At 34.7% G+C, this 138554-nt stretch overlaps 5 protein-coding genes across 9 annotated transcripts; 4 read left to right on the plus strand and 1 right to left on the minus strand.

The window, feature by feature from the left end:
* The first annotated feature begins 603 nt into the window (after nucleotides 1-603).
* Nucleotides 604-1938, plus strand: LOC117906049 (aspartic proteinase CDR1-like). The gene has a single exon (XM_034818994.1). The coding sequence runs from the start codon at nucleotides 604-606 to the stop codon at nucleotides 1936-1938; it is 1335 nt and encodes a 444-aa protein (XP_034674885.1).
* An 18042-nt stretch (nucleotides 1939-19980) lies between these two features.
* On the plus strand, nucleotides 19981-21318 carry LOC117906060 (aspartic proteinase CDR1-like). The gene has a single exon (XM_034819005.1). The coding sequence runs from the start codon at nucleotides 19981-19983 to the stop codon at nucleotides 21316-21318; it is 1338 nt and encodes a 445-aa protein (XP_034674896.1).
* A 4570-nt stretch (nucleotides 21319-25888) lies between these two features.
* LOC117932761 (SH3 domain-containing protein 1-like) lies at nucleotides 25889-39522 on the plus strand. 4 transcript variants are annotated; one of them, XM_034854092.1, is made up of 10 exons: nucleotides 25898-26183; nucleotides 29400-29504; nucleotides 29651-29720; nucleotides 29801-29949; nucleotides 30918-31019; nucleotides 31104-31304; nucleotides 37109-37171; nucleotides 37353-37505; nucleotides 38409-38483; nucleotides 39146-39522. In XM_034854092.1, the coding sequence occupies exons 1-10, from the start codon at nucleotides 26124-26126 to the stop codon at nucleotides 39281-39283; spliced, it is 1116 nt and encodes a 371-aa protein (XP_034709983.1). In that variant the 5' UTR covers nucleotides 25898-26123; the 3' UTR covers nucleotides 39284-39522. The 4 variants fall into 4 exon arrangements, 3 of the variants coding, with proteins under 3 accessions (XP_034709997.1, XP_034709990.1, XP_034709983.1); XR_004654222.1 differs by lacking the exons at nucleotides 38409-38483; nucleotides 39146-39522 and adding an exon at nucleotides 31446-31928 and having other exon boundaries at nucleotides 25889-26183; nucleotides 37093-37171; nucleotides 37353-37371; XM_034854106.1 differs by lacking the exon at nucleotides 39146-39522 and having other exon boundaries at nucleotides 25894-26183; nucleotides 37298-37505.
* A 724-nt stretch (nucleotides 39523-40246) lies between these two features.
* Nucleotides 40247-56518, plus strand: LOC117934396 (spermidine/putrescine-binding periplasmic protein 2). Of its 2 annotated transcripts, none has more exons than XM_034856056.1 (7): nucleotides 40247-40606; nucleotides 42801-42955; nucleotides 43307-43555; nucleotides 46237-46371; nucleotides 54841-55023; nucleotides 55479-55640; nucleotides 55922-56518. In XM_034856056.1, the coding sequence occupies exons 1-7, from the start codon at nucleotides 40249-40251 to the stop codon at nucleotides 56339-56341; spliced, it is 1662 nt and encodes a 553-aa protein (XP_034711947.1). In that variant the 5' UTR covers nucleotides 40247-40248; the 3' UTR covers nucleotides 56342-56518. The 2 variants fall into 2 exon arrangements, with proteins under 2 accessions (XP_034711947.1, XP_034711955.1); XM_034856064.1 differs by lacking the exon at nucleotides 40247-40606 and adding an exon at nucleotides 42360-42552.
* A 1687-nt stretch (nucleotides 56519-58205) lies between these two features.
* On the minus strand, nucleotides 58206-112174 carry LOC117928401 (LRR receptor-like serine/threonine-protein kinase FEI 1). The gene is made up of 14 exons (XM_034848293.1): nucleotides 112036-112174; nucleotides 107448-107682; nucleotides 106813-106948; nucleotides 94172-94243; nucleotides 93992-94063; nucleotides 86637-86708; nucleotides 78473-78544; nucleotides 78294-78365; nucleotides 66653-66747; nucleotides 66185-66352; nucleotides 65726-66058; nucleotides 64046-64291; nucleotides 63091-63224; nucleotides 58206-59112 (listed from the first exon to the last, which is right to left on the minus strand). Exons 2-14 carry the CDS (start codon nucleotides 107542-107544, stop codon nucleotides 58894-58896), a joined length of 1788 nt encoding a protein of 595 aa, XP_034704184.1. The 5' UTR covers nucleotides 107545-107682; nucleotides 112036-112174; the 3' UTR covers nucleotides 58206-58893.
* Nucleotides 112175-138554: the final 26380 nt, after the last annotated feature.

Raw genomic sequence — 138554 nt, forward strand, 5'->3', positions numbered from 1 at the left:
TTTTTTTTTTTTAACATTACTTTTCTTTCCTTAATACTTTCGGATAATCAAATATAACCGAAGACACTTAAAGAGAAAAAAATAAAGGGACAAATGAGCTAGCTTTTATGGATTAAAGAATTTTATTTTATGGCTTTTATTTTCTTATAAAGGTTTTTTTAAAAAAAAAAAATTAGACTTTGAAATCATTGAAATAATATTTTTTTTAAATGTTTTCTTTTAATAAAAAACATGCATAGACATGACACATCATATTTTAGATGAATATATGAAACGGAATTTCTTATTTGGTAGAGAAATTTTCCCATTTTATGTCCTGCATGGTTGTCTTTCTTATAGAAGAGAATCATTTGTACCTAGTGAAACAAATTAGGACAATTTAGGAGTACCTTAACTGAATTTTTATCGTAAGTCTCTTTGAATATGTTTGATCGTTTGGTAGTGATTTTGAGAAGTGTTTATAATATTTTTAATACGTGAAAAATAAAAATTTTCCAATGTTAAAAAAACTAAAAACATTTTCTAAAAGCTGCACTATTTATCTCACAATGTAAATTCTCCAATTCCTAGCTTTTTGAATCACATCTTCTTTCCCTCTGAGAAATGGAAGGTTTCAACCTCAAGTTTGTCTTCTGCCTCTCAGCAATCATCTTCCTCATTTATTTCGCTAAGCATTCTCATGCAGAAGCCAAAGTAGATGGCTTCACCACTGATTTCATCTCCCGTGATTCGCCTCGCTCCCCCTTTTATAATCCATCTGAAACCAAGTACCAACGCTTGCAGAAAGCCTTTCGCCGCTCCATTCTGCGTGGCAACCATTTTAAGGCTATGAGGGCGTCTCCAAATGATATTCAATCCAATGTAATCTCCGGGGGTGGATCCTATCTCATGAATATATCACTCGGAACCCCACCAGTTTCAATGCTTGGCATTGCTGATACTGGAAGTGATCTCATATGGAGGCAGTGTCTGCCTTGTGATGATTGTTACAAGCAAGTAGAACCTCTCTTCGATCCCAAAAAGTCGAAAACCTACAAAACTTTAGGCTGTAACAATGACTTCTGTCAAGATTTGGGACAACAAGGCTCTTGCGGTGATGACAACACCTGCACCTCTAGTTACTCCTATGGAGATCGATCATACACCAGGAGAGGTCTCTCCTCTGAAACCTTCACAATTGGGTCTACTGAAGGTGATCCAGCTTCGTTTCCAGGCCTTGCGTTTGGGTGCGGGCACAGCAATGGAGGAACCTTCAATGAAAAGGATAGTGGCTTAATAGGCCTTGGGGGTGGCCCTCTTTCACTAGTTATGCAATTGAGTTCCAAAGTGGGCGGACAGTTCTACTGCCTGGTGCCACTATCAAGCGATTCAACTGCTTCAAGCAAGATAAATTTCGGTAAAAGCGCAGTTGTTTCGGGTTCTGGGACGGTCTCGACTCCTTTGATTAAAGGAACCCCTGATACCTTCTACTACCTTACATTGGAAGGCATGAGTGTGGGAAGCGAAAAGGTGGCATTCAAAGGTTTTTCAAAGAACAAGTCTTCGCCTGCAGCTGCGGAGGAGGGCAACATTATCATTGATTCAGGGACGACCCTAACCCTTCTCCCCCGAGACTTCTACACTGATGTGGAATCAGCCCTAACAAAGGTCATCGGCGGCCAAACTACTACTGACCCGAGAGGGACTTTCAGCCTTTGTTACAGTGGCGTAAAAAATTTAGAAATCCCCACCATTACTGCTCATTTCACCGGGGCAGACGTGCAGTTGCCTCCATTGAACACATTTGTCCAAGCGCAGGAAGATTTGGTTTGCTTCTCCATGATTCCATCTTCTGATATGGCCATCTTTGGCAACCTGTCTCAAATGAACTTCTTGGTAGGGTATGATCTCAAGAACAATAAGGTTTCCTTCAAGCCTACTGATTGCACTAAGCAGTAGTTTAGTTGGACTCTAGCTAGTTCCTCGTATTGCTTGGATTTCTGTTGCAAGTAGGAAGTTGTATGGCGATCGATGAAATAATGTACGTGCATGTGTTATATGGTTTTTATTATATGCATATTTATTCTTCCCATTACTTTCTTTTCTCGTGTCCATATATAGTTCTGCGTATATGACTTAAACGCTAATCCTCTCTCTCACACTCTAAATTATAGCTCAAAAGTACAAATCTGTAACCAAGAGAATAAGGATTAACTCTTGTCAAGTACTCGAGATGGGTCTTTGTGTATTGAAAAGATTATATTGGAAATTAATGAGACTAAATTGGAAACTAACGAGACTATGGATGATAATAAGATGAGTTTTTTCAGATATCCATCCTATCCTACCCCTAATAAGATTAGTTTCAAATATGGATACACGAGTTGAAACAGATTTGAGAATCTTTTTAAACCTAAATAGGTTTACTTTCTCCCAACTCGTCTCAATTATATAAATATAAATAAATAGGACAAGGCTAGAATGAGAGTGACCCGTCCTAAACCCAATCCGTGGCCGGCCATCTTTAAGTAAGACTTACCTAAAGGTAATTTCAAGCTTATCTCATAGAATTATGTAAACTCATATCTTGATATTTATAATGTTACCGGAAGAAAAAAATACTTTTCCCAACAAAAATTTAGGGGGAGTGAATTAAAATATCTTAATAGGGTTTTTTCAATTGCCGAAGAAAACGAAGGGGAATTTTCTGTCTTATCGAGACTTAAGAGATACCTCACATAGGAAGAAAATGGGATAATTCATAATCTAATAGAATGGACAAAGATTTAAGATATGTTAAAATATGATCAAATGTAAAGAAAAGGAATATGCAATACACTCAAGAGAGAAAAAAAATTGAGAAAAGAAAGGGAAGGGGGATGAGATACAAAGTTGGCTTTCTGGATATACTTAATTTTTGTTTTTAACTTGTGAAAGAGAAAAATATTAATAACTCCTTATAAAATGTAAGAACTCATACACATAAAGCACACACTCATTGAATAATATTTAAATATTGATATTAAAATTTTTAAATTTTGATATGGTAAAAATTTGTTAATACTTATAATTTTTTAAACAACTTTAAAATAATAAAGTCATTGTAAACTAATTTTTATCTATAAATTTCTAGTATTGATATTAAATTTCTAATATATATATATATATATATAGATATGATTTTATGTAAAGGACAAACAATAGAGTTGATCCAAATCAATTTTTATCTATAAACTTATGATATTGATTGGATCACTATTTGAGTTTTAAGTTATTTTTAAAAATTATTAAACTTGTTAATGAATCTAACACGTTAAGTTTTGCTTAACTTGAAGTTTATTTGTCTAATAAAAAAAATTTATAAAAAGATGATATATGTAAAAAAGAAACTAACCAACTCATTTAAATAAATTTTGGTCTAGGACTTTCGAATGTTATTGAGTTCCATGATTTTTTAATACTAATTAAATTGATTTTTGAGTTTCATATTACTTTAGAAATTAATAAATTTTATATATTAAGTATAGTTTGATTTGAAATTTATTTTGTCAATAAAATTTTTTTAGAAAACTTAGAAGAAATTTAAAAAAACACATATGTAATTTGAATAAATATTATATTTAAAGATTTTTGGTATTGGTATTGGGTCATTGAGAGAAGAAGAATAATATCATATTTAATTTTATTTGTTTTTTTAATTTATATATATATATATATTATTTTTTTAAATTGATGAAAACAACTTTTGATTTTTCTCTAAAAAGTATTCTCTATTTCACTTTGTTTTTAAAAACTTGAAATATATAATAATAATAATAATAACCACAAAGTCAAATTAACATGCTCTTATTTTCTCCTATTTGGGTTTACTTTGAATAATAAGAAAGAAAATTTAATATAATTAAATTAAAAATAAACTTATATATTTTAAAATTAGTTAATCTTTATGAAGAAGAGTTAAAATAAGTAAAAATGAGTTGAAGTAATGCATAAAAGTAATTTATTTAATTTAAATATATATTTTTATTTTTTTTTCCCTTCTACTTTTCAAACATGCTCTTATTTTCTCCTATTTGGGTTTACTTTGAATAATAAGAAAGAAAATTAAATGTAATTAAATTAAAAAGAAACTTATATATTTTAAATTTAGTTAATCTTTATCAAGAAGAGTTAACATATTTAAAAATAAGTTGAAGTAATGTATAAAAGTAATTTATTCAATTTAAATATATTTTTTATTTTTTCTTCACTTTTTCTTTCCCTTCTACTTTTCCTCCCTATTTTCTCCCCCATGCATTTTTCTTCAAAATTTTCAAGAACCAAACATAGCTTAAATGTTTTCCAATGCATGGTAATACTAAATAGCATCAGAAAACCTTGGTATAAGCCATCACCAACTCATACAAAGCCACTATTTGTCTTATGTTGTTCACATTGTTAGTTAGTTTGTTACTTCTCTTATTGCATTTCATTCGGCTATGTTGTTCTTCATATTCTACGGTATCTTCAGGGTACTATATTTCAAGGTCTGTTATTTTCATCTGCTTCCTCTTTAGAGCTGCGAGCTTATTCTATTGTTGACCATGCAAGTGGTCCCAAAGATCACAAGTCTACCATTGGATTTTATATTATTTTTGGGAGATTCTCTTATTTCTTGGAAGAGCAAGAAACATACTATTATTTCTTGATTTTCTACAAAAGCTGAGTATCATGCTATGGTGGCTACCACCAGTGAGATAGTTTGGTTAAGTTAGTTACTTGTTTATGTGGGTGTTTTCTCTTTCTTATCTCACTCCGATGTATTGTGACAATAAGAGTGCTATTCAAATTTATTAAAACTTCGTCTTCATGAAAAGACCAAACATATTGAGATTAATTGTCACCTTCCTCGTCATCACCTTCAATATGACGCTCTCACTTTGTTTTTTTATCCTTCCCTATAGATTGTAGATTTGTTTACCAAGTCACAACTTTCTTGTTTTAGAAAACTCTCGATACTTCTTTTAACCATATTGTGAGTTTGTGGGGATGTCATAGTTATTTATTTATTTATTTATTTATTTATTTAGTTACTATTTCTCTTTCTTATTCAATTACTATATTAGAATTATTTGTTTTCTTTTTAGGAGTAATAATAAGTCTTTATATTATTTCCTTTTATTAGGTTTATTTAAACTCTAATAGTGTCTTATCTTTTTTTCAAAAGTGTTCATAGTAAGAAACCCGACATTTTCTTTTCTTTTATTATTATTATTATTATTATTGCATTTTTTTTCTTTTGCACAAACACTTTTGTCATGAAAATAGACAATATGCCAAAACAAATTCTTGTATCACTAATATAATTTTTTTTTTTGTGAATAAAAACCTTTTTGTTTATATTTGCTAACAAAGTTTTTTCATCCATGATTGTATTATTTCCTAATGAATTGAGTAATTTTGAGCTAAATAATATTTTTAAACTATAATAGTGGTATGCAATATTGATAAATAGCTAGATGATTTATTTAATTATTGATTATATGTTCTTAATTTTTATATATTGGTAGTATTACTATAAAATAATATAATATATTATTTTAGTAATTAATATTTATATTCTAATATTTTATTTTTATTGTTTCATATAAATTATGATAAAAATAATAAAAGACACCTAGGATTATTTTATTAAAATATTTTATTATTAAAACTCTATTTTCTGGTAGCATGTTAAAAAACAAAACCTCTAAATAGGGTTTTTTTTTTTTCAATAGCCAAAGAAAAGGAGGGGGAATTTTCTATCTCGTCAAGAGTCGAGAGATACCTCAAGCAAGGAGAAAACGGGGTAATTAATAATCTAATAGTATGGACACATATGAGGTATGTTAAATATGATCAAATGTAAAGAAAAGGAACAAAGGTGAGAAGGGTGATGTTTGGGAATGCTTAATTTGGAAATGATTTGAGGGGTTCCTAGGAAATGATTTGAGGTATCTCCCACCTTGAACTCAAATTTGGAACCTCTTGTACATCTGTAAGAAAAATATGTTCATTCCAAAGAAAAATACCTACATTCTTCACAAAAATTTGTACATTTTTTTAAAGCCCAACCGGGACTCCATTAGACCTTATTATGTCTTAAATATTCATTTTGGGAACCTCAGGAAGTGATTTGAGGCCTTCCCCACCCTTAATTCCAATTTGGAGCCCCGCGTACATCCTTAGGAAAAATACTTATATGCTTAAGAAAAAAAATAGGTACATATTTTTAAAAGGAAACCTGGGACCCTAGTGGGACTTATTATATCTTAAATATTCATTTGGGGAACCTTGGGAAGTGATTTGAGGTCTTTTCCCACCCCAAATTCCAATTTGGAACCCTATATACATCCTAAAGAAAAATGCCTACATTCTTTAAAAAAAAATATATATGTATAATTTTTTAAAAGTTAACTAAGACTCCATTAGACCTTATTATGTCATAAATAATCATATAGGGAACCTTGGAAAGTGATTTGAAGCCTTTTCCAACCTCAAATTCCAATTTGGAACCCCATGTAAATCCTTAACAAAAATAAGTACATTTATAAGAAAAATGTACATTCTACTCTAAAATGTGTACATTTTTTCAAAGGCCAACCGGGACACGATAAGACCTTATAAGGGCTTAAATATTCATTTTGGGGATATCAAAAATGGGTTTCAAGACTTCCCCCATCATCGTGGTTGATTTCTAAGCTCACAAACATCCTTAAGAAACATACATACATTCTTAAGAAAAATACGTACAATTTTTTAAAAGTCAATCAAGACCCCATTAGACTATATTATATCTTCAATATTCATTTGGGAAACATCAGGAAGTGATTTGAGCCCTTGCCCCATCCAAAATTCCAATTTGGAACCTCACGTATATCCTTAAGAAAAATATATACATTCATCACAAAAATATGTTTTTTTTTTTAAACACCAAGTGGGACCTTCCATTAGACCTTACTATGTCTTAAATATTAATTTGAGGAACCTCAAGAAGTGATTTGTGACCTTCTCCCACCTTGAATTTCAATTTGGAACCCCATATAGATTCTTAAGAAAAATATGTACATGTTTTTAAAGGCCAACTGGGACCATTAGGTCTTATTATGTCTTAAATATGATCAAATGTAAAGAAAAGGAATATGCAATACACTCAAGAAAGAAAAAAAATTGAGAAAAGAAAGGGAAGGGGGATGAGATACAAAGTTGGCATTCTGGATATACTTAATTTTTGTTTTTAACTTGTGAAAGAGAAAAATATTAATAACTCCTATAAAATGTAAGAACTCATACACATAAAGCAAACACTCATTGAATAATATTCTGAAATATTAATATTAAAATTTTTAAATTTTGATATGGTAAAATTTGTTAATACTTATAATTTTTTAAACAACTTTAAAACAATAAAGTCATTGTAAACTAATTTTTGTCTATAAATTTCTAATAGATATGATTTTATGTAAAGGAGAAACGATAGAGTTGATCCAAATCAATTTTTATCTATAAATTAACTTATGCTATTGATTGGATCACTATTTGAGTTTTAAGTTATTTTTAAAAATTATTAAACTTGTTAATGAAACTAACACATTAAGTTTTGCTTAACTTGGAGTTTATTTGCCTAATAAAAAAATTTATAAAAAGATGATATATGTAAAAAAGAAACTAACCAACTCATTTAAATAAATTTTGGTCTAGGACTTTCGGATGTTATTGAGTTCCATGATTTTTTAATACTAATTAAATTGATTTTTGAGTTTCATATTACTTTAGAAATTAATAAATCTTATATATTAAGTATAGTTTGATTTGAAATTTATTTTTTTAATAAATTTTTTTTAGAAAACTTAGAAGAAATTTTAAAAAACACACATGTAATTTGAATAAATATCATATTTACAGATTTTTGGTATTGGTGAGAGAAGAAGAATAATATCATATTTAGTTTTATTTGTTTTTTTAATTTATATATACATATTATTTTTAAAAATCGATGAAAACAACTTTTGATTTTTCTCTAAAAAGTATTCTCTATTTCACTTTGTTTTTAAAAACTTAAAATATATAATAATAATAATAATAATAATAACCACAAAGTCAAACATGCTCTTATTTTCTCCTATTTGGGTTTACTTTGAATAATAAGAAAGAAAATTTAATATAATTAAATTAAAAATAAAATTATATATTTTAAAATTAGTTAATCTTTATCAAGAAGAGTTAAAATAAGTAAAAATGAGTTGAAGTAATGCATAAAAGTAATTTATTCAATTTAAATATATATTTTTATTTTTTCTTCACTTTTTCTTTCCCTTCTACTTTTCAAACATGCTCTTATTTTCTCCTATTTGGGTTTACTTTGAATAATAAGAAAGAAAATTAAATGTAATTAAATTAAAAAGAAACTTATATATTTTAAAATTAGTTAATCTTTATCAAGAAGAGTTAACATATTTAAAAATAAGTTGAAGTAATGTATAAAAGTAATTTATTTAATTTAAATATATTTTTTATTTTTTCTTCACTTTTTCTTTTCCTTCTACTTTTCCTCTCTATTTTCTCCCCCATGCATTTTTCTTCAAAATTTTCAAGAACCAAACATAGCTTAAATGTTTTCCAATGCATGGTAATACTAAATAGCATCAGAAAACCTTGGTATAAGCCATCACCAACTCATACAAAGCCACTATTTGTCTTATGTTGTTCACATTGTTAGTTAGTTTGTTACTTCTCTTATTGGATTTCATTGGGCTATGTTGTTCTTCATATTCTACGGTATCTTTAGGGTACTATATTTCAAGGTCTGTTATTTTCATCCGCTTCCTCTTTAGAGCTGCGAGCTTATTCTATTGTTGACCATGCAAGTGGTCCCAAAGATCACAAGTCTACCATTGGATTTTATATTATTTTTGGGAGATTCTCTTATTTCTTGGAAGAGCAAGAAACATACTATTATTTCTTAATTTTTCACAAAAGCTGAGTATCATGCTATGGCAGCTACCACCAATGAGATAGTTTGGTTAAGTTAGTTACTTGTTTATGTGGGTGTTTTCTCTTTCTTATCTCACTCCAATGTATTGTGACAATAAGAGTGCTATTCAAATTTATTACAACTTCGTCTTCATGAAAGGACCAAACATATTGAGATTAATTGTCACTTCCTCGTCATCACCTTCAATATGACGCTCTCACTTTGTTTTTTTATCCTTCCCTATAGATTATAGATTTGTTTACCAAGTCACAACTTTCTTGTTTTTAGTTTTTAGTTGGAAAACTCTCAATACTTCTTATAACCATATTGTGAGTTTGTGGGGATGTCATAGTTAGTTATTTATTTATTTATTTAGTTACTATTTCTCTTTCTTATTCAATTACTATATTAGAATTATTTGTTTTCTTTTTAGGAGTAATAATAAGTCTTTATATTATTTCCTTTTATTAGGTTTATTTAAACTCTAATAGTGTCTTATCTTTTTTTCAAAAGTGTTCATAGTAAGAAACCCGACATTTTCTTTTCTTTTATTATTATTATTATTATTATTATTATTATTATTATTATTATTATTATTGCATTTTTTTTCTTTTGCACAAACACTTTTGTCATGAAAATAGACAATATGCCAAAACAAATTCTTGTATCACTAATATGATTTTTTTTTTTTTGGAATAAAAACCTTTTTGTTTATATTTGCTAACAAAGTTTTTTCATCCATGATTATATTATTTCCTAATGAATTGAGTAATTTTGAGCTAAATAATATTTTTAAACTATAATAGTGGTATGCAATATTGATAAATAGCTAGATGATTTATTTAATTATTGATTATATGTTCTTAATTTTTATATCATGGTAGTATTACTATAAAATAATATAATATATTATTTTAGTAATTAATATTTATATTCTAATATTTTATTTGTATTGTTTCATATAAATAATGATAAAAATAATAAAAGACACCTAAGACTATTTTATTAAAATATTTTATTATTAAAACTCTATTTTTTGGTAGCATGTTAAAAAACAAAACCTCTAAATAGGGTTTTTTTTTTTTTTTCAATAGCCAAAGAAAAGGAGGGGGAATTTTCTATCTCGTCAAGAGTTGAGAGATACCTCAAGCAAGGAGAAAACGGGGTAATTAATAATCTAATAGTATGGACACATATATGAGGCATGTTAAATATGATCAAATCTAAAGAAAAGGAACAAAGGTGAGAAGGGTGATGTTTGGGAACGCTTAATTTGGAAATGATTTGAGGGGTTCCTAGGAAATGATTTGAGGTATCTCCCACCTTGAACTCAAATTTGGAACCTCTTGTACATCTGTAAGAAAAATATGTTCATTCCAAAGAAAAATACCTACATTCTTCACAAAAATTTGTACATTTTTTTAAAGCCCAACCGGGACTCCATTAGACCTTATTATGTCTTAAATATTCATTTTGGGATGCTCGGGAAGTGATTTGAGGCCTTCCCCACCCTTAATTCCAATTTGGAGCCCCGTGTACATCCTTAGGAAAAATACTTATATTCTTAAGAAAAAAATAGGTACATATTTTTAAAAGGAAACCCGGGACCCTAGTGGGACTTATTATATCTTAAATATTCATTTGGGGAACCTTGGGAAGTGATTTGAGGTCTTTCCCCACCCCAAATTCCAATTTGGAACCCTATATACATCCTAAAGAAAAATGCCTACATTCTTTAAAAAAAAATATATATGTATAATTTTTTAAAAGTTAACTGAGACTCCATTAGACCTTATTATGTCATAAATAATCATATAGGGAACCTTGGAAAGTGATTTGAAGCCTTTTCCAACCTCAAATTCCAATTTGGAACCCCATGTAAATCCTTAACAAAAATAAGTACATTTATAAGAAAAATGTACATTCTACTCTAAAATGTGTACATTTTTTCAAAGGCCAACCGGGACACGATAAGACCTTATAAGGGCTTAAATATTCATTTGGGGGATATCAAAAATGGGTTTCAAGACTTCCCCCATCATCGTGGTTGATTTCTAAGCTCACAAACATCCTTAAGAAACATACATACGTACATTCTTAGGAAAAATACGTACAGTTTTTTAAAAGTCAATCAAGACCCCATTAGACTATATTATATCTTCAATATTCATTTAGGAAACATCAGGAAGTGATTTGAGCCCTTGCCCCATCCAAAATTCCAATTTGGAACCTCACGTACATCCTTAAGAAAAATACATACATTCATCACAAAAAATATGTATTTTTTTTTTAAACACCAAGTGGGACCTTCCATTAGACCTTACTATGTCTTAAATATTAATTTGAGGAACCTCAGGAAGTGATTTGTGACCTTCTCCCACCTTGAATTTCAATTTGGAACCCCATATAGATTCTTAATAAAAATACATATATTCTTAAGAAAAATATGTACATGTTTTTAAAGGCCAACTGGGACCATTAGGTCTTATTATGTCTTAAATATTCCTTTAGGGAACTTCAGGAAGTGATTTGAGATCTTCTCATAGCCTAAAAGTCCAATTTGGAACCCCACGTATATCTTTAAGAAAAATACGCACATTCTTTAAAAAAAAAAAAAACGTACATTCTAAAAGAAATATGTACATTTTCCTAAAGGCCAACTGGGACCCTATTAGGGTCTAAATATTCATTTTTGGGGAATATCAAGAATGGGTTTAAGGCCTTCCCCCAACTCCATGGTCAATTTTTAAGCTCACATACATTCTTAAAAAAAATAGTTATATTCTTAAAAATAATGCGTATTATTTTTTAAAGGCCGACTAGGACCCCATTAGGTCTTATTATGTCTTAAATACCCATTTTGGGAACCTTGGAAAGTGATTTTAGGCCCTTCCTCCACATGAATTCCAATTTGGATCCCACGTATATCCTTAAACAAATTACATATATGCTTAACAAAAATACTTATTTTTATCACAAAACTACACACTTTTGTTTAAAGGCCAACTAAGCACCCATTAGACTTTATTATGTCTTAAATATTCAGTTTGGGAACCTCGAGAAGTGATTTGAGCCTCTCCCATCCTGATTTCCAATTTGGAACACCATGTATACCCTTAAGAAAAATACATATATTCTTAAGAAAAATATGTACATTCTTCACAAAAAAACATACATTTTTAAAAGGCCACTAAACCCTTAAGGTCTATATATTCATTCGGAGAATATCAAGAATGGTTTTGAGGCCTTCCCTTAGCTCCATGGTCAATTTCTAAGCTCATATACATTCTTAAGAAAAATACATACATTCTTGAGAAAAATATGTATATTTTTTTTAAAGACCAACCAAAACCCTGTTAAGCCTTATTATGTCTTAAATACTCATTTGGGGAACCTCGAGAAGTGATTTTAGGCCTTCCTCCATCTCAAATTCCAATTTGGAACCCAATATATATCCATAAATGAAAAATACATTGTACAGTTATCACAAAAATACGTAAATTTGTTTAATTTCTATGTCTTAAAAGTTCATTTAATAAAACTTAGGAAATGATTTGAGGTCTTCTTCCACCCTAAATTTCAATTTGGAACCCTATGTACATCCTTAAGAAAAATACATACATATTTTTAGAGGACAATCAAGACCCCATTAAGCCTTATTATATCTTAAATATTCATTTGGGGAACCTCAGGAAGTGGTTTTAGGCCTTCCCACTCCTTGAATTCCAATTTGAAACCCCACGTACAATCTTTAAAACATATAACATACATACATTCATCACAAAAACAAATGCATTTTTTAAAAGCCAACTAGGACCCTATTAGGTTTTATTATGCCTTCAGTATTCATTTTGGGAACCTTGGGAAGTGATTTGATGTCTCTTCCACCCTGAATTCATATTTGAAACACCACATACATCCTTAAGAAAAATACATACATTCTTTGCAAAAATATATACAATTTTTAAAGGCCAACCCAGACCCATTTGACCTTGTTAAGATCTAAATATTGATTTCGTGAATATCAAGAATGGGTTTAAGGCCTTACCTCAACGTCATGGTCAATTCTAAGTCCACATACATCTTTAAGAAAAATACGTACATTCCTAAGAAAAATACATACATTTTTTCTAACGTCCACCAAGACCCCATTAAGCCTTATTATGTCTTAGATATTCATTTAAGGAACTTCAACAAGTGATTTGAGATCTTCCCCCACCCTGAATTTCAAATTGGAATCCCATGTATATCCTTAAGAAAAGTACATACATTCTTAAAATTATATATATATATACTTTTAAAACCCAACCAAGATCCTGTTAAGCCTTATTATGTCTTAAATATTAATTTAGGGATCTTCAAGAAGTGATTTGAGGCCTTCTCTTACCCTAAATTCCAATTTGGAACTGCATGTACATTCCTAAGAAAAATACATACAGTCTTCAGAAAAATACATTCATATTTTTAAAGGCCAATCGTTACCCCATTAGACCTTACTATGTGTTAAATATTCATTTAAGGAACCTTGGGAATTGATTCGAGGTTTTTCCATACCCCAAAGTCCAATTTGAATCCTTTGTACATCCTTTAAAAAAAAATCATTTTTAAGAAAAAACATGCATTCCTCATAAAAATATTTACATTTATTTAAAGGCTAATATGACCCCATTACACCCTATTAGGGTCTAAATATTTGTTTGGGGAACATCAAGAATGTGTTTGAGGTCTTCCCTTAGCTTCATGGTTGATTTATAAGCCCACACACATCTAAGAAAAATACGTACATTCTTAAGAAAATACCTATATTTTCTTAAAGGTCAACCAAGACCCCATTAGGCCTTATCATGTCTTAAATATTCATTTGGGAAACCTCAAGAAGTGACTTGTGGCCTTCCTCCACCTTGATTTCTAATTTGGGACCCCACCTACACCCTTGAGAAAAATATGTACATTCTTCACATATATATATATATATATATATATATAAGCCAATTAGGACACCATTAGGCCTTATTATATTTTAAATATTCATTTGGAGAACCTTAGGAAGTGATTTGAGGCCTTCTCCCATCCCGAATTCCAATTTTGAACCTCATGTATATCCTTAAGAAAAATAAGTACATTCTTTCACAAAAATATATACATATTTTTAAAGGCCAACAAGGACCCCATTAGGCCTTATTATTTCTAAAATATTCATTTGAGGAACCTCAAGAAGTGATTTGGGGTCTTCTCACAACCGAATTCTAATTTAAAAACTCTTATATATTGTTAAGGACCCCATTAGGCCTTATTATGTCTTAAATATTCATTTAGGGATCATCAAGAATGGATTTGAGGTCTTCCCCCACCTTGAATTCCAATTATAAATCCCACATACATCTTTAAAAAAAATACATATATTCTTCGCAAAAATATGTACATTTTTTATATGGCCAATCGAGACCCTATTCAGACTTATTAGGGCCTTAGTATTTATTTGTGGAACCTTGAAAATGGGTTTTAAACCTTCCCCCACCTCCATGGTTGATTTCTAAGCCCATGTACATCCTTTAGAAAACTACATACATTCTTAAAAATAATATATACATTTTTTATCTTTTATATATTTTAATTTTGTATTTTTCTTAAGGCTAAATCAGGTCTTTGATAGCCCAAAAAAATATATGTGTATTTCTTAAGAATATATGTATTTTTTTAAGGATGTACATGGGCTAAGAAATCGATCATGGAGGTAGGGGAAGGTCTCAAATCCATTCTCAATATTCCCCAAATGAATATTTAGACCTTAATAGGGCTTAATGGGGTCTCAATTAGCTTTAAAAATGTATTTGTTTTTGTGAAGAATATACATATTTTTCTTAAGGATGTATAATTGGATTTTAGGGTTGGAGAAGGCCTTAAATCACTTCTCGAAGTTCCCTAAATGAAAATTTAGTACATAATAAGGCCTAATGGGGTCCCGATTGGCTTTTTAAAAAATATGCGTATTTTTGTAAAGAATGTACTTATTTTTCTTAAAAATATACATGACATTCCAAATTGGAATTCAAGATAGGGGAAGGCCTGAAATTCATTCTTGATGTTCCTCAAATGAATATTTAGACCCTATTAGCGTAAAATGGGCACCCAATTGGCCTTTAAAATAATGTATGTATTTTTATGAAGAATATACGTATTTTTCTTAAGAATGTACATATTTTCCTCAAGGATATATGAGGGGTTCCAAATTGAAATGGTTCCCTAATTAAGACTAATAAGGCCTAATAGGGTCTTAGTTAGCCTTAGGAAAAATGTACATATTTTTGTGAAAATGTATGTATTTTGTGAAGAATGTACATTTTTTTTTTAAAAGATATACATGTGGTTCCAAATTGGAGTTTTGGGTGGGAGAAGGCCTCAAATCTTCGTACTTTTCTTAAGAATGTACTTATTTTTCTTAAGGATGTAAATGAGGTTCCAAATTTTAATTCAGGGTGGAGGGAGGCCTCAAAAGCATTCCTGATCAAATGAATATTTATAACCTAATAGGGCCTAATATGGTCCCCAGTTGTATTAAAAAAAAAAGGTACATATTTTTGTGAAAAATGATGTATGTTTCTTAAGGATCAATGTACATAGGTTCCAAATTGGAATTCGGGGAAAGCCTCAAATGCATTCCCAATGTTCTCCAAATGAATATTTAGACCATAATAGGGCTTAATGAGGGTCCAGGTTAGCCTTAAAAAATGTACTATTTTTGTGAAAAATGTACATATTTTTTTAAGGATGTATGTGGGGTCCCAAATTAGAATTCAAGGTGAGAGAAGACCTCAAATCACTTCCCAAGGTTCCCTAAATGAATATTTAAAACATAATAAGGCCTAACAAGGTCTCGATTAGCCTTAAGAAAAATGTACATATTTTTGTGAAGAATGCCTATATTCTTCTTAAGGATATACATAGGCTCAAAAATCAACCATGGCAGTATGGGAATGCCTCAAACTCATTTCCAAGGCTTCATAAATGTATACTTAAACCAATTAAGGTCAAGTGGGGTCCCGATCGACCTTAAAAAAATGTATTTATTCTTATTAACAATGTACATATTTTCTTAAGGACGTACATGGGCTTAGAAATCAACCATGGAAGTGGAAAAGGCTTCAAACCCATTCTTTAGGCTCCATAGATGTATACTTAGACCCTAATAAGGCCAAGTAGGGTCCTAGTCAACCTTAAAAAAGTGTACGTATTTTTCTTAGAAATGTACGTGGACTTAAAAATCAACCATGGGGGTGGAGGAAGGTCTCAAACCTCCTAAAGTTCAACAAATTAATGAATGGTTACAACCCAATAAGGTTCGAATGGTGTCTTGATTGGCCTTAATAAATATATACATGATTTTCTTAAGAATGTACATGACTTAGAAATCGACTATGGAGGTTGAGGGAAGACCTCAAATCCATTTTGAGGTTCCAAAAATGAATTCTTAGACTCCAATATGAACAAGTGGAGTCTTGGTCAGTCTTAGAAAAATATACGTATTTTTCTTAATAATGTATGTGGGCTTAGAAATTGACCATGGAGGTGGAGGAAGGCAACAAATCCATTCTTGGGGTTCAACAAATGAATAATTAGATCCTAATAAGGTTGAATGGGCCTCCTCGGGCCTTAAAAATGCATGTATTTTTTTAAGAATGTACGCATTTTTCTTAAGAATGTAAGTATTTTTTTGAAGATTTTACATGGACTTAAAAATCGACCAAGGAGGTGTCATTTTTTTAGGCCTTGTCACTACCTCCATGGTCAATTTCTTAAAAATGCACACATTCTTAAGACAAATGCATTCTTAAGAAAAATATGTACATTGTTTTAGGTAGACGGTGCCTTACTAGGCCTTATTTGGGCCTAAATATTCATTTATGGAAGGGTTAAAATGAATTTGAGGCCTTTTCATATATGAAAAAATAAAATATTAAAATTCTGAAATTAAAAAGGTTTTAAAAGGAAATTGTAGTTGCTTCAAGATATTAAAAATAATAAAAAATAATAAAATAATAATTAAAAAAAGGGGGTATGTCAAAGGAGTTCTAATTTCTTTGATTTTTAATTAAAAAGATGGTATACCTTCTTTAGTGTTTTATTGCATCAAAACTTTAAAGAAAGGCAATTATGAAACTCTTATTTTGGTTATTATTTTTAAGTGCATGTTGAAAAAAATAATTTTTCCCATTTTGTAATTGGTATGAAAGATAAAAGTTGGAGATTTTAAAAGCATTTTTTTTTTATTGATGTATGAAAGCATGATTTTCCTCAAGAAAAACTAGTGTTTAGTTGGAATGTACTCTAGTAAGAGTCTGTAGGATGGTTTTTAAACTATGGTGTCATTAGGTGAGAGATACGAACTTTAATACTTGATACATGGGTCAAAAGATAAATGGAATGCATTGCAACTCCCACTAAAAAAATAAAAAGAAAAGAAAACAATCAAGCCATATTTAGCTCTGCCTACACTTGTGCCTTAACATATTCAAATGATAATCTCTTTCAGGGGTGGAGCCAGCATTGGCTTAGGGAGGGGGGCACATGCCCCCTCAAATTTTAAAAATAAAAATTTTGTTTTACTTATTTAAGAATTTTGGAAAGTTAAATTGATAAATAGGGTGTATGGATAGTAAATAGATTTATAAAAATAAAAGAAAAATCATTTTTAATTTTAGTTAATAATTATAAAACTAAATTTATTCTAAACCTAATATATATAATACAATATAATACAAAAAAAATTATAATTTTGCATTTAATATTTTATTAAATATTTTTTAGTGGTGAGTTATCTTTTATTTGATTTTGAGATTTTTAATTAAAAGTTTTGGACTTTTAGGTTTAGTCAAATACTTGTCAATTTATGAATAACTATACAATTATTAAAATTATATATTATTTAATAGTTGATAAATTTAATTTTATTTAAATATTTGATATTTTATCAAATATCTTTTAGTAGGTCATTTTTTGTTTAATTTAGAGATTCTTGGAATTGTTTAACTTTGTAGGTTTAACCACACTTTTATTGATTTGCAACTAATTATCTAAGTGTTTATGATTTTAATGATAACATTATATTTATATTATAAATAACATTTAAATAAAAATCTTTTTACTATCAAGTAATTTATATTTAATTATTTTAAAAAATCAAAGAAAAATTGTTAGTGAAATTATTGAATTTTTCTAAAAAGTTCTATAGCAAAATATTTGTAAAATTTTTTTAAAAAAATGTTTTAATCATATTTCTTGCCATATTTTAAGATTCTTTCGAAAATATTATTTGAGCTTTTTAATAAACTTTTATTAAAATTTAAAACTCTTAAATATTTTTGTGATTTAACTTGATAGATTATAAATTCTTCTTTTCTTCTATAACTAATGTTAATAATTGCTTATTTTATTGAATGATAGTACTTATTTTATTGAATGGGATAATGTTGAAGACCCATTTCTAAAATATGAAAATTTAATTATATTTATTATAATCAACCAATATTCTACTTTGGGCCCTGGAAAAAAAAATTCTGGCTCTACCACTATTGATCTCTTTTACCCCAAGCATAAGGCAGAGATTGATTCACAGGAACAAAGATATTACAAAAGGAGCAATTCAACTTAGAAGATTTAGCTTTGAAATTAATTACTTGGTATTAATTCTCACAAACATACACAATGTTTACAATCCTTTAACTCTTATTCTAAATTTATGATCAAATCATGAAAAATATAAGTTACAAGACAAAACCTCAATCACCAAAAGTGTCAATAAGTATTCCATAATCTAAAATAAGAATTAAGATATAGCGACCATTGGTCAAGCAAGAAACCAATGCACTAAGAAGGAAAGGAAAGTACACTCAACATAAGACATTGGTTTAGAGACAAAACCTCAACCACCAAAAGTGTCTATAAGTATTCCATAATCCAAAATAAGAATTAAGACACAGTGACCATTAGTCAAGAGATCAAGAAACCATACACTCAACATAAGACATTGGTTCATAGACAAAACACTTAACATAAGACATTAGTTCATAGACAAAACCTCAAGCACCAAAAGTGTCTATAAGTATTCCATAATCTAAAATAAGAATTAAGATATAGCGAATATTGGTCAAGAGATCAAGAAACCAATGTACTAAGAAGGAAAGTACACTCAACATAAGACATTGGTTTAGAGACAAAACCTCAAGCACCAAAAATGTCTATATAAGTATTCCATAATCTAAAATAAGAATTAAGATATAGCAACCATTGGTCAAAAGATCAAGAAACCAATGTACTAAGAAGGAAAGGAAAGTACACTCAACATAAGACACTGATTTAATTACTTAGATATATGGTAATTCAGAATGATAATATCAAAGGAGACAGATACCAAAAAAACACTATGATTATGTTTGGTTTTAAAAAATGTGAAGGAAAATACAAGGAAAATAAAATGGAAGGAAATGATAAATGAAGATAATAGGAAAAAAAAAAGTTTTTAAGTTAATAAATTATTTTTATATACTATTTCAAACACATTTGACTTATTTTTATTATTTTAATATAAAGATTAAATAATTTGAAAATACATAAAAATTTTACTAATTTTAAATAGATTTTTATTTCCTTTTATATTTTTATAATAAAACTAAATATAACCTAAAACAATTAAAAACAAAAATTGATTGCCTTTGAAGTCATTGAAAGAGAATTTATTTATTTTTTCTTTTAATAAAAATCATGCGTAGACATGACACTAGATACTTCTTTTAGATGAATAAATGAAACAAATTTTCCTTTTTGGTAGGGAATTTTACCCATATTACATCTTTCTAATATAAGAGAATCAAGTGTATGCAGTGAAACACATCAGGAGAATCCAGGAATAACTTGACTGAATTTTTACCTGATGCATCTCTTTTTCTGATCACACTATAAATTCTCCAATTCCAAGCCTTATTTCATCACATCTTCTGCTTTCCCTCTGAGAAATGGAAGGTTTCAACCTGAAGTTTGTCTTCTGCACCTTAGCAATCATCGTCCTTATTCATTTCTCTGAGCATTCTCATGCAGAAGCCAAAATAGATGGCTTCACCACTGATTTCATCTCCCGTGATTCGCCTCGCTCCCCCTTTTATAATCCATCTGAAACCAAGTACCAGCGCTTGCAAAAAGCCTTCCGTCGTTCCATTTTGCGTGGCAACCATTTCAGGGCTATGAGGGCGTCTCCAAATGATATCCAATCCGATGTAATCTCCGGGGGTGGAGCCTATCTCATGAATATATCACTCGGAACCCCACCGGTTCCAATGCTTGGCATTGCTGATACTGGAAGTGATCTCATATGGAGGCAGTGTCTCCCATGTCCTAATTGTTACGAGCAAGTAGAACCTCTCTTCGATCCCAAAGAGTCGGAAACCTACAAAACTTTAGACTGTGACAATGAGTTCTGTCAAGATTTGGGACAACAAGGCTCTTGCGATAATGACAACACCTGCACCTATAGTTACTCCTATGGAGATCGATCATACACCAGGGGAGATCTCTCTTCTGATACCCTCACAATCGGGTCTACCGAAGGTGATCCGGCTTCGTTTCCAGGCATTGCGTTTGGGTGCGGACACGACAATGGAGGAACCTTCAATGAAAAGGACGGTGGCTTAATAGGCCTTGGGGGTGGCCCTCTTTCACTAGTTATGCAATTGAGTTCCGAAGTGGGGGGACAGTTCTCCTACTGCTTGGTGCCACTATCAGGCGATTCAACTGTGTCAAGCAAGATAAATTTCGGTAAAAGTGGAGTTGTTTCGGGCTCTGGGACGGTCTCGACTCCTTTGATTAAAGGAACCCCTGATACCTTCTACTACCTTACATTGGAAGGCTTGAGTGTGGGAAGCGAAAAGGTGGCATTCAAAGGTTTTTCAGAGAACAAGTCTTCGCCTGCAGCTGTAGAGGAGGGCAACATTATCATTGATTCAGGGACGACCCTAACCCTTCTCCCCCAAGACTTCTACACTGATATCGAATCAGCCCTAACAAACGCCATCGGCGGCCAAACTACTACTGACCCGAACGGGATTTTCAGTCTTTGTTACAGTAGCGTAAACAACTTAGAAATCCCCACCATTACCGCTCATTTCACCGGCGCAGACGTGCAGTTGCCGCCATTGAACACATTTGTCCAAGTGCAGGAAGATTTGGTTTGCTTCTCCATGATTCCGTCTTCCAATTTGGCCATCTTTGGCAACCTGGCTCAGATCAACTTCCTGGTAGGGTATGATCTCAAGAACAATAAGGTTTCCTTCAAACATACTGATTGCACTGAGCAGTAGTTGAACTCTAGTCTCTAGTATCGTTTGGATTTGATCTGATGCAAGTTGTAAGTTGTATGATGAAATAATGTACGTGCATGTGTTGGTTTTTACCATCAAATGCATATTCATTCTTCCAACTTTCCTCTCTGGTATTGTCCATATGTAGTTTTGGCTACAAGATTTAATAATTCCTAAACCTCTCCCTCCTACTCCCCCTCAAAATTATAGCTCAAAAGTACAGATCTGTTACCAAGAGAATAAGGATTAATTCCTTCCGAAGACAAAGGGAGGAAGGCTGCAAGTTCATAATTGTGGTGAAAATGGAAATAAAAAACAAAAGTTTATAATAATAAAAATGGAAATGAGATGCCGGGTATGGCAATCCGGTGCCTTTTTTGTTACCCACCCTGTCCCATCCCTAATAATACTAGTTTGGGATGAAGATAAACAAATTTTGGATAAGTTTGTAATTTTTTTTAAACCTAGGTAGCCTTTAACATTCTCCTACCCCACCCCAATTATATATAATATTAAATAATAATTTATTTTAATTGATTTCTTTTCATTTTTTCATTTTTTAACATATATAAAATAAAATATCTTTTCATAAATATAAAATTATAAATATTTATTTATTCATAATTATATTTATTTTTAATGTAATTTAAAATTATAAATGAAAAATCAACGGAGGAGATGTGGCAAATATGAGAATTTCCTCTATGTATATATATATAGCTACGAATAACCTACAATATGAAAATTTTATACAACACAAATTTTGAAAAATATAATTTCTAGAATTTGTTGTGAAGTTCGTGCAAACAATCTAGTTATGTTGGTGAACTGTTATTATGTTTTTTCTAGGGTAAGTTTGAAAAGATTTTTATTGATAAGTTATGTTGCAGGCCAAGTAACTTATGGATTCTACAATTTACTTTAAACAATTTTTTATGTATTTAATAATAGATATCAAAAATGTATGAAAGTAGATAACTGATTCCAAATTGGATTAGCTTGATTTGCTTGAGCACTCCACTTGAGCGGGATTAACCACTTGAACAACCTTGTTTTTTTTAAAAAAAAATTATTTTAAAACATTTTGATTCTAAAAATGATATCAAACCTTTTTATACCTCAAAGAAACCTTATATGCCACAAATCATACATTTTTAGACGTACCTATGACTAGGAATGGCAACGGGGCGGGTTCGGGACGGGTCGCCCCTATCCCAACCCCGCCCCGTTTAGCAAAACCAATTCCCATCCCCGTCCCATTTAAAAAAATAAACGGGGCGGGGAGGGTATGGGACCCGTTTAGCCCTTTTTTTTATTATTATTACTTTAAAAAATTTTAATTACATTAAAATAAATATATTTTATAAATAATAAAATTATTATATTTTTTATAACTTATTTTATTAAAAAAAATTATTATTATCTATATATTAAAAATATTAAAATTAAATGTTAAATTAAATTAATTTTAAAATTAAATTAAATTAAATTTTAAAATTAATTTTATATGTAAACGGGGCGGGGCGGGGTGGGACAATACCCGAACCCGCCCCGGGTTTTAAAAAAAAATCCCAAACCCGTCCCAAACCCGTTTAATAAATTTTAACCCCGTCCCATTAAGGGCGGGGCGGGGCGGGTACCCGAAAAAAACCCGCCCCGTTGCCATCCCTACCTATGACTACTTGGTTTGATGAACAACAACCCTTAACCTTTAATAAATAGTAAGTCACTATTTAAAAAGACTTCTATGGTCAAACATTTATTAGAATAAAATTGTCAACATATAAACAAGACTCAATGTCCTAACACAGCCCAAAAAGTATTATTTCATAACAAATCCTATCCCATGGATACTTACTAAAAACTTCCAAACAATCAACAAGACTAACCCATTGCATATCTTTCAAATTTTTCTCTTCTTGCCCAAGTAAAACATGCTCGAGAAAGTACAATAAGGCTAACTTCACCATGTCTTCATCTTTAAGATCATCGAACCTTTTTTTTGTTTTGTTTTTTTTTTTTTTTTTTTGCTTTTCACTTCACCAAAAGAGAGAAAATTAAAAAAAAAAAACTTTCTCCAAATGATCATTATGCACTTTGTTTTCACCAATAAAGTAATCTCTTATTCTCAATGATATTTGATTATGTTGAGGGATGGGACCATAACTTAAACCAATGATCAATCCAAACTCATCTTGACCAAATCTTAATCCCTTTGAGCTTACTAAAAACCACATTTCATCATCCATTTTTATAAGACATTGATGTCATAACACGTGATGCACAATTTGAGCTTAAAATTTAAGTTCTGACATAAACAAAAAATGTTCAAAGTAAGAATTCTTGAACATCTCTAAGTGTGATAGACGTACAACCTATGATGGAAAATGTTCTTCTATAAGTATTTTAATTATAAAACATGTCGAGGGGGTAGTAGTTTGTAAATTAAATAAAATCAAGGTAGTAAATATCTAATACAAAATTATAAATATTATACAATAACCAATTAACCTAATAGCCCTCCAATAGTTCCCAAAAATTTAAAAACATTAACTACCAAATCTAACCCTAGTCAAACATCATTGCATAACATCATTAAAAAGTTCAAAAATCCCTAAAATTTCATTTATTCTCTAAAAGCTTATCCTTAATCACATGTTATTGCATGAAATCATTTTATATTTTTTATTCACTCTACATACATAATTGACAATAATATAGAACTACAAAAATTAGAAATATACAATTTATTATTTTAAATACATTTCAATAGTTCCCAAAATTTTAAAAGTATCAAGAAACAAACACAAACCTACTCAAACACTCTTTTAAAATACCCCTAAAATTTCTAAAAATCCCTAAAATTTCATAAAATCTTTGTAAACTTATCCCAAATTAGATGCTCCTACATTAAATATATCTAATTCACTCTAAACACATGATTGATAATAATACATAAAACTAAAATAATATTAATATGCATTCTATTATTTTTCAACACACTTTAATAGTTTCCTAATAATTTTAAACATCAACCAACAAACCTAAATTTATGCACTCCAAATACAAAACTAATAACAATGGAGAACTAAAAAGAAAAAAAAATTATAAATATCCAATTTTATATTTTGAATACACTTCAAAGTTCCTAAATTTTTGTATAACATCTCTAAAAATTCCAAAAATTTATAAAATGTAAATACTACACTCATTGGTTTAGCAAATTCACTTTTCTCTTTTGTTGGTAATTGGGATTTTTGCTCAATAGCTTCACTTTCTTCTTCCATTTGTAATTAGGATTTTTGTTTTTTCACCATCATTTTAAACCTCTTTCTATTATCACTCTTCGATGAACTCATTTGTTTTCTTTCATGCTTGAAGATATAATATGAGATAACTTCACAAAAATATAATAAGAATTTTTTCAGGAATTGAAAATGAAACAAAGGATGAGAGTTGAAATTTTCTAGAGTTTGGGAAAGATAGATGAGAAATTTTGTACGGTTGTAGAAGGAAATATGAGTTTTTCGTCTTATACACCTAAAAAAAGAAAATGAAGTAGAAGAAGAAGAGAATGAAGTCGGAGAAAAAGATGAGAAATTTTCTTTTGTTTCTAAAGGAAAGATGAGGAGCATAGTTATGTACACCACACCTAAAGCAAGAGAATGAATCAAAAGAAGAAATGTTCCAAGTGTTGAAGGGAAATAAAGGAAAGGTATTTTTGTCTCAATCCATTTTTATTTTTATTTTTTTTGCTTTTTGATGTGTGGTTTATTCTTGCAAATATGGGAATCATTTTAACCCCTTTAACCAAATAACCCTAATAATTATAATAATAATAATAATAAGGGTTAAATATACTTTACCTCCTCAATCTTTGTTGTGTTTTACACGTTGTCCCTCATATTCAAAATTCAACATTTTGTCCTGTAAACTTATTAAATATTAACACTTTGCTTGCAATTACAAACCCTTCATAAAATTATAAAAGATATTAATCTTTTTTCGTACTTTGATTTGAACACTAGCATGAAATTGGGAAAACCAACTTTGAATTAACAACCTTGAAGTGAAATTTCTCAAATGTTTTTAAAATATAATAGCTACCATTTTTTATTTTTTATTTTAAAGAGATGTTCAATGACTATTTGTGATTTTCACATGTAACTATAAAGTATGGCAACATCAAATTTGGGTAACAAATGTTTTTCTTTACATTTCAACCTTTTTTTTTTATTTTAACATTTTTTTTTTTTTTACTTAAGAAACTATTTATTAACTTTTTAATAAGTTTAGGGGATAAAGTATTGCATTTTAATAAAGTTTGGGAGCAAAGTATTAAGGTTTAAATAGGAGGGAACAAAATATGAAACAAGTCAAAGGTCAAGGAATAAAATATATTTAATCTTAATAATAATAATAAAATTTTATACATATGCTATCCACGTGTATTAAGAGGCACTGGATTTGTAGGATATGCTTTATTTAAAATATAAAAAAATATTATCTTGGTCCAGTACTCCGACCCTCCATGCTCTGGCCAGGTGTTATCACCAGATGCCAAGGCGCAACGCGCTATCCCCCAAAATCCCATCACTTACGACTTTCCTAACAGTTATCCCAGTGGTGGGTTAGGTACTTTCCAGCGTTTTCCACACTGGGAGTGACCCTTGTCCTCACCCCACCGCCCTCTCTGTCAGTATCTCTCTGTCTCCATCCCATATTGTTAGCAGATCTAGGGTTTTTCTCGATCATTTTCTCTCGTTTCTTGCAAGATACAACTGGTTTCTTCACTTACTTTGAATATGGAGGCCATTCGCAAGCAGGCAAGCAAGCTGAGGGAGCAAGTAGCCAGGCAGCAACAGGTATTCTGAGTTTTTTTTTTTTGTTGTTTTTGTTGTTTGGATGGTGAGAAGAAGAATGGAAACGGAAAGGAAAAAAAAAAATGTTAACTTCAATGTTGAAAGTAATAGCTCTCTGTTCTATGGTCGGCAACCAAGTTGAATTGTGGCGAATAAGGTGTGGGCTCTATTGTGGGACGATTGATGTTGTGGTGTTTTGGTTTGGCTGCTGAGAAAGGGAGAAGAATGAAACGAAAAGGAACTTGATAATTTTGATCTTTTAAGACTTGTTGCTCTACCTGGATGGACTTTGTTCATTTCATGGCACCATTTTTTTTTTATGCTCCCATGGGACGAGAAGAAAATTGATTAGCTCTTCCTTAAAATAATGATATTTTTTGTTTTAATGCACCGTTTGACTGCCGAGAACAGAGAAGAAAGGAGAAGAAAATTGATAATCTTTCACTTTAAAAATTAGTTTTTTTTTTTCTCTCTCTCTCTCTCTTATATACTCCGTTTGACTGCTGAGAAAATAAAGGAGACAAGAGAATTGATGTTTCCAATCTTAAACCTAAAATATTAACTCGATTGGACGTTGTTCTTGTACTCCATTTTTTTTGGCTGTTAAGGAAAAGGAAGGAAATGAGAGGAAAATTTGATAATCTCAATCTTTAAGCTAATAGTCTGCTCGATTGGTTGTTCTTCTTGTCATGGTACCATTTGTTTTTCTCCCCCCCTTTTTTTTTTCTTTTTTTTTTTTTATGCTCCTATTTGGTGATATGAAAGGATGAGAGACTAGAAGAAAGTTGATAATTTATCCTCAATTTTCCTTCTATGCTCAGTTTGGCTGCTGAGAAAGAAAAAGAAATAAAAGTAAAAGTGATAAATTCAGTCTTAAATGATCTCTTTTCTTTTTTTCTTTTATGTACTGCTTTGCTATTAAGAAAGAAAAGCAAGGGAAATAAAATTGATAATCTCGATCATAAAACTAATAGCTCTAATGGATTGAAGCTTGTTGCAATTCTGACAATAATGCTATACTGTCTGATTTGAAACCATAACATATAGCTATTTTGCTTTCTGTTTTCAGTCTCTCTTTTTTTTTTTTCCTTTTCTCTTTCTCCTTCAGGTTTCTCAGCTAGCAAACAGAGTCTTTATAGTTACATTGAATAAGATTTCCCACCCCCCTGAAATTGGGTACTAATTGTTGTATTGTATAAGAATCTTTAGACAGCTTGGATGACTTTCTTTGAGTATCAGTAGTTATTGTTTATCACTGATATATAGCTTGTGTAATTACTAGTAAAATTGCCCATATGATGCATGTGAATTAAAAATTAAATTAAAATTTTCAGAATGATTTTTTGCAATCGGGGCTTGTTCTCCTCATGGTACAATTGTGACAACAGTGATACAAGTTCTCACGCAAAACAAGATTGATGTTCCTTTATATGATATTATTCTTAGTCTCTGTTTCTATTCTTTTCTTCTCTTTTCCCTTCTGTCTTCTCTGCAACCGAAACAGAAAATTTTCCAAGTTCTTGTAATCAAGGCATGGGTTCTATTTTGGGACTTTCGATGTTATAGCATTATTTTACTGATTTTTTATTTTTATTTTTTCTAATGCTCCATTTGGCTGTCAAGAAAAGAAAAGAAAGAAAATTGATAATTTCAATCTTATAACTAATAGCTTTGGTTAATTGGGCCTTATTTTTCCCATGGTACCTTTTTTTTTTTTATCTTAATTTTTATGCTCCATTTGACTACTGAGAAAAGGAAAGAAATGAGAATGAACTTTGTAATTTTGATCTTAAAACCACTTTTGCTCCCTTTGGCTGCTGAAAAAAGAAAAGAAACTGAAAGAATATTGATTTTTTGTTTTTCAGTTTGTATTTTCTTTTCATTTCTCTCTTTCCTTCTATTTTCTTGGCTACCTAACAAAATCTTATAGCAAATAAGATGTGGGTTTTCAGACTATTGATGTTATAGCACTTTTTTTTTAAAAAAAAAAAAAAATATGAATTTTGGATATTAATTGTTAAATTTTATAATAGTATGGTGATGGTGATTTTATATGACAAATCATTTTTGGCAACCTCTATATGAAATGTATCTAGTTTCTATAAGTACTAGTAAAATTGCATGGGATACATGTGGTTTAAAAACTATATTAGAATCATAAGTATTTAAAGCAGTTCAATATTTTATGTGCTATGGAACTCAATTTTTAAACAGGAAAAAACTGATGAGAATTCGTTAGAATTTTATGGTGAGAAAATATAGGGGGAACAGATGAAGAATATGTAGAGGCAAAAGATGGATGAAAAAATTGCAAAAATGAAATGATGAGATGCTTATGTTTTAATGTCTTTAATTGTTAAAAACAATTTTTAAGCTGGTACAAGAAAATCATGAGATATTTTATATTAATTTCATTTAATGGTTTTATTTGTTGAATCAATTTGATTGATAAAATTTTGTGATGTGAAGATGTAGAGGAAGGGAAGAAAATGAATGAAACTACCTAAAAAAGGAAAAGAAAAGTTCAGAAGTGGAGTAAGGAGATGTGGAGAGGAATGGAAAATTTTAAATAATTTTAATGAGATATTTTATATTTTTCTTGTTTGAGTCAAAATTTTTAGATGCTGAACAAAGAACTCCACTCGATTGAACCTTATTCTTCTCATGCTATATCATGTTAACTAAGAATATATTTTCTCATTCAAAACTACTAGAAATAATGTCACATGCAATGCATATATGTAATAATTAATGCAATATTCTATTTATATCCATATTTAAATTAAAAAAAAGGCCTATCAAATGTATTTTGTTTTTAAATAAAACTAAAAACCCAAGAAACAATATATGACCAAGGATGAGGATATGGTTTTAGGTAGAGCTAGATGACAAAAAATAAGTCATCAAGCTGGACATGATGACCATCTGCCCAGCGTGTTGATCTCTGGAGAAGGGTATCATACATTCAAAATCCAGAGATTCTTGTCATGAATTTAATATCCTTTGGATTATCTACAGTCATATCAGATATTTTTGGTAATTACTACTACTGTTATGTTTGCCACTAGCAATTCAATGGAAAAAGAAACCAAATTGCATTATTCTCAAATTTATTAAGTATAGAAATGACATTTTTTTCTTGTATGCTTGCTTATTTATTTATTTTTATAATTTGTGTCTTTTGTCATTTGTAATGTTCAACTGTTTGTTATTTTTCAGGCAGTTCTGAAACAATTGGGACATTTTGGTATTGAAACTGTTGTGGTTGATGAAGCTGAACAGAGGCAATTACAGAACTTGTACAATTCTACGAGGACGGCTAAGGTACAATCATCAAACCTTTATCTAGTACTCTTGGAATTAACAAGCTGGCTTATTTGTCTGATGAGTGATCCTCTCATGCAACTTCCGCTAGCTCGTAGACAAAGCTTTTAATTGATCAAAGTTTTAAATTTCATTATTTTGAACAGCATTTTCAGAAGGACATTGTTCGTGGTATTGAAGGTTTTGTTTCTACAAGCTCAAAGCAAATGGAGATAGGTACTATGGTTTGCTTCTTTGTAGCATGTTGCTTCCATTACAAGGCTAATGTGCAAAATTTTTCATCCCAAAATTTCTAGTAAGAAGGATGGCTGAAGATTGTTGCAAATATGGAACTGAAAATCAAAGCACTGGTTCTCCTCTTGCAAGAGCTGCTCTTTACTTTGGCAACTCACATAGTTCAATGGAAAAAGAGAGGGAGACTTTGCTTGGGGTCCTCTGTGATCAGGTATATGCCAACATTTTGATAGTTCAGTAGCATTTTGAAGTGCTTGTTGCACTCAATAGCATGAAAAACATGTGCAATGATAAGTGTTACCTAAAATAACATGCAGAGATGTAGCATTACAAATTTCAAATATTGAGGGCATTTTGTTAGAACCTTATAAAATATTGACATGTTGTTTCTTTAATCTTATTGTGTTTTTTTATTAGAAAAAAACAATTCATTTAATAATAAATTAAAAATGCAAGGAAGAATGGGCTAGTAAGCCAAAACTACAAATACAAGTATAACCTGGGAAAAAAGGACTATAAGAACCAAGACCTAAGATGCATCTATCATTGGATCCAATTATTGGTATAGCCAAAGGAGGCATAAAATCACGATCAAGTGTCTCTGACTGACTCTAAGGCTCCTTGCTTGTCCGGCTGCCAGGTTAGACGACTAGAACCCAAGAGAAGTAAGGTTGGTTGTTATGGCCTTATAGGCTCCTATGAGGTTTGAAAAGAAATAAATTTGTCTACCTTAGATAATAGTTGAGTTTTGATACATTAACAGATACGTATATATCTGCACAGATATCAATATTCATGCATAAAATCATGTCACAAGTTTCATATCATTCTAGAACCATGTTAGCAAATAAAGTAATTTCCTGAACCTTTTACTAACATAAATGAATAGGTGTCAGATGTGGGATGTTTCATTGAGAGAAAGAAGGTAAACAACAAAAAGCAACAGAAGAAAAGGTATACAAGCATACCCCATGCGTGTTGTGCTTTTTCTTTTTGGTTCCAACAAGAAAAATATCAGATGATATTATAGCTTACCAGTTCTTGGTATTACCTAGTAATCACAATGCTTATTTTGGGATATGTTACCATAATCTAATGCTCCATTTTTTGAATTTGGTCTTCGAATATGCCCTTTTCTATATATTATATTTGTGTTATAGCTTGGTTGTGCATCTGTAGGTTTCTGAGCCACTACGAGTATTAATAACAGGAGCTCCTTTGGAGGATGCTCGCCACTTGACTCACCGCTATGAAAGACTTCGCCAAGAGGTGGAGTCCCAGGTACTTTTTAATATACCATCTAGTTGTGTATGGTTCATGTGGTACAGGAGACATAGTAAATATGTGGTTAATATTTTCTCATAGGCAGCTGATGTGTTAAGGCGCCAAGCAAAGTTCAAGGACCCTGCTACTTCTGCAGAGAGTTCCATAAAGCTTCAAAGTGCAGAAGCAAAATTGAGTGAGCTTAAATCTGCTATGATGGCACTTGGCAGAGAAGCAACTGCTGCTATGCTGTCAGTTGAGGCTCAGCAGCAGCGAATAACATTCCAACGGCTTCTTACTATGGTAGTGTATTTATTCATTAGTTGATCCTTATTTTCCATGAGATTCTCGTTATTTTTTTGCTCCTCATAGCAGACTGTAGTAGCATCGCAAGATGTTTTGGGCAGATTAAACCATATTTATTCTATTATTTCTTTTTGATAGATAACAGAATTAGATCGAAAGAGCATCAAAGGACCCCTAATCAATTTACACAGGAAGTATACTCAGATTGTGGCTGTTGTGTTATTACAAAGAATGCTAAGAGAAAGTGACCAATCTCCTTATCCAGTAATGCTATCCAAGCTACCAGTGAAATTATCTGTGATTGTCTCATGCTACCAGAATCACCTGCAGTCCAAGACTGTAAAGAAGATTTCTTTAACTTTGTGCATTGTGGATTCATTCCCTCAAAAATCTTTTTATTCTCTTCTTTCCAAATGCACTAAAGTATTCACTTCAACTACTGAGAACCTCTTTCCAGTATCAGTGTAGCATCAAAGTAATCTGAAATAACATAAACACCATAGTCTGAGGCTCCCAGGCAAGTGTGCAATGACTCAGAAGATAGTGTACTGATTCTTCTTTCCTTTTACATAAGCAACAATGATTGTCATGCTCCAACCTCTCACCTTACAATGATCCAAGGTCAGGATTCCATCCTAAACTGTATATGTAAATAAATATGTAAGCAAAATAATTCTACTTTTTACAGTGTGACCAAGTTCCAAATGTTTTTAGCCAGGAAACAGCCCCCCAAAAATCAATAAGTAAAAAACTTTCAGTGAAACACATTGGCTATTGAATCATCCCTTCAACCCATCCTCCCTTATCCAACCTTTTTGGTAATCACATCCAAGAATTCTCTTACCATCTCCACTTCCCAATCTTGAAAAATCTCTCACAAATCTTGGATGCTAAGAAGCATCAGCACTAATAACTGAAGAAATTAGATATTGATGTTTCTTCATATCTAGCCTTAATAAAAACTCTGGAAACCTCAGTTTGAGCAGAAGTTGCATTACCAAGCACTATGCCAAAACCTCTTTCTTTGCCCATTTCCCATTAAAAGGGCATGTGAACTTGGTGAACGCATCCATAACCCCCCACAGCCTTTAAGAAACCTTTCCCATTCAAATCCCTCACCATGTTAGGCATCCTTATATCTCAATCTCAATCTCATACTTCTCCAAAGGCTATCCATTTTGATGGTAAGTGCTTCAACTTACTTTGTCCAACTTTATAATTCCCAAGCCCTCTTTTTGTTTGGGGGGGCACACCACATTCCAATAAACAAGGTGCATCTTCCTCCCTCCCTCTAAGCCACCCAACATAAAATAATTTTGTTGTAGTTTCTTCAAATTGTAAAAACCAAGATTGACATGACAAAAGTGGAGAAGGATACACCAGTAACCACTTGATCATAGTAGGTGACCTCATTTAAAGAGGTGCCAATGCTTTCAAGTGGTTAATATCCCTGCTCAAACCTCTCCACTACTGAATCCTACACTAACTTAGCCTTATAGAGAAAGTCCAAGGAACTAGGTAGCTTATAGACCCTGCATCGGCAGCCACCAGAGTATTATCTCCCACATGACCCACAGGATTGAGCTGACTCTTTATCTAATATCTAATTTACCTTCAGCCAAAAATAACATTAAAAGAAAGCAATACATGTCTAAGGTATTCCAGCTGTCCTAAGTTATTCCACACAAGAAGGGAGCTATCAGCAACAAGCAGTTCAAAAATAGTGACCTCCCACAGCCCTTTTGATCAATGGCTTGGGAGTTTCCATAACTCCAATGAATAAGAAAGGAGAGAGTCCCTTGGCATAACCTCCTAGAGCTATCAAATAAGCCGAATGGTTCCATTGATGAGAACAGAAAAGTGGATTGAAGTGCAAGCTCCTATCCATCTATTTCACTTTTCCATGAAATCCCACAAGATAGAGCAGATACCAAAAAAAAAAAAAAAAAACGAAACAGAAAAAGAAAAAAAAAGGGAGTTCCACGGTCATAGGATTTTCAATATCTAGTTTGCAAACAACCCCTAAAATATCATACTGTGAATCGTAGCCTCATCACCTACCATGGCCAGTTGCCACGTGTAAGATCTGTCGGCCTTCTACATAAGCTTTCTGATAGTCAGAATCACTTTGCTAGTTGCCTTTCTCATTCTTAGGGTTAGGCCTTCTGCAATTACTTAATACACATTCCCACTGCACTAATAGGTCTAAAATCCTTAAGCTCCTTTACACCCCTTTTCTTCAGTATCAACACTACAAATGTTAAAAAAATTAATAGAATATTGCCATAAAATCCGGCAAGGCTTCTTCATATCTTCTTAGTTACACTGACAAAAAGCCATAGCAGCAACTATGTGGACCAAGGGCCTTATCTCCCTTCAACTTAATAAGGACCTTACCTCTAATGAAACCCTGTCCTGTTTGTCAATAGAAGTAAAGTTCAACCCATCAAACCTCAGTCTCCAACCATGCTTTTCTTTAAAGAGCCTATAAAAATGCTGAGATGATCTCTGAACTGATCACCTCCCCATTGGATATGAGAACACCTTCAATATTTAACTTCCCAATATGGTTAAGTCCTCTATGCACATTAGCTAACCTGTGGAAGAATCTTGTATATTTTATCACCTTCCTTTTTTCTTTTTTTTTCTTTTTTTGATTGGAAACAAAGTGTATTAGAATTGGGTAAAGCAAGTACATGAGAAGGATGAGGAATCCTCTCTAAACTAACCACCCTTATGACTTATACAATGAGTGTTAAACATCGTGAAGAATGAATAGAAATAAATTAGATCCCATAGTCCTCTACTTGTCCTAAAAAATCCCACCATTTCTTCCCCTCCACACAATCCATATCAAGGTGAGATAAGCGATTTGCCTCAGGACTTTGCCTTTGATGGAGCTCCCCAAACTTTTATATGAGATGGACATCATATCACATATGTTCTTAGGAGGAAAATCCAAGCTAACTAATTTGAATGGCCTGTGCCAGAGGCCTAAAGTCAACAGGTAATGTAACCAATTAGGGTTAAGGGTTTTGTAAGGTCTTTTCAACTGTAGCATGGTGTTGGTGTTTACCCTCTTGTGAGCCAGTAACCAAGCAAAAACTTTTACCTTAGATGAGACTTTAGGTTTCTATAGAAATTTAGTTGTAGTGAAAGGAACTGTGTCTATCGAATTAGATAAGGCTAAGAAAAAAGACTTTCTCAAAACTAAGCCCCAAAAAGATAAGGACCAAGCTCTTATATCTAGAACGGATGGAGTCAAGTGCACCCTAGTGTGAGAGACATGAGTGTTTCAAGGACCTCTATCTCCAAATCATTAAGGTTACAACTACAATTAAAGTTCCAAGAAAAAAGAGGAGAAATGTTTAAAGTAGTTGGGATAGAAAGATTTTTATTTGTAACAATTTTGAAGAGGTTTGGAAATTTAGAACACAATGGTTGACCCACCACAAATCTTCTTAAAAATGCATTCTTGTCCCATCACCTTCAAAAAACAAGCATATCTAAAAAAGTTCTGAAAAACTTATGCAATGGCCTTCCAAGGGGAATGGTGTGACCACCTAACTATAATGTTAGTGCCTCACCCATTGGGGTGTGTTCTATAGATGCTCAAAATAACTTGATGCCAAAGAGGGAAACTTTCCTTAGGAAACCTCCAAAGTCACTTCCCTAGAAGGGCTCCATTCCTCATAAAAATCCTCCCAAAGCTTAAACCCCCTCCCACCTTTGACTTGTATACTAGATCCCAACTAACATTGTGATCCCTCTTACTCTCCCCCACCCTTGACCAAAGAAAATCTCTTTACAATTTCTCAATCTTAAAAGCCACTAGAGTTGGGATCTTGAAAAGAGAGGAAATAGTGAGGAATGTGAGACAACAGGACTGCGCTAAAGTAATTCTACTGCCCAATGACAAAAAAGCTCTTTTCCATCTACCCAATCTCCGTGAAATTCTGTCAATCACAAGATCCCAAAAAGTGTTTGCCTTTAGATTCCCCCCTAATGGAAAACACAGGTAGGATAAGGGCTAATAAGAGACTTTGCATTTAAGCATCAAAGCCAGACTAGAGATTTAATCCCAATTCATGTTGTCTAATTTGATCTTAAGATCTGAAATCTGCTCATAGACAAACAAGATTAACCAAGAAGGGTGCTCTTTATTACCCTCCTTTTACTTGAGCATATTTAATCGAGGGTTCATGAACTTGTATTGCTACATAAATTCAACTTGAAGATTATTGCTTCTTAGAGTGGAATACCAAACAAGTGCACATATCTTAAGTTCAAAATCCTTGGCTAATTAGCTAAGTGCTTGAATCAAATTGACTTGTTCATGGCTCAAGGGGGTGGTATGGGCCTCCATACACATTCAATTTCCCATATATTACGACTTAATTTCCAATCTTTTCTCTACAATTCTTGTTCATGCTTTGTCACATCTTTTTTTTTTTTTTTTTCTTCTATATCTCTCTCTTCAATGTTGTTGAGCATGAATGACTACAACAATATCATTGATACCCAGTATCTCCCCATGAAAATGGCTTCCAAGGGAGATGATGTTGAAATTTTGATATGCCAAAGTATTTGTACTATTTTTCTATGATAGAATGACAAAGAAATATCAATGCAGAAAATTTGGGGACCCACCAACATACACAAATACCTTTTCAATTATTGTTTCAATTTTTTTAACGCTTGTTTATGGATGGGTGGTAGACAGGGTGTTCTTGATTTCCATGGCCATTTATTTTGCATTATTAGAGCCTTTTTGCAATTGCTTATCTGTATATACTTTGCAAGTATGTCAGGTTTAGCTATCCCTTTAATGAATTATGTGTCCAAAAATAAAATAAAATAAAATGGACATGGTCCATGGGGTTACATAAATGAATCACTGAAAAGGAAAAAGAAGAAAAGGAAGAAGAGGAAGAGGAAGAATGCAACAGGAGCACTTCTCTTTCATATTTTAATCACCCTTTTCTAAGAGAAAAGATGAACTTCATGTTTTCCCAGTGTCCTGGATTCTTTTATGATTTGGGGTTAACCTTTCTGTTTGATCAGGAGCAGATGGAATAAGAGATATGAAGGGAACTGAACCATTTTGCCTTTTTATGAGGACATATGTCCTTGAAAGTAAGATTGCACCCAAAAAGAGGATTCCCCACTTTCAAGTTCAGTAACACATTTTTTGTTTGTAGTGATAATACATTTTGGTTCCTAAAAAATGTTTGCTTTTCCTAGCAATCCAAAAACCATCTCGAGTCTTTTTTTTAAAAAAAAAAATTTATATAAGCAAAGATATTACTTTTAGAATCTGTTTGGTAGTTATTCTAGGAAGCACTTTTAACCTTTCCAGCACTTGAAAATTTTTATCAAAAGAGTTGTTACAAGTTCTAGAAAAGCTCGTCAGGGTGACCCATTTGGTTAGGGCGAATGTTGGGATGTTTGAGGTCCTAGGTTTGAATCCTGCCGCGTTGCCCAGTGTTGGTTGTTGCAAGGCTTATGGCAGGGATTGGGATGGGGATGTGGGAGGCTTCAAGTTCAAGTCCCAGTAGGGGAAAAAATGTACATCACCCATAAGAAAAAATAAAACCTAGAATGCTTCAGCACATTCTCATTCTACTTTTCATTATAAAGGTCCTGGTATGTGTGAAACTTATGATGGTGAACTTGTTTTGCACATTTGACTCAGACAAGCCTCTTTATTTCCATTCTTGCTAAACAAATTCATGTTAGGCATTATTGACTTTTAATAGATGTTGTTTGGTTGTGGGAACTCAAGTGAACTCAACTTACAGGTGGAAGCTGAGAGATCTTATCATCAAACTGTACTTGCTACTTTAGAGAAACTATACGATGAGGTTTGTAATTATACATCCTGCTTTGTTTTCATACTGAGACAAATTATGTACTGTTCTTCATGAGTATCAAATACCTTCATCAGGAGCTGATACTATTCTCATTACTTTTTACATATTTCTTTTCAGTATAACAAAGATTATGACTGGAATACTTTCTCCACATGTTTATTATTGGAATTAGATGATTATGGAGAAGAAACAAAACGAGTCTTCATCTCAGCCAATAACTATGGAGAAAGATGTTTGCGTTCCTACCACATCCAAGGATGCAAATTCAAATGGCTTTGACAATCATGGACATGCAAATCAAAATGGTTCATACTTTATTGCAAAAGTAAAGTCTTTGATTGCCTAGACCATCCATTAATTACTGCCTATGGATTACTCCCTGTTTTATTAAAATTGATTGATATTGGAAATTCCCAGTTCTTGCTTCACTTACTCCATTCTTTTTTTCTTTCGTAATCTGTTTCATTGCACTATTGGCGACTATTTCACCACATCAAATTATATTTTGCAGCTCATCATCCTCTCATGCTAGGTGTTGTGTCACAGAATAAAGTATCTTTTGTACACTATTCTTAAATGAATGGGAATATATTATTCAATTTATGTAGGCAATGATCATAATGTTGTGTAGAGGTCAAATAACCTTTTTATCCACATCCGAGGAATTATTGCGTCCTTTGTTACAAGTTTACTCTTGGGCTTGTTCTAGGAAGTGTTTGAGAATGGGAGAACCACAAATTCACAGTTTAAAAGAGTTTTTGGTTAAGATCTAGGGGAACTTTTCTTGGGGTCTAGAGTAAGTTTTGGTGGAGCCAAAATTTGGCATTTCAGAGCTTCAGTTGGTTCTAGAATGTTAAAGGACAAAATTTATTCTTTCCTTGTTTTATTTCTAATGCCAAAAAAAAAAATTGAAAATTTTCATAAATATGTTTATAAAAAACTAGATGGCTGTATAATTTTGAATTAAATCTGCAGAATAGGATTGTTTCAAGGAAATAGAAAAATATAACTTTCTAAACAAACTGATGACCTTTGTGTATACCTTGGGGTTCCTAACAATGAATTCTTGGCTCCATTTGTGAATGGCTTCACTATGCTTCTGTCTGCAACCCTTGTTTCTGTCTGTGGTAGCTGAACTATCATGAGAAGTTTGTGTCAACGTCATTTAATATTTTCTTAGTGGACTTCTCATTTTTAAGTATTATCTTCTTGTTCTTTCATTGTGCAGGTTATACACCCATTTGATGCTCAAGCAGATGGAGAGCTCGGTCTTTCTGTTGATGATTATGTTGTCGTTCGCCAGGTACCACCTGCCTCTATTGCATATCCATCTAGCAATAAGAGGAATGTTTGAGACCTTTTAACAGCTTATTGGAACTTTCAATGTTTTGTATTTCCATGTTAAGAATTAAAAAAATTTAAATGCCTATAAAAAAAAAAACAAAAAAAAAAAACAAGTACCAATTCTTAATAATGGTATATCTTGAAAATAAAAAATAAGAATGATAAAAAGTGATTGATAAAACATAAATCAGGTTGAATTTTTTGTGTTGCAATTTCGAGGTTTACCGTGAGTTGGTCAAATGATCTATACTTAAGTTGAAAATAGTTTATTATCGAATCACACAATACTAACTCCGGTATCAAACTCATCACAATCATGATCAAAGACAGATATGACTCAACCAATACGTACTATACTTTGAACCAATCATAGTGTTCTGGGCATTCAAAGCCGAATATTCATGTAGAATCAACCTGAGCTTCAAATAAGGAGAGAGAATCTTTTCAGTTTATTCTTTCCTTGTTTAGCCTAGAAGGCTAGTATATACATCGAGTGTACTTTGTTGTGCATTTTGAGGCCTTTTCTTAATTTATATTCTTATTTACCTATAAAAAAAGTTACCAAGTTTATCAAAGTTCATTCAATTTTCAAAATCTCATTTCTGGCCATAATATCATCAGGTGGCTCCCAACGGATGGTCGGAGGGTGAATGCAAGGGCACGGCCGGATGGTTTCCCTCTGCTTATGTAGAAAGGCGTGACAAAGCTCCGGCCAGCGTGATAAATGAAGAAGCAAGCCTCGCCATGATTCCAAACTGAAATCATCCTTGTGGAAGTTTGTATAATACTTAATGTAAATGCACTTTCTCCTATTTTATTGTGTAATTTTTGTATGTAATTTTTCTCTTTACTATTTGTATTTTCCTTCTCAAATATCCGGATCAAATTTGTGTGTAATGTCATAATATGACACGCTTTGTAAGTAGTGTAATAACACGATTGCTTTGATTATTCAATGAAATATATTACTATTTAAAAAAAAAAAGAGATTAGCAACATATCTATGTTTGTTGGGATGGTAACGGATCGGGTTTTTTTAAATGTCTGTCTTGTTTGGTCCAACAAAATTTTGGAGAAGCCTAAATGAGTTATAGGCTAATTCGGAGGTTTGATTATTATTGTTCGAAATTCCAAGGATGAACTTTTTTAAATCATCGAAAGTGTACTTTTGAATATTTCAATAATGTACATCTTACATTGCACCATTTCATGATTTTTCGCTTTTAAATCACTTCTAAAAATTTTCCTAATTGTTTTTCAACTATTTTCATAAGTTTTTTTTTTTCAAAAATTATATATTCATAAGCCTTAAAAAGATATTCATAAGCTATGAATATACATACAATCACTTCTAAATTTTTTCCTAATTGTTTTTCAACTATTTTTATAAGTTTTTTTTTTCAAAAATTATATATGAATAAGCCTTAAAAATATTCATAAGTTATGAATATACATACAATATTCTTCTAATATCAAATAATCTCGAAACAAGATGATTTGCAGTTAGGGTTTGTAGGTTTAAATTCAATAAAAAAAATTTCATATAATATAAGCTTTAATTTTAAATTTTAAACAAAATTAAAATAATATATAAGCTTTAAAATAATTTTTTTAGTTGGACGTTGAAATATCATAATTACTAAAAGGCCATTGACATGAATATGAAAAGACAAATATATCCTCTTAACTATAAAGTGTTATCCAGTCTCCATTCTCCTCGCTTAATGGCTTCTTCTTCCTCCTCCTCCTTTCTCTCACACCCACTTCCCCTTTCCCAAGACCTTAGCCCAAACCCTAACCTTCCATTCCTACAACATCGTAGTCTCAGATTCTCCCTCAACTTCTCCTGCGTTTCCTGTTCACGGTACCGGCCTCCATGTTTGCCGGCTTTGCCCACCTCCGGTGTGTCTCCGCCACCATCGGAGCAGCCCTCCAGACTGCCTCCCGACTTGCTTCAGATTGCGTCCGTCTCTGCTATTCTCTTCCTCGGGTTCGGTGTCCGCGCCTGCTCTGCCACTTCAGGACGTTTTCCGGCGGTTGTAGCCGCCGAGTGTCGAACTGTTCAGGAGCAGAGGATTCAAGGTAGTGCGAAAAACAATTTTGTTTGAAAGTTTCTAAATTTAATGGGCATGTCCTGTAAAATGTTGCTTAGAAATGAAGGACATGTGTTTACCTTGTCTGCTTCGAGAAGCAAATCAGAAAAGATATTCAAAATTTGTTGTATACCAGCATTTTTACCCGGAAAAAAAAAAAAAAATGCTTCGTCTACAGAGTGGGTTTACCGATTTCGATTTGCTTTCGATGGTATGTGATCTCAAAATATCGATCATTTGTATCACGTGTCTGTTCGGAAGCAGCAATTCAGAGGAATTGCAGCTTTCTCGCTATTACAATCTAAAATTGAGTGGTGTCTTTTGCTTGGAATGAGATCTTCATTGTGCTTGTTTGAACGGATATAGTGCACAACTGTACTTGATTTTACACAAATGTTCTTGATCTTGCACAAAATTATGTTTCATGCTCCAGTATGTTAATAACATGAATCATTTTCTATGAAGTGATTTTTTTTTTTGACAGGTCATTTTCTATAAAGTTATAGATCTAGGTGGATGCCTTGTGTGTGCTTATAGACACTATGTTAAATGTGAAATAATTATAAGAATCTTTCATTGTAATTTCATTTCTGTTTTTGAATGGCAGTCTTGTAAGTACGACTTTAGGGCCTTCAGAAATCTATAAAAACTATCCCAAAAAATGAAAACTGAAGGAAACCCCCTTATACTTTCGTTTGTTTTCTTTCAATTTCGTCATCACTTGAATACATTCAAGAGAGTAATGCTGGGCAAACACTGAGTAACCTAATTGGGGATCACAAGTATGGGCTCAGAGTGGCTATCAATGCATCAATTCTAGCACTAATGATGGAGGCCAAATATTTAGGCATCTCAAGCCTGTTGGTTGAGCAAATGTAGCAACAGCTGGTTCTTGGGTGCCTTAGAGTAGAAAAGGACCATGAATGTATGACCATTGGCTGCAAGGTATAGCATACTTTATTTTTGTTGGGCATCATCTTCCCCTTTTAGAATTTTGGGCCATTATTGCATTGTACAGGATATCCTGTCAGATCCTGGTTGTATCAATTTTCATTGATTTCTAGATTAGATAGTTTTTTATGGATTTTATCAGAGTTATGTAGTGGTTTTGTTTGGGGGAAGAATTTCTCATCCTTCTTCATATCTACCTCATGGTAATAAACTGTTTTTTCTAATAAAAAAATTGAAGCCAATGAACTTAAAAGTATTTGGCAGGTTTGAGGCATATCTATCTTGGAACATATCACATATTCTTTGGCAACTCTACAAAAGTATCTATGCTTCATAGTGTAAAAATGTTGAAAAATATAAGATATCCTATCATATCCTAGTTGTATTCATTGTATCCCATTATAATGAAGTCAAATAAACTTAAGAGTATTTGGGAGGTCTAAGGCATACCTATGTTGGGACATTTCAAATATGTCTTGGCAACTCTACAAGAGTATCCGTGCTTCATTGTGTACAATGTAAAAGCATATATGCTTGCGAAATTTGAAAATCAAATGCATGTGATTTACTTACTCATTTACAATTAAAGCTCAATAAATGAAAGTTTGATAAATTAATAACTTTGTTTAAATAATAAAATCTTCCAGTCCCAACTCAACCTAGAGTACTAAATTAATAATGTCACTAAATGCATAAGATAATAATATTTTTAGAAATCCTTTGAAAGTTACAAAAAAATATAAATTAATAATTGATGAAGTACATGGCTATAGCAAACAAAAATTCATAATAATTTCTCTTGGTCCCAGGAGCATTATTTTATAAGGGTTTTAGTGTAATTGGGATTCATCTGATGGTAAGATCTGGCCCCTTTTGGGACGCTAAGTGGTGGGTCAAAGCAAGTTCTTGAACTTCCTGGACCTGATTTTAGCAAACTGGAGCCAAGCATGGTGTTATTCATGGACAGTGTGACCATATTATATGGTAAGCTAAATTGGCTTATTGTGTTTGAATTAGTTTTTTGTGGTTTGGGAGGAGACAATACCAGTTGGAACATGGTTGTAATTTTACTATATGTCTGGATGGTTTGTTTGAATTACAATTGCATTGATATGGTCTATCAAAAAAAAAAAAAAAACAATTGCACTGATATGTATTTTTATTCCCATGGAAAAAACTGAATTTAAGCTCCTGGTTGCTTCTAATTGTGCAATGTATTTTTCTGAACATAGACAGTGATGGTGTTGGAAAAAGTGAGGATACAGAAAACTTGGAAGATAAGGAGTTGAAAGAAGCTTTCAAAAGATGGAAGTCTAAACCATATGCTTTGACAGTCCCTCTGAGAATTGTCACTCTACGTGGCTCTTTACCTCCTTCATGGGTTAAGGTTTGCAGCATAATCCATATCTATATGTCTAGGTTGCTAAAGAATTATAAAAAAATTTTGGAATTTGATCTCTATTCATCCCTTTTTTCTTTGTTTTTGGTTTTTTTTTTTTTAAAGGAATTGTATGATTGGCCTTGTATTGGGCTCATTTAGGCTTGCCTGTGAACACTATTTCTTCAGTTGATAAAGTATTTTATTGCACAAATATCTTGCTGCAGAATCAAAGAAGGATTTTCCCATCATAAATTGTGTCATATATGATATTTTTTGTTACTATTGATATTATTATTTGGGTCAAATTTATGCCAATCCCTTGTAGATTTGTTATTTAATTTGCTTTCTTACATGTAGGATTTTATGCAATCACAAGGAAGGAGATTAAGGTTACTGTCAAATTTCCGTGGAAGTCTTCAGGACATATTCTCTGAACTATGTCAGCCCTTGAGCAAAGGCAAAATTGAGCCTAAATCTGCCCTAGCAGCTGATATTGTCACTGTTGGTGACTCCTGGCTTGACTTAGCCATTAATAAGGGTATAATTGAGCCCATACAAGGGGTGGAAGACCAAGATTGGTTTAGAGGGTTAAGCTATAAATGGAAGGTAAGAATACAGAAACATATTGCTCCTTACTAACTAGTTTCTCGTCTTTGTATAAATAAAGGAACCATCCCAACTTCTTTTATCAAACAACCGTCTCAATTTTTATCATCTTTTTTACATTTAGAGCTACCTCTCACAGCCTATGAATGCTCTCGTTCACTAATGCTTTCTTATCTTGGCACCATCATTTTAGCTATGCTCATGGTATAATTTAAGTATTATTGTTTATATCTACACTGCCCAATCAATTATAGTTTTCCTTTAATTTGATAAAGAAAGTAAGAAACCCTTCAAAAATTCTTAATATATGTATAGCTATTTTTTAGGGTGCAAATATTTATTAAAAGATGAGGTGACATGCGAAGTAGAATAAGAGATGCTTCATTAGACACATACATAAGAAAAAGGAAAATAAGAAACCCTTCAAAAGAAATCAAATTCCACAAAAGAAACTTCCTCTACAAGACTGAATAGTCACTGGAAGGAGAAAAATACAAACTTAACGGGAGTATAGGTTCCTCTATTGGTCTCTCTGGTTAGTCGATAAGTTCATAATTTATATGCATATGTTTCTTAAATAGTATGTAATGCACATCTGTGATATTAGTCTTTTCATGAGGTGTACCAAAGGGACTAGGAAAGTGTGAGTTGAATAGAGATATCAGAGGACATGATGTTGTAATGACTGTAGTTTGAGTTTTGTACTTTTGTTTAAAAGAATGCTCTAACCTTTAAATTTAAATATTAAAAGATCAGGTACCTTTCATTGGGGTCTTCTATGTATGTGCTTGCCCCATAATCTGTGTGCGCATTGCAGGTCATATGTCTTACTCATGTTCAATATGCTTAAGTAGCTTGACAAATAGTTACCTCATCATATATAGCTTAACAAAAATTCCTTCTCTCGGGCTTCTTGCTTAGGCAGCTAGACATATGATTTCTTTTGTAGGAGATTTTATACCTATGTGAATTATAGTTAGATTTGAACTTTTGAACTAATATACACTTACCTGCCTCTTTAATCCTTCTTTGTATAGAGGATTGTGTACTTCTTAGAAGGATTTTCCATCCTCCTTTGTACTTAATATTTCAATGCAATGAAAGTGTTATTTTTTATAATAATAATAATAATAATTCCCTTATCATAGTCATCATTTAGTCGAGTTGCCTTCCTAAAATCTTAGGGCTACTTCAAAATAATAATAATAATAATAATTCCTTCATCATAGTCACCATTCATCATTCCCTCATCATAGTCATCATTTGGCTGAGTTGCCTTCTTACAAACTTAGGGTTACTTCAAATTTGACACAGATTGGTTTAGAAGCTTCTATGTTATCTTTAAAAGGTATATTTCTACCAGTTTTCAAATATCCAACGGATAGGGAGAAAGATCAATGACAGTTGATATAACCCCCCAAGATATAAAAAAGGAATCACTTGAATATGAATTGTTAATATCTATATGATGCTTATTTTTTTAAAATTTCAATTATCTATAGGCTAGTCCAAGAGAGCCATTTGAAAGTTTGTAGAGATTGATTATGAAATACTAAGAGGAGGGTGAATAATTATTTAGCACTTTTTTACTCTAAATGTTTAATTTTAATTTCTCTTTAAAAGGAAGAAGGTAAATCAATCGCATAAGAAACAATGATTTTTGCGTGGAAAACTACCCACAAAGTCTATTAGAGACTTTGCAGATGTAAAAACCAGTGTTTAGAGGCCATAGAGCACAAATCCACAATTGAAAGAAAAGCACATAGATTTACTTGATAGATGCTCTTCCTAAATCTTACTCCCCAATATCTATACTAGTCTTCATGTTCACGACGCAACACCACACATGCATCCAGTGGACTATCTCAACTCCTGAGAGGATATGAATCTCTCTCATGAACCCAACAATGAGAATCACCATAAGAGAGTTTTGGGATGAGGGAAGGCTAATAGTTGATGTTTCCAAAATTTGCATCTAACTAAAAAACCTTTATGGCATGGTATTCAGAAGGGGAGACCCTTAGTGAACAAGATCTAGAATTCTCCAAAAAAACTTGTTTTAAAAATGGAGAAATTGAAACTTTAAATCAAGAGAATTCTGCCTCCAATGCACAAGCGCTCGATGCTCTTAAGAAGAGATTGATTGCTCCAGCCCCAAGTCTAAGTGCTTAAGAGCTTGACTAGTTTTTAATTTAATTAAATAAAAATATTTTAGCTCAATTAAAAACTTAAAGTCTACTTTATGTCATATTTTAACCAAATTAGCTTTCATCAAATCTCTTTATACTCAAGGATAAAAATATTGGTTTTCATAGATTTATCGGTAGTTGGATTTTACGAATATATTGGTACATATCAGGAAATATTAGTGGAAATTTTGACAAAAAATATTGGTGAGAGGAAATTAAATGATATTTTATAGAAATATTGAGAAAAACTTCAAGAAATGATAAAATAAGAATTCTTTAAAAAAATAATATATATAATATTTTATGACATTTTGTGATAATATATAGAATTTAAAAGCATAATATTATTAAAATTATAATATATTTTAGTTTGGTTATATTGAAGGATATAAAATTAAATGATAATATTGAGAAAAACTGCAAGTACCTTAGCAAGTTACTAATATTTTTCAGTTCTATTTTGCTATTTAACTTCTACTAAGATAGTCTCAGGTATATTTACGCAGGAACAGCAAAGGAGAATTAGATGCTGAAGGTAAAATATGGGCTGCTCCATATCGATGGGGAAGCATGGTGATAGCATACAAGAAAAGCAAATTTGAAAAGCATAAATTGGCTCCTATAGAGGTAAATTATTTTTAGAATTTTGATAGTTTTATCGTATCTTATTGTCTTGAAATCAATATCAAGATGGTTGTCTGTCCTATTTGTTGGATATGTATATAATCTATACAAAGTTATTTCATAGATTTTGTAATTGTTATATTGTAAAAGTGAGAAAGTGAAGGAAAATGAAAGAAAATAGAAGGTCTGCTAAGAAAGGAGGTAGATGTTGGTTTGCAGTAGAATCAAAGTCTTATGAAATCACGGCGGAGGTGGCTGGGGAGAGACTTAAGGGTATCATTGTGGAAAGAAGCAGAGGTTTTACCTCATGGATTAGATTTGGTAGCCTCAGTTTGTGTAGTTTACTGGAAGGAGTGGAGGCTTGCTGCAGGGGAGTGTTTATGCAAGGCATCGTTAAAAGATGGGAAGATGGAGGAAGAAGGTATAAGTTGGAGATTCGTGCAAATGAGGCTGGTAGGTATATTTTATGCTCTGTGGTTGACTCGGAATCAAAGAGATTTTGTTTAGTGTTTCCAGAAGGAAAAGGTGTTTTGGGAGGGTGGGCCTTGTTGGCCGAAAAACTTCGCTTTCTTGGAGTTATGTCTCGGGAGGGGTCCAAGGGAACTGCTGCATCTTATGGGACAGGGTGTTCAGATGGAGAATTTGTGAGGAAAGCCAATAAATCTTATGTTGAAGCGATAAAGACAAGAGGGAAAAAGTTAGGGGAGGCAGTGTGGCTACAACTAGGGGAGGAAGACGTGTCAAATGATAGGAAATTCCTGGGACGGTGTTTGGTGGGAAGATGGGGACAATCCTCAATGCTGGATCAAGATATGCAAGCTCTAGAAAGTTGGGGGAGATCTGTGTGGAGTACTAAAGGAGGGGTGAAGTTTTCGAGGTTGGGAGGCCCTCTGTTGTTAATCGAATTTGAGACTACAGAAGAGGCAGAAAAGGTGTTGTTAAGAGGACACTGGTGGTTTAAGGAATCACTCCTGAACTTGGAAAGGTGGGACCCAAAGGTGGGGTGTTCTAATAATGGCGAGAGGGATAAGAGTGCCTGGGTGAGAGTTGTGGGAATGCCGTTGCATTTTTGGAACCAGGAGATACTCAGAAAAATCGGTGATTGTTGCGGGGGGTTCCTCGTAGTGGATGAAGACACCACAAATTTTAAGGAATTAAAATGGGTCAGACTATTAGTGAGATCGGAAGGCTTAGAGTGGCCGAGCTCACTGCAAGTGGCAGTCGGGTCTGTCTGTTATTCAATACAGCTATGGTGGGAGGTGAAACCAGGGGTGACGGAGGTGGTTCCGGTGACCAGAAACGAGATGGGTAACGAGCACGAGGTTAGGGATGAAGGAGAAGGAGACTCACGCGCTGGTTTCCAAATGGCGGATGTACGGACGCATGGAGAACCTGCAAAAGTGGACGTGCCGTGTGGAAATGGTGAAGGGGGAAGCGGAAAGGCAGCTGCGTCCTTTGAAGCGATGTCGGAAAAAGCAGCAGATGGTGTCGGGTCCACGTCTAACCAGCAAATGGCGTGGGAGAAGAAAACTAGCTGCGGGCCTAGGAAATCCTTTCCGTTGGGCCGGCAAATGGTGGTGGACTTGGGGCGAAGGCCCACGGAGAAGGGCCAGTTGACTGAAGACCAAAATAAATTAAAGGAATTGGGCCGGCCCAAATCTTCACCCTATAAAGGCCCTGAGGTAGTGATGGACCGATTCATTAAGGCTAGGGCTCCCGACAAGGGACTGGGCGTCAGCGGAGAGCTTGAGGGGGAGATGATAGGCTCTCAGATGGGGTCGCGATCACCGGCCGTCAATGTCACAGAGTTCGCCAACGAAGCCTTGTTGGAGGAGGCGTCCAGGTACTCAGATCAATCTTTTCGGTCTTTGTCTTTATTAGGGAAGCGGGAAATATCTCTTTCTTCTACTCTTTCTGGTCGAGATGGGGAAAGTCCAGCCATGGCTGGGGTCTTCATTCAGAGCAGTAGTTCGGCTGAAATTGGGGGAGCAGTTATGGGTCCCTTAAGGATGATATGGGCAGATGGGAGGGAGGCCGAGGCATTGGAAATTACGGGTAGGGAAGCAGGGGTTTTCGGAGAGAAACCAGAGGGGGGTACGGATAGGATCCTCCTTGAGGATATGGAGGAGAGGGAAGAAGAGGAGGAACCTGGTTGGCAATCTAGTAGTTTGGCTAAGTTTAGCCGTTATATTGGAATGCCGACGGAGGGATTTGAAAAGGAGATTTTGTTATTACTGAAAAGAATGAAAGAAAGGAAGATTCAGAGAGGACATTTGGATGGCAGAAAAAGGAAAAAATTGAAGTCGTCAAAATTTGAAAGAGAATTGAGGAAATTGGAATGGACAGTGAACTATATTGGAGAAGGAGGAGGAGAGGAAGGGGTAAACTCCTGCACGTCTAAATGAAATTCCGTATGCTCACTTGGAATGTAAGAGGGGCCAACAATTGTGACAAGAGGAAGGTTATAAAAGCTTTGATAAGGAAGCATAAGGTGGATCTGGTTTGTCTCCAGGAAACTAAGATCCAAGACATGTCAGAGGGTATTATTCGCAGCCTAGGGGTGGGAAGATATCTTGATTGGGGGGCAGTGGACTCAAGAGGGGCAGCTGGTGGTATAGTTGTGTTTTGGGACAACAGAATATTGGACTTGGTTGATATTCAAAAAGGATTGTTTTCCATTTCCTGTATCTTTAAAAACAGTGAGGACGGCTTCATGTGGATGTTTACAGGGGTATATGGCCCGATATTGAGGAGAGAAAGGGAGAGTTTTTGGGAGGAGCTGGGGGCTATTAAGGGGCTCTGGAATGGGCCATGGTGTGTGGCAGGGGATTTTAATGCCATCCTAATTCCTGAAGAGCGCAACAGAGGGGGGAGCCTGAATTCGAATATGAGAAGGTTCTTAGAAATCATAGAAGACCTAGAGTTAAAGGATATGCCTTTAGTCGGGGGCCCTTTTACTTGGAACGGAGGGGTGAATAATCAGACCTTCTCAAGGCTGGATAGGTTCTTGATTAATGAGGGTTGGGACATCCACTTTGGTGACGTGAGGCAGTGTGTCCTTCCAAGACCAGTCTCCGATCACTTCCCGATACTGCTAGATGTAGGGGGTGTAAGAAGAGGCCCCTCCCCTTTTAGATTTGAAAACATGTGGTTGAAAGTGGAAGGTGTGAAAGAGCTTATGAAGTCTTGGTGGGAGGGGGTCAGAATCAATGGATCAGCAAGTTTCATTTTGGCTGAAAAAATAAAAGTTCTGAAGGCTAAGCTAAAGGAGTGGAATAGAGACTCATTTGGCAGGATTGAGCTTAGAAAAAATGCGGCGTTGGAGCAGGTGCAGTTGTGGGATGCAAAGGAGAAAATTAGACGACTGAATTTGGAAGAGCTGGAAGCTAGGAAAGAAGCGAGGGAAGATTATAAAAAATGGGCTTTAATTGAAGAAATCAGTTGGAGGCAAAAATCTAGGGAAGTGTGGCTGAAAGAGGGGGACAGAAATACGGGTTATTTTCACAAGATGGCTAATGCCCACAGGAGGAGGAATAATGTGGACAGAATCAAGATTAATGGAGTTTGGTGCACAGAGGAGAACGGAATTAGGGAAGGGATCCTCAATGCTTTTAAGTTACTGCTGTCCAGTTCGGGGGACTGGCGTCCTTCTATATCCGGGCTGCAGTTAGAGACTCTGGATCAGATGGATGCTAGTACGTTGGAGAGCCCGTTCAAGGAAGAGGAGGTGTTCAATGCATTGTTGAGTTGTAATGGGGATAAAGCTCTAGGGCCAGATGGACTCTCTATGGCTTTCTGGCAATTTGCTTGGGACTTTGTGAAGGCGGATGTGTTGTGTTTCTTCAAGGAATTCTTTGAAAATGGAAAATTTGTTAAAAGCCTAAATGCAACTTTTTTGGTCTTAATTCCAAAAAAAGTGGGAGCTGAAGATTTGGGAGACTTTAGGCCTATAAGTTTGGTGGGCAGCTTGTATAAGTGGTTGGCCAAGGTTTTAGCCAATAGGCTAAAAAAGGTGGTTGGAAAGGTGATTTCCAAGGCCCAAGGGGCGTTTGTGGAAGGAAGACAAATACTAGACGCAGTACTGATAGCCAATGAAGCCATTGATTCGACTCTGAAAAATAATGAGAGTGTCATCTTGTGCAAGTTGGACATAGAGAAGGCCTATGACAATGTGGATTGGACTTTTATTCTCACAGTTATGCAGAAAATGGGTTTTGGGGAGAAATGGATCAGGTGGATTAAATGGTGCATTTCGACTGCAAGTTTTTCTGTGTTGGTCAACGGAACCCCTACAGGTTTCTTCCAAAGTTCAAAGGGATTGAGGCAGGGTGATCCCCTCTCCCCCTATCTCTTTGTTATAGCAATGGAGGTTTTTAGCGCTTTTCTCAAAAGGGCTGTAGAGGGAGGTTATTTATCGGGATGTAGAGTCAAGGGAAGAAGTGAAGAAGGGGTCCTTATATCCCATTTGTTGTTCGCCGATGATACTTTGGTGTTTTGTAAGCCGTCTCAAGACCACTTGACTTATCTTAGTTGGTTGCTTATGTGGTTCGAGGCCGCTTCGGGATTGAGAATAAATTTGGAAAAAAGTGAACTCATTCCTGTAGGAAGGGTAGAGAATATGGATGACCTTGCTTGGGAGTTTGGGTGCAAAGTGGGTAGTTTGCCATCCACATATTTGGGGATGCCCTTGGGGGCTTCTTTCAAATCAACATCAGTTTGGGATGGAGTGGAAGATCGCTTTCATAAGAGGCTAGGAATGTGGAAGAGGCAATACTTATCCAAAGGAGGGAGGACGACCTTAATTCGAAGCACGTTATCGAACTTACCAATCTATCTTATGTCTTTGTTGTGCCTACCAAGTGTAGTCAGACGGAGACTAGAAAAGATTCAAAGGGACTTTCTTTGGGGTGGGGGTAATTTGGAGCGAAAGCCTCATCTAGTGAGATGGGAGGTGGTGTGCTTGAGTAAGAAGAAAGGGGGCTTAGGGGTAAAAAACCTATATATTCTCAACAAGGCCCTCCTTGCTAAATGGAATTGGCGGTTTGCTAATGAGAGAGAAGCTCTATGGAATCAAGTGATTAGAGGGAAATATGGAGAAGAGAGAGGGGGTTGGTCCACTCGGGAAGTGAGAGAGGCTCATGGCTTAGGGTTGTGGAAAGGGATAAGGATGGATTGGGAATTAGTGAGCAATAGGTTGGCTTCATTGTTGGTAATGGAAGGAGGGTGAGGTTTTGGAGGGATAAGTGGTGTGGGGATTCTCCTTTGTGTTCGTCCTTCCCGTCTCTATTTGCTCTGACTGTTGAGAAGGAAGAAAGTGTGGTAGATGTTTGGGATTCCTTGGCGGAGGGGGGAAGGGGGGGTTGGAATCCATGCTTTCTAAGAGCTTTCAATGATTGGGAGGTAGAGGAAGCGTCAAGTTTCATGGAGCGGTTACATCGTCATAGAATTATTGAGGAGGTGGAGGACAGGGTATCTTGGAATGAAACTAAGAGTGGTAAATTCTCGGTTAACTCTCTATACTTGGCCCTTGAAGCGGGGGGTTCGGCTCGGTTTCCTTCAAGCCTTATTTGGAATGAGAATGTGCAGCCCAAAATGAGTTTTTTTGCATGGGAGGCTACGTGGGGCAAAGCACTAACTTTGGACAAGGTGCAGAAAAGAGGATGGGCTTTGGCAAATAGATGTTTTTTGTGTCTTGAGAATGAGGAGACCATAGACCATCTCCTTCTTCATTGTTCAAGAACAAAGGTTTTATGAGATCTTCTCTTCACTGTTTTTGGGGTTTCTTGGGTGTTGCCTTCTTCTGTTAAAGAAACACTTCTAAGCTGGCATGGTTCTTTTGTGGGCAAAAAGCGTAAGAAGGTGTGGAGAGCGGCTCCTCTGCACATTTTTTGGACGGTTTGGAAGGCGAGGAATTGTTTGGCTTTCAAGGATGATATATTGTCAATTCAAAGATTGAAATACTCTTTTATTCTTTCTCTTTGGGCTGAAACAAAATTGTTCATAGTTGATTGCCCTCTAACTATAGCTAATTTCATAGATTGGATGGGCTCTAATTAGGGTTGTATTTTGGGGCCTTGTGTTTCTCTTAGCATTTTCTTGAAGGAGGGTGTATAGGTTTGTAATTCTTGAGCCGCCTTCTTGGTGTCTCTTTCTTTCTTTAATAGAATCTCTTTTATTGATCAAAAAAAAAAAAAAAATTGTTATATTGTAAAAGTATTCTACTTTTTTTTACTTTGTTTTAATCTGGATGAGTGTTCTGGTATTTCACCTGAACCTAATTGAAATATCTATTTTTGAAATCAAAACAATTTTCTCTTTTGCAATTGCAATTGCAATAAACACAGTTTTCTCTTCTGCAATTATTTCTTCCTTCATTGTTTCGTTTGTCCTCATAATTTAGTAGAGTCTAGATTTAGCCTTGCCTTTCCTTCCAGTGCTTTTGTGACTTCTACTTTCAAGTAACAGCTAACAAGAACAAAGGATGCTATTATAAAAATTTATATGTAGTACAAAATGAGACTGATTTCAGTTGTGGCCTAAATTGAATATTTAATGTATAAAGTATATATTCAATTCTTGTTGAGTAATTGCAGAAAATTTTAAAAAGAAAATGCTTTATCTTTTTAATTCAAATGAAAAATAAAAAATCCACCTCAATGTATGGACCAATCCCCTTCTATAAAAGAAAATCTAATTCTAGAATAAAAAAGTAACCAAAATTTAATATCAAAACATAAGATGTTCTGTTAATGTAACAGATTATGAAATGATCTGTATTCTCACTTCAATCCATAATTGAGAAATTATGACCTTTGAGGCATGGCTCAAAGGGGCAAAGGGTTGAAGTGGAGATGTGGGAGGTTCTAAGTTCCAGGTTCCATTGGCAACAAAAGAAAAGAATGTTACCTATTAAAAAAAGAATTGATTTCACTTCATAATGATCTATGGCTAGAGGAAACTTTGTTTAATAATTTGATTTTTTTCTTTGATAGGAGACCCATATTATTTATCATGAAAGGATGTGATATAAAGAGGGATGAGATCAGAAATCCTTTGGGCAGTCAAAACAGTAACAAAAAGTTGTTGCTATCCAAATACAACCAACCCCCTAGAGGGCCATTAACACATTAAAGACCTTGATAACTTGTTTGCTCCATAGGTATTTTAACTGGAAAATGGATGTGTATTGCCGAATATAAAATTTATCCTATTTGGGATACACATTGCTTGGAAAATTTTAATTCAATTCCCTTAGGTATGAGTTCATCCCAAACAAGGTTGGATCTCCTACCCACTCCGCCCATGATATTTTATTCTTGATTTTAGAAAATGGAAAAAATCAAAGAGACAACCCCATTTTTATTCCCCTATAAATAAATCTTTTTGTTATTAATAAATATGTTTTGAAGGGGTGTTCATAATTTTTCTATCAATTCTATTTCTCTCATAATATTGACAAAACCTACAACTAAAATATTAAGATAGAGGGGAATCTCAAATTCCTAATGATAACTAAACATTTGAACAAGAATCTCTTATCTGTTCCTCTTTTGGAATCTATTTCTGGAAAATACAATTTACAGTCTTGAGCTTCAATCTCAGATAAACTATGCCAAGGCCCAATTTTTGGAATAGCCATGGACTTCAAATAAAGTTGGTGATGACAAAGGAGTGTTGGGTTGCCACTTTTAGAAAGGCTAGAAAAGTAGGGCTTAGCTTAGAAAAAACTGAAGGCCATGGATCCTATTCTTTCATTTGGAAAGGATGAAGATAGATAAATGTGGTTTAAGGAAAGGATTAGAATATACAGGCCATTAACTTCTTGATTAGTTTGGCGAAGCTGAAAGTTTGAGTTTCAGAATGGAGAATTGTGGGTATTGGGAAATCTCTGTTCTGAGGAAGGAAATTGACAAGGATCAAAAGAAGGCAAAGGGGTAGATCCTCCCAATGTCAATTCTCCAAGAAACCAATTTTCAATCCAACATCAATAATGAGTTGAACATAGGAAGTACAATTTTGGTGACATTAAGAGATGTCTTTCTTAGGACGATTCTTAGGACAACATGTGATCGCTTACCCACAAAGTTAGCTAAGTGATTGTTGTTTCAGTCCATAAATGCTTCCAATAATGCCTGGCTCAAGGGGCAATTGGTTGGACTGGGATTTGGGAAATTCCAGGTTTGAATTTCTTCAAGTTAAAGGAATAAGAGTAGCAACTATATTAAGTATCAAAAAATAAATAAATAAATCTTTTCAATAATGCCACAGCAAATTGTGTCTCCTATAGAACCCCCACAACCACTGCATTTGTTTGTCCGATTACTTGGGAAGGCATGAATTCGTATAATTGCTTGTCATTGCCATGGCTTCAACTCATCTCATTATAAAAACTTCTAGCTATTGCTATGGATTTTCCGGAAACTTTATTTTCTATAAACAATTATTCTGGGACTAAGTAGTTGATGGTTGCAGGACTGGGCAGATTTATGGCGACCTGAACTTTCAGGGAGGATTTCAATGATTGATTCTCCACGAGAGGTTGTTGGTGCTGTTTTAAAGTACATGGGAGCATCCTACAACACAGACAACATTGAATTGCAAGTTAATGGTGGGAGGAATGCTGTACAGCAGAATCTTATGTTGCTTGCAAAACAGGTATTGAGATTATGTCAGTTGTTTTATCTGACACTCATGCAATAATAAGTATATTGCATTGGCTAGATATTTCTTACATCCAGGATGAGAGCTGTGAGTTCATCAAAGAAATGGAGAAAAGAAAGGAAAAAGGAAAAAAAATATAGAATAGAAGAAATAAATATCATGTGATTAACCAAAAATAACTGGATGGTATTGCTCTGGGACTTGATATGTTTTGTATTAACTTGAGTCTCTGAGTCAATTCTACCGGATTTTGTAAACTACGGTAATCAGTCTGATACAACTTGTGAGTTATGGCTCATGTAAGGGTGACTTACCATTTTTGTGCTGTCAAAAAGGAAAAACAAAAAGAAATTGAATTCCATAAAAGCTATTTTGCATTTGGAGTGGTACAATGGTTGTTATTTTTTATATCAATAATGGGACTTACGTATTCAAATGGCTTTATATAGGTACGATGCTTTGACAGCACACACTACATAAAAGCACTTAGTGTGGGAGATGTATGGGTGGCTGTTGGGTGGAGTAGTGATGTCCTTCCTGCAGCCAAACGCATGTCTAATGTTGCAGTAATTGTTCCCAAGTCTGGAGCTAGCTTATGGGCAGATCTTTGGGTATGTCCTGATTTCATCTCATAATACTATGCACTTACTTTCTTTCTTCATAGTGTGTTGATCTGCGCCTTTAAAAAAGAAAAACAACCACCCTAATATATCAATAATGCTCTAAAAAGAAAAAGAAAAAAAAAATTGAGGAAAGAACCAGGTTAATGATAAATATAATGAGAATTGGAATCTGTTTTGACATTTCAGCTGATTTGGATACCCTATGCTGGTCTATGTTCCATGGTGTGCTAGTGTATTTACTAGGATATTCTGTTGTATCCTTTCTGCAGGCAATCCCATCTACTTCAAAACTTGAAAGAAGAAGCCAAATTGGGGGCCGAGTCAGAGGGCCATCTCCAGTAATCCATCAATGGATAGAGTTCTGCTTGCAAGCTGCAAGAGCTTTTCCTTTCACAGAGGAAATAATCCCCGGTGCATCCCCCTCTGCTATTGAATGTGCCTCAGTTGAAGCCCCTAGAGAGCTCACCAAGGGGAAACCAAAACTGGAAACCAACCTCATTGCTGGAAGGCCCCCACCTGAAATTTTGGCTCGCTGCGAGTTCTTGGAGCCATTGTCTGATGCCACATTGTCAGATTATCGGTGGCTGATAGCCAGTATTCAGAAACCAAGTCATGGTCTGATCCATGGACTACATCGCTACATCTTGTCATTGAAAGAATTCTTTCAGCAAAGCTACTTGCAGAGGTAACCTAAAACTCCTTATACAAATAGATTCTTGCTGCATTCTTGTGACATTGCAAATGAAATAATACTACTTGGAACTCATGGCGGTAGGCTGATTATTGAGCTCTTATTTGTATGATTAAGCTTATCGCTGAAATAATGCAAATCCAGAAAAGCAACAACTCATGCATTCATAGTCGTTTTCGCTTTTGCGGGCCGCCTTGTTGGATTGAAACTTGCCATTGATTTTTTTGTTGAATGCTTCTTTAAATGGTTGAAACTTTGAATTTTGATACCTTGTAAGAGTTTGTTTGACGATGCTTTTAGAGAATACCCTCAGTATAAAAAGGTTTTTTTTGGAATTTTTTTTAATAAAATGTATAAAACTCTTTTAAAAAGTTTTAAAAAAATCACTTAGTGTTTTTTGAAGTAGTATTTGAGAAGCAATTCTTTCTTCAACTAAAGTAGTTTAAATAAAAAAAACACTTTTAAACGTGCTTTAAGAGTATATATATTTGAATGGTTAAAACATTTTTTCTAGACATTTTTGGAAGAATCATTTATCAAATGTTTTTTTAAAAAAATACAATTTTTTTACCTTTCTTGAAATGCTTTTTAAAATGCCAAATGCTTATTTTTCTTCAAAGACACATTTTATACTAAAAAGTGTTTTCTAAATTACCAAATAGACTTTAAGAGTATGTTTGTCATTGATTTTAAAAGGTTTTTAATTTTTCTAAAATAAAAAATTTCAAATAATAGAAAGAATAAAAACATTTTTTAGAATCACCACCTACATATTTTTGTTATCAATGCTTCCACTGAAAACAGTTCAGAGAGGAAACAGTGTTAGTATTATACCTTTTTTAATATTTTGTATATAAACAAAAGTGATTTTTGGAATAATTATATAAATCGTTGTTTTAGAATCATTTCAAATCATTCTTTGAATTTTTAAAAATTTATCAAACACCTAAGAAAGCGTTTCTAAACATTATGAACCTAATTATTTTTTGCTCCATCTTAAGAATCGTTTTCCATTACATCAATTTTTTTCCCCATCGAATCCATGATAATGGTAACAAGGGACAAATTCCTAGAAAATATGAACCTAATTATTTTTAAAAAATATTTCTAACGTACAAAAAGGTTTTTGAAAGAAAAAATTAGGTATTTTTAAAAATTAAAAATCATTTATAGCTCTCGACAAGACTAAAAACGTTTCTAAAGAAAATACTTCAAATAAAAAGCCTCCCAAACACACCCTTATTATACAATCAAATCCACCCATTTACACGTATCACCGAGTACAACGTTGCAATACTCTCACCCTTTACTGTCATCACATTTTGTTTCAACCTCAAAGACAAAGTCTTGGGGTCTGTTTGGAAAGTGATCTTGAAAACAGTTGCATGTTCTTTTGTACAAAGAAAAAACAATTTGAGCTTTTAAACAAATTTTATTCTTGAAAACAGTTGAAAACTGCTTCTAATAATTGTTCTTTGAGAACAGTTCTCAAAAAATGTTACCAAAGAGGCCCTATAATTCCCGTTAACCCCCACCATCAAAAGTCATCTTCAACTAGACTTAACAGAGAAAAAACCCTACCTGCTATGACAACAAATCAATTCAGTCATCCTGCGAAAATAGACACCATCACCTGATTCCCAATCCTCAAAACATTACGCGAAGATTCCAGAACTTAAATTTTCTTAAAGAGACTGAAAATAAAAGCATGAAAAAATGTGGTACCAAACATGTTTTCTGGGCATATTTTCAGTTCTCAGGAATAGAAAATAGTACATTGCTCTGCTCTGCCCTCAACATACCCACATGCTATGAAGATGATATAAATCAAGCCTATCCACATGAAAGATTTACACAGTTGATAGAACAGAAAAGACATGGATGTAGATGGATCAAATGGAACAATATCTTGCAAAATCCCTGTGGAAAACTAGACAGAATTGAAGGCAAATGTAATAGTTACAACCCCAAGTCAAATAATCATATAGGAGTTTTGAGCCTCGTAGAGTGATTCAAGGAATTGACTATAGCAAAGGAAACATATTTTACAAAAATGGCATAAACAAGGATTGGTCTAAAATGGAGGTTTCAATTTGTACATGTTTTTATACATTTAATTTGAGAGAACAATTGCTAGAGAAGATTACCAAAGAGGGGAAAATAAATATAAGGAGAAACGGATAAAGCATACCACAAGTGGAAAATTCATTCAGGTTGAGAAAGGAAAGTCTGCATGCAATCCATGCAAAATGAGGATAACAAAAGTAGGCTGTTTTACCTTGAATCCCATTGGTGGCTGATCAGGTGCTTGGATTTTGGTGATAAATGAATGGATGGATGGAACAAGGCATATAAATGAATGGATGGATGGAATAAGGCATCTTCTAGTTGTCATACATCTGCAAAAGAAATGAATAAATGAAGTGGAGGATGAAACCTTGCAGATTTTGAGTCCCTCATGGCATGCATAACCTTCCTAGTTTGTTGGGAGAAGCTGTAATAACATGGAATATGAACAAAAGCATGTCTTCTTTGTCTCCCAGAGGGCTCTCAGTCTGAGTTGGAATCATAAAAGTCACTAGGGCATGGAGTCATGACTTCAGATTCAAGTATCTGGACCACCCTGTGCATGGTTGGGCGATCCTCAGGTCCTGGAGATACACACTGGATGGCGACCGAGAGCAGGGCATCAAGACTTTCTGACTGGACCCCTTCACATTGTGGATCAACAATCTCCCGTTGCCTATTTTCTGTAACCAGAAAATTCAACTGCAAGGCAAAACAAAAGAGATGGATCAACCAATTGGATAGACAAGAACATCTAGTATTAACCAAAATGTCCCACTTTTATATGAATACATGTGCACATGTCTAGATATGAAGCATGAGCATGATTGTCTGGAGGAAGAAGGTAACAGACTGTAAGCAGTTGGAGAAATATCTGTTGTATAGGGACATTTTTCCCATTTTGCCTCATTGATAATTGTATGTAATGCGGGAGATAGACAATAAGTGTAATCTTCTTCAGCTCCTCTTAATATTAGAACCTTTCCCCTAGACCACAACTTGGCATCAGAAGCCAGGAAGTTTACTTCAGGATGCAATGCTCAAGGCCTACAAGATGCTACTCCAGTGGAACTTCCCATATGCATGGTGGCATCAACAGCTGTACAAGCAGAGAAGCTAATTTATAGACACCCTGGTTCATCTCTGCATGGAAGGAGTCATACACAGCTCCCCTCTCTGCAGGGGATCTCAGAGGAATCCAGCATCAAATCTCAATCTCAAGCAACACATTTATCAAAATTTGTCAGACAGGGAGGGACAACTAGGAGGGTGGTTGTTACCCGCTTGAGAAGCCAATTTCAAGTGCTTCAAGGGCTCACCTTCAAACCATTTTTTAGTGATAGCAGTTGGATAGAGAGTTGCCATGAGGAGTGTGGCCTTACATGCTAGAGACACTCAGTTCAACTTCATCAAAGGCTTACCATTAAACTCCTACTAGTGAGTGTAATCAATTAACGAACACTAGGTACTTTCAATTGCTAGTTCAGTCATTTTCTAAGTTGAATTGATTTACTTTTATTCATAACTCCTGATGAAACCCGTGAACTGAACATACATTACATAAATTCCTATCCATCCAGTGGCAACAGAAGCATATCTCCTTTAGTCTTGCACAGTTTGATACCAGAGCCCCATTCTTATTCAAAATCTCTTAAACAGAGACACTAAGAGAGAAAAGACTGCCATCTTCTTGACATCATTTGATTGTAATTATTTACCACAAATTTTCTGTGCATATTCATTTTCTTCATTTCCCTTTCTCCACCATTGAAGCATAGAGCCTCATATCTTGAACTGCAATATCTAGTTTCTCATTATGCTAAATTCTCTCTAGTTGTGAAAAACTTAACCCCGTAGAGCTTGAGGGTGGTCAAGAAGGCTCCCTTCCCTGAAGATACACAATTAAGATAAAAACTGTTGGTGCATTAGGTTGCTTAGTTTAAGTTAGCTATTTTATACCATTCATCTTGGCTTAAGACTTTTCTAGTTTACTGTGTCTCTCTCTTCTTTGAAGACTCAAGGTTGCTGCATGATTGACCTGGGATGACACAAGTATAGAAAGGTTCGGAAAATGCTAATTTGGTTAAATTATGGCATAAAGTGGATTTTAGCCGATGCTGATTGTTGCGGGGCAATCAACACCCAAGGTTTGGGTCCCCAAGGAGAGTTCTAAGGACTTGGCCATAAAGAGTTCCTCGATTAAATAAATAAATAAATAAAAAATAGTGGATTTTAGGTTTTTGGATTGAGCAAAAAATGTTTTTAATTATTGAATTAAGAAGTTAGTTGAGTGCTCAAGTGCACAAACTTGGCGCTCAAGGCAAAATTCTCTAGAATTTCAGAGTTAATTCTTTCCATTTTTTAATAGATTCTCTTTGGAAAATTCTGGAATTCATCCACTGGGAACCACCCCTATAAATGTCATGCCATAAATGTCTTTTAGTCATGATGCAAGTTTTAGAGAAGCCAATTATTAGTTTTTCCCGCATCCCAAAACTCTCAAACTGTTCATTATTCTCGTTCTTGGTTTCATGAGAGAGATCTGCATCCTCTCAAGTGTTAAGGTAGTTCACTGGGTGCACATATGATATTGCATCATGGATATAAAGATAGTATGTATATTGTGGAGTAAGACTTATGGATAGCATCCACCAAGTAAATCTATGTACTTTTCTTTCAATAGTGAATTAGCTTTATGGTCTCTAAACCCCATGGTTTTTACATCCATAAAGTCTCCACCAAGTAAATCTATGTACTTTTCTTTCAATAGTGAATTAGCTTTATGGTCTCTAAACCCCATGGTTTTTACATCCATAAAGTCCAGTAGACTTTATGGATGGTTTTCCACGTAAAAATTGTTGTATATCGTGCGATTAATTTCTCTAAACCCCATCGTTTTACATCCATGAAGTCTTTGATACTTTATGGGTGATTTTCCACGTAAAAATTGTTGTGTCCTATGCAATTGATTTCTCTACTTCTTCTATGATCCTTAAAGAGAAATTATAAAACAAAAATTTGGGCTAAAAGGGAATTAATAACTATTTATCCCCCTCTAGATATTCCATAACTAAGATCTACAAACTTTTAAAAACCAACACTCCTCAATATGACAGCAGAAAGATCCAGTTATCTTCATTATTCCAGGTCAATATGTATAATTATTCATCTACCATGAGCTTTCTAGTTAATTACAACATTAAATTAGAGGAAGCACATCACATAAGCCATCAAAATTCAGCTACACAGAAAACAAGAATCCTTAATCAGCCTAGAGAGTTGTATTATTTGTATACCCCTTGAATTTGTATACCCCTTGATGTGGCTCAATTTCCTGACCTCATTCCTTCACCACATTTTTGACATGTTAGTGCAACCACCATAACCAATGATTATATTATGCTTCTTGCATCAGGCACATATATGGAAACATTGTTTCATAATCGATCATCATCAACATCTTGTCAATCTTTTACTAACTAAACTTTCAAAGGACAATGGTTCCTGGAAATTGTAACCCTGAGGACAATCCTTTGACTAAAAGGAGTTTTGAACAGCATACCCCATAATGACATCTTTCTGTCTCTTGAGATCTTCATTTCTTCCTTATTTATAGACTACTTGGCTTTTAAGATACTTCGGAGAAACAGTCAGCTTCTACTCACTTAACCGCTTATATAATCCATGAAGTAGGTTTGATTTTGGTAAGTGAACTCAAACCAACAACCATTTGTAATTTTTGGATTCTAGGACTGCATGGCATTGTGATGGTGCTCTATTCTATTAACTCACAGGGCATATCTGAAAGAGACACTGTGGTGTATTTTTCTTTTCTATTCTATTCTATGTCAACATGTTGAAGATTCTATTATTGGGGATAACAATAGATTTGCTCTTGTTATGGATTAGAGTCTCAATGGGGACCAAAGAAAATTTAATCTATCAAAAAAATTAAAAAATTAAAAATAAAATAGCAGGAAGAAAGATGAGCCAGATTAATGGACAGTTTGTCTCCCACCGTAATTGGAACAGACATGAATTCCAAGTATGCAGACTATGGCAACATGGATTCCTATTCTCAACAATATCCCACAATGAAGACAATTGGCTGAATCCTTTGAAACCAATTCATAAAAGTTCATTGGTATCTGTGTGGACGGACAGAGTCCAATGTTTTGGAAGCATTACCTTAACTAAAATTTTTTCTGGAAGTTCATTTCCCAATTCACATAGCATTTAGAATATAATATCCTCTCTTATTCTCTTTGTCACCTGACTCTAAATCCATGCATTTTGTGCAGGCTAGTTCCTCATGAAAAGCATTCAAAAATACAGAACCCTTAGATAGATGGCATGGAAAGATATTGCAGGACAGAAGAAAATGAACAGCAGGGAAAAAAGAAAAAAAGAAACTAAATATGCAATTGTCATATGAACAAAAACTGATTTGACATCATGAAGAACAAAGGATAGTTTTTCATTCCTTGCTGAATTAGGTACAATAGCAAATGCACCATGCTATTAGCTAGTTTTGTACTTTTCTAGTGTGATAGTTTAATCTCAAATACCTTCAGAGAAAAGAGAATTATGATAATTGGTTACCGGAAATGATCCTGATGAAAGAAGATATAAGGTAAATAAGCTTAAAACAATCTTAACAAGCATAGCAAGGAGACATACCCAGCCAACAATGTTGAGGCCCTTTTCAATGAACGAAGCATCAGTGGGTCGCTTCCCAGCCAATACTTCAAGCATCAGAACCCCAAAACTATAAATGTCGGTTTTCTCTGTTGCTCTACCGCTTTGCATATACTCTGCAGATGGAGTGACAGAGGAACTCAGGATCAAAGATTCAAATCAACACAATTTCTATGCTACAGTTTTATCAAAAGAAAAACAATAGGGTCCAATTCTGCAAGTATATCCAGATTCCTGTCCTCTGCTTTAATATGATACTTTGATTATAAGCTAAATATCAACACTGTCCAAGTATTCTAAGCAGCTGATTCAGACACCATACTTGGAAGATACTTTTTATACAAGGCATTATAAATCAAAAGTATTAGCTGCTGGAATTTTGTCTTGTACTAATAAAGGCAAATTCAACTTAATAATGCTTTACACTTTCCCAAGAGGGATGCCTCAACCAATGCCTTACCATGACAAACTCTGAAATTTTCACTTCAGTTTACTTTTCTTGCCTGTTGGTTTATTTAATTTTTGTACGTGAATTTTTTCTATTTTCCTCATCCCTATTGGGACTTGTTCCTGAAACCTCCCATATCCCCCACCCAAACCCCTTGCTGCTTGAGCTGGGCCGCAAGGACTAGTCCTTTTATTTTCTTCCTCAAAACATTCATCGTATCGTCTTGATCCTCTAAAAGAATGCAACAAAAGGGATCGATACACTCATCTTATTGCATGAAATTCCGCCTAGGAGAACCTAGGCAGGGCCATAATATACCATTTTGCATGTTTAAGAAATTTTCAGGAGAAGATGAAAGCCTGACAAAAGTCTTCAACAAGTGAAAGAGAATCATTTTCTACCATTCCATCAAGTCTATCAAAAGCCAAGTGCCAATTGGAACATTCTTAAATATAATATGTGAGATGAACAGTTTACTACATTACTCACCTGGAGCCAAATAACCAAAAGTTCCTGCTACAATGGTTGTAATATGAGATTCCTCATCCTCCAACAATTTAGCAAGTCCAAAGTCAGATACTCGAGCCTCCAAATTGCCATCAAGCAAGATGTTGCTCGACTTTATGTCACGGTGTATAATCCGAGGGGAACAATCATGATGCAGGTAGGCTAGTCCTTTTGCAGCTCCCATGATAATATTCAAGCGTGCATCCCAGTCTAGTTGCTCTGATCTCTCTGTGTCACACATAAGAAGAAGTCATTATTATACAAAGAATATAGGATCTATTCTAAAACAAAAAACTTATAGATTACGTCATTCCAAAATTATAAAGGGAAAACATATTGCACAAGAAGTTAATGCTCCAAAAAACAAAAACTATATGGTGCTTCTCACCAGAAGAAAGTCGAATTGGACTGCATCAGTAAACTGTAAGATGTCTTTTTGCCATCCCAGATTCTTTATAAAATGAATTTTTTGTGATCATTAATAAATGATTGAAACAATCATCTATCTTTAGAACTGACTTCTTGAACTCCATTAACAAAAATATAAAGAACTATGTGTTCAAATTCAATGTAGGAAATCATGTGATGAACATGTCTTAAAAATCTTCAAGAACACCTTGTTGTCTGATCAAGATGGGTGCAAACTGTGATCCGGATGCATTATCTTTCAATTGTCTTACTTCTGCTTTGATTTGAAAGGATCAACCCCATTGGTGTCATAATTGAGCTGCAGGAAAATCCTAAGAATTTTATAACTATTTCTTTCATTCATCATATATTCTGCCTCTCTTAGCCATCAGCCTCGTGTGGAACATGCAGACAGATTACAGTTGAAGGCCTGTGAAAATCTACTGAAAATGTCAACTCTGTTTAATCAGAGGAAGAGCTCAATGGGCATATCTTATGATAAAAAAAAAAGGCCCATCAGTGTTGCTGACAACTTCATACAACCTGACTATACAACCATACTGTAAGCGGGCCATGCATCAGCAACATATAACAGGTTAAAGTTGTATCTCTTAAAGATTGGTTCATGTTCTTACAAAAGAACCAATTTATAGCTTGGTGTCAGGGGTCATCCATGAGTTGCGCATGGTGAATTGTTGCTCCAATTCAAGAAGCATAGAAAACAGGATTTTTGTCCACCCATATAAAACCAAGAGCAGTTTTGGCTTCTCAATCTACTGTAATCTTTTAGTCCTTATTATATTGCCAAATTTTACCAGCTAACAGTAACTCATTTCCACTAGGAGCTTATGTGAAACAGGGTATAAATAAACCACAAAAACTTGTAACAATCTTTTTTCTTTCTTTTGGTATCCTCATAACATAATGACATCACTACATATTGTGAGTAATCTAGGCACAAGATTCAGATCAATGACATGTTATGTTTCAAGGATGATATTGCATCAGGGGTGATGAAGGAGCAGGTGACCATGCCAATGAATATAGGTAACCATCACTATCATAAATTTAAGGTTGATGTTGTGCTGGGGGTGGTCAAGTAGAAGGCTAACATTTGAACAAACATCCGGTCGTAAGTGCCACATGTCCCTCTGCAGCATCATGCTTATGCAACATTTTTCAACATCATGCATGTTTATCATACACATAAAACACATTCAAAGCATATAAATAGAAGAGAGAAAGGGATCTCACCATGAAGAGCCTCATCCAGGCTACCGCCAGGTAAGTAATCATAAATTAACAATTTGGAGGTGGGAGAATTGCAATATCCTCGCAAATTCACCAGGTATCTGTGTTTTATGCTTCCAAGAATTTCAAGCTCCCTCTCAAAAAAACGATCAAAGCACTCATTCATCTTTACAATTCTTTTCAAAGCAAACACATTGCCATCATCCATGGCAAGCTTGTACACTGTTCCAAAGCCACCTGAACCAATTATGTGTTCCTCATTCAATGTCTCCAGCTTTTTGATGATATCTTTTGAAGAGTATGGCAGGTCTCCATGAAACATAACAATTGATGCACCTGAAGTTATATAACTTGTCAATAGATATGATTGAATTCTAGGATCCCAAAAGGACAAGGATATAATAAATATTAGCTCAATAAACTTTCAGACAGTAGGTTATAGAATAGTTATGAGAACAGCACCTCCACTAACATCCATTGCAAGACACCTGCCATCATTTTTACCAAATTTTTTATAAAGAAAGCAGCCCCAAAAGCACATAAGTGCCACCAAAAGCAGTGCACCCACTGTTGCTGATGCACTTATAAGTAGTCGGCCAGAGTATTTCTTCTTCCCAACTTGGTTTTGGTCTAAAAGTACAAAACACCAACAAAGTAAGATATCACCGTAAATAAGCACTATTGATCAAGTAGTGAATGTAATAATACTCAACAAAATAACAGAATTGCCTGAGGAAAATTATTGAGATAAACAAGGAGTATATCAATCTTCTGGACCCATATTGTAGACACAAACAGCAAAAGATTCAGTTCCTTTGTCATGGAAACTAAACCCTTTGCAGACAAGAAATGCAAGCATTCAATTTAAAAAATGCTAGAGCAATGTAACATTTTACAACCAATGAATAACCCTAGATCAAGCAGATCTACCTAAAATGGAAGGTGATTTTGTTCCAGCCCCTCCACTGTCGTCTTTGCAGGTGATATTAATCTGCTTCCCACACAAACCGCGATTTCCGACAAAGCTGCAAAATAATGCATTAAATCAACATTGCAGGACACAACAATATTGTTTGGCTTTCTAACATACTCCTTTTACAATACTCTAATGTAACAACATTTTAGTTGCCAATAATTTGGGAAAATTTGCTGGACCAGGAAGTATGATATATTAAAACAGCATGCACTACATCCTCCTCAATGACGTGTATATGCCAAGAAATCACTTGACAACATGAATCATTCAATAGTTAAATATTAATACTTAGTTACATTTCAAATAGTAGGACAATGGTACCAAACAGAAATGAAGGAGGTTTCCCTCTGATACCCACAAGCACTTGCTGCCTGCTATTTTTCACTTTTTTTTTTTTTCCTTTTTATTGGAGTGGCTTACTATTTTTCATCAGTATGCAATTTCTTTTGTCATTGTGCTTTATTTGATGGGAAGCTAATTTTCCCTTCTTATTATACACACTTATATTATTAATTTATTTCTACAGTTGCATTTCTTACCACTCTCACTTGTTTTGACTGCAACTAAGTTTTCTCCTTGTAGCAAAGATTTTATATTGCCCATTTATTTCAACAGCTAAAAGTGAAATACATCCATCACATGTTATATACACAAAGTGAACCCATATCCCAAGAGAGAAAGAAATGCATGAAGTCAAAATTTTACTAGGGTGGAAATCATCATAAATAAATAATAAAGTTAAAGCATATATTTTTTTTTTTTTTTTGACAAGCAAGCACAATTCAATAAAAGGAGGCTAAAGAGCCCCAAAGTATACAGGACGTATACAAGGCAGCAAAGACCTTACAAGCAAAAAGGCCAACAACAAACCACCCCTTAACTGGAGGCAAGCCACTCCAGGAAACCTAAAAGGGAATGCGGCTCCTCTTCCATATATAATTTAGCCCAACCCCAAATATTACAAACAAAAGAATATTCAAACCTCTGAATTGCTAATTCCCCCCCCCCCACCCCCCCAATAAATGCTAGTCTATTCCTTTCCTTCCAAACCATCCAAAAAATAAATAACGGAATGGAATTCCAAAATTTTTTCCCCACAAAAGCACCCCCCAGTTATATAAAACCTCCTTTACAGTATTAGGGAACACCCACTTGACCCCAACACTAAGTCCCATAGCACTCTGGCCACTATACAATGAATAAGAATGTGATTCACACTTTCCGCTTCGCAAGCACACAAAAAACACCAATTAGGGAGCTGCCATCCTCTCTTTTGGAGTCTATCAAGAGTCAAAATCTTTCCCCAAGTCGCTTCCCACGCAAAAAACATGATTTTAGTTGGGACTCTTTCCATCCAAATTTTGTTTTTCGGGAAGATGACATCCATAGACCTATCCAACCAGCTGTACGCATCTTTCACTCTAAACTGCCCACTTCCCCCTCCCTTCCAAGAAACCAAGTCTTCCTCCCAAGTAATCCTGAATCCTCTCAACGCTTGGAGCAGCTCACCTACCATCTCCACCTCCTAGTCATTAAAATCCCTAATAAATCTCAAGTTCCAGCCTCCTTCTCCAACATTCTGGTCCCACATGTCTTCAACTAACGCGTTTCTATGGGCTGCCAAGATGTAGAGATGCGGGAACCTTTGGGACAGCGCTGAATCCCCACACCACATGTCAGTCCAGAACCTGATTTTATTGTCTTTCCCCACATTGAACATCATTTTATCCCAGCACCAGCCAGCTTCCTTTAAATATTGAGAAATAGGGATAACCAAATACATGAAAAAAGCTCATTCTAGCCGTATTCCCCCAAGGAGTTCAACAAAATAATTGAGAAAATGAGAAAAAAAAAAAAGAAAAAAAAAATCTCATTACGTCTCAATGAGAACACAGTAATTACAGAATTTTATTGCTTCCAATCACTTTAAAAAAAAAAACATTTTTTGCAATTTGATTAAAAAACCAAAGATGTATTAATTGTTAATAAAAAGTATAAAAGAAGGATGAGAAATCCTTCCCACGAATACAAAACCCTTAACAAAAAGACTAAACTCCTCCACTACACAAGGTTGCCCATACAACATGGAGAAAAAAGACAATTTTGGAACCATGTTTGACTGTAAGGCTTTTCTTTTCTCAGGGCACAATTTAGCAGCCCTACTGAGCACCTTTTCATAGTCAGTGATCAATCCCTAGAACCAGCCTCTTCCTCACTAGGAGGATTTCACATACAGGGTCCCACACCCAATAAAATGGCCAATGTAGAGTAGGTTTTGGAAACTATGAACATCAAGCTAGTCAAAGGCAGTGAGACTGTCTTCCCAGTGGACAATAGCAACACACAACCATTGGTTAAGGTTTATTTTAGAAGAAAGTATAGGACTTTATCTGGAGTTCTTAGGGATTCTTAGGTTTGATTTGGTAGTTTGAAGGGCTCTTAAGTGTCCACATGAAGATCATTAATTGGAATATTAGAGGGTTGGGTTCCAGAGAGAAAAGAAGGATTGTAAAGGATTTTCTTAGCTTTGAAAACCTAGACATTGTGATGCTTTAGGAAAAAAAGAATTAGACTTGTGATGCTTTAGGAAAAAAAGAATTAGACTTGTGATAGAAGGTTTGAGGGCAATGTCTGGAAAGGTAGAAATAAGGATTAGGTTCTTCCGGCTTGTGGGGCATCAGAGGAATCGTAATAATATGGGACTCAAACAAGTTCAATTGTTTAGAGATGGTTTTAGGTCTTTTTTAGTAACTATTAAGTTGAGTTCTAATGAAGAGGGGACCTTTTAGTTCACATCAGTTTATGGTCCCAATAATTCTAACTTGAGGAAGGATTTCTAGTTGGAGCTTTAAGACCTTTTTGGTCTAACTTTCCCAATTTGGTGTGTATGAGGGGACTTCAATGTCATATGAAGAATCTTAGAGAAAATGGGTGGCTCTATACAACTACCCCTCTCATTTAGCATAGGAGGCACATTCTTGATCTTCCCCAAATCATCCATAAAAATGCTTCCAATGCCAATTGTTTTGAGGCTCTCTTTTGAGAATCCATCAAAGTTAAGCTTGAATCTACCTTAAGGATGGAGAGCATATTTGGCACCCTAGAAGTGGAAGAGGAGCAATAGTTATACACTAACGAAGTCTTCTTGTGTAGGAGAAAAGAATGGTTTATTAGATAAAGAGAATTTTTTTTTTTCTCATGAGAAACAACAATATAATATAGTATAAGATAATAAGGTTTATCAGATAAAGAGAATATAGTATAAGAGAATAAGGTTCATCATATAAAGAGAATATAGTATAAGAGGATTAGCCATCCTTCTAGCAAACTTGAGAAGAAAACCTTAAAAAGACTACTAACTGAACTATAATCAACAAAATTAAACTTCGATGATGTTCCTTCGGTAACATAAAACAACTGGGGATTGGAGTGCATGCAGATCATTGTGTTATAGTGAGTGATACAAGCTCTTTTGGTTTGGCAAGTCTGTTGCAGGCCAAAGCTTCGAGTCTTTTAGATTTGTAGGTTGAGAGTAACTCTGTCAATGTCATTCCAAAATGAGAAAGATCCATGGAAGTATGATGGATAGACCCTCCAGCTTATTGATGTTGCTAGAAACCTGAGGTGTTCCTTAACTCAGGAACCACGCTAACCAATCACTCAGCAGATCCTTTAGCAAAAGGCTCATTTTTGGATTGTGCTTGATTTTGGATTCCTTTTTATAAGATGTGCTAATTGTTTTTCTTTACCTGGGAGTAATATAGGCATGTTATTCCATTCTTGATCAGTTTTTTGTAAACCTTGGGAGGATTTTTTATCCTACTTTATATTTACTATTTAAATGAAATTAAATGGTTTGTTCTGGTATGAAAAAAGAGAATAACAGTCCCTAAAAATTAAAAACAAACACAAATAGAGATAAAGTACCAATAAAGGGAACCTAAGAGTCATATTCTTCTCTAAGCTGAGTTTTGCATATGTCCAGAATGAAGTCAAGAGCAACCCTCAACATAACATGATAAAAGCATCACAGAAAATACTGTCAGCAAAGGACATATGTGCCCTTGGTCTGGGATCAGACCAGGACGCAAGTGACCCTGACCACCCTCCACAACCAATAATAGGCTACTGCAGCTTCCCTGTTGCAGCAACATTAAACAAGTCCAGGAATGATCCTTCAAAGCAAAATCCCCACAACAACTGCCAGACCAACTTCATTCTATTGTCATTCCCTACAAAGATGTTATTTCATAAACTAACGTGATCTAACCTCTTTTAATGGCTATTCAAACACCAAGTCGGAAAAACACCCCACCCTCTTAAAAACACCACCACTAGCCTTTCAACAACTTCCCTAAAACAACTGTAATACCTGGAAGTATTGTTAAAACCCTACATCTTTGCATAAAGATTAATTGTTATTAATTACAGGTTAAAATTATTTTTAAGGCTAACCAGGTTTAGTTATGAGTTAAACATCATTAAAACTAATAATTTTAATTATATATTAAACCCAGTTTAATGCTAAATGCATTTAATGAGGCCAAACATTCATGGATTAGCACCTACTAAAAATTACTACTATAAGGAGATTGAAATTGCAATCCATCAAAAGAGGAAATTGAAACTGAAACTGGGAAGAGTTAAAAGCAAAAGGGCTTAGGTGCAAATAGAAAAAGAGGTAATGGGTGGCAAACTAGCACATGCCACCTCAGACTTTCTCTGCACCTAAACGTAAGGGGTGTTCGGCCTCATTTTCAGCTCTAAAAAAATCTGCCAGAAATGGCTTGAGTTAGAAAGATAGAAATGGTAAATGAAGCATGAGGAAAAAAGGAAGAAGTTGGAGCTTTTGCTAATATTGTGTTTCAAGCTTTCATTTGAAGCAAATAAACGAACAATTTTCTTCCAAAACTAATTTAAAGTGATTAAGTTTGGGTATTGTTTAATTGAATTTAGCTTGATTAATTAGGTCATATCCTTTAAAGTGGCCAATTGAAGCCATGCCCAAAGGAAGAAAGAAAGAGAAGAGAGAAAAAGAAAGGAGTCCTTTGATGTTGGGAGTTGAATTTATGGTGTGAGGTAGGTCATTCTTATGATTTGTTTAAGTTGTAATTTGATTTCATTGATGGTTAGATAATCAAATTGAAGTTCTTGACATATGGCTATGATGTGTGAATATTACTCCATCAAAAAAATGTGTGAATTTTACTCCAAATTTTATTTATGAACCTTACCTGTGGGGTTTGATTTTAGAGCTTGAGTTTGTACATTAAGTTATATGACATAGAATCTGTAGGGTATTGCTACAACTTATGACTTCTAAAGTTATGGGGAAAAAGAAAAAGAAAAAAGAAAAGGAAAAAAGAAAAGCATATGGAATGTGGAAAAAAGTTATGGTGCTGCTAAGAAACATGTATGGTTAATTTGAACACATCCTAGTTAATAAACAGTAACTCCCTGTAAAAACTCTCAATCAAATGAGAATTGTTTTGCTTCATTGTAAAATGGGTTCCTTGAGGCTTAAAGTCATAGATCACATCCAAAGTACAATTGTATGGATTCAACAAGTTTTGGCATGAAACAACAGTATAATATTGATAACTATTGAGTAATATTAAGTATAGAATTCAAACATTTTGGTTTCCAATCTTCTCTCTTGAGACTTGCATTGCATGAAAAAAAGCCACCTCAATTTTTAGACATTTGACTAGAGATTATAACTTCAAACTTGGAAGATCTTATTGTCCAGAATTTAATCTTTAAATAGGCATTAAGATAGGTTGGATTTACTAAACTGCAAAACTAACAATTGCTCATTATTATTGGGATGCAATAACCAAGAAAAGCTCACATTTATAGTTGAGAAAGGAATAAAAAAGGATATGCATATGCTTATAGCACTGCATGGTACGGAATACTATGGAAGTTGACATGAAGTGCCCATGTGGGATAAGATGGATTGAATATGAACCATTGTCTTATGGTATCATGTTGTTTATTGTACTGAAGCATGATGTATGCTTCCATATACATACATACATACACACCACACACACACACACACACACACATATATATATATATGTATAATCTTGATTAGCGGGAAAAACATGATATAAGGTAAGAGTTATCTTGAAGCATGTATTCATCGAGCTTCATGCCTTTTTTGGACTGTTTGGAAGGAAAGAAATAGTAGGGCATTTGATAATGAGGGACGATCAATTCAAGGGTTGAAATCCTTCTTTGCTTGTAATCTTTGGGCTTGGTGCAAGATGCACCTAGTTCCTAGGCCTCATTCCTTTGTAGTTTTTGTGGAGTGCTTGGGTTTGGGCTAAGGGGGTTGTTGATGTTTCTCTTTGTTTTGTGTTGCTTTGAGGAGTTTCTTTGTATACTTCTTGTATACTTTGTAACACTTTCTCCGGTGTTACTTTTATTAATTGATTTTGATTACCTATTAAAAAAAAAAAACCTTGAGAAATGGTTGAATATATATAAATATAGGACCATGGGTCCTTGGGTGAATATCCTAAAAATCGTTCAGGAAGACACTTTGATGCAAGTGTGTGGGATTGGTTTTGCCACCAGGTTTAGTCCATAAAGACACGGAGTTGATCCCTACCCTTGGGGTTGTGTGTCCCACAAGAGATAAGGTTAACCCTAATTTGGGTTGTGAGTGCACACATCTTACAATGGATCTAAAGGTCGTTTATATCCATTCTTGAACTGAAATAAACTGTATGGGCATATTATTTGCAAATGTATCCACAATATTCATAAAGTTCTATTTGCTCAGATTTGTTGTCATACAGCATCCTTATGGAGGGGTAGGCCTGGGATATTTCTGCAAGGAATAGTCTTTATTGGTAAAGTGGTTATGGTGGTTACTTGGGAGCTTGCCTTATTGCATCAGGATTAAAAGTATTTATGGTTTATATAGTTAATTGATCAGATGCCAATTTTGTGGTAACTTCAGTATTCTTAGAAAGCAATAGGACATGGCTCTCAGGACTCCATTTGTTGTACATTTTTCAAGCAGTGGAAATAGCTCGTTCACTGGTTTTGGGAAGAGCAGTGAAGTGGGGTTCAGCTCCTTTGCCACCAACCCCACCTTCATCTCCTATCCTGATTCAGAGGTTTTCCATATCTATCTTCTCTATATCTTATAATTCCTCAGCCTGAAATTTTGATTTTTGTACAAACTCGAGGGACCTACTAATTAATGACCACTGTCCCTTCTCTCCCCTATCTTTGTAAAATGTTTTTCTTTCTATGTTAACCACAGACTAGATATGTTGGACCCTGGTTCCTGGTATTCTTCTGAATTAAATCCTTCTTCTCTGCTCTTTTGAAGTCTGAACCCCAGTTCTATCGCCCTACTGAAGTTAATCTGAAGTCAAAAAACACTCATGCAAATCAGGGTTTTTGTACGGTTGGTGGTTAATAAAAGGTCAAAATAATGATTTTGCTTCTGCAATAGCCCTGATTGTCACATTCTATGTATAACATGTGGTGAGTCATCTGACCATCTCCTCCTTTATTGGCAACACTTTGCATAGCAGTTTTGGTTCCTGAGAGGGCATTGCAAATCAAACAGAAAAAAGATCCTTACAGGGTAGCCTTTTTTTTTTATCAATAAGCAAAAGAATTGTATTACGAAAAGGCGCTAAAATAGCAACCCACAGAAGTACAGCATAGAGACACTCACCCCCTTATAGCTGGACCCAAAAACAACAAGGAAAACAAAAAACCTTCTCCCTCACCGCGAACCCACCCAATCTATAAAATTTATTAAAGTCGAAGGACCACCTTTTATCCACAATTTGGTCTCCGACCACAGTAAATACACAAAAGAAGCTTTCAGCCTTTGGATGGACAACACACTATCTTCAAAGGCAATTTTATTCCTTGCCTTCCAAATGGCCCAAAACAAGCATAACGGTCCCGCTTGCCACATTGTCTTCCTCTTTTTAACCACAAAAGAACCCCTCCACCGTAAGAGGGTTTCCTTTTACCGAAAAGAGAAACACCCAAGACACTCCAACAAAGAAAGGAGCAACATCCACACTTCCCTTGTTTTTTCACAATGAAGAAGGAGGTGATCAATCAATCCTCAAACATTTAGCACAGAAAGCATCTATTAGCCAAAGCCCAACCCCTCTTTTGCAAACGATCCAAGGTTAGAGCTTTTCCCCACGAAGCCTCCCAAGCAAAGAAACTTAATTTAGGCTGCACACAAGAGTTCCATATAATCTTCAAAGGGAAAGAAACAAGAGAAACTGGCTGCAAGGCTCTATACAAAGACTTTACCGAAAACAATCCTTCGAGTCCATCCACCTCACCCTATCCTCCTCACCCACATTAACCTTCTTCCCATCCAAGCAACAAAACAACCTTTCCACCTCTTCCATCCCCAATCATTGAAACGTCTAGGGAAACAAGGGCTCCAACTTCCCCCCCTTTCCCTCGCAGCTGTCCAAACTTCATTTACCCAAGCCTCTTTGGAAGTTGCTAGAGCAAATAAACAAGGGAAAGACTCGCACAAAGGGGTGGTTCCACACCACTTGTCTTTCCAAAATCTCACCTTCCTTCCATCACCCACCACAAAGTCAAAAGAAGGGGTCACTAAGTGTCCTAACTTTCTAATTGCTTTCCACAACCCAACTCCATAAGCCTCCCTAGCCTCACAAGAGCTCCACCCTCTTTCCTCCTCATATTTCCTTCTAATCACTTGGTCCCAAAGGGCCTTTCTTTCATTTGCAAAGCGCCAACTCCACTTGCAAAGAGAGCCCTATTGAATGTCCCAAGACTCTTAACCCCCAGCCTTCCTTTTCTTTTATCTAAACAAACAATTGGTCACCTTACTAAGTGAGGTTTTTGCTCAAGAGCCCACCACCCCACAAAAAATCCCTTTGAATATGCTCCAGTCTCATTCTAACCGCCCTAGGCAACTGAAAAATAGATATGAAATAGATCAACAGATTAGACAAAGTACTGCAAATTAAGGTGGTCCTCCCTCCCTTAGAAATGTATTGACGTTTCCACATAGTCAATCTCTTGCGGAATCTTTCTTCAATTCCATCCCAAGCGACTGCAGATTTAAAAGGAGCACCCAACGGCATTCCTAAGTAAGTGGAAGGCAATCTTCCCACCTTATAACCGAACTCTTCGGCCAGCTCTTCCACATTCTCTACCCTACCAACCGGAATCAGCTCACTTTTGTCCAGATTCACTCTTAACCCCAAAATTGTCTCAAACCACATTAACAGCCAGCACAAACACGTCAACTATTCCTCCCTCACCTCACAAAAAATCAAAGTATCGTCAGCAAACAGCAAGTGAGAGACCTGGACCCCTTCACCCCTTCTTCCCTGAACCGAGCAAGGAGATAAAAAGCCTCCAGAAACTGCTCTCTTCAGCAGATAGCTGAAAGCCTCCATCACAATTACGAACAAATAAGGCGAAAGGGGATCTCCTTGCCTTAAACCCCTTGAGCTCTGAAAAAATCTAGTAAGGGTTCCATTCACCAAAACAGAGAATCTAGCAGTGGATAAACACCACTTTATCCATCTACGCCACTTTTCCCCAAACCCCATCTTCTCCAACACCGCCAAAAGAAAAGACCACTCCACATGATCATAGGCTTTCTCAATGTCCAATTTGCATAGAATCACCCCTCTATTGCTTTTCAAAATCGAGTCTATTGCTTCATTGGAAATAAGCACTGCATCCATAAGCTGCCGCCCCTCCACAAACGCATTTTGAGACGTTGAGATCACCTTAGCTAACACCCCCTTCAACCTATTAGCCAACACATTGGTTAACCACTTGTACAACCCTCCCACCAAGCTAATTGGCCTAAAATCCTTCAAGTCCTCAGCCCCCCCTTTCTTAGGAATCAGCACTAGATAGGTTGCATTCAGACTCCGTACAAAGCTCCCGGAATCATGGAACTGTCTGAAGAAGTTCATCACCTCCACCTTTACAAAGTCCCAAGAATACTACTAGAAAGCCATTGGGAAACCCTTAGGGCCTGGCGCTTTTTCCCCGCAGAAACCTGACAACACACCAAAGACCTCCTCCCCCAAAAAAGGCTTCTCCAACCCTTCCACATCTAATCCTTCCAACCTCTCAAAAATCAACCCATCTATATTGGGCTTCCATCCTCCGGGATCTGACAACAGACCCTGGAAAGCTCTGCTCACTTCCTCTTTAATTTCACTTTCCTCAGTGAACCACCTCCCATTGACTTTTACTCTAGTCAGTTGATTCCTCCTTCTACGAGCATTAGCCATCTGATGAAAGAAACTTGTATTTCTATCCCCCTCCTTCAGCCAAATTTCTCCAGACTTCTGCCTCCACGACGCCTTTTCTAAAAGGACCCACTTTTTATAAGTCTCCCTTGCCTCCTTCCTAGCTTCCTCCTCTTCCATAGACAGTGAACGAGCACTCTCTTCCTTGTCCCAAAAATCCACCAAAATCAAAGCACACTGCTTCTGAGTTTCAACCTTACCAAAGACCTCTTTACAGGGTAGCCTTATTGAGAGGAGCTATCTTTGCTATACCAGAATTTTTAGGCTAGGAGGATATTGATGTAAGATGCTAGGATAGATATACAATTTTACAACTCTTTAGGTATGTATTACTAGGAATTCTCAGGTGTCCTAGCATTTTTCCACTTGATCTGAGATTGAGTTTTATTCTTCCTAGTTTTGCTTATTGTATTTTCTGTTGGAAAGATAAGAAATCTTTTTTTTATATTGTCTTTATACATACACACATACAATATATATATACATATATATGTAGATGTAGAATGTGTCAATTACTCATTCCAAACTTTAACTCTCACAGACTACCACAAGTGACAATAAAACCTTATTATCAATCATATGGGCGTGAAAACACATCCAAGCAAGATCATCAATACAGTGAGGCTTTTAGGATGACATTTCAAATGGATCCTACAGTCAAGTAGCTAACTAATTAGCCAAACAGATCTTCAATAGACAGCTTTGTGGGGATTTCATGCCTCCTTAAGGTGTTTTTACCTTCAGTGTCTACTAGGAGAACTGCAAGCAATTCTAACTACTGCTGTGCCTCCTTTTCTAGTGCTTGTATCCTTCTTTTTATTCTTGAAGGATGGCTCATCCTTAAATTAGTATTCTGTATGGAATTGATACCAACAAAAAAATAATTAAAAAGAAAGAAAGAAAGCACTGAAGCTAATATTCAGTCCCATTAGTTTCATTTTTCAGCTTGCCAGAATCCCCTTCAGAAACATAGAATTTCACAATATGTCAAATTCAAAAATATAACACAAAAACTAGGTATTAACTTCAGGATTACAAAGACGATTCACAATAAGAATGTTTCACCACATGATATTAGCTACTTCACAAGTTCTAATAGTTAACCAGGACAGAAAACATATAAAAGTACAATTTCATAAGCAGTTACATAAAGAGCCTGAACCCAATTCTTGCAAGCCAGATGAAGCAATCCTCAAAAACGTAAAAAGAAATTCAAGGAACTATATTGCTTGATACTTATTGAAACATGTTAGAATGAAATTAGGTTAAGAAAGATTGTACTTACGAGTTCCCAGAAAAATTGGTGAGTACACCATCAGATGGTATTGGTCCAACCAGAAAATTGGTTGACACATTGCTTCAAAACATAGGAATATAATAATGAATATTGACTTCAATGAAATATTATAAACTCAGAAATATTGTCTAGCATTAGATTAACTGGAAGAAAGCAAGCGCACTTACAAAGTTGAGAGCTTGTCTAACTTCCCAAGTGATGGAGGAATATATCCACTGAGAGAATTGCTTGAAATATCCCTGTGAGATCAGGAAACACTTAAGTGAATGAGTTTGTTACATATAACACCAAATCAGATTTTTTCTTGCCATAATAAACTGAACCAAACAACCTAATTTGATCTTTCACTTTTAGCAATTAGCATTCATCTCATGTTTGTGTGCTGACACATGATGCAGCACCACATAAACTTGGGGTGTAACTTGGGCTCATATCTTCTGATAATTGTCTTTTGGGAATTTTTTTCAATTAGACACAAACAATTAATTAGTATGAATTTTTAAGTACAAATGAAGGATAAAGGATACTATAAAGGAAGGGAGAACCAACTAACAAGAGCAACAACATAGTCATGCAGCTCAAGAATAAAACAAGAACACGTACAAGATAAAGAACAATACACATCCCAAGGGGATAAAAAATCCCCTATAAAACAACCTTTTCTGCACATCCTTAAAGGATTGATCGTCCTTCTTGCATTTATCTTTAAAGATAAATGAAGATGGTTGTTTCTGTTCAAAAACCAAAAAAAAATAAAAAATCCTCTGTAAAAGAAACCCTTTGGCTGGCTTGCCACTTTGCTAACTCATCTGCCTTGTGATATGATTAGCCATATGCAGTTACCAAGGGAAAGAACCAAAGATGCTAGCCACATTTAAAATTTGATGAAGCCACCAGTCACACTTCCAACAACATCTCTCTATCTTGGACATCCATGAGATCACAACAACAGAATCACCTTCCACCCATAAATTAGGTAAACTCAAAGCCTTGGCCTGCAACAAGCCCTCAAAAAAGACTCAAAATATCTACCTCCAAAGGTCAAGCCCTTTCCTGCAGGTTTTGAAAAGGCTTTAAATACTATACCATGGCGATCCCTAATCATACTCCAATTTGCAAATGACTTGGGTTACCTAGAGCCATCTTTGGTAATTTTTAGCAATTAGCACCTCATTGCGCATAACTATCAGAATTTAAGTACAATGTATTCATTATTCAGACACATGATTGTTATCTCAATTTACATAAGTACATGTATCTTTCATACATGCACTGCCTTACCATTTTACCGTGGATGGAACTTAGATGCAAACAAGAGAAAATTTTGGATCAATTATAGAATATCACATCCCAGCACCACAAAGCCCATACTGAGGAGGTGGGTTAACAATCATGTTTGAATCAAATGGGAATGTAGTGATCTCTATGAAATGAAGAGTGGGGCATAGTATTCGACAAACAAAGTGACAACTACAAGCAATGCCAGAAAGGCAACACTTTACATGGCATTGAAGCCAACTCAAGCATCTCTTTTTGAAAGGAAAAATTCCTCTAACTTATAATTTACTAATTCTTAATTTTAATTTAGATCGTCTAATCAGCTTCAGAAGAATCATGGATAATTAAGATGGATATGTTAACATGAAGGTCATTGTTTAGAACAATGTCAAGATATCAATACAATTTTGAAATAGTTTTAGTAAAAAAAAGGATGGGGAAAGCATATTAAGGAGGGAACATAGACTCAAATTTCACTTAAACCTGTCATCTTGCCTTAGATATTATGTTTTACAAGATTGGGAGAATGAAGAAAATGCTAAAGACCTTTATAGAGGGCTAAACACAACTCCCTGTAATTAATAATTCAGGGAAAGGGCCTTAGATTTTCTAAAAAAAATATTTTACAGAGATTTCATACTTCTTCTCAAAAAACTTTTAGCAACTCTTTCGTGATTTTAGTTTTGATGTCAATGTTTCCATTCTTTGTATGTAGAACACTTTTGATCCAGTTTGTTTTGTCCATATCATACCATTTTCTTCTCTATCCGCAATCCTGGCCAACATGGTTGTTAAAATTACGAAAATTCTCAGAGGTTTTCTCTTGTCCAAGCAGAGGAGCCGAATAAGGACCATTTGATCTTTGGGAGATGTTTAGTAGGGCTAAGTATGTGAGGGCTTTTGGGCCTAGAGGAGGTGTCTTTGCAGAATAGAGCCCTCATGCCTAATGGCTGTGGAGATTCCCTATTTTAATAGGTTAACAAGAATATTATTAATAAGGCCTAAGCCAAAACAAACAAAAAAAAAAAAAAAATGGGGAAAAGAAAAGAACCAAAGACACAAGTGGTATACAAAGGGCACCAAATTGGCAAATAAAATGGAAGAGAAACAAAAAACACCTCCTCCCGTCAAAAATTGCACATCCAATGCACAAAATCTAATATAAACAAAGAGGCTCCACTTATCCTCTTCCTAGCCTAAAACCAAAAAGAGCTCAAAAAGAAGTTTTTCAGAGCCTGGTATGTTTGCTCCACATTTTCAAGCTCTCTACAATTCATCTCTTCCAAATAGTCCGAAATAAGAATAGAGATGCAGCCCTCTACGCACCTATGCTTCTTCCTCAAAAAGGTCCCATGCCAAAATATTCTCTTGCAAGATAGAAGACAGTACCACTCGATTCCAAACAAAAAAAAAAACAATAGGTGCCATAAAATCCTTGTTTTAGCTCAATACAGAAGAATATGATCATCAAAGTCTTCTTTACTCTTATATAGGTAACATCAATTTGCCAAAGCCTAACCTCTTTCTTGTAATTAGTCCAACGTTAAAATTCTCCCCTAAACTGTTTCCCAATAGAAGTATTTAATGGATAGAGTTTCGTCTTTCAACACCCCCCCCAAAACCCCTTCTTAAAAAAAAAAAAAAAAAACAGTTTATCCACCCCATCCCTTCTCACCAAGAAGTCTTGCAACAGTGAAAGAAAAACTTCAACAATTTCCATTTCCTAATCATAAAACCGCCTTGAGAAATAGGGACTTTAATGACCCCCACCCACCCAATTCATTTAACATGTCTGCAACCCATGCATCCTTCAAAATGAGGCACCCAAGGTTGAATCCCCATGCCAAACATCCTTCCAAAACTTCACCCTCCTACCATATCCCACCATAAAGCAAGTTTCACTTTTAAGATCATCCCACTTCCTCCTTATTGCCTTTCACAACCCTATTCCATATCTATCCCTTACATCATAAGAATACCAACTCCTATATCTTTCCCAAACTTCCCAACAATCACTCACTTCCATAGAAGCTCCCTTTCTAAAGCAAACCTCCAATTCCACTTGCCTAGAAATGCCTTTTTAAGAACAATTAAAAATCGTAACGCCCAAACCACCTTTCTTTTTGTCTATGCTCACGATCAACCAGTTCACCAAACAAGGTTTTTTCTCACAAACTCCTTTGTACAAGAAATCTCTTCTCATTTTCTTTAGCATCAAGCATAGTTTCCTTGGAATGATAAACATAAACATAAATTCAATTGACAATCTGCATAGTGTTCTTTCACTTAATGTAAGCCTCCCACCCTTTAACAAATATTTTTTTTGATAGGTAAAGAAAAGTTGCATATTAAGTATAGAGGAAACACCAAAAACAATGCCCTCAGAGTATATAGGAAGTATACAAAATAAGACTAAAGGCTCAAACTAGAGGGGGAGGGAAAGAAGCAAAAAACACCACCTTCTCTTACTTAGAGCCTAACTAATCAATGAAGCTTACAAGAGAAATAGGGTTCATATCTACAGACACCCTAGACCAAGACCACAGATTACATACAAAAGAATTTTTCAATCTTTGTATCAATAACTCCTCATTGTCAAACGCTAACAAATTCCTTTCCCTCCACACTGTCCAAAACATACATAAAGGGGCTACTTGCCAAGCTTTTTTACAAGCTTTACCCACAAACAACCCATGTCACCCAAGAAAAGTTTCCTTCACTGAACAAGAAAGAATCGAAGACACATCAAAGAGGGAGAAAAGAAGATTCCAAAGAACCCTAGTCTTTTACACAATAAAGAAGAAGGTGATCAATTGTCTCTGCTTCAGAGAGGCAAAGGAAACACTTATTTGCCAAAAAGTATCCCTCCTTTGAAGTTGGTCCAGAGTTAAGACTTTTCATCAAATAGCCTCCCAAGCAAAGAAAGCCACCTTAGGAGTCGCGCTTGATCTCCAAATACTACCACTAGGAACAAAAGAGAATCTTCGGGCTCCAAGATAGAATAGAGAGATTTGACCGAAAAGGTCCAACACCTTGAAGTTGTCCAAATCACTCTATCATCCACATCCCTGTGAACCCCAATTGCTTGAATCTTTTGCAGAAAACACTCCACCAAATCTAACTCCCAATCATTAAAGGCCCTAGAGAAAAGAGGGGTCCATCCAACCCCTTCACCTTCAAGGTTCCAAACATCCGCCATCTAAGCTTCCTTAGACGAAGAAAGGGTAAATAAGGAAGGGAAGGACTCACAAAGTGGCTCATCTCTACACCACTTGTCTCTTCCACATAGAAAGCTTCTTGACAAACCCATCCTTCTTCCACCACATTCCAAACCACTATCGACTTAAAGGAAGCACGTAACTACAGACCCAAACAAAAGATGAGGAGATTCTTTGAAAAGCATAATACATTGTGGTTTTTTTATTATTAAAAGAAAGTATGGTTTGTAGGTTAATGGGTAGGATACTAACCATGTAATTTGATGCTTTCATCAATTTCATTAGATGGCTATATTCTAAAAGTGGCAAGCACAACCTTTTCTAACCTTACCAAGTTTGGTGGGGGTTGGGTCTAACCGCCAATTTTGTTCTTTTTTTAAAGTTAAGAAGGTGGCATGTTTGGTTGGTTCTAAGAAGGCCCTTGTAGGTTGAGCAAGAGTACGCATTGATGGTGGATGTAGGCGTGAAGAGGATGATGGGGAAGTTGGGCCATTTTTTAAAGAAGACCCATATGGAGCCTTTGGAGGACAAGGGCACTTGGTAGATGAAGCTAAAATTTACTAAGCTAGAACTTACCCCCTTTCAGCCCTCAATTAAGCTATTTTAACTTCATAGTACTTTTCAAGCTTTATCTTAAAAATTTATATGCATGATTCTTTCTACACCCTTAAGTGTAAAGGTGTATACAAGTCATAAATGATTTGCAAAGGGAGGAAATGGGGTTCACAATTCTACTTAATAATAGTTAGACCTACAATCTATGGCCAGAAACACACATCGTCTTCTAACCACACTAGAACCCAAAATTTGTCGAACATGGAAATTTTTGCAAGACTATACAAGCTTGTTTTGAGAGTTTATTATAGTGTTGTTTAGAGTAGCATTTAATTTTTCTGTCTAATAATTGAAGTAGAAGTAAAAATAATCACCTCTATAATGTGATTGAATTTTATGTGAGAAATGTATTTAAAAAAAATGTTTTTATTAGATATAAGGATAATTATAACATTTTAAAATTTTTAATTAAGTGAAAATTGCTCCCAGCATCATGGTTGAGGAAAAGAATGGATCTCACTACTTCTTCAAAACATGAATAAATCATATTGAAAAGCGTGGAGACCCTAGTTGAGAGTTTTATCCAAACACTCCTCAAAATTATGTTTGACTTTCAAGTACTGCTTTTAGTGTTCGAGAAGCTCTCCCAAACAAGGCTTATATATCTTTTTCCTTTCTACATTGCTATTGTTGAACCTATGCTCTTATGTTTTCAATATATTTTTCTTATCAGTGAAAAAAATATTTCCAAGAGAAGTTAATAGGCTTGTTATGCTTGAAGACCCTAGTTGCTATTGTTCAATACATGAATAAATCATATTGAAAAGTGTGGGTACCCTAGTTGAGAGTTTTATCAAAACACTCTTCCAAATTATGTTTGACTTTCAAATACTGCTTTTAATGTTCAGGAAGCTCTCCCAAACAAGGCTCATGCATCGTTTTCCTTTCTACATTGCAATTGTTGAACCTGCGCTCTTATGTTTTCAACATATTTTACTTATCAGTGAAAAAAAAAAAAAAATCCTAGAGAAGTTAATAGGCCTGTTATGCTTGAGGCAACAAATATAGGATCCACAGTGGTCTTTTTTTTATAGGTAACAAGAAAGACTATAAATATATATAAAGAAATAAGTACAATGCCTGCACTATAGGTGTAGCAAAGTACATGTAAAGTATAGAAATGGCACAGAAGGATGGGCAAGAAGAAGATAAAGGAAGGAACAAAAAACAACATCCCCTCTACCCCACTCCTTAGAACCAATCTAATCTACAAAGTCTATGACGGACATGGGATTAACATCACCATACAATTTAACCCATTCTGCAAGAGTATTCATAAACAATAGTTTAATTACTTGTTCTAATTTTTCTGAATTTTCAAAGGCCCTTCTATGTCTTGCCCATGAAGGAGTCATGTCAGCTTAACAAAGTTCCCCTTACCAAGGAATGCATCACCTAAACTACACCAAACATAGAAAAATCAACTGCCACAAAATACTAGTCATATAGCAATAGAGGAGCAAATGATTAGTCAACTCCTCATCCTTTTTACAAATGTAACACCAAGTCAGAATACTCCATCCCTCCTTTTGAGTGGCTCAATCATCAAAATTTTGCTCCATGATGCTTCCCAAGCAAAAAAACTCACCTTCGTCGAAACCTAGGAATTCCACAATCAACTTGCAGAGAAAGGCTGACTTCTTCCTTGGACTAAAGAGAGATAGAAGGATTTAATGGAGAATTTGCCATCCTTGGATTCCTTCTACTCCAAACTATCATCCTCCTCTCTCCTAACTGAGAAAGCTTGGAGTTTCTGAAAAAAGTCAATCGCTACTTTAAGTTCCCAATCATGAAATTGCCTAGAAAATTGAGGGCTCCACCAGCCACTTTCCCCATATTGCTCCCATACATCCACAACCCATGCATCTTTGTTTGTGGCAAAAGAGAACAACAACAGAAAAAGATTCTTCCAAAGATAAATCACCATTCCATCTACCTTTCTAAAACTTGGCCCTTCTTCAATTGCCAATAGACAAGCGAACTCTACCCTTCACAAAATCTCATTCTTTTCTGATCACTTTCCACACACCCACCACATAACCATTTCTCACTGCCCTTGAGCACCATCCCTCTTTGTCTTCCCCAAATTTTTAAGAAATAACTCGCTTCCAAAGAGAATTCCTCTCAATCGCAAATCTCCAACACCACTTACCGAGAAGAGCCTCCTTCCAAACATAGAGGTTTCTAATATCTACACCTCTGCTCTTTTGTCCAAGCAAACAATAGGCCACCTAACAAAGTGTGGTTTTTTTTGCAAGCTCTACCCCACCTTAAAGGAAGTTTCTTTTGACCTGCTCTAACCTTCAGTCCACCTTTTTTAGGATAACGAACATAGACATAAAGTAAATTGGAAAACTAGAAAGAGCGCTTCTAATCAAAGTGAGTCTCCCTCCTTTAGACAAATATTGCCCCTTCTACAAAGCAAGCCTCTTCTAAAACCTCTCCTCCACCAAGTTCCATGTCCTAGCTGATTTAAACGAAACACTCAACAAAGAGCCTAGGTAAGTAGAAGGGAGTTGCCCCACCCTCCAACACAGGAAAGCAATTAACATCTCCAAATACTCATCACCTCCAACCAAAATCAGCTTGCTCTTCTTCCTATTAATTTTAAAACCCAAAATTGCCTCAAACCACATGAATGACCAACTTAGATATTCCACATGATCTTACCTAGCATCATAGAAAACAAGAGGGTCATCAACACAACAAGTGGGTCATTTCTTGCCCTTTGCAACCTCTACCACCCAACTTAAAACCCCATACTCAACAAAATCCAACCAAGTGCCTCCATGGCCAAAATGAACAATTGCCTCAACCCCGAGAACTTTGGAAGAAGTCAGTCAGAGTCCCATTTACAAGCACTAAGAATTTTGCAGTGGAGATACACCATCTAATCCATTTGATCTATCTCTGCATGAATCCCATCTTCTCTAAAACCACCATAAAAAAGCCTTAATTATCATGATCAATTAACTGTTATCTCCCTTTTGTAACCAAAGGCTTACAATTTTAGTCTTTTATAGGTGCCCAAAAAAGTTAGTAAACAAGTGGACACAGATGTCAAGTTGATAGGTGTTTGAAACCTACATATCATAAACTCTCATTAAGATAGGGAGTTCAAGTTTCTATAGAACCTTTACTTTATAATTTGTTGTCCAATCTATAAAAATTAAACCATTTTAACAAACAAACAATAGCTAGCATAAGAGAAACAACTCACAGATCTTTAAGCTCTAAAAGGCTACCCAACTCACTAGGAATTAATCCACTTAAGTAGTTGCCCTGCAAATATCTGCAAAAGAAGATTGATAAATGAAATACTCTTAACATAAAAGAAAATAAGATAAACAAATTATTTCAATACACTACAAATATTGGCCTGCAAATATCTGCAAAAGAAGACTGATAAATGAAATACTCCTTACATAAAAGAAAATAAGTTAAACAAATTATTGCAATACACTACAAATACATTTTAACATATAAAATGCATTAAAATTTAGGAATAAATGATTTGACAAAACATGAATCTTATCACACATTCACATACACATAGGAGAAAACAAAAAAAGGACACAATCAAAGGCAAAAGCAACATCCACTTTTTTTAATCAGAAATAAACTATTTATTGATATGAAAGGTTTTTGGAAGGTCCATTTTTCAATCAAAACATTCCATGAAGTTGACTAAAAGGAACTAGCACTAGAAAGGTTGCCCCTAAATTAGGATAAACAATCAAACCCTAGTTGAATAGAACCACCGAGACATAAAGAGAAGTCCAGGATAAAATCTTATCTGTCAACTTAGTTAAAGGTCTTTGACAATCCCCAAACATCCAACATTCCTAAAGGACTCCACTCCTATCACCTTCGATGAACCCTTGAAACAAAATAGTTAATGTGTCTAGAGTCTTTTTAAGACCACCTAGGGAATGCTCATGAAAGAGAAAATAAGTTGTCATAAGTCTTATGAGCCAAGAGAATGATGAAACAAGTGGTTCACACACTTCCCACTAATAATGCATCTATCATGACTAATCAATGATGAAAATGTCAATATCAACAAAAATATTGATGGTTCAATTTTACAACAATAACGATATCAATTAAAATACTGCTAGAGGATTTTTTTTAAAAATGAAAGTTGACCAAAAATAAGAAAATTTTGAAAAAAAAAATTTGAGGAATGTAATAAAAGAAAAAGTGATGCACAAATTAAATTAGGTTTTTTTTAAGAAAATACTATATGCATGATAAAATTTGTGACATTAGTCAATAATACAACATGCATTGATAAGGAATATGACTTTGAAAATAAAAATTTTATTTTATTGAATTTGAATACTTGAAAACACAATAGACTACAGTTCAATAGTTAAAAAACATAATAAATTACATTTATAAAATAGCTCTAATGTTACAAATAATTTATTTATTTAATTAACCATATTAGAAAACTAAATTAAAAGTAAATTATGAAAAATCTGACTCAAACCAAAAATAAATTACTCTTATAAATAATTTTATTTTATCTTACATCATTTTTCATTGTTAGGCTATAGCATGGTAAAACATAAAACTATTATTTATCTATGCTACATATCAAAAACTATGAAAATTATTGCAAGTAATTTAAAATACATGTATTTAATAACTTTTCAAACTAATCTTCAATCGTAGAGAAAACTCATGTGTGCTAATAATTTTTTAAAAGATTATTTATCTATGCTATATATCAAAGACTACGAAAATTAATGAAAGTAATTTAAGCATAACTATTTATAAATATTACATTCAAAATAATTATCTTGAAAACATGTGCATTTAACAGATTTTTAAACTTATCTCCAACACAATTTTATATAGATTAAGAAATTGATAAATCAAAGGACGTTCCCCCACCACAAATCTTCCTATAAGCAAATCTTTGCCCATTGCCGACCAAAAACTGGATATGAATGGAGATATCCTAAAAGACCTAAGCAACAGCCTTCAAGGGCAACAATATGATCACCTGAATGAAATGTTAGCATCCAACCTTTGGGAAGTATCCCATAGATGCTCAATATAACCTTATGCTAAAGGGCTAAACTTTTCCTAAGAAACCTCCAAAGCCACTTCCCTAATGGGGCCCTCAAAGAAATTCTCCTTAACCCCAACTCTCCTTCCTCCTTAGACTTTCAAACTTGGTTCCAACTTATAGGGTGATCCCTCCCCAAAACTTGGCCAAAGAAAATCCCTTTGTATTTTGTCAATCCTATTCACCACTAATGACGGGATTTTGTACAAAGAAAGGAAGTAACTAGGGATATGAGAAAAACAAGATTGGATTAAGTTTATTCTTTCACCTAAGGACAAAAATGGGTTCTTCGATCCATCCAATCTCCTTGAGATTTTGTCAATAACCGAGTCCCAATAGACGTTAGTCTTAGGGTTTCCCCTAAGAAAGAGACTATGATAGGATAAGGACCACTCATAAACTTTTACATTCTAGCAATGAAGCCAGTTTAGAGATCTTATCTTGATTAGTATTGATTCCTAATAGAGTGTTTTTGTCTAAATTGATCTTGTGCCCTGAAATGTGCCCAAAAATCAACAAGATTAGCTTTAGATTTTGCAACTTCACCTCACTGACACTAGAGAAGAAGATAGTGTCATCAGTAAATACCAAATGTGACACCTTACTCCTACTCCTCCCTACTTGAATCCCTTCAAGAATACCACTTTGCTCTTCTAGGCATCCTACTTAAGACATCTACTACAATGATGAAAAGGAAGGGGAAAAGAGGATCTTCTTGCCTTAGACTTCTAGTTGCTTTAAATCACCCTTTGGCATTTCCATTCACTAATACGTCAAAATTCATTGAATATAAAAATCCTGTAATCTATAATCTCCATCTAGTAATAAATCCCTTCCTTCCAATGCATGATCAAGACATGCCAAATCTATATGACCATAGGTCTTTTCAAAATCAATTTTGAAGACCACAACTTCCTTCTTTGAACTTCTTTTCCCATCCACCATTTCATTGGCTATCAATACCGTGTCCAAAATTTATCTCCCCTTGACAAAAGCTCCCTAGGAAATATGGATGGTTTCATGAAGGACTCCCTGAAGACGACATGGTAGCACTTTGGCTATGATCTTATACAGACTTGTGACCAAATTGATAGATCCAAAGTCTAATATCTTAAAGGCCTAATTGGTTTTTGGCACAAGTGTGATAAAGTAAGCATTAGTACTTTGGTTGATTACCCCGTTGTTATGGAACTATGTAAGAAAGTTTAATAAACCCTCAGTTATCACTTCCCAACATTCCTGAAACACGGTTAAGGAGAATCCATCTGACCAGGAGCCTTTTCCTTGCCTAATTGAAAGTCAACTTTATGGATTTCCTCTTCAGAAAAGGACGTTCCAACCAATTTGCACTCACTTCTAAAATTAGAGACCAGTCTAACCTCACTAATCTCCACGAAATTCCAAGGGGCTTAGCATATAATTTCTCAAAAAAATTCTTTATCTCCTCTAAGATGTTTTCCATGTTATATAAAGTTTCCCCTTCTTCATTCTCTAAAGACTTGGCGAGCTTCTTGTTAGCCATCCTATGGAAGAACTTTGAATTGCAGTCCCCTTCTTTAACCCATCTAACCCTAGCCTTTTGCCTCCAAAACACTTCTTGCCTTACAATAATTTCTCCATCCCCCCTTTCCTTAAGGCCCTTAGAGCTAAAAGCTTTGGAGTCATACTCCCTTTCTACTCGCAAGCATCAATGCTTTTTAGGTCTTTAAGAATATTCTTTTTCTTTTCCTTTAAGACACCAAATGATACATTGTTCCATTCATTCAATTTTGATTTGACATATTGTAGCCTTTTCATGAATCTCTAACCATCCCACTCAAAACTCTTTCCACCATGAACTAAAGGCTAGCCTTGAAATCTAGGTGCAACAACCACATGTTTTCAAATCTACAAGGAGTTGAACCTCACTTGAATAGGTTGTTATCAAAGACAATCAACCAATAGTCAGATGTGAACCTAGGTAAGGCTTCTTGGAGACAATGGGGAAGATGTGCTCCCACGCATGTGAAAATAGAAATCTATATAATCTCTTGCAAACAGGTAAATCCTGCAAATTTGACCAAGTAAATAGAGCATTTCTTTCAACTGGTTTTACCTTGATCTATATAATTGGCACTCCCCTCTTTTCTAGAACCACCACAATTTCTCCCTCCAGAAGGCAAAGACAACTTAGTGGACTCCTTAAGCGTCTCGTCATTTTTCTTATTAAGAGCCAAAAACCACATTCAGCACTTTCTGTTTTCTTTTTGATAGGCAAATAAGAATATTATTAACAGTACCTAATCAAAAAGAGGCACACCAAAAGACATAGAAAGTATACAAAGGTGACAAAAAGGCAATGATACATTCAGCACTCAACTAATTTGTCAATATTTCAGTGGAAATATTAAAACGCCATCAAAAGCATCAAGCCCTTGAGACTTATCTTAATTTTCCATCAAAAATGTTTTAAATTAATTTGCATTTTTTGTAATGATCAGATGAGGACAACATTTTTTTTTTTCATTAGAAAGAAAAGATGTATTAATTAAAGTGAATAAAAACAGGAGAAGGATGAAAAATCCTCCCCATGAAATACAAACTTGATCAAAAGGCCCAAAGAAACCTCCACTATACAAGGAGGACTATACAAAAGGAACCAAAAAAGACTATACAAGTATAACAACTCCTAAAGCTCAACTAAGGACCTCACCTAGTAAACCCACCCTTAGGGTGGACATACTGAAAGCCAATTAAGTTGAATTACACTCAAAGGATAAGCTAAATCACACTCAAAAGAAATTGTTTAAAAACGCCAGTACAATAGACCCAAAAAGAAACATGCAAATGAAGCAAGTCTCACATCATCTCAGGCATCTTCCAAGTATCCTCAAAAATCTAAACATTCCTCTCTCTTCACACAATCCACAACAAAGTGAGACAAACAATCTTCCGAAGAGTTTTGCCTCTGGTAGAGTTACCAAAACACTTGAAAGAAATAATCATCATATCACGAATATTGTATGGATGAACCCACACCATCCTAGCCTATGAGAATATCCTGTGCTATAACCCAAACGTAATCAAACAATGTAGAAAGAGATAACCAACCGTCTCTCCACTCCGCGGGGCTCGAGGTGGAGAGGAAATCACCGGAGGTCGCCGAAAAGGCTGTTTAGAGGGCCGGCGGAGACAAAAAAACCCCAAAAAATGCACTTTCAGGGCTTGAATGACACAAGAAAAGATGGAGGGTGGCTAGACGGCGTCAGGCGAGGCTGAAGGTGGAAGCGCGTGGCCGGAAAGTGCCCCACGTGCCGGCGCGTGAGATTCAGGCCGCCGGAGAAGAGACGCGCGTGGCTGAGATTCTTCCTCCGGTGCTTTGAGAAAAGTTGAAGATCTCCTCCTTGCGCACCTAATGGTATGGTCGGTGTCGGAAAAGGACTTTGCCGGAAAAGGTCGCCGAAAAAGTCGCCGGCGGTGAGGGTTTTCTAACGACGATACGGTTGATCGGAAAACTTTAGAAAATGGGAAGGGTGACCGGAATGAAACACGGTCACTGAAAGATTTCCCAGAATGGATTCACAGATAAACCGAAAATAATTAGGGTTTTTTTTTTTCTCCCTAGGCTCTAATACCATGTGAAGAGAGAGAAAAGGGAGAATCCCTAATTATTGTTATTGAAAAACTGTAAAGAATACACATTGGACTTGGGTATATATATATACATGTTAGTGGGACCCACAATACAATAAGGAAAGAAAAGGAAAAGGAAAAGTAAATAACCTTAATAACTATACTCTATCTAACAATTACAATCCCCTTCTTTTATCTATTTGACCCTTGTTTTTTGTCTCCAAAACACCTCTTCCTTTAACAATACCTGTTCTAATTACCCTTTCCTTAAGGTCCTTCTTGCAGCAAGTTCAAGAGTCAGAATCCCTTCCTATACCTTCGCATCCAAACCAACAATGTCTGTGAGAATAGTTTTCTTTTTCTCCTTTAAGTCACCAAAAGACACCCTATTCCACTCTTTTAATTTTGACTTGACAAACTATAGCTTTTTTATGAACTTGTGACCTTCCCATCGTTCAAACCAACACTCATTTCACCAACAATTGAAATTTTCCTTGAAATCTGAATAAAGCAACCATGTGTTTTCATATCTAAAAGGTTGGCCCCCAATTAAAAGGATTGGTGTCTAAAACAATCGGACAATGATCTGATGTCAATCTAGAGAGTGCTTCTTGGATACTTTGAGGGAATCCTTGCACCCACTCACTTGAATACAAAAATCTATCCAACCTCTTGCAAACGGGGTTTTCTTGCAAATTTGACCAAGTGAAAGAAGTATTTCTAAGAGGATCAATTAACTCATTTTCTCTTATAAAATCATCAAAATCTCTCATGATTAGGGTTAACCTGGAACCTCCTAACTTTTCTGAAAATCTTCTTATCTTAGAACATTAAAATCCCCACCAACACACCATTTCAGAAAAGTTAAACCAGAAAGATCTTGAAGCTTTGCCCAAAAATCCTTTCTAAGGTGGGAAGTACTAGGACTATAAACCGAAGTGAGCTAGAAAAAACCTTCTTCCTCTGATTCCAACTTGACTGTCACTGAGAAAAACCCTAGGACAACCTCTAAGCACTTAAACTTCAAAGCATCCCAAAAGATTGCTACCATTCCCAAAGCCCCGATAGCTAGGAGAACAGCCCATTCTTTTGTTTCTAACCTTCCATGCAGTACCCACAAACCTCCTATCACATGACTCCCTTTTTATTTCCTGCAACAAAACAACATCCAGATTTTCATGACACAAAAAATCCTTCACCACCCTTCTTTTCTTTCTGGAACCAAGACCTCTAGTATTCCAACTGATGATTTTCATGATTACAAGAAAGCCCAATACGCACCAAAGAAACCAGAATCTTAAGAGGCCTAGGGACAGCAGAAGAGATTTTGTTCCTCCTTCTAGAATAGACCTTTTCCACAGAACAACAACATATACATGATATCTGATGAGATAGGACTCCATTTGGAGTTCCTAATTATGAAATTTAAGAACTGTCCTCTAATGAGGTACCTTTTGTATACTTTTTTTTTTATATTTAGACTGCACAAACCAAAATGCATGTTTAAGCACCAGCATAATCTATCTTGGAAAGAATACAGAATCCTATATTAGTCATTGAAACAACTTTTATTCCATTTGTTTAGTATAAAACAGCAAATTTAAGAGTTGAAAAAAAAATTTCTCACACAGATATGTGCTTAGTTCTACATACATCATTTTTTTTATTGGCAAAAAACCAAAATGTATCTCTGTTCTCTGTATATTATATCATATGTTCAGCTATACAGCACTTGAATTGACACAAAATTAGGAAATATTTAGAAAATAGTAATGAAAATTTCCACAAATTTAACATTATCTTCATTTTCAGGAAATAAGAAAAATATATTCAGATTAATACTAGCATGTAGGCGTTACTAAATGACACATAGTTGTACTTACAATGCTTGCAACTCTGTGCAATTTCCCAATTCTGAAGGAATCGTTCCATAAAAGTTGTTGTTTTGAAGAGCCCTACAACAAATGACACATTAGTATACATGTCATCAGTCACAGCAGCACAACATTCAGAAAAAAGGCAAGCATGCATCAAAGAAAAAAGAAAGTCATAAAAATACATACAAAAGCTTCAAGAGCTCTAGCTTCCCAATATCAGGTGAAATTGATCCACTCAACTTGTGATGAGGAAGATTCCTGGAAGTTCAGAAATAACAACAAATTTAAAACTATAATTTCAAAAATATAAGTTCTTTATGCACATGAATTACAAGATTAAAATTGACCAAAAAGAAAAAATAAAGAAAAATGAGTCAAAAATAGATGTAGACAAGTATAGTTACACTTGGCTATAGAATAGTATTAAACCATCTGTTAATGATGAGGTAACAACATTATGTACTTGGCTAGGAAAACTTATATTCCAACTCATTATCTTCAGAAAACTTAAAAACCCAAAAAACAAGTAAAGTTCAAGGGAAGGATGAGACACACCTAAACTCTCACCACATTGCACATTCTTTAAAGTCTGGAGCTTTTGAACCTCCTATAATGCAATTTTAACCTAGACTTAGATCATTCAATTCCTTAGCTAGATATAGGTACCACCTCCTAGGGCTTTCAGGTCTTATACTCATAGTAGCCAAAAAAAAAAGAAAAGAAAAAACCTGACCCTTTGAATCTTGTTCAGGATAACCTTTTTTTCTAGGACATCCGTCCAAGAAGTAGGCAAGGAGGCAACTTACAGGATTGTGTAAGCATAGGTTGGTGGCCAACAGGACCCCTAAGAAGCAGCATAGACTTTGACCACAATACTAGAATCAAATAGGTCATTCACAGAGAGTAAGCATAGTGCCAGAATTAGGGAAAGGAGATTGGTCATATCCCTTGGAAGGTGAGAAAGTCTGAAGCAAAGGAGGCAGCAGTAGGAAGCCTCTCTGCAGCATAGGCATCAGCCATTATATTACAAGAAAATGGGTTATTTGCACCAGGGGCAGAAGGGTGTTGGGAGTATGTCAGCTAGCAGGAAGCTTCTTACTAATAGGAGAATGGTTGAGTAAAATTAAGGCCTTGTTTGTTAATTGCTCTCAAAAACAGTTTTCTATTTTTGAGAATAGAAAACAAATTTTTTAAGTGGAAGATAAATTTGGATGCCAGAAGAGTGTGAAACAGTTTTTCTGAAATTGTTCCCAAAACTCCTATAAGTTGTTTTCCCATGTTTTTTGGTATCATTATGATCTAAAAAGAAAAAAGAAAAAAACAACACCAAAAAAAAAAATAAATAAACACCCTTTGCTTTGGCATACTGTGGGTGAAGCTCAGATCTAGGCTCGCCATCTTCAGGTATATTTATTGGAAAAGCCTTTTTTTTCCTTTCCCACCAAGGAAATGGTTTCTGAGTTAAACATTGTGAGGCAGGTCTCCATGAAAATGCATCATCGAATATGGTTGGTTGTCGAGAAGATGCAAGAAAAATTACTCAGGATGTTGGGATTTGAAAGGATGTTTCGGTTGTTTGTAATTGTTTGGAAATGGAAACAATAGACATGATTAAAAAAAATGGCTCCTTTTAGGCTGTTTGTAATTATTGAATTGAAAGGTTTTTTTTTTTTTTTGATTGGAGAATTGAAAGGTTTTTTCTAAAGCAATCTTGCTCCATTTGGTCAAATTGATTTATTTCACTTCACCTAAAGCAAAATTTTCAATTTCATCTTCAAAAAAATCAGTTTGGTCATCCTTGCAATCCAAAAGCCCAAGTTGGTTTGAAATTGCATTGCTTCATGAAATCAAGTTTGAACCTAATTTCACCAACAACCAAATTGACTTCTCGGTACCAAATCAATTTGAAATCAATTTACAAACCTTCATGCAATCTGATTCCATTTGAACTTTCCATATTTCCCAGTTCATCATTCCGGCTTCCAGACAAGATACCCCATCCTTGCACAACTTTAGGGTGAGATTCCATCATCACTAAGTGATGCAGGACAGGAACTAAAATGCAACAAGAGTAGTGGAGCAATTGAAAGAACTCTAGGAATCACTCCTAAAAACCTTTAGACCACACCCAAGTGCTCTTCGTATCACACAGAAAATAATGGTTACTTGAATTTTTTTTTTTTTATGGATAAAAAGCAATTTATTAAAACAAGGCATACCAAAAAAGCACCCCAAAGTACATGGGAAGTATACAGAGGATGCGTAAAAGTGCCTCAAAAAAAAAGTAGGATAACAACAAAAGTAGCACCCCCTCAAACAGAGCCCATCCAATCTACAAAATCAACAAGGGAATAAGGTTTGTTGAATATAATGTATTTATAGTATATAACCTTTCCTTGTTAATATAGGATACATGTATGGTAGTTAGGACTCCTAGCCTTGTATATATATATATTTCTCAATTGTAAGTAGATCATTACATTAATGAGAATTAAGGTCTTTCTTCTTTCTCTCTCTCTCAACATGGTATCAGAGCCAAGGAAGAAAACCTAATTCTTTCTTGTTTCCCGTGTCATCAACTCCGGGAAACCTTCCGGTGACCGTGTTTCATTCCGGTCACCTTCCCCATCTTCCAATACTTTCCGGTCATTCGGATCGTCGACAGAAACTACTCACCGCCGGCGAACTTTTCGGCGAATTTTCCGGCGAGATTTTCCGGCGACGTATTTTTCCGACACCGACTATACCAGAAGGAGCGCCTGGAGGAGATCTACAACTTTTGTGAAGGCACCCGGCACCAAAATCCCATCCACGCGCCGTCCACGCGCAAATTTCCGGCGGCGACTGAATCTCACGCGCCGGCGCGTGAGGCGCGTGAGGCCTTTTCCGGCGACGCGCCTCCTCCTCCAGCTTCGCCTGACGCCGACCAGCCTCCCTACCTCCCTGGTTCTCCCATCCGAGCCCTGCACATACCTCTTTTGGGGATTTTTGTCTCCGTCGGCCCTCCAAACAGCCTTTCCGGCGAAGCTCCGACTACTTTTTCTCCACTCCAATCCCTGCACGTGCCTTGGGAAGTGTTCTTCTACCTTTCTGGTGGTACCACGCCGCGATCTGAGGCCGTCTCCCTTTTTCGGTGGTGCCACGCCGCAATCTGAAGCCGTATTAGGGCTCTCTTCGATCCAAACATACTTCATTCTTCAGATAAGTAGATATGACTACTAAAAATTCCATTTTTTCCGCTGTTATATCTGGATCTCCTATGATTACTTCGGAGAAATTGGTTGGCAGTGACAATTATCTTTCCTGGTCTGCGTCTGTTGAACTTTGGTTTATGGGTCAAGGATATGAGGATCACTTGATTACACAGGAGGCAGATATCCCTGAGGTTGACCGCGTACAGTGGAGGAAGATAGATGCACAGTTATGTAGTGTATTATGGCAATCGGTTGATCCCAAGATTCTTCTTCATCTTCGGGCCTACAAAACTTGTTTTAAATTTTGGACTCAGGCCAAAGGATTATATACGAATGATATCCAGCGTCTTTATAAGGTGGCTTCTGCAATTGTCCATCTCAGCCAACAGGACTTGGATCTATCTACTTATATTGGCCAGATTGCCTCTCTTAAGGAGGAGTTCTTGACTGTGATGCCTCTTACTCCTGATGTTGGGGCTCAACAAACACAGCTTGACAAGTTCTTCATGTTCTTACTCTTATTGGCCTCCGTCCGGATCTTGAGCCTGTCCGCGATCAGATTCTTGGTAGTTCATCAGTTCCGTCCTTGGATGATGTGTTTGCTCGCCTCCTCCGTATCTCCTCCACTCAGACTTTGCCATTTGATAGCACTTCAGATTCTTCTGTGTTAGTTTCTCAAACTAACTCTCGAGGAGGCCGTAGTGGTACCCGAGGTAGAGGTCAACGTCCTCATTGCACCTATTGCAATAAACTTGGCCACACTCGCGATCGTTGCTATCAGTTACATGGACGACCTCCTCGCACTGCCCATGTGCCCAGTCCTCTGATTCTCCGCTGCCTCAAGCTCCGAGCTCTTCCGCATCTCAGGCTCTGTTGCCTTCTGTTGCCCAGCCTGGTAATGCCTCTGCCTGCCTTACCCACACATCTTCTCTTGGACCCTGGATTCTAGATTCTGGAGCTTCTGATCACTTATCTGGTAATAAGGATCTTTCTCCTCTATTACTACTACCTCTGCTTTACCTAATGTTACCTTAGCTAATGGTTCTCAAACTGTGGCTAAAGGTATTGGTTTGGCCCTTCCTCTGCCTTCTCTACCTCTCACTTCTGTCCTTTATACTCCTGAATGTCCTTTAATCTTATTTCCATCAGCAAAATCACTCGTACTCTTAATTGCTCTATTACCTTTTCTGATAAATTTGTGACCTTGCAGGACCGGAGTACGGGGAAGACGATTGGCATAGGACGTGAGTCTCAAGGCCTCTATCACCTCACCTCGGATTCATCTCCTGCAGTTTGCATTTCCACTGATGCTCCTCTCCTCATTCACAATCGTCTGGGCCACCCTAGTCTCTCCAAGTTCCAGAAGATGGTCCCTCGTTTTTCCACTTTATCGTCGCTTCCGTGTGAGTCATGTCAGCTTGGGAAACATACTCGTGTCTCGTTCCCAAAGCGTTTGAATAATCGGACAAAGTCTCCTTTTGAGCTTGTCCACACTGATGTTTGGGGTCCTTGTCGGACTGCGTCTACTTTAGGATTTCAGTATTTTGTCACTTTCATTGATGATTATCTCGATGTACTTGGTTATTTTTAATGAAAAATCGAGCTGAGTTATTCTCTATTTTCCAGAAATTTTATGCTGAAATCCAAACCCAGTTCAATGTTTCTATTCGTGTGTTACGCAGTGACAATGCCAGGGAATATTTTTCAGCCCCATTTACTTCGTTTATGTCTCATCATGGGATTCTTCATCAGTCTTCTTGTGCTCATACTCCTCAACAAAATGGGGTAGCTGAACGCAAGAATCGACATCTTGTTGAGACAGCTCGTACTCTCCTCCTCCATAGCAATGTTCCTTTTCGTTTTTGGGGGACGCTGTTCTTACCGCTTGTTATTTGATTAATCGTATGCCCTCCTCTGTCTTACATGATCAGATTCCTCACTCCCTTCTCTTCCCTGACCAACCACTTTATTTCCTTCCTCCTCGTGTCTTTGGTTGTACTTGCTTTGTTCATATTCTCACTCCTGGACAGGACAAGCTTTCCGCCAAAGCCATGAAGTGTCTCTTCTTGGGATACTCTAGACTTCAGAAGGTTATCGTTGTTATTCCCTTGAGACTCATCGATACTTTATCTCCGCTGATGTCACCTTCTTTGAGGACTCACCATTCTTTTCCACCACTTCTGAGTCTCTTCCTGTTTCTGAAGTCTTGCCTATTCCCATTGTCTCCCCACCTGATGCTATGCCTCCTCGGCCACTTCAGGTTTATCATCGTCGCCCTCGTGTCGTTGCTCCTCTCCCTTTTGCTGAGGCACCTGCTGACTCACTTCCTATCCCTCGGCTTCACCTACCCCGGCTCTGCCTTCTCCTAATGACTTACCCATTGCTGTTCGGAAAGGTACTCGCTCTACTCGTAATCCTCATCCTATTTACAATTTTTTGAGTTATCATCGATTATCTTCACCCTATTCTGCTTTTGTTTCTGCTATATCCTCTGTTTCTCTTCCAAAGAGCACCCATGAAGCTCTTTCCCATCCAGGCTGGCGACAGGCAATGGTGGATGAAATGGCTGCTCTGCACTCTAATGGCACTTGGGATCTTGTTGTTTTACCTCGGGTAAATCTACCGTTGGTGTCGTTGGGTTTACGCAGTTAAGGTTGGTCCTGATGGTCAGGTTGATCGCCTTAAGGCCCGCTTAGTTGCTAAAGGCTATACTCAGGTTTATGGTTCTGATTATGGTGACACATTCTCTCCGGTGCCAAGATTGCTTCTGTTCGTCTGCTTCTCTCCATGGCTGCCATGTGTTCTTGGCCTCTTTATCAATTGGATATTAAAAAATGCCTTCCTTCATGGTGATCTTGCCGAGGAAGTTTATATGGAGCAACCTCCTGGTTTTTGTTGCTCAGGGGGAGTCTGGTTTAGTATGCAGGTTACGCCGTTCTCTATATGGCTTGAAACAATCTCCTCGAGCATGGTTTAGCCGTTTTAGTTCTGTTGTTCAAGAGTTTGGCATGCTTCGCAGTACAGCAGACCATTCAGTTTCTATCATCATAACTCTTTGGGGAAGTGTATTTATCTGGTTGTTTATGTGGACGACATCGTCATTACAGGCAGTGATCAGGATGGTATTCAGAAACTAAAGCAACACCTTTTTACCCACTTTCAGACCAAAGACTTGGGGAAACTCAAGTATTTCTTGGAATTGAGATAGCTCAATCAGTTCTGCTGTGGTCCTTTCCCAAAGGAAGTATGCTTTAGACATCCTGGAAGAAACTGGTATGTTAGACTGTAAACCGGTAGACACACCTATGGATCCGAATGTCAAACTTGTACAGGACAGGGGGAGCCTTTAGGAGACCCCGGGAGATATCGACGGCTCGTAGGTAAATTGAACTATCTCACCATTACTCGTCCAGACATTTCTTTTCCTGTGAGTGTTGTTAGTCAATTCCTACAGTCACCATGTGATAGCCATTGGGATGCTGTAATCCACATTCTTCGATATATCAAAAGTACACCAGGCCAAGGTGTGTTGTACGAGAACAGAGGTCATACTCAGGTTGTTGGTTACACAGATGCAGATTGGGCTGGCTCACCCACAGATAGACGTTCCACTTCAGGGTACTGTGTTTTTATTGGAGGTAATCTAATATCTTGGAAGAGTAAGAAACAAGATGTAGTGGCCAGATCTAGCGCTGAAGCGAGTATCGAGCTATGGCTTTGGCAACATTGAACTCATATGGTTGAGACATCTCTTCTAGAGTTGAGATTTGGAAAGGATGAACAGATGAAACTCATATGTGATAACCAGGCCGCATTACATATTGCATCCAATCCAGTCTTTCATGAAAGGACCAAACATATTGAAGTTGACTGTCATTTCATTAGAGAGAAGATCGCATCAGGATGTGTTGCTACAAGTTTTGTTAATTCAAATGATCAACTAGCTGACATCTTCACTAAATCTCTCAGAGGTCTAGGATTAAATATATTTGTAACAAGCTTGGTGCATATGACGTATATGCTCCAGCTTGAGGGGGAGTGTTGAATATAATGTATTTATAGTATATAACATTTCCTTGTTAATATAGGATACATGTATGGTAGTTAGGACTCCTAGCCTTGTATATATATATATTCTCAATTGTAAGTAGATCATTACATTAATGAGAATTAAGGTCTTTCTTCTTTCTCTCTCTCTCAACAAGGTTCAAAAACTAAAAACCCATTAGACCAGGCCAAAGGTTACAAAGAAAATAAAATTTACACCCTTATACCAAATGACCCTCATCTTCAAATACCTTGTTGTTTCTTTCCTTCCAAACTATCCAGAAAAGGCATTAGGGAGTAGCCCACCACACTTTTTTCCTCTACATACCCACAAAAGAACCATGCCAACCTAACAACTTCTCTCTCACTGATAAAGGAAGCACCCACGACACCCCAAACAGATAATACAACAAGGGCCAAAGACTCCTTGCCATATCACAATGTAAGAGGATGTGATCAAGAGACTGTTCCTATGAATGACACAAGTAACATTTGTTAGCCAAAGGCCACCCTCTCCTCTAAATTGGATCCAAGGTTAAAACCTTATTCCAAGCAGGGATTAAAATATCATGTATCGGAGGGTACCGATACGATAATACCCTTCGAAATATCAACAGCCGACATTTCCTCTTATTTTCATATTTATCGCCGATATTTCGAGATATTGCCAATTTTTCAGCGATTTTAATGCCACGTCACCGATATTTTGACTTTCAAAATTTTGAATTCCAAATTCCAACTCATATTTCGAGCCCTTAGAAGAGCAGCCTAGCCCGCTCCACTCCTTCACTATTGCACTGCCTTTGCTTTAAATACCGGTTTTAGATTTTATTCCTGACTGATGTGGGACTACATCTCAAGATGCAATGAAAAATAATTGGGTGTTGGTGTAGAGGCGTGGGATTGAACCGATGATCTTAGGTTCAAAATAAGCCCACTTTGCCACCAGGCTGACACTACTGCTTATAAAATATTTAATACGCATTATATATATTTAAGTTATAAACAAACATTATCTATAATATTCATAAAATAAATATCATTTATATATATAAATATATTATTATCAAATATGATAAATTATATCATATACATATTTCCTTTTTTTTTATAAAATGACTTTCAAATGTCTATTATTGCTCATTATATCATTTTTAGGGTTTTTCTCAGCATTTTTAAGAGTTTTGATCAATTTTAGGCCCACCGATATTTTATGTTAAAACATTCATCGATATATCTCTGATATATCTGATATATCCATAAAATCGAAATACTAATATATCCGTGATTACCGATATTTTCATCATTGGTTCCAAGTAGCCTCACAAGCAAAGAAGCCCACCCTCGGCAACACCCATGAGTTCCAAATTACACTTGCAGGAAAATCCCCTAGTCTTTTTGGCTCCAAAGCCTTATAGAGAGATTTGATAGTAAATTTACCATCCTTTGACTTTGTCCATCCCACCTAATCTTCCACATCCCTACACACCCTTCTTCCTTGCAAACTCTGGAAAAAACGCCCCATATCAACCTCCTAATCGTCGAGCCACCTAGAGAAACGGGGATCCTAAACCCCCCCTCCAAAATGGTTCCAAACATCCTCCAGCCAAGCCTCCTTAAACAAGGATATAGCAAATAAGGAGGGAAAAAAGATGCATAAAGGAGCATCGTCACACCACATGTCATTCCAAAATCTAACCCTCCTCCCATTCCCCACAGTAGAAGCCATGTTGCTGCCCATCACATCCCATTCTCCCTTGATGGCTTTCCACAAGCCTACCTCAAACCTTTCTCTCACTTCACTTGAACTCCACCCACCCTCTTCTTCTTGATACTTCCCACAAGGCTATCCTAAACCTCTTCTTCCCCAAACCTTGCTGGAAATTCTATTATTCATTCATTGATTATTTTCAAAAAACAAATCAACTACTATATAGAACTTTTCTAGGGACTTGTAACTCCTTGGAACTAGTCACATAGTATTAATGCAACTTGAAAATTACAAAAGCTTGGACAAACTACTAAACCATATTAAAGACTCTTGGAAAATGACAACATTAATAACTAAAAATAGTAACTTATGACCATTGACTAGACCCATAAGTTGATTTCTGAAAAGTACTTTTTAGGCTGAACCCATATTGAATTATATAAGATCCCAACTAAGCCCATTATCATCCAAAGAGTGTCAAATTAAAGTCTGCTCCTTGAAGCCCACTCATTTGTGCCTTTAGTAAACTTTTATAGGTGGCTACCACTTGTCTCCATCAACTCCCCCTGACTTAAGAAAACTCGACCTTGACGAGTTAAAGGCATGAAACCTCTCATAAAGGCATCGATTCAAGTGTTGGAATTCTCTATTTGTGATCCATGTGTAATTTGAAAGTGCCCTCCCTCTCTATTTTACAAGATACTTTTGATAACCCCTCCTCTAGTTGAAGCAATTTGGTGATCAATAATATCTTCAACTTCATCCTTTAATTGAGGAGTTGGTGGTAAGTGAGCATTTGGGCCACCATCAATTGTAAAATCTTTAGGATTAGAACATATGCTGAGATCCTCAATGTTGAAGATCTTACTAATGCCTATACTTTCTAGCAAATCAAGAACATATGGACCGAAGATAATTTTCTTTAGCAATTTATATGGACCAACATTCTTTGAGTAAAGTTTCTTATATTTATCCATATGATGTTGTTCAAGCTTTATCCTTACCATAACCATATCTACTACGCTAAAATCAACAAACCTAAACTTCACCAAAAAAAAAAAAAAAAATCTCATTACCTCATTCTTAACAAAGTCACAACAAAACTACCAAAATGTCATGGAAAAGTCATTTGGATTGAGTTTTATCCCCACTCAGGGGTGGAAAGAGCTAAGAGAACCTCTTGCTCAAAGAAGGATCCTCAAGGGATCTCGAATCTTCACTACCTAAAGAAGAGAAAGACAACCCACTAATGCTCAATCTCAAATCCCCTAACTTGATCAAAATACTATGAAAAGCACTAAGCACTCCTTCCTTTATCTCTGCTTCATCAGAAAGTCTTCTCCCCTTCACTTTAGTTGAGCCCAAAAAATACCTTCTTCTCCAAGCATGTGCCATTTTGTGAGAGAACTTGTGTTTGGAAGATATGTGGTGAGGGGATTAAACCTTTGTGTTTACAATTTTCAAGACTTTTCAAAGTCATCATGGTTAGAAACCTCTCTATTTCAGCTATATTGGTAACATCACCTCCTTTTCTTGGAATCTTATTTTCCATCGTAACCTAATTGATTTGGAGATCGAGGATCTCAAAAGACTAATGACTTCTCTTACCCACGTACAATTATCTCCATATGTTCCAAATGTGAAAGCTTGGGTACTTTCTTCTTCAAGTGTATTCTCTGTAAAATCGTTTTTCTAACCTTGTATAATTTTATTTTATTTTTTTGATAGGAAACAACAAAGAAATATATTGATAGAAATAAGAAGTACAAAAGAAGGATGAGGAATCCTCCCACAAAAGAAAACTAAACAACAAGAATACAAAAACAATAAGCTAATTGATAATTACAAAAAGCAAACTCTCTTTGCTAAACCACCCCATTAGAGCTACATACTGCTAGCCAATCTAGTTGCATCACATTAAGGGGAATGCCCTTAAAAACCATGGAGCAAAAAGCCTAAAAAGAAGCAAGGAAGTGAATGGTATCCCATAGATTCTCTAAATTCCTAGCTTTATCCTCAAATATCCTAGCATTTCTTTCCCGCCACACAACCCAAATTAAAGCAATACACGAAGTTTGCCACAAAACTATGCCTCTCTTGGATTTTCCAAAACCCTTATAATTGATGGTCATCACAAAACTCTTTGATATTTTTGTACAATTTATCAAATTCAGTTTCTTTCCATCCAACCAAATTTTTGTGGAAATGAAGAGTTCCATCTAAGATCAAGGTCTTTGCTTGGTTAGTGGCACATAAGAAAGTAAATAGCAATGACATGCTATAATTGAAAAGACTTTCAAAGCCCTTAGTCCTAATTGGTGCATTCTATGTAAGGGGAGTGGAAAGACAATTGATCGTCTCTTCTAACATTATCCAATCACTTTGGAATTATGGCACAAGCTATTCACACAAGTCTGGATGGTGCAAGTTTAGCCAAGGAGTTTTTGTGATATGATGATTATTTCTTTTGTGTTTTGGGAACCCCACTAAAGGCAAGACTCTTTGAAAGATCGTTTGTCTCACTTTGATTTGAATGGTATGGAGAGAGAGGAATACTAGGATTTTTTACGATAATTGGGAGATGTCTGAGATGATATGGGACTTGCTATATTTCTTTGTTTCTTTTTAGGCCTCTTGTACCAATGCTTTTAAAGTCATTCCCTTGAATGACATTCAGCTAAGTTAGCTTTTGATACGTACACCTTAGGGTTGGACCTACATCGTGAGGAGCCTAAATGAGCTTGAGGAGATGTAATATTTGTATAGTCTTTTCTATTCTTTTTGTACAAATCTCCTTGTAAAGCAAAGGTTTTCTGGTGTTTTGATCAGGTTTGCATTTTATGGGGAGGATTCCTCATCCTTTTCATGACCTCTTTACAATAATTAATACATCTTTTGTTTCTGATAAGAAAAAAATAGGATAAAAAAGAAGCACTTTCTTCTTGACCTTAGTTTCTTAGTCCCTTAGTTGACTTCTCTTATATATAATTGTTAAATTATCAATTTTTCTAAAAGTTTAAGCTTATAAGATTTGGGCTCACAATATATATCATACCATCTAAACTTTTAGGAAAGTTGATAGTTCAACATGGTATCAAAGTCTAGTTTTGTGGGAAGTCTTGTGTTCGAGCTAACCACCATACATTTATTTCCCAATTTAGTACCTCCACGTGTAAGCCCAGAAAAAAGAGGTTACACGACAAGGAGGGTATTAGAGGGTATGATATACATTGTGAGCCTAAATTCTACAAGCTTAATCTTTTAAAAAAATTGGTAGTTGAACAATAATGCTATCAAGTGTCTAACCAAAAAAAAAACTTTTTTATTTGATCAAAAGAAAAAAAAAAGTTTCTTAAACATGAAAAAGTAATAATGATCAGAAGTATATGATAGTAGCAAATGTACAACAATTTTTTTCTTTTTCAATAAGAAACTAAGAAATTAGAACAAATGAAAAGGAAAGAATAGTACAAGGATGAGCAAGGATCCCTATAAATAAACAAAAGCATCTAATAAAGAAAACAGAAGTATGCAACATGGACATTAAAAGGGTAAAATGACGTCTGAAGTCCTCAAGTATCAAAACTCCTCTCTCACTACTAAGAAACATGCTATATGTTACTAAAGCTCCTAACCTAAGAAGAGGAGAGTAAACCAGCAATACATCAAAAAACTCTTAACAAATAGCCCATCTCATTCAATAATGAGGTAATCCATATGATTATGTTCATATGCCATGTAATAATAATGGTAAGAATCTCTTTTCAGCACAAAAACCATAGGCTAACAATAGAAGCAATTATGAAAGTAAGGAATTACTAGGCTCCTGCCACAAGCATTCCAAAACAAATCTTGAGGTTGCTTAAAAAACTCACAAGTATATTACTCTCTTGGTTTCTAAATCACATGTCACTCCTTTCCAACCACATGGGTCAGGATCCTCTGGTCTCCATTGACGAAGGACGCCATCTGAACTAACAATTGAATTCCTAAAGCTTAAAAGCGCCTCACCTGCATGCCATTAAGCAAAATTTTACATATCATCATTTCTTAAAATAGCACACACACAAACACACAATATCCAAATAATAGTCATGTCAAATCCTCTTGCTTGATTTCCATCAGGCGAAGCAAGCAATGCCATCTGGAGCTACTTATTTTTAAAGAACAAGAAAATGAAGAATGGTTCAAAATAGAAGGAAACCATAAGACAAGTAGACGTATATCATAAGGTTGAGCACCAAAATATAAGATCTTTTAAGAAAGATTAGTTGAAAGATGACTTCTAACCAAGTTTGAAAAAATCAAATCCTTGCAATGGAAACTTCGGATTGGTAGAATAGTGACTTCCAACCAAACTTGACATAAGGTTTCAAACTTGGAAGAACCAGGCCTCATCTTGAAATATCAGGATAAGACATGGGTTCATAATCTTTTTCAATACTTCAATCTATTAATGACCAGGAAAACAAAAATGAGAAATTAAGACAAACAAAAGATGCCACCATACCATCAGGACTTAGAGCTTTGCTTTGATTCATTAGAATGTACAGCAGTAGAAGGTAAAAGGGCAACGGCACCAGACATCTGATCAGAAAGGTGCTCATTATGGTGCAGGCCAAGCACAATAGCACTATTATGAATCATCAGATACACCAAATTCGAGAATGCTCCCTTGAATATATGTTATATGGGTGACCATGTCATGCAGCAACCAAAAAAGAAAGAAACTTCCTTGCCTGGAACTGGAGAAAAAAATATAAATAAATAAATAAAACATGGTCAAAATAATAGTATCAACAATAACAACCATGATTCAAGGAACTTGACATGCAATATTATCAACCTCATGTGTATTCATGGTTTTTGATCAGTTTTAATCATCTGTCATCCAGTACAATTTGCTATGATCATAGATAGATGCATATTACAGTATACATGGCATTCAGCTTACAAGGGAAACATCTTGTAACATCAGATTCAAAGAACGATTGGAACTCTGAGATCCAGTTTTTTTTTTTTTTTTTTTTGATAGGTAAATAAGATATTGTATTAGAAAAGCTTAGAAGCGGCGAAAAGAGTACACACGAAGTATACAAGCAACGCCCAAGAAGCTAGGCAAAAAGAAAGAAGAAAACCTTTCTCCTATCTAGACAATAGCTACTCTATAAAATCAATCATGGACAAAGAATGATCCTCTAAATACACCCTACCCCAATTCACAAAAGTGTACAAAAAAGAAAGTTTTAAAGCTTGGTCGGATCATTCAATGTCATTGAACACTCTTTCATTTCTTTCCTTCTATAAGGTCCACATTAAACAAAGGGGGCCAGCCCTCCAAGCCTTTTCCTTTCTCTTACTCACAAAAGCACCATGCCAACCAATCAAATTCCTTTTGATTGAAGAGTGCAGGACCCACTGCACATCAAAAAGAGAAAAAAGCAAGCTCCATAGCATTGTAGCCTTCTTACAAAATAGGATCAAGTAGTCACTGGTTTCCTCTTCCACTTTAAACAAGGAACTCTAAGATCCAGTTCTTATGCTAAGAACACTCTATTACCCAAAATTTCTAGATTCGCTCCTAGGTCTTCTGATTCAATGACAAATCTAGTTATTCCAATTTAAAGAAAAAATTGAAATTTTTTACATCTTCAATGGCTATACAGAAATGGTAAAGGGGCAAAAAAAATATATACAGAGATGGTAAAGGAAGGAGGTTATGTCCACATAGGAACTAAGGACTTGTTTGGTAGTGGAAGTGAGAACTGCTTCTATCTTTGGAAAACAAAGGAAATGAAAATGACATTAAAAAAACAAAACATGTTTCTTAACACATTTTCAAAACTGTTAAACATTTCCTGAAAAAAGAGTGAAGAAATGCCAAAATGTTGTTTTATATTTTTAAAATAGGAGCCCTTTAATAATTAAAATCATCTATAGACTAACATTTTTTTTGTTTGCATTTTCAAAAATGAAATTATTTCTAAAAATTATAAAAATAAAAAATAAAATATTGATTTTCACAATCAAACAGGCCTTTTATACAACACTGCCACCACTTCATACCCAACAGCACATCTAGGAGAGGGCATTGAAAAAAGAGTGAAATGTGCATGCATGAATGATAAATCCGGAAACTGTTACTGCTAACACTCTCACTGAGGGCATTGAGGGCGTAAAGTGAAAGCAGATAAGAAAAGGACAGCTGTGGAAGTTAAATATTGTGTAGTCCTTTGATAGATAAGATAATGTCAATGCATCAACTGAATTGGAAGCTCTATGGTTTCGTTTATTTTTTATTTCAAAGAACCATGCTTCTTCAGAGCAACCTTTCCCTCAAACCAAAACTACACTCTCAAATCTTCTTAGGGTCTGTTTGGAATGAAAGTTCAAGGGGAAAAAAACTCATGATTAGATCAAATCCAATAGATTTCAAAACTCAACATCAATTAAACTACCCCACTAGTTTACTAAGAAAGTTATGCATGTATAAGCTAATCTTACAAGACATAACTTCCAGACACAGCCCAAGAAAACCCACAGCTTCTCAATACAAAGCTCAGTCAACTAAAACAAAGCAAGTGATAAAAGTAGTTTTCCATAAAAGTCCAATGATCAACCACCAAAATGCTCAACCAATTAAAACAGAGTGAATTGTTCAATTATTTGCATTTCTAAAGAAAATAACATAAAATAAAAGGTTAGAACCTTGAGCCACCATAGAGCTCAACAAACCCTAAATTCGACATTCAAGATATTAAAGAAAGCAGGGGAAAAAACAAGCATAGTGATCCCCAAATGGAAAAAAATTGAAAGAAGAAAGCATCCAGTATAACTTCACAATTAAAACATTAACTAAAAAGCCCAGTATTTGATAACAAATTCAAGCCACATAATGCCCAAAGCATGCCTATGCAGAAGCCTTTCCCTTCTAGAAGTAATTTCCCATCAAAAGCTCAACCAAACGAAATGAAGCTAAAAAAAATTTTCCCCTCAAAAATCCAACTCCTTGTATTTCTACACCAAAAAAGAATTGAAAGAAGAAAAAAAAAATCTTATGCAAAATAATTCCCAAATATTCCTTCGCAGGGTCATTCCTGCTGGAAGTAGGTACACAATCAAGCCTCAATAGACTAAAAATGCAAAATAATAATAATAATAATAAACAATTAACTCTGACAGTCAATTTATTTATATTTTCATACCAAATATAAAAAATAAAAACAGAACTTGGGCAATGTAAAGCTCCACAACACTAAAATTCAACCAAAAAAACAAAAAACAAAAAAAAAACAAAAAAGGCAATCTGATTCCCAAATTTAAAAAAAAAAAATTAAAATCTCTGAAAAGCCCAACCAACTAAAAGAACAAAAACAAACAAGTTTTAACAAAACTGTAGAGCTCCAGAAACACTAGGGGTCTGTTTGGAAATGTTTTCAAAAACGGTTTCCAAAAAACCAGTTTTTAATGACAATTTTTAAAAACATTTCTCAATTGTTTTAGAAACTAAATTCTGTTTAGGAATTCAAATATCAAAAACAGTTTTCTTGGCTTATTTTCCATGAAGATACTGTACACTTATATTCCCTCTTTTCAATTATTACTCAAAACAACCAAAAAACATCTCAAATTTGTTCTCAAAATAACTATTTTCAGCATAAATTTTGAAAATTTTTTATCAAAAGTTTGCTAAATGTATTTTCTAAGTTAGAAAATTGGTTTCTGTTATAAAGAAGAAAGAGGTTTTCAAGAAGAGTTAGCAACAAGAAGAAAAAAACAAGCAATGTGATCCCCAAACAAGATAAATGAAAATCCTGATATAGTAATGATGGTGATTAATAGAGCTAAAATTACTTTGGGATTTTGAAAAAACCTAGCAGAGGTAGCTTCATGATCGGACCTCAATCAAGTAAAACAAACCAAAATAAACAATTCGCACTCATAGGCGCAATTCTTTACATGTCTCGACCAAATAATAATTAGAGCTTCAATGCACTAGCAGAAATACTAAAATTCAACTCTCAAAACAAATACAGAAAATGTGATTCCCAACCAAAAGAAAAACAGATCCTCATAACATAATTCTGACTATTTATTGCGCTAAAATCACACCCAAAAAAAAAGGTAAGATTTTAAAGAATCCCAAACATTCTTATGCAGAAGCGATCCATACTAGAAGTTGCTTCCCTATCAAATCCTTTAAAATAATAGTAATTAGCCTTCAGAAGTTCAATTAATTACATTTGTACACCAAATTTATTAAAAAAAAAAAAAAAAATCAGTCACTGTACATCCCCATAAAGATGAAATTCAACATTCAGAACATAAAAAATATTTTAAAAAATAAAAAATAAAACAACAACAATAATGTCATTACTAAACAAAAGAGAATAAAAATACTGATAATTGGAAGTTTGGTGATTTATTAAATTAAAATTGCTCTAGAATTCTAAAACCCTACTAGAAGTAGCTTCCAAATCAAACCTCAACCGACCACACAAAAAAAAAAAAACCCATAAAATGATGATGATTATCCCCCAAAGATCCAATTATTTACATTTTCACACCAAATAAAATAAATAAAAATAACAATAATAAAAAATAAAAATAAAAATAAAATAAAATAACCCGAACTTCAGCCACTGAACAGCTACAGAATCACTAAAATTCAGCATTTAGAAAAAATAAATAAAAACAAAAAATAAACAATGTGCTCCCCAGAAAGAAGAAGAAAAAAAATCCTTCATACTGCAATTATGATGATTTATTGAACTTAAATTACCCCAAAAGTATCAAAATCCTACTGCAAGAAGCCTCCCAATCAAAGCCTAAATTCACCAAAAAAGTAATTGAATAAATAAATAAACAGCCCCCAATAATCCAACTATTTACCTTTCTACACCAAACAAAAATTCAAAATAAATAATAAAACATAGAACTTCAGCATAGTTCCAGAATCACTGAAATTCAACATTGAAAAGACCAATGTGAACCCCAAACAGAAAACCCCAATAAAAAAGGGAAGAAAGGTACAAATTTAGAAGTAAAATTACTCCAAAATTTGTGAAACAAAAGACGAAAAGAAGAAATGCACCAACCTGGACTGGATCTATGACGCAGCTGGAGAGAAATGGAACGGAAAAGGAAGAGAGATGCGGTCGTAAAATTCCCAAATTTGTTTATTTATTTTTATTTATTTTTTCGATTTGGGTTTTGGGTTAGATTTGATTTTGAGGACTGAGGAGAGAGAGAGAGAGTGGTGAGTGGAATAGATGCTCGAATTAAAGAGCCATCAGCTGAGGCAATGGGAATGCTGGCATTCGCACGTGGGACCGCGACCCTCCACACGTGCGGACCGACGCCCTTACCATTATATTTATTTTAAAATAAAATTAATCAGTCAAAATTTTTTAATAAAACATGTATTTAAGATTTATTATATTTTTATTCTTAAAAAATAAATTTCTACAATCTTCATTATGTATGTATTTTTTCAGGAATGACAAAATCCTTCTCTCATGCCCATTCCATGTGGGCCCCATGCCACTGATTATTAAATAAAAGTTTTTTATTTGACTTTTTGGACGCAAATCACTGAAAAGACCATAATACCCTCCAGCTGGACAACTCCTCGATATTGAAATGGTCTATCTCATCATATAAGACAAGGACAAATCCGTCTTAGTAATTTCAACGGCACCTATGGGTATTAAAATCAAATAGATGAATACCAATCAAACTGGTGGACCCCACCAGGATTCCCTGCGTCGGTTTCATTTTACTTACACCAAGTATGGGTGTGGCGAGGGACGTGATTTGGTGTCTCGTGGGACCAGTGGGTTTTAGACGGTGATGGAGGAGGTAGGTATACTGTTGTTACGTTGTGTATGATAACACTTGAGAACGGAGACCGGGTTGATATTTTTGGGTGCCACTGACTGGTCTCCATTCATTGCCAGCTCACGCGCATGTACTTTATTCCTTTTTTTTTTTTTGTGTTGTTTTCTTCTAATAATTTAATTGGAGACATTCCTCTACAAGCCTACTCACCTCATTATGGTAGACCCTACTAATTATAATTCTTATTCCCGATCCTGGAGTCCTATATTTTTTAGGACTCGGAGCTACTATCTATTAAAGAAAAATAATAATTTTATATTTTTCCCCGATATTAAAATAAGTTATTATAAAAAAAATTTAGATAATTTATACTCTAATTAAAAATAAAATTCTCAATGCTCAACACTTTAAGCTAAATAAACATTATTAATTAGTCGTGTTTAGTAAATTAATTTAATAATTTAAAGTGATTAAATAACTTAATTTAAGTTATTAAATATATTTGTTAAAACAATTTAATAGAATGATTTAAATGAAAAACAATTGAAAATAATAATTAAAAATAATCACATCTTCATTTTATCTTTTTACCTCTAATTACCTTCATGATCTTTTTTACTACTTCACGACCTCTATCGTTAATAGATTTTTTTGTCCTGGTTATAATTTATGACAATAAATATATTAATTTGATGATTTAAAATAAATTTTAAGTTAATTCATAAAACAACCTTAAAAATTAAAGTAAGAACAAGTTTTAAATCAATAACTTTAATATAATTTTAACTTAAATTAAATTTAAATTATTAAATAATAAGTATTAAATTTTACTAAAAACTCCCTTGAGTGTAAGACTTCTTTTATATCATTAACATATAGTTTAAGAAAAGTTGACCAATTTTTTAAAGGCACGTGTAAATATGTTGTTTTAAAGTTGATATCGTTTCTTACGTATAAGTACAAATCATCAATAGTTATTTTAAAATATAACTTCAATGGCTCACAACAATACTTGTGTATGATTACGTTAGTAAAAAAATGCTAATTAAATTATCTAAATTGTTGAAAGAAAAGAATAAAACAATAAAATAATAAATGTTCTTTTTTCCTTCTCCAATAGAGGAAGATACTTTTATAAGGAGATTTGGGAATCGTTTAATTTGTGGTAAATAGTATTGAATAGTACTTAAATAGTATTCAAATAGCAAAAATTGTCTTTTAAACTGACAATTTTGATTTCAAAAGAAAACGTGCGGATACGTGGCCTTCTTACTTGTAACATTCCTGCAAAGATCTAATATTTTCATCTGAAGATGGGAAGAAAGAGGCTAATAGTCTTTTGCAATTATTTTTGGATTCAATTTCACTTCACATCCACGAATTTCAACCAAATTCAAGCCCATCAATTTCTCCTATAAATAGATACTTCAAGATCAATTCAAGGCAAAGACACAAGAGTGAGCGACCAAACAATTAAAGAAACATCAAAATCAACTTTATCATCATCATCATATTATGCTAAGTCTTTAGATCAATCTTTTATTATTCCTATGAACGCTACAAAATCAAATATACAACTTGTTACACCAACAAAAATAATGTTAAAAGAAATAAAATTTAGATTAGATAAACTTGGTATTGCTTAAAATAAGAATCAAATTCAAACTATAACAAAAAATACCTCCGAAGGTAACTTACTCAAAGAATTAATCTATTTTCTTCGTTGATTTTGAATCTAGCTTGCTTGCCATTCCCGTTGAGATTATTATTCATTAATGGAACAATTATTTTCCTTATTTTATATATTTATGTCAATTTATCACATATAAGCATGTGTTCTACTTTTCCAACGAGACTATAATTTTCTACAAGTTCAAGAAGAGCATTAGTAGGACCACTTATAGACATTATCACAAAGTATGTAGTACCACCAAATTTCTATAACTTGTATACAATCAATGTTCAAAAAATTTGTCACATAGTTGTGTGAACAAGAAAATTTCTCTAGGTGTGTCAAGATTGCATAAATCATATTTATAGATACAATCAACTCGTTTATGAAAAAGATACGATGACTTATGACTCTATTGCATATATAACATTGAAAGATAATGTGAAATATTAACCTAATCAAGGGGGAATAACAAAAAAATAAACAGAAATCTAACTAGTTAGAACTAGCATATTCCTAATTATGTTTTTAGAAAAGTACATCAAATCATAGAACAAATTTTTAGGAAATTCTTTAATCATATTTATTATTTCATTTTCAATTCCACAATAAATTATATTATACAATCTATTATTGTAAGTAATAATGTTTCCCACTTTTTTTTTTTACTAGATTAAAAAATGCAAATTTTATATATTATTTTAATATTTATTTTCTCTAGCAAAATAATATTTTAGAAACAATTTTACCCTTTTCAACTCAAATTATAATATTATAGTAAATTTCCTTAGGAATAACAAACTCAAATTATGATATAATAATAAATTTTCTTAAAAATCTTCCTTTAGAGATATATTCAATCTTATTTAAAAATGAAATATTATATATTTATATCATGGCAAATAACAAGTATCCTTATTTTCCTCCATTAGATTTTTAAGCAATATTATTCATAAAAGGAAATAAATAAAATTTATGCTCTCTAATTTACCATAACAGATTTTAAGAAATGGTGAGGATAGCTAGGATACCCTATATCTAACTCAAAATGAAATAAAATCATGGAGATAAAAAAAGGTCAATAATTAAGGTTATTTTTGGGAGATATTATTTAGAATAGTTTTGAAAACAGTTTTTTAAAACTATTATCTAATGTTTTGCAGAAAAAAGTATGTTTGAGAACCTAAAATATTTTTAAATGTTTCTATGTTTTTAATATATATTTTCAAAATAATTTTTATTTGCAGTATTTTATTTTTAGTTATTTTTTATATTTGTATAGTTATTTTTTTTAAAACAACCTTAAAAAAATGGAAATAGCTAAAATATATTTTCTAATTTTTTTATTATCAAAAATATTTTTCTGTCTTTTTATATTGAAAAAAAAAATGCCAAACAAAGCCTTGGGGACTTGGAAAAATGTATAAAACTTGAAGAATTGTGGTACAAAGAACTAGGATATATTTGTAAATTGTTTTCAAAAATAATTCTTGTTATGGAGTATAACAAAATAGGAAAACGTGTTTAATATATTTTTGAAAGAAAACTTGACACATTTAACAAATTTTTTAGTTGATTTTCAATTTGAATAATTTCTTCATCTAATTTTGAATTATTAAATTTTATGTGATGACTATATGATAATGTAACTAATGAATTTGTAGATATGTTTAACTCGTATGAAGAACCGACTAAATTATGTGCAGAATTATTTGATGCATATGATGCATGACTACCTATCCTAAGAGATCTGGATAAACTATTTTCCCTCATCCTGATAATCCTCATTTAAACATAAATATCATCAAAATAAGATATATTAAAATAAATCATTTTGTTCCTGATATACAATGGATTAAATTAGATTATTTTTCTTCTTATAATAATCCTAAAAGAAATTATTTTAAATAACTTCCTCCTCAAGTTAGAAATGCTTTAAGAAAACAATATGAAAATTTAATCAAATTTTGTTTTCTTCTACCCCAAGAGAGGTAGAAGAAACACCATCAACATCAAAGATAGAAAAAACGGCAAGTGAAATTAATGAAGTACAAAAAATAAAAAATAAAGAAGAAAACAAAATTAAGACAATAAATGTAATATCTTCAAAAGTAGATAAACAAGTACTTTTTTGATGTTATAGACAAATAAATGAGGAGGAAGCCCAAAGAAATTATTTACAAAATTTAAAAAATTTAATTCACGGAAAATCCAAATAAAACCCAAGAAATCAGACCTACATAATTCTTAATGGATGAAATTTTTAATAGATTCAAAAGCTTATAACTATTGAAGATTTGAAATAAGAAATATAAGAAATAAAAAAGCAAATAAATCAATTAAAACAAGAAAGAGAACTAATAAAACAAGAAAATGAACAACTAAGAAATATAATACAATACAAATAAGAAAATTTTGCTGAAACAATTGATAATCAAGATTCAGAAATAATAATACCAGATAAACAAATTCCTATAGAATCATTTATAAATACAATATCAAAAATATATTTTCAAAGATGGTATACAAATGTAAAAGTCATAATTGAAGATTTTGAAGTAAAAATGACAACATTAATATAATCAAGAGCTGATATGAATTATATTCAAGAATGATTAATCCTACTCAATATTATGAAAAAATATGACAAGAACTTTTTGCTGCAAATAAAAGAAAATTAGACATAGAGTACAACTTCAAAATATTCACATATGTTAAGATAAATATTGTTTTAGAACTCAATTTGTGTTAGTATAAAACATGATCGATCCTTTAATCTTAGGAACTTTTTTTATTACATTACTTTACCCATTTCAAGTAACTGATGAAGGTGTCAAAACTACAATATTAGGAAACACCATATTTTTCCCCTTTATATATCCATTAACTAAAAAAGAAATACATCAAGTCCAAAGTGATTCAATAAATTTAATTCAAAGAAAACAAGTTCATATATATATTTTCTATCAAAAGAAATTCAATATAAGAAAGTAAAAAAACAACTTCTAGAAGATAAAGTTCAAAAGAGGATAAAAGAAATTCAAGATTTTTTTCAAAATAAAATTTGTTCTAATCTTCCAAATGCTTTTTGATTAAAAAAGAAACATGAAATAAGTTTACCTTATATTCAAAATTTCAATGAATTTAAAATTCCCACTAAAGCTAAACCTATTCAAATGAATGAAAAACTTTTAGAATATTGTAAACAAGAAATTGATTCATTAGTAAAGAAGAAATTAATTAGATCCTCAAAATCTTCTTGGAGTTGTGCTGTTTTTTATGTTCCAAATGCTACTAAACTAGAAAGAGGTGCACCCAAATTAGTCATTAATTATAAATCTTTAAATAAAGTATTATAATATGTGAAACCAAGGTTTGGTTAATCTCAATTTTGATGATAACAAAACAAGGTTTAGAATTAATGATTATATTTCGAGTGTGATTAGGTAAGACGATTTCCAAAGTGGCAATCACAAATACAAATCAAGCCAAAGAGAAATCATGAAGAAGAAAACCACCTTAAAGAGAAGTGTTTTTCAAGACCCAAGCTTCATAAGATCTCTTTGTAAGGTTGTTGGTGCATTGAGATTTTCATTCATTACATTATTTACTTATACACCAAAATTATCCAAGAGTTATTTTGTTTTAAATATTTTTAAAATTGGATGATATCATGTTTTCAACTAAAACCTTGTGTCAAATGTTTTTCAATTGAACCGAATGAGGAACCGGTTGACCGCCAACTCAACCGATCAAGGGTATGAACAGTAACCGGTTGACCCTCATCTCAACCGATCAAGGATATGAACAGTAACCGATCGACCCCTAGCTCAACCGGTCGAGGGTGCAAGAAAACTTTCTCTTTCTTCCAGAACGATTGTTCAACCGGTCAAGGCTGAACCTCAACTAGTTGAGGTCCGATCGAGGTTTGGTCGAGGTTCAGTCAAGGTCCAACGGTCACCTGCCAAGTATTAAATGTTAACAGCTAGTCAACCGATCGACCCTCAGCTCGACCGGTTGAACCCCCAACGGCTAGTTTAGCTTTTTTCTTCTATAAAAAGGCTCTAATCTTTATTGTTTCATGAACTTAACCTTCCCAAACCTTTCTTGAATATATTTGAGCCTTCGAAGAGTGTTTTTGAGTGCACAATTGTTCTAAAACTTGCATATCTTTAGTGCACCATTCAATCATAGTTTTCTTATATCATTTGACCTTAAAGTTTTTGTATTAGGATTTTGTGAGATCATTTGTTTGTAAATCTTTGAGATGAAGTTTCTCAAGTGTGTGGTATCACTTGAGGGGTTGTTCAAGAGTGGGATATCTCTTGAGAAGTGTAAAGGGTGCTTAGAGCCAAAAGTCCAAGAGGGTGAATTGGAACCATAGTCCAATTGTATTGCTTGAAGGTTTGGTTTGGAAGCCTTAAATTAGTGGAACCTCAAACTTGGGATTAAAGCTAGAGGAGAGTGGATGTAGGTCGGGTTGCGTCGAACCACTATAAAATCTTATGTTTGCATTCTCTCTTCTCTACTCTTTTAATTTATATGCAATTGTCTTTATATTGTTTATTATATACTTGCATATAATTGTCTCTTACTTTCACATAGTTTAAATTTGCAAAATTCACCCACCCCCCCCCCCCCCCCCCCCCCACTTTAAGGTGATTATCATAGGTTGGATTAGCTTAATTTTTCTAACATAATAGATAAGATACCCTATTCCTAATAAGCAAGGTTTACTCAAAAGACTTCATGGTGTTGTAGTTTATTCAAAATTTGATATGAAATCAGAATTTTGACAAGTTCAAATTAAAAAAGAAGATAGATACAAAACTGCTTTTACAGTTCCTTTTGGTCATTATGAATGGAATGACATGTCTTTCAGTCTCAAAAATGCCCTTTTTGAATTTCAAAATATTATGAATGACATTTTCAATTTTCATTTTCAATTTATTATTGTGTATATTGATAATGTTATATTATTTTTTGATTCATTAGAAAAACATTTTGTTCATTTAAAAAAGTTTTTCAAAGTAATTAAAGTAAATGGAATGGCATGTTTCTCTCCAAAAATAAAATTGTTTCAAACAAAGATAAGATTTTTAGGACATTCAATTTATCAAGGTATAACAAAACCAATTCAAAGGTCAATAGAATTTGCTGACAAGTTTCCTAATGAAATAAAAGACAAAAAACAATTGCAAAGATTTCTAAGTTGTTTAAATTACGTTTTTGATTATTTTAAAGCTTTGAGAATCATTTGTGAACCTTTATACAAAAGACTTAGGAAAAATACATCTGCATGGACTAAGAATCATACTAATTTAGTCAAAGAAATTAAACAATCTAACATCTACCATGCATTAACATCCCTCATCCCAATGCATTGCTTATTGTAGAATCAAATCCCTCTAATTTAGACTATGGAGGCATATTAAAGCAAGAATATATCAATAAAGTGCATATAGTTAGATATCATTCTGTGATCTAGTTGGGTGCTCAAATAAACTATTCAATTGTCAAAAAAGAAGTTTTATCAATAGTTTTATTGATTCATGCCTAATTGGTGTCTCAGCTGATTAGTGTCCAGCTGGTGCTCCTTAATTGAGGGAGTAATCAACAAAATTTATAACCTATTACACCATATACTAGGGTAGCAAAGACAAAGCTACTATAGCATAGTGGCTCTAGGATCGTTCACTGGGATGGGTTTTCACTTCACAAATGATATTATTTCAAAGCTGAATTGGTGCCTTTTCATTTCAAGGTTAGCTTTAAAAGAAAACATAAAGACGTTTGAATGAAAAAGGTTTGGTTTTAAGCTAACCAAAAGTAGTAATTGATTTTACTTACTAAGAAAAGTGTTTCTTGGAGTTTAGATCACTGGGCTCAGATTCATCATACAAAAAGGAGAGTTCCGGTCACTTGTTTCTTTTCCTCATATTAGAGAATTAACATAAAGTCAATTCTCTAACAAGTGCTGCACAAATGCTTCCCATTAATGGGTTCAAACACTAAATCCCTCTCACTGATGCACCTTGCAATGGCTCATACCTCTCACCTAGCACTTGCCATTCAAGGTGATCTTTAACCTTGGATTACCCGTCAAAAGCTCGCAAGAGGTAACTAATGGATGTCTCCTAAGAGTCCAAAAGCTTACCAAGTGTTGGCAATTCTAGAAAATCCTACCTTCAAGTCACCTCCCAAAGGCTCGCAAGGGGTAAACTAGTGAATCTCCATGGACGGAGATCACTTGCCTTACCAAGTGTTGGCCCAAGTGATTTAAAGGCGTTTTAAGTTAACTAAAAAGATAAAAACCATTAACGGGTCACACTTTCTCTTCATTAACAACTAAAACAACAAAACTTCCAATTTATGCATGAGGAAACTTACCCGGTTACCTTAGCTCCAAGAGACAAAGAGTCTAGCCTCTCATCCTCTGAGAAAACATCTCAGAGAATGTTTGGCTAGCAAGAAAATGAAAATGAAAGAGAAAACAAAAATATATATGAAAAGCAGAGCAAGTGCTCTGTATTTTACTTCCTTCCCAAAACTGTACAAAGGATCCCCTTGGAAAAAAACCCCCTTCAGAACAGGCTCCTCGGGCTCCCTTTAAACCAAAATTACAATGATAGCTATTCCCTTGATATTTTGCCAAATTCCTAGCTTAAAAACTAAGGAAACCTATCATTGGTGACTTACAAGGAGAATTTGGGCATTTGGGCAACAAAAATCTAATGAAAAATATCTCCAAGTGTCGGTTACAAATATCGGGAAGCACTAAGGACCACATCGCAGGTGAAAGGTGAGGTCTGCGAAATTTCGCAGGTGCACAAGAAGGGCTGCGAAATTTCTTCATAGCAACCAGCTGCTTCAACACCTTCACGAAATTGACTTCCATCTTGTGGAGTTTGGCTTCCATCGCGGCGTGAAGCTTCAGGGGAACTCCATAGCACTGTGCAAAAATGTTGCGAAATATCTCGCAACAAAAGGGTGATTCAGCAACACTTTGCTGAATCCTTCCTTCAGCTTGGAGTGATCATCTTCCAACAGCTGTAACTTACTCATTTCAGCTCCAAATTATACACGGTTTGAAGCATTGGATTCTTGACTTCCTGAGCTTTGAAATGGTATATAGCATGTAGAAAATGGACTTCGGGAAGTGCTCCAAAAATGCGAAGGAAGACTGCAGCTGCAGTCCTCTGTTTTCTTTTTTCTTTGCTTTTCTCCTCTTTGCTTCTCTCCTTGCATTCCGGATTTGCTTATGGCAAAGGACTTCAAAGCTTTGGTTCTTCATGTTTCTGAGCTCTTCATTGCTTTGCCATGGATTCCAAATAACTCTCCTCAATCTTGGATTGCTTTGGTGATCAAATTACTAACAAAAACACCAAAACTTACACAATTTGATTAGAATTGATTGAAAGGGTCCTTAACATGCTAATTGGGTTAAAAGGCACTAACTACTACTCAAAAGTGTTTAAAAGGATTAATTAGAAGCTAGCAAATAACATTTTTTGAGTAGTAATCATTTATGTATTTCAAAATTTAAAGTGATTTGATAAACAAAAAATTTCTTTTAAAAATTGATTGTAAAGCTGCAAAAGACATTTTACAAAAAGATGTTAAAAATCTAGTTTCAAAACAAATTTTTGCAAAATGGCAATCCTTACCTTCAAATTTTGATTTTGAAATTGAATTTATCAAAGGAGAGTTGAATTCCCTTCTGACTTCCTTACTCAAGAGTTTTTGCAAGGCAAGGATCATCCTCTATCCTAATGGGTACTCCTGTTAGGTCCTAAATTCCTTCATCATTCAAGAAAACCAAAGCTTCATATGCGATGATTTCAAATTTTCCAAATATTCATCTTACTTTTCCAATACAAACATCAAATTCCTTTCAACTCTTGAGTCCAAATTTTCCTCACTCTTCAACCTTCAAAAAGCTTCATTCAAGCTTCTAAATTAACCTATAAAAGTATTCATGTTCAAAGTCAATCCAATCCTAGCACTATTTCAACACTACCTTCTCATTTTTTTTTTTTCAACTAGTTAATATGTCAGAAAACCTAAAACATTAGAAATTGCTTTCATTGAACCTGAGTCCAATTTTGAAGAAGTTCCTAAAATCCTTCCTTACATCTTTCCTCAAGGAATTAATTTTAATTCAAATGATCCTTTGAAAACTTGTCAATTTTATGAGTTTATCTTAGTTGATACTTATTCGGTTGAATTACTTATAATACTAATAAAAACAATCCTTAGAGGATTGTATTCTCGAAATGTCAAATTCTTAGAGTCATGACCTGATGGATTGGAATCAAAAGCCCTTTACTTGCAAGGCTTTTAGTCAACCTTTCCATCCATGAGCTACAACTACATAAACTACATGAATGCCTGGTATAACATGTTTTATCTGCAAAGTAATCAACATTCATGGTTTATTCAATTTTCAAGAGGCTGCAACACCCAATTTCCAGCTAGGTTTCAAAAATGGACTTTCTTTGGTCTATTAGAATACATATTTTCTCCTGAAATTCAAGAAAAATTCAACTTCTACAAGAGCAAGACTTCATCTCAGTCTATCACTCAACCGAGAATCCTAACGTTTTGTTCTAGATTAAGAATTTCATGGATTTTTACATGGAATATTATCAAGAAGCAAGAGCAACTTACTCATTTTCCATTATCTCTCTCCAGATAATTCAACATCAAATGGTGGGACAAATTCAATCAAGAGTTCATGTGTTAACAAAAATTTTACAAATAATTTCAAGGTCAGAATCTTCAAATTCAAAAGATTCAGCAAGCTCTTCTCAAGGGCAAACTTTAGTAGAATTCCTAACTCTAAAAAGCAAAGGTCAAGCTTCATTAACATCTGCTACAAATTTAGAACAATATCAACAAGGACTTATTTAAACTCTCAAACAGTTTGGTGATAATGAAGATAATGAAGATAATGAAGAAACTGAAGACATAACTTTATCAAGTGATTCATATGTAGACATTGAGTTCATCCTATATGGTGGACCTATGGGTCAATCTAGATAAAATATTTCAAGAATCTTTTGTACTACTGTATATTTGTATATTTGTCTCATTGTATTTATCAATTAAAAATATAAATTCAAATAGTAGTGAATAGTGTTCAATAGTATCAAATAGTATTCAAATAGTGATCAAATAGTAAAAGTTGTCTTTCATTTGACAACTATGATTTTCAAAAAGCACGTGAAGAAACGTGACCTTCTTACCTGCAACCCCTTGACAAGATTTAATTTCTTTGTCTAAAGCAAGGAAGAAAGAAGTTAGTTGTCTTCTGTAGTTATTTTCAAATTTAATTCCACTTCACATTTCCTGATTTCAATCGACTTCGAGTCCGACATTTTTCCTATAAATAGAGGCTCAGAGTTCATCACATGGCAGAGGCACAAGAGCAAGAAACTAGTGTTCTAAAAAATTCCCATCTTAGCTTTTGTACTATCTCATTTCAAAAATCTCTTCTTTTGTATTCATTTGTTGTCAACAAGTCTGTTTGTAATCAACAATTTTCTCTTGTAGTCAAGGTATAAATTTTTAATACAAAAGTTTTATTTTGAGATCAATTTATTTGTTCTTATGTTCAAAATTTTGCTATAAATTAGACATTAAATATTTCTATTTTCATACTTGGATTCCTTAGGCATAATTAATTTCTTATGTGCATGAATGGTAAATTATGATATAATAATAAATTTTCTTAAAAATCTTTCTTTAGAGATATATTCAATCTTATTTAATAATAAAATATGAGAAAATAAAAACTATACTTAAATGAGAAAAACACCCAAGAAAGGGGTAAATTGAGTTTTTCAAAAAAAAATTCAACACAACAAATTCAAGCACAATAGAAGCAAAAATAAATAGGTAGAGTTTAAAGAAAGCAAACTCAGATTTTATAATGGTTCGACACTTCCTTGCCTACGTCCACTCTCCTCAATCTCCTAACCGAGTGAAGGTTCCACTAACTTGAAGTTTCAACCAAACTTTCAATCTCCTTTACACTTGGATTCCGACTCAATGGGCTTTTACACAATCTTTTCAAGATTCAATTCACTTGAAGGCCTTAACACTCACTTTTTACAAGAATGAATCCCTCAACCTAGCTCAATGATAGCTCAAATACAAATCAAAGCTAGGATGAAACACAAAGGTGCACTAAAGGATATGCAAGTGTAGATTTAATGCACTAAAAAAGAAATGAGAGTTTTTAAGGCAAGAACAAGTGGGTAGACAATTGATTGCAAGTGTTCTCTATATCATAAATGAAGTGGAGCTCTCAATTTATAGGTTTCTAACCTCGGGAGCCAAGAAAAACAAAAAATGGCATCAACCGGTCGAGTTGGGGGTTGACAGGTTCACTAGCCGTTAGAGCATTTAATGCTTTGGCAAATTACCGTTGCTTCTATCGGAATTCAACCGAACCTCGATCGGAGGTCAACAGGGAAGGAGAGTGCCTCAACCGAGAAAGGAAAGCTATTGGATGAGAAAGAGTGTTTTTAACACTCCTATCGAATCTTGACCAGACAAGGGCAACCGATCGACTAGTTCCCTGGCCGGTTAAGCCGGTTGGTCAGTGCCTCGATCGGTTCAGCCTTTTGGCTTCAAAAACTTATTTTTTTTTTAGTTTTTTTCTTTTCTAACACTTAGGCAAGGTCTTTAGGTAAATGAATATGCCAATTTTGAAACATTTTGCCTAAGGTACATTTGATAAAACTCGGGTTTTAAAGAAATTGTAACTTTAAAGAATAAATCGAGTTTTCTAAAGATGCATGAAAAGATATGTAAAACCTAAGTGCACCCATGCATTCATCTTACATTTGTTTTTTATGATTAAAAGTCTTCCAAATGTCTCGATTTTGTATCCATTAGATCCTTTGATGAATTTCCAAATTAATACCTGAGATTATTTACAATTCAAACCAATTAGTAACTTAACCATGGTTTGTTATCATCAAAACCTGATTAGGAGAACCCTTGGGCTAACAATCTCCTTGTGGACCCTCCCCTAATCCACCACCTGACTCGACTCACGAATTAAAACAATAGATAGAGAAAAAGTGTGGTTTTCGAGTTTTAAAAAATCCGTCCCCTATGAGTAACAATTTTTATTTTTATTTTTATTTTTGTTTAGAGTCACCACTTACTTTTTATTTTTATTTTTGAAATGAGGAAAATTAAGTAAGAACAAAAACCCCTCAATGACTCCAGTTAGGAAAAAACGGTCTGCGAAACTAGATTTCTGGGTCCGAAGATCAGGTTACCTATCAGGAAGGTATCTCATACGAAGTAGCACCCTTCTAGGCCCAAAATCCGGTCTCAACTAGTGAATTGGGTACATTGAAGCATATGACTCAAAGATTAGTCAATTCTCCCATCGGGCTACATGGATGACAAGACTCACAATTCTAATTGGTATTCGGTATGCTTAGAAAATCAACAATTAGAACAATGATGCATACTTGAGGTCCCCAACCATGCGCTGTAGAAACGGGTTAGTTAATAAGTACAAGTGTACAACATACGCAACCCCGAGATTTACCAAAATTTAGCTGCATTCCTACTCAAATTGATAGAATTTCCATTCATGACCGGACCCTATACATGTAACCTCTAATCTCCCCCAAATGGCCATCAAAATGGAAACTTAAAAAAATTAAATTCGGAATTTCAAGATTTTTGGAACGAAAACTTGAAAAAAATAAATCCGGAGTTTTTGAAATCCTGGAAATTGTGGGAATGGAAAAATTAAGTCCTGAATTTTCGAAATATTGAAAAAACTTTGGAAATGGACACTAAAAAAAATTAAATCCGAACTTTGAGAATTTTGGAAAATTTTGGAAATGAACACTAAAAAATTAAATCTAGACTTTTTGAAATGTTGGAGATTTTTTTTGAAATGGACACTAAAAAGATTAAATCCGGACTTTGAGAATTTTGGAAAATTTTGGGCACGAAAAATTTTAAAAATGAATTCGAAACTTTATGAATTTTTTAAAATTTGGCGTATGGGAATTTAAAAAAATGAATCCTGAACTTTACAAATTTTTGAAATTTGGTATACAGGAATTTTAAAAAATGAATCCGGAACTTTATGAATTTTTGGAAACTTGGGTACAAGACTTTTTTTAAAAAATGAATCCGGAACTTTCTAAATTTTTGGAAACTTGGGTACGAGAATTTTAAAAAATGAATCCGAAATTTTTGTGAATTTTTGGAAACTTGGCGTACGAGAATTTTAAAAATTGAATCCGAAACTTTTGTGAATTTTTGGAAACTCAGCGTACGAGAATTTTAAAAATTGAATCCGGAACTTTGTGATTTTTTGGAATTTTGGGTATGGGAATTTTAGGAAAAATGAATCTGAAACTTTTGTGAATTTTTGGAATTTTGGATATAGGAATTTAGAAAATGAATCCGGAACTTTATGAATTTTTGGAAATTTTGTGTACGAGAATTTTAAAAAATGAATCCGAAATTTTACATGAATTTTTGGAATTTTGGGTATGGGAATTTAGAAAATGCATTTGGAACTTTATGAATTTTTGGAAATTTGACATACGGGAATTTTAAAAAACTGAATCCAGAACTTTACGAATTTTCTAAAATTTGGTGTACGAGAATTTTATAAAATGAATTTGGAATTTTATGAATTTTTGGAAACTTGACATATGAGAATTTTAAAAAATGAATCCGGAATTTTACGAATTTTTGGAAACTTGGTGTACGAGAATTTTAAAAAATGAATCCGGAATTTTATGAATCTTCAAAAACTTGGTGTATGAGAATTTTAAAAAATGAATCTGGAATTTTATGAATCTTCGGAAACTTGGGTATGAGAATTTTAAAAAATGAATCTGGAATTTTACGAATCTTCGAAAACTTTGAAGAAAATTATTTGAAAATCATAAAAAAAGAAACTACACTTTATAAGACTATTAAAAGATGGCATTTTAAAAATTAGATTTCAGCAAGTTTAAAAAAAAACATGTGTGGTTGGAAATCTTAAAGATTGAATAAATAATGAATAAAAGAGTTTAAAAAAACATTAAAAGACCTACAAAAAGCATCATTTAACTATTATCATACAATATTATTATATCTTAAAGAGTTGACAAAACAAATAGACAAACATACTTTTTATTTTCTTTATTTCAACAGGGGAAATAAGTAAGTGTGTTGGACGTGCATGTGGCGCATGGAAAATGGCCACCTTTCCACCGCCGGCGAGGCTTTCATTCACAAGGCAAACCACCCCTAACCTAGGGTGGTTCCGGCGAGGATAGCCAAAGGGGGTGCCGCCATGCCACAACGACAAAATGAGCTGGCCGCCGGTGGAGCTACAGCTCTAGTTGGCATCAGAAAAAAACAAACTACAGTAGCCTCCTTGCGTGGCTGAAGCGGGCTTCTGGAAAATGTGAGCCCTACCCTCATCTGACTCTCCACGCCAAGACCGAGCACCTCAACACCTTTTCCGGCTGTGTGGAAGAAAGGGGCTTTGGTTGGGGCCGACAACAAAGTTGTGACTGAGAGCCGATCCAAACCTGGAAACACCCAGTACGCTGGTTGTTTCATAAATTAGATCACACTCTTCCCACCCCTCATGCATGGCCACGTCTCTGGCCAAGGAAAGAAGTAATGGTGAAACACATTGCCTCAGGCAATACAAGCAGCGACAATGAGGATCCGGACAACCGAAATCCTCCATGCAGTAGCAGAAACGCCTTCCCACAGGCATTAATTGCCTGAGGTTCACCCTTGTCTCTAACCTGCTCCCATTTTTAGTGAACCAACCCCGCACTACCATCGACAAACAAAAGTGGCAACACACTCTTGAATTGACAAAGCAAGAGTGTGGTGTCTGTAGATAAACCAAACTAAGCCTCGTCTCTTGAGTTTACAATAGGTTGTAGTGCAGGCGAATGATGACAAATAGATGTGCCACAGAAATCAGAAAATTATCTAACATATACCATATTGAATTTTATAAATGAGTCAAATCAAAATGAGTGAAAGATCAACCATGAAATACGTTCCAACCCGTTGAGATTTTATAACGATATGTAGCAGTATCCAAAGCTCGCATTCAGGCATCACAATGGTATCCCAGCATGCATAAAAAAAAAAACTGATAAAGCTCATGAAAATTAAAAAACCACATAGTTTACAGAAATCATACCCGTGTTCCTCATTTTCTGGCTTCGTACCTCTGTTTTCTTTTTCTCTATCACTTCCTTTTGTCTTCTCCTTTTTCTTAGGTCTCCCTCTCTAAAACATTTCATTCTCTTTGTTCTCTATTTTTATCTTTTTTTTCTTTTCAATCTTCCCCCATACTCTCTGAAACGTTTTTTTTTCTTCTAAATCTCTACGAATATTTTCTTCTTCAAAACTACTCCCACCTCTTCTCAAACCTATGTTTTTTTTTTTTTTTTCTCTTTTCTTCTTTTTCCTGTTCTCTCTGTTTTCCTCAAAACCTCTCAAACTTCTCTTCCCAGCTCCTCCTTTCTTCTCCCCTAAGTCTCTATTTTATATCTTATCTTGAAAACCCATTTCATTCCATCTCGAAAATATGCCATATCTCTTTCCCATGTAGTTAGCCTCTTGGAAACCTCCCCTTCTCTTTTCCTCAGTTTTTCCCATGTCTCTTCACTTTTTTTCTTCCCCGTTAAGCTTATCCACCTGACCCCCATTTTTCATACATTCTCTCAATTTCCCAAGCATCATTTTCCATTCTTAATTTTTCCAGAACAATCATTTTTCTTCCATGCATCCTGTTTGCTATCCTATTATTATTATTATTATTATTATTATTATTTTAATTAAATAAAACATAACATAACACAAAGTGAAAATAAAATGGAATAAAATATGAAGACAATAATACAAAATAAAAATACAATAATAAAAAGGATAGTATAAATAATAATAATAATAATAATAATAATAATAATAAAGATAATGATACAAATAATAATAATAATTATAAGAATGATAAGGATAATAATAATAATAGTATCGATAATAATAATAATAAGATAAGATTACTAACCATGTGCAATTTTTTGAAAGTAAATAAATAAAAATAAATGAATGACTAAGCACACAATATCAGAATAAATAACAAAATAACTAGCTAAATAACTAAAATTGATAAATGAGTGAATAAAATCAAGCACATGCAAATTATACAAGAAAAACTTGAAAGGTGACCTAAGTGGGCCTAGTGAGCCTAAATGAGCCTTGTGAGTGTCTGAACGATGCTTAAGTGGCATTTGGTGATTGGAAATGTGCCTATGTGACCTAGAGCGATTTAGGATGTGTCTAAGTGATTGAAAAAAATGTGTCGAGTGACCTAGGAGTATGCCTACCGGGCCAGGTGTATCCAAATGGGCCTATGGTGCTAAGAATGCCAGAAACCAACTGGTCGAGCCAGTTGATAAAAATTCTCAAATTTTTACAGAATGTCCCTCGAGGAATAAACAATCCAACAAAAAAATGGTGCGTAATTCTGAGCTCGGATGAAGGAGAAATGACTAAAACAAGCTAGAGTGCTCGCGATTTGGATGGGCTTCAAAGAATTTCCAATTGAACCGAAGCTTTTGTAGAGACCCTAGCTCCTGACCTGTAGCATGATGTGAACCAAGGAATTGGCCATGGCGACATTTCATAATGGACCAAACGCTCTCACTAAATCGAACCATAGGTGAACTCACGTGAGGTCCAAAAATCGATTAAGCCCAACAAGGGCTCCATGGTCGTGACGTACAGAAATTGGGTGCGGGCGACACCTCCAAGATATATGCAGGTGGCAAGGGACAAAATTGAGGGTTTAAAAATATGCCCCTCTTTAGTAGAGTGAATGAATGAATGAATGGTTCTCGAGCACGAAGCGTAAACGATGAATGAGTAGAAATGAACTATAGTGAAGAAATCAAAGGCCAACAATTTTGTCCCCACAAAACAATACCGAAGGCTAAAAGAGTTAGGTCATAATGATTAAGGACTAAGGGATCCGGACACGATGTCAAAGAGCCGCTGAAAAGATAGGGGATCTAGAACAATGCCAAAGAGCCTCCGAAAGAAAAAGAGATTCAAACACGATGTCAGAGACCCGCTGAAAAGATAGGGGATCTAGACACGATGCCAAAGAGCCCCCGAAAGGAAAAGAGATTCTGACACGATGCCGAAGAATTGTCGAAAACAAAGGGATCCGAGCACGATGCAGGAGAGCCACCGAAAAGAAAGAGGATCCGGACACGATGCCGAAGAGCAGCCGAAAAGAAAATAGATCTGGGCACGATGTTGGAAAGACACTTAACAAATAGGGGATTCGGACACGATGCCAGAGAACCGCCGAAAACAAAGGGATCCGGCAGTGATGTTGGAGAGCCGCCGAAAAGAAAAAAGATCTGAACACGATGTCGGAGATCCACCGAAATGATAGGGGATCCAAACACGATGCCGGAGAGCCGTCGAAAAAAGAGGGGATCTTGACACGATGCTGGAGAGCCACCGAAATAAAAAGGGGATTTGGGCACGATGTTGGAGAGCTGTTGAAAAGAAAAGGGGATCCGGACACGATGCCAGAGAGCCGCCGAAATGAAAAAGGGATTCGGATACGATGCAGGAGAGCCGTCGAAAAGAAAGAGGATCCGAACACGATGCTGAAGAGCCGTTGAAACGAAAAGGGAATTCGAACAATGTGGACCCGCATTTTTCACGATGGGACCCCACTCGATCGGCGAGACTCGCTTTTTATTTGTGAAAAATTAATTTTTGGAAAAAGTTGGAGTCGCCACTTATTTTATTTTTATTTAAAAGGGAAAATAAAACAAGAAAGAAAAACCCTAAAATGTGACTCCATAATTTTTGGAAAAAGCATGTCTTTGAAAAACCCGAGTCTAAGTCCGGGGATCAGGTTACTTATTGGGAAGGTACCTCTAGGAGGTAGCACCCCTCTAAGCCCTAAAAAGGTCTCTACTGACTAAGTTGAGGGAAACGTGGCAATTAATCGGTTAGTTATGGATACCTAAGTAGGCTAGGTGATTTTGAAAAATAGCATGCTTAGCAGGAAAACCAATCACAATCATGAAGAAGATTTAGGGTACGTACCTGGACTGCTTCTTAAGTGCTATCACAAGACATCAAAGTTAGTATAGAAGTACCGCACACAACATGTATTTAATCATAGCAAATCTAGCATACATCTAAGCACCTAAGGATTATCAAACATATGCATATTTCACAGTGACATGATTGTTTACAAAAATTTAGAAAGTAGGTGATAAGTGACGTACCTGGATAACATAGATGACTTACAATGCGCTTCCATAAGACATGAAGGGTTAGATAATAAATAATAAAATATAGAAATCCTAGCATGCTCGTTATCTAATTGGCATAGCAAAAATTATCAAAGTATATGAAAACACTAATTATCACACTCATCTTATATACAATTCCTAAAAAAAAATAGACATAATTTCAACAAGTGACAAAAGTGGCAACAAAAATAATTTTTGAAAAGATTTTCTTATGTAGGGGTTTCACCAATTCCCCAATTGATATACATGAATTGAGCCTAGAATTATCCCATTTATTTGGGACCACAAGCTTTGATTCGTGTTTTGTTTAAAACTGTAATTTTATTTGAAAGATGTGAACCGATCAAAACATGGTTGCACATTATTTTAAAAAATGAGATTTTGATTCTAAGAATCCTAAAGGAATTTTTGAAATGGTTTTTTTTTTAAGGAAATGAGATTTTGAGAATATTGTTATGTTTTAAAGATAAAAGAAGTTAATTTAAAAACAATAAAATGTATGAATCAAAATACCAAGCAAAAGAAAAAAAAGAACAAATCACAAAGTAGAATTTTTGACAACAGATAAAATTGAAGTGGTGGGAATGGAGGCCAATCTTCACTATTTTTCGATAGCCTCTAAAAATTGATTTTGACAAAGGATGACCAAAGTGATAAACCAAAACCTTAGATCTTACAAGCACTGAAACTTTAACAACATTTAATCTTAAGATAAACTTAATCAAGCACTAAATATTATGTGACCTTTAAAATAGTACAAACGATACGTATCAACTAATATTAACGATTTGGAGTCATAAATTTAATCGGCTAACTAAACAATTGAATAAAAGAAAACAAACACAAACTAAATAAAATTAGTCAAAAACTAAAATGAACTATTTTTAAACACAAAATGATAACATAGGGATGGATTAAACTAATTGTCTACAATTCGAAAGCATAGAATTAATGGAAAAATGGAATAAAAAAAGAAATCTTAACATAAACTAAACAATATGAAACCAACCAAATTAATTAAAACTCTAAAAAAATATCAACTAACACAGGATCAGTCAAAACTAAAATAAATAATTATTTATTTATTTTATTTTATTTTATTTTATTTTATTTTTTTTATTTTAAAATATGAATATATCACGCGGAATGAAATAAATTAACCAACTTAAATTCTAAAACTAATAAACTAAAATGATGAATCATGAATTAAATTTAACAACCTTTAGATATGAAAAGAGTGACATGGAAGCAATTGAACTAATAAACTGAATTTTAATAACATTTAAACTAAAAGATAAATTAAAACTAAACTAAAAGAAATTATGAATTTCCTAATTGAGAACAAAAATAATGCTAATCAAAATTCTAAATTTTTAACTATCATCACAAATTATCTAAACTCTAAAAAAAATCCTAACTTTTCCATTATTAACAAAAATTACCCAAACCAATACTAAAAAAACTAATTTGTCAAACTAAGAAAATGAATTGTAACCACATTAGACAAAAATCATAATTTTCAAGATGGAATAATAAATCAATAATAATTAATTAATTAATTAATTTATAGTTGGATAAATATATATATGATCAATTATTTTAATGAACTAAAATTTTATAAGAGTGCTTAAATCTAGGGTAAAATTAAAAACTAACAAAAATGATTTTTAAAACTAAATCTCTAACCTATAGAATCAATTTATAAAAAACGATTTTTAAAACTAAATCCCTAACCTATAAAATCAATTTATAAAAAACGATTTTTTAAAACTAAATCCCTAACCTATAAAATCAATTTTATTTATAAATAGATAAATTTATATATATGATCAATTATTTCAATGAACTAAAATTTTATAAGAGTACTTAAACCTAAAGTAAAATTAAAAACTAACAAAAATGATTTTTAAAACTAAATCTCTATCCTATAGAATCAATTTTATATATAATTAAATAAATAACCAATAATTAAATTAGTACAAATAAATAAATAAATAAATAACAAATAATTAAATGAATCGAAAACTAAATAAAATAGAGATCAAATTATTTTTTTCTCAAAGCTAAAATTATATAAAATCGTAGTTTTTTGAATTTAATATGATAAACCAAAACTAAATTTAAACAAAGTTCTAAACTTTAAGTAATAGATCAAAATTAAATATAAATGAAATTCATGTTGCCATACTAAAACAAAATATATTAAAACTAATAGAATAAGTCAAACCACTTCATCCCAACATAATAATCCAAAGTGAAAATAAACTAAACCTTAAATTCTCTTGAAAGCCTATATAAAAATAAACTAACTTACCTAGTCGGCTGTGATGCTACCAAGGCAAGGTGATGTGCGGCTGGTACGATGAAGATCGTGTAGAGGATCACCGACTGTTGTGCTTGGTGTTGGCTGGTTATCAAAGCAACCCGGATGTGTGCGGGAAGTGTGGTGAAGAACAAGAAAATGACCACCAGCTATGATGTGGAGTTGACGCTGAAAATGTTCCCCGTGGAGGATCTGTTGGTGCGTGGACTGTTTTCTACTCGAAGTGGCAGCTGTGTGGATGAAGACTTGATATGTAGACTGACAGTGGATGCAGCCCGTGGGGATGAAGACTTGATGCGTGAATTGGCGATGGATACAGATCGTGGAGGGGAGGCACGCAACTACAAATTGCAGCGTGGAGTTGGTGCTGAAGGTGTGAACAAAAATCTCAAATTTCCTAAGAAGAAGACGTCGGGAATGGAGATGCCAACAGAAACTTGAAACCTCCTCTTAGATGAAGGCGTACTCCTCAGCCTTTCTATGGAGATTTGATGCGCCCAAAAACCAAAAGATTTTTGAGATGCAGATGCCGAGATGAGAAGATACCGGTTCGATGATGATTAATACGGCATTGCAGGTGTTTCTTGTTATGGTGATGGGAGAATGATCAAGACGTGCGGACTGACAGTGGTGAAGCCGGTGTTCCCGTGGTGAGACGTCTGGTTGATCTGAGAGAAAGCACACTGCTGATGAACTTCTCAAGACAGAGACAAGTGGTAATCTTTAGTTGTGGCCCTTCTTTCCAAGTCAATGATGGAGATGTGAGTGACAATCACTATGAAGATGGCACTCACGATCACAAAGAATGACGTCTTCCTCTCCCTCAGAACGTTGCTCCTCCTCTGTCAAAAACGTCCTTCCCCACTCTTTTCCTCTTCTGCCATTTTTTTGTTTGTTCTCCATGCCTTCAAAGAGATCCCCCCAGAAATCTCCAGGCTGCTCTTTTTGGAAAGTCCCTCATCCTTCCTTTTTCGAATGTGTGGTGGCCCTCCAATCCTCTAGTATCCTCGTGTGTCCCCTTCGTATATAGAAGGCTGATTCTTTTGAGCATGGCAACGTGTTGTCTCTTTGGAAAGTCTTGCTACCCTCAGACTCATAGAGAATCAAATCCCACCCATCACTCGTGCTTGTTTTTGGAAAATCCTTTTTTTTTTTTTATATGCACGCTGTAATGTCCAAAAAAAGTCCATAGGGTGCATGCTGCGTTTCGAGATAATCTCCTCTTTCCATCTAGGCACAACCGGCATCCCTTTTCTTCCATGTATGTACGGTCTTCCATGTGTGGTCCGAAATTTTGCATGGACTCTCCATTACACAACCACCAGGATCTCATGCAAAAATATAAAAAATTCGAATCAAGACTCACGCAATCTCCTAAAGAAGATAAACAAATAAATGAATAGACTAATAATAAATAAATAAATTCATAAATCAATTCATGCAATTAGGGGAAAAAAATTACTAAAATCACAAATCTCACACATAAAGGAATATAACTAAATAAAATAAAATAGAATAAATAAATAAATAAGAAAACCGTGTGAGCCATGCAACCAGTGCCTAAAAGGTGACCTAGGTGAGTCTAAATATGCTTAGATGAACTTAAGTGTGTCTAAACAGGTCTAGAGCGGTGCCTAAAGGCCAAGTGTATCTAAAAGCTATCCTAAAAAAAAGACAAGAAAAGCCTAAGTCTAAGTTAGGGCTGCCAAGGGTCACAATAAGGGATCAAATAATCCTTCAACCAAAGTCTCCGAGGTGACTCAGAAAAAAGGTAAGTGGTGAGTGGTACTAGGCCACCAAGGAACTACTGTGGAGACGAACTTAAAGACATGTGTTAAAGGGACAAAATTGAGGGTCTACAAACACAATGCTAGAGAGCCGCCAAAACAAAAAAAGGGATCCAGACATGATGTCGAAGAGCTACTAAAAAGAAAAAGGGATCCGAGCACGATGCTGGAAAGTTGCCGAAAAGAAAAGGGGATCCGAACATGATGTTGGAGATCCACCGAAATGATAGGGGATTCGAACACGATGTCGGAGAGCCGCCAAAAAGAGAGAAAATCCAAACACGATGCCGAAGAGCCGTTAAAATGAAAAGGAGATCCAGACATGATGTCGGAGAATCGCCGAAAAGAAAAAAGAATCCGAACACGATGTCGGAGAGCCGTCGAAACGAAAAAGGGGATCCGAACACGATGCCAAAGAGCCGCCGAAATGAAAAGGGATTCGAGCACGATGCCGAAGAGCCGCCGAAAGAGAAAGGATCTAGGCACGATAGCGGAGAGCCATCAAAACGAAAAGGGAATCCGAGAACGATACCGGAGAGCTGCCGAAATGATAAGGGATCTAGGCACGATGTCGGAGAGCCGCTAAATAGATAGGGGATCCGAACACGATGCCAGAGAGCCGTAAAAAATATAGGAAATCAGGGCACGATAAAAGGGGATCTGGGCATGATGCTGAAGAGCTGCCAAAATGAAAAGGGGATCTAAACACGATGCTAGAGAGCCGTCGAAAACAATAGGGGATCCAGACGCGATGCCGGAGGGTCGCCGAAAAGAAAAAGGATCAAACAACCCAAAGAGAGAGGGGGGTATGCCCCAATATAGCGTCTAGGAAATGCCAATAAATAATTTGAATAAGCAAGAAACCAAACTCCTAAATCAAGATGAAAGAAGGGGGTATGCCCCAGGTTAGGATGTCAGTACCATGTTGGAAAAGGGTGGTATGCCCCAGTCTAGGATATTAGTACTATGTCAGAAATGGGGGTATGCCTCAGTCTAGGATATCAGTACCATGTCAGAAAAAGGGGGTATGCTCCAGTTTGGGATATCGGTACCATGTTAGAAAGCCGTAACTGCACATACGATTAAAATCAAATGGCTGAAAGCATCACACATAGTCATTCATATCCAATCATGCACTATTTTCCACAACATCTAGTGTCCACAAAGCTATAAAGGGGGAATGCCCCTATATGTACAGCTAACATATGTATGCTCCTGTGAACTAACTACGAAAACGCATCCCCGAAGACCACCATCCGCCTGAACATGCAAACATGACAATGCATAGGATATCCCCCAATGTACACTCCTGCTGGGTTAATGAGTATGAATGAATCCGATCCCGGGCAGGCCCTAAAAGCACTATGTTGTATGAAGAATCCAGACTGAATGTGGAGTATGTCCCAAACACCGATGCCAAACCTCTTTGGGTGAGATGGACCGTATGTGTACATGTAAGAACTGATGTCATCATGCAAGGGTAGGAGGGTATGCCCCAGTATGAACATGTCAAAGCAGCAAGCAAAGGTGTCCCCGATAGTCCCAACTCTATGCATCATCTATCTCTGATCGTGGTCTAGAGGCGAGGAGACTGAATAGAGAAAACATTATGCTATTCCTCGATATCCTCAAGAAATGGAGGTTAGCCAACATCCTGTACTTCAACTAGTGGATGGAGCCTGTCCAAATGAAATATGTCAAAACAAACACGAGATCTCGTGGCCTCAGGGTGGTCTTACGACTCCGACCGTAATGAAGGTTGGGGTAAAAGGTGAATGAAATGATGGGAAAACAAGGCTCAAATATCCAAAAGATAATACCAAGCCTCTGAGTGCGTAATGTCAGATACCGGAGAATCGTGTGAGCTTAGTGACTCGGCTTACATACAAATGAACAATTCCAAATGACAGGTTATAAAAACTAGATGACACATCGTTCAAGAAACAAAACAACGATCAATGAGGGTAGAAGAAAACGAAAATGGACAAGACGAATGATGAAAGGGTGCAAAAGAAAATAGTGAAAACAATTGGGATAGAAAACATGGTAGCGTGTGAGAACGACAAACAACTCACCCTAATAATGACAGGCCGAAGAAGGCCATTGTAGGACAGGAATGGTGATGTAGATAATGATCCAGGGGACCCAGCACTAAGGGAACCCAATCCTCACTCCCAACGTATCTCCCAGATCCATGCAGAAATAGATTCTACAATGCTCTCACCCACTCTTAGAAGAAAAATAAAATCTCTTTCACGTAAAACGACATTTGATGACTAAGCCGTGATATTGACAACTAACAAAGCTAACTCAAACACCAATGAAGTGAATAGCAAACAAGCTTATTCTTTTTTTTTTTGCAATGACGTCACAAAAAGAGTAAGCTGAGGGCTACACTAGCATAATGGTTTTCCCAAATTAAGACTCCTGGATCAAAACCTAGCGGTGGAATGAAGAGAGTGACATGCTTGACCTGAAATATTGGGACGAGAGCGCATCATCATCACACCTAGGAAAATAAAAGAAGGACGAGATGACATGATACAAACCAAACTCAAAAAGCAAACAGATCGACGATGCCAAATGGAGAAAAGAAAAACCATGAAAGACCTACAAAAGGGAACAAACAAACAATGAC

This window comes from Vitis riparia, chromosome 2 (assembly GCF_004353265.1).
Source record: "Vitis riparia cultivar Riparia Gloire de Montpellier isolate 1030 chromosome 2, EGFV_Vit.rip_1.0, whole genome shotgun sequence".
Taxonomy (NCBI): Eukaryota; Viridiplantae; Streptophyta; class Magnoliopsida; order Vitales; family Vitaceae; genus Vitis; species Vitis riparia.

Coding starts and splice junctions, on each gene's coding strand:
- LOC117928401 (XM_034848293.1), bottom strand. CDS start 107,544: ATGAGCACCTTTCTGATCAGATGTCTGGTGCCGTTGCCCTTTTACCTT. Junction 64,292..65,725: donor CCTGGATGAGGCTCTTCATG/GTGAGATCCCTT, acceptor TGTGTGACACAG/AGAGATCAGAGCAACTAGAC. Junction 59,113..63,090: donor GCCTCAACATTGTTGGCTGG/GTATGTCTCCTT, acceptor TTTGCCTTGCAG/TTGAATTTTCTGGTTACAGA.
- LOC117932761 (XM_034854092.1), top strand. CDS start 26,124: ATGGAGGCCATTCGCAAGCAGGCAAGCAAGCTGAGGGAGCAAGTAGCC. Junction 31,305..37,108: donor TCCAACGGCTTCTTACTATG/GTAGTGTATTTA, acceptor CTCAACTTACAG/GTGGAAGCTGAGAGATCTTA. Junction 37,172..37,352: donor TAGAGAAACTATACGATGAG/GTTTGTAATTAT, acceptor TATTGGAATTAG/ATGATTATGGAGAAGAAACA.
- LOC117906049 (XM_034818994.1), top strand. CDS start 604: ATGGAAGGTTTCAACCTCAAGTTTGTCTTCTGCCTCTCAGCAATCATC.
- LOC117906060 (XM_034819005.1), top strand. CDS start 19,981: ATGGAAGGTTTCAACCTGAAGTTTGTCTTCTGCACCTTAGCAATCATC.
- LOC117934396 (XM_034856056.1), top strand. CDS start 40,249: ATGGCTTCTTCTTCCTCCTCCTCCTTTCTCTCACACCCACTTCCCCTT. Junction 46,372..54,840: donor ATAAATTGGCTCCTATAGAG/GTAAATTATTTT, acceptor TGATGGTTGCAG/GACTGGGCAGATTTATGGCG. Junction 55,024..55,478: donor TTATGTTGCTTGCAAAACAG/GTATTGAGATTA, acceptor GGCTTTATATAG/GTACGATGCTTTGACAGCAC.